The sequence below is a fragment of the Eupeodes corollae genome, chromosome 1, assembly GCF_945859685.1.
Source record: "Eupeodes corollae chromosome 1, idEupCoro1.1, whole genome shotgun sequence".
Lineage (NCBI taxonomy): Eukaryota > Metazoa > Arthropoda > Insecta > Diptera > Syrphidae > Eupeodes > Eupeodes corollae.
The window spans coordinates 94,111,522-94,242,970 of record NC_079147.1 but is presented as its reverse complement, the minus strand read 5'-3'; the positions used below and the strand labels follow the sequence as shown (position 1 = coordinate 94,242,970).

At 31.8% G+C, this 131,449-nt stretch overlaps 1 protein-coding gene across 2 annotated transcripts; it reads left to right on the top strand.

The window, feature by feature from the left end:
- The first annotated feature begins 10,273 nt into the window (after nucleotides 1–10,273).
- LOC129940821 (homeotic protein antennapedia) lies at nucleotides 10,274–110,078 on the top strand. Of its 2 annotated transcripts, XM_056049315.1 has the most exons (6): nucleotides 10,274–10,441; nucleotides 79,549–79,891; nucleotides 79,974–80,715; nucleotides 81,424–81,465; nucleotides 81,697–81,898; nucleotides 109,214–110,078. In XM_056049315.1, the coding sequence occupies exons 3-6, from the start codon at nucleotides 80,194–80,196 to the stop codon at nucleotides 109,462–109,464; spliced, it is 1,017 nt and encodes a 338-aa protein (XP_055905290.1). In that variant the 5' UTR covers nucleotides 10,274–10,441; nucleotides 79,549–79,891; nucleotides 79,974–80,193; the 3' UTR covers nucleotides 109,465–110,078. The 2 variants fall into 2 exon arrangements, with proteins under 2 accessions (XP_055905290.1, XP_055905291.1); XM_056049316.1 differs by lacking the exon at nucleotides 81,424–81,465.
- Nucleotides 110,079–131,449: the final 21,371 nt, after the last annotated feature.

Sequence of the window (131,449 nt, the reverse complement as noted above, 5' to 3'; positions counted from 1 at the left end):
AGAGTGGTTCTTTAGATATTCTTATTTAATCATAACATTAACGTAAAATCTATTGTCAAGATTTTTGAACTATAAATGGAAAACTTTTAATATTTTTGAAGTATTGTTCAACAATGTACAACAGCTCTTCAGAAATATACAAAATCTAAGTCTCATTTCTTCGTAGGGTTTTTAAATGATTGTATCTCAGATCTCGTCGTTTAATCGTTAATAAAATGGCAGAAAACTTGCTCCATTACCACAAATCGAGTCTTAAGGATAAAATTATGTCAAGAAATTGATCTTTAATATTAAATTTGATATCTTTAAATTTGTTGTAAATAAATATCAAAATATAATGTTAATATTTGTGATATTTTTTAACTTTGAAGTCCTTATGTCAACATAAGATAATAGCAATTTTCTAATAAATCTTTCCAAATCTTTATGTTGACTACTTTTACCGAAATATGAAATAAGCTAGTTTGCTTTTTCGTTCATTGTTATTTAGAAGACTTTATTTCATCATAAGATGATATGCCATTCCCAATAATGTTTCAAATAGTTAAATATTATTATGCCAAATAGTTTTAAAATGTATGTCAACTCAAACGATAATAATTATGCCGTTTTTCATATGTTTCCAAATTTTTATCAGAAGTAGACTTGAGGTTTGCAAATTATTTAAAGCAAATTTACAGCAGTACTGGAAGTGTTTTTAAACCTAACACCTCTTGACATCTTCTCCAAAATGGTGGCAGCTAACTCATGTGTGAGGCTTAGAGCCACCTCTCAATGGAACAGTATCAATACAGGCCATACTACTATTCTAGACAGTTTCAGATCTATCCTAGATCGCTTAGACTTTACCACCCCGGTAAAGCTTCCATGTGTCCATCCCTTCAAGATCCTCCTGGGAAGAAGAGAGACACCTGGAAGACGATGCGGTACACTTCTATACAGACGGTTCAAAGACCGATCACGGAGTTGGAAGTGGTATCTATTGGGGACAACTAAATCTCAGTCTTTTATGTAGACTTCCTAATCAATGTAGTGTATTCGAGGTAGAAGTAATGGCGATTAAAGAAGCACTATCCTGGCTCAAAGAAAACGTTATATCTTGCAAGGATATACGAATCTTCTCAGACAGCCAAGCCGCTCTTAAATCTCTCGCGTCTGTCTCCACAAACTCTCAAACAGTCCACGATTGTCGATCATCTCTGAATGAGATGACGGAACAGTTTAACATTTACCTCATTTGGGTTCCGGGCCATAGAGACATTCCTGAAAATTGCAAAGCCGATTAGCTCGCCAAAAACGCAACACTCCTGCCTAATGTTAGACAAAAACATAACATAGGAACACCACTTGCTACATGCAAATATCTTCTAAAACAATATGCTCTAGAATCAACAAATGCTAGATGGTCACAGAGTACTACCTGCCTAGCAACCAAGCAAATATGGCCAAGCACAGACTTAAAACGGACAAAAGGCTTGATATCCCTGAGCAGACAAAGCATAAGCTCTACAATTGGAGTAATAACAGGACACGCTCTGAGGCTAAGGGTCTACACAAATGACTTCTGTAGAAGCTTCATGGACGAGGAAGAAGAGGAAGCAGTCCAACACCTTCTATGTACATGTCCAGCACTCTCCATTACTTCGATAATACCAGTGAACTGGCAACGATTGACACAAAACGTCTCTCTAACTTTATTAAAAGTACAAAATGGTTTGTTTAAGTTCATTACTCTCCCATGAGTAACCACATTAGTGGTATCGCAATGGATCCTTGAGGTCTACGTGCGTCAATGACATCTGGACAGCCACTCCAAAGTAACCTAACCTACATATATGCGTATAAAAAGGAACCGTTAATTGGCCTTATTTCAATTTTGTTAAGTGCCTATTTTTAACAGTTTTGGTTTTAGCTCATTTTCAAAAGTAATGTTTGCCATAAATAAATACAAACAAACTTTGCATACACTCAACTTCGAACTTAACCCAAATCTGTAAAAATAAGTTGGTCTTATTTCACTTTGTCAAAGTACAATATGAAAAAATGTTGAAAATTGGTCTTATTTCACTGCACCGCATACAAAATAAAATAGGCTTTTAAATTGCAACACATTCACTTCTAAAAAAAATGTCTTAAATCAAGTTAAGATGATTTATCTTTTTTTTTGTATTATATTCATACTTGGCATTAATTTATTTTAAGTTTGTCCACCTTTGTAACAACCAACCGTTGTAGGTTAGCTTCCTTAGTCCTACGCTAAGTTACTACATCAGTTAGCTTCGTTTTGAAAGCAAGAGGTCAAAAGTGTGGGAGCTTAAATGTGATGAGGCCCCACCTGTTCCCAAAAAAACAAACAGCGCCTAAAAATAACTTCAGCCTGGCTCTGTTGCATATTCATATTCATATTCCAGACAACCTACACACACCTCAGTCAAAACTTCTAAAATCCGTAGAGGACCAAAACAAAAGTGTATATATGTATGTAAGTATCTTTCACTCTTCTGATGAAGAATGACTTTTTTTGTTTTGATATTTTGAGTTCTATTTTTTTAAATTTCTTTTTTTATTTTTATTTTTGCGTTTGGTTCGTTTTTGGCATTTGACAACGGTACTCTGGTTGTCTCTGATGGCTGCTTTTAGCCTTCAGTTTCATTTAAAACCTACAAGCCAAGCACACACAATGGATACGAAATTCGGGGTATTTTGTGTAGGTTATACTACGTTACGTACGTATAAGTCGTATACATTCGTACAAATATATCCTTTCTATTGATAGAATGTATTTGAGCGTATACCTATATATACTATAGGTATGAATGCTTGTGAATGTTATTCGCATGGTTTTCTGCTATGACAACCAAACGAAGAACAGTCGTCGTCGTCGTCAGCCATCCTGTCAGTCAAACAACAAGCAACCAAAAGAGCCATAGTTATATAGTCATAGCCATACGAGAAAGAGAGAGAGAGAAAGCCCAGCCATTTTGATTTATATCCTTGGTCATATGGATATGGGTGTTTGATTTCTTTTGTTTCCTTTTTATTTTCTTCGGTTTTGTTAAAATAGAGAGAGAACCATTAATGTATGGGAGGATCTAAATTTAGGACGACTAAAATGATTTGATGGGGTGGTAGTGGTAGAGTGGTGGTTGTTGAGAAGGGTTTTCTCTTCCTCTGTTTGATGTTTCTATACAGATGATATGATGGCAGTGTTTTAGATGGGTATAGATAGATATGTGTTATCCTTATCGAGCTCCTCTATTCAATACACAACAAACAGAACAATAGAGCAATGGCTCTTGATATGGAAACGGCACATGCATAAAGGATACCTACCTTTATCTGCCTGCAATTCACTTCAATGATGAGAGTGTGTACCAATGTTATAGGGGAGGAAAATGATGTTCTATCAGTCATAGACGATATGTAGGTATAGATAGGAGTAACAATTTTTTTATTTCATAGAATTGGATTAATACACAGGTATAGTGACGTATGGCGGGATTATGGTCTCTTTTTTTATTTCTAAGAGATGACAGTGTAGGTGGAACAATTGTCTGTAGGGGATGGCGGTTAATGTAATTGCCGATTAATATACCCTCAATAATAATTATAATAGTGTTCTTGATGTATTAATCAAGAAGTGACTACGGAGATATACGACAGTAAATAAGAAGGCAGATGGACAAGTTTATGATGTTGGAATGGAAGGCAGTGAAAGGACGCGATTAGATTTAAATAAATCAATTTTGAATAAAGTTATTAATAACGAGCGATTCTTTTAATACCTACATACATTTATAGAGCAAAAAAAATGGTAGTACAAGGTGTTTATGTTCCTAGTTTTTCCAACACTGTATGTATTATTAGACATACAGTGTTGGAAAAACTAAAAAAGGAAAAAATAATAACAACAAATGTGTTCATCATTTTTGATACACAATATTTTCTCAATTAAGTCTTTTAATATTTTAACTGTACCTAATAATGCTTTCAAATGGCAAAATTGTTTGTGGAAACAACTTTTTATTTTGACTTGACGTTAAAAGCTTTGAGGCCAATAATGATTCTGTCTGGAAAAAATAATAGAAACAACCAATGTATTTAACTGTTATTCTAACGTAAGGATCAATTTTTTTATGCAAATAGGCGTTTTGAGTTCGTTTATAAATTTTTCAGATGTTTAAAATCCGATACTAAACACAATTTTTAAAAGTCATCTAAAATTTTAATAAATATGGGTGGTAGATCTATCTTAAATTCAGTTAAACTTCCATTAACTGAAGAGGTGCTGCCAATCAAATGAAAGTTTATGCAGGATAATGACCCGAAGCACCTCTCAAAATTGGCTAGGAAATACTTACAACAAAAAAAAATCAATTTTATGGAATGGCCATCACAATCCCCCACTCTAAACTCAATTAAACAAGTATGGGGCATCCCAAAGTCAAGGATCGGAGATTGTAAAACCAAAAATAAAGACAAATTGTGGTAGAAAATTGGTGAATTCCAAGGGGCGAACAATGTAGGAAGTTATTAATAATAAGGGTGCCACTATAAAATAGTTAAAGGATTCGAAATACTTTTACCGTTAAGTTACTTTCTCGCTACAAAAAGAGTACCATTCTAATTTTGTTTCTTTTATTTTTTCCAGGATGAAACAACATAAAATTCATAAGTTTTAGTTTTTATCAGTATTTCCCATTATTAAATTTAAAAACAAATAGTTGCAGTTAAGCAATAAATTATTAACGATCTATTTGTGTATCTGTAAAATAAATGGTATCAATGGTATCCTTATATAGAAATAAAAAGATATAAGTCAATCCATCCATGAAAACATTTCTCGCACACAAAAGTAATTGAAAGTTGTAAGCTACAAGGCGCTAGTTCTCAACAGACTGTTGAGCCACCTATTTTAATGCATCTCTTTTTAAGTGACGACTTTTAAGTGACAAAACAAACTAACTTAACTTCAGGTTTCGTAGTTATAACCGAAATATCTTTTTGCTCGCTTCAGCTGTTTTAGTCCTGCTTACTTGAAAATTCACTTATTAGAAACAATGCGTTCTTTCCAAAAAATAATAACCTTTTCTGCAAATTCGTTTTTGAAGTTTAATGCTGAATACATTATTTAATTTTGGAACTTGAAGGCTTCTAATACATATCTTCCTAAGTTTCATTGCCACAAAGTTCGAGATGATTTTTGTATTTAAATTTGTGTTCAATTATACATTTTTTGCAATCAGATCATTGTTTTTTTTAATTTTATTTCGTAAATGTTTTATAACAGTAAGATACAATATCTTATAATTTAGTTACAAGCTTATCTTTACAAAGAGAGCAAAAAAAAGTGTATTTAGAAAAAAAGGAGACAAATTTCTGTTTAAATCATAAAATTCACAAATTTCCTGAATAGTATTCCTTTAGATCCTTTTTAAATCTCGCTGTATTTTGTATATCTTTTATACGACGAGGTAAAGATTTCCAAAGACGGACGGAGTTTACAAAAAATTGACGCTCACATGTTAAGAATGAACATCGTGGATGAATCAATTGATGAGATCGATGGGAGGTTGCAGTTCTAATTCTAAGACAACAGTATTGGGGTTTATGCTTTATTAATATATTTGAGAGAAAAATTAATGTACGAAACTTCAGATAACTTTCAAAAGGCATAGACAGCACCCTACTACCAAAGCCAAATAATCTGTCATATCTTCGTAGGCCATAGACATAACATGTTGCACTATTAAACACAACATTGAACTTCCGTTTGCTAACAAAATTTGAATTACAATAAATTTCACAACCATACATTAATATTGGCATTATCAAAGTTTTTACAAGTAATAAACGTGTTTGAACAGGTGTAAAAGAATGAATAACCCCTAGGGTACGTAGTACACCAAATACCTTGCCCGCAAGTGCATTAATATGGTTATCCCAAGTCAAATTGCGACTTAAAGTAACCCCGAGATTTTTCGCACTTTCCACATAATCAATTGAATCATTGCTCAATACAATCGAAAAAAAGAAATGTTTGATCAAGACTTTTCCTTGATATTACTACGCACTTAGATTTTTTTGAATTTAAAAGGAGATCATTTAATTGAGACCACTTTTCAAAATTTCTTCAAAGCCTTCATTTACATAAAAAGCTGCATGCTCAATGAGCTCAAGGGGACAGCTCATGTTTGGACGTTATCCGCACGTTTTAACGAAAACCAGATTGTAGTGGTGTGATCAGCGAGTTTGCCGCAAGATTAAAGCTGATTTGTCTTTGTACAATCCTTTCAAACAAGCCTTAATTCTTAACCTTTTGCGTCTTTGGGAAAAGTTATAACTTTAGCCAACATCCATAGACGTGGAAAGACACCTGTCATCAGAATTCTATTGAACATAAAAGTAAGATAAGGCAGAAGAATCGGCAGAATCTTTTTCAAAAATGTAGGGTGAACTTCATCCAGTCCAATAGCTTTTGACTTTATAGAAAGTACACTTTCTATAACAAAAGTACTGTCTTTTACTTTAACAAAGTTATTAAATCATATGTATAGCATATAAGAAGTACGTTTTTCTCTAGGATTGAAAAGTCTTCTATGTTACAACGTTTCTTCCTGATAATTTTTTCATTAATTATTTCGACTGCATTTATAAAACAATGCGCCAAAAGTTAGTAAAACCATCACAAAAACTTCAAAAACCTTGTCAATCAAAATTGTTACATTAAGATAATTTATCAAGCTATATAGTATAAACTTTCAACACTTATATGCTGATTTGAGGTGATTCACTGGCGCTTAGATAAAAGATTAAGTACTTATAACTAGTTTACTAACTTCGCATAAGTAAATCACATTCAGACAAATAATTCAATATCTGCTTTCTCGGCTTTAACCAATTTAAATAAAGCAATTCTATCTATCATAATTAATATTGTAAATACAAACACAAAACGAAAAAAAATGTCCACGATTTTAATAGAAAAATATTAATTAAGTAGTCAGAATATGACATCTTCATAAAAAATAAAATTATTAATCATATAGGCATTGGTTTTATAAACTTTATTAATTTGTTAAACTTATTCACAGCGATCATCTATTGTGCTGTTCGCATAAAAGATTAGCTATTTCTCTTGCAGTTTAAATTAAAACTGTTTGAACAAAGCGAATCATCAAAAAATCATTAAAAATTTTGAGTAAAAAAATGTTGATTATTATGCCAAGCTTGTGCGGTTATGTTAATGTTGCAAATATTACTAAATAGAACTTTTTCAATCTTACTAAGACATTCAACTAAAGCTAATATTCGTGGATACAGTTGTCAAATATGTTCAAAGAGTCCTTCAATTTTTTAAATATTTTTTATTGCAAAAAAACAAAGAAATCCTTTTTTAGATTTTAAATAGAAAGGTACATAACGTACATTCATATTGTGCTATATTAGCTTGATTTTATCTATGCATATAGTTTTATAAAAAAAAATATATATAATTAATTATTAAATGCGCATTTAAAATTAGTTACGGTTGTTCTTATTCACACCTATTATTCATATTTTTCACCCAGATTTTTGTTTGATAAAATTCATAAGCACATAAAAAAAAAACAAACATAAAACAGGATAGACAAATAAAAGTTAAAAGGAAAAAATATATTTTTTTTGTTTCTTTTTCGTCCCCTTTAGATAAGTCCATTCTTCAACCCATTAATACTTGAATATCTAAATAAAATAATAATATATTCATGAAACTCTTTTCACAGCCAGATACAACACAAAAAAAAAACAAAATTCATAAACCCTTCCCAATTGAATTCTTCAAAATTCTAAAATGAAATGTTCATTACAATTTTTCCGCTTTTCGTCGTCCACCTTCAACCCCTTAAATAATAATCACAAAAACACAAAATGCGCGCCAGAGAATGAATGACTCGCTATATAGCTGCTGTAAAACCAGAAGGATCATCATTATCCTACGAGTGTATAGCTTGGTGTATTTCTGCGTGCAAAGTCGTATATCACTCGCTTCTCGGGTACACGTGCTATAAACGAAACGACATTGAGAAGGAACAAACAACAAACAAAATCTCAAAAACAACAACAACAACAATAAAAAGCGTCTACAAAAAACGCTGCAAAACGCAAACTCTGTCCAGAATAGTAAAGCAACATACACAAAACACCAAAAACCATACCATCAAAATCAAGCAGCTGCTCTGCTCAGTAGTTGGATTCTTCTGAATATACATAGATACATTTTTCCATGCAACATTTCCAGTTGAAATGTTGTTGATGTTCTTTTATTTTTCAATATTGGAATATGAAGGAACAACAAAAAAAGTCTCAACTCTCAATTCCAACTAGAATTATTAGATTCAACACCATTAACGATTTACCATTAGCACAAAACCCAGACAGCTTTTGGAAATATTGTTATGTGTTGCCAGTCTCTTAGCAACATTTCGGATAGATTTATTGGAATGTATCTGTGAGATAAATTCTGTTAGCCGAACTCTGTTATTAGTTGTTTTTGAATGAACGTGCAAATTAGACGTTTGCGTTGTCGATGTGTCGTCGTCGTCGTCGTAGTCTTCGTCGTAGTCGTTGTTAGTCGTTGTCGTGTGGCAAAAATATAACACAAACTCACTCACATCTTAACGGTGAGCCATACCTATGGGCTGTGTTGTGAGCTCTTATAAACTCTGTTAAAAGCTGTTAGCGCGAGTATTCTATAATTTTATTTTGTATCTCATAGATACGAGTACTGATGTATACTGTTGATAGATAGTAGTTGGAGTCTAGTTGAGTTGTGTAGTGTAAACATTATTTTTGTGTGCGAATGAGTTGTTGGTATATTTTTCGTATCAACATAAACTAAGTTTAGTGTTTGCATGACATTCGGTTAAATAAGACATACACCTAGGCTCATTTAACCGCCCGCGCCATTTTAACGTTGTATTTATTTATTTTATTTTTCTCGTCATCGTCGTCGTAGTCGCCTATAGTTCTGGTATACTTGGAAAATATTTAGATACGAAATTTTACACTCATCGCATCCAAAACACAAATAATGCCTGTTTTCAAAACATTCGCGTGAGCTATGCATTTTTTACAAGCTTCGGCCTATTTTATGCTCAGAAATAATAAAGTATCTTTGTATCTTTTTTGTTTTTGATGTACCTAAACCTACTACGAGAGTAGAGTATAATGAGCTTTTTGCGTAATAACACAGTGTTTAGAGCAGCTATGATAATTTACGGGATGTAGATACTTAATTCTATGGGTGATAATTTTCGTGTGATAGGGGAGAACAGGTTGTTTTATAGCGCCCCACAGTGTTAATCATGTGGGACAATCTAACAAGATACAATTAATTACCATAGCAAAGCCAGTGTGTCCATAGGAATTAAACTGATTCAAAGTGATTCCAGAGCATGGTCGTAGATATAGATGTATCTAGCTACCTACAAATCTATAATATAATAACAAGTAGCAGTATATATGCACATAATAAGAAGTTTTCCCAGAAATAACAAAAATTATTAAAAATTTATAATCTCCCCTTCGTATCTTCGGGTGATTTTGTGTTTTTGTATCTCTCGTGCAGTGAACTGTCAAAAAATTAAAATGTCATTTGATAACAACAAAACAATACTGTCTCGAATCGAAGTGATAAGAAATGATTAAAGAAGAAAACAACCAAACATCAAATAAAATTATATTTTTTTGATTCGAATTCGGCAAAAGTGAGAAAGATTTTCGTTTAATCAAAAACCAAAAAAAAAAAATTGAACAACAAACCAAAAAATATTTTTGAATAAAAAACAACAATCTTAAAAAGTGATTAAAATTATTATTGTAGTATCGATGCAAATTTTAATTAACAACGAGCGTCTGTTTATGGGTAGAAAAAAGAAAACACATCGTCGTCGCAATTATTTACGTTTTCGTGTAAACTTTTCATTTATGATAATTATTTTGCTATATCGTTCGCTAATTAGTGATTTAAATTTAAATAATATTAAAAAAAGCTTATTTAATAAAAGAATTCATCATCAGCATAATAATAAAAATTATAATCAGTGTGCATTTTTAAGTCGAGTATAGCATAAAATTGATAAAAAAAATAATATAAAATCAGTGAGAAAAATAATTCCATATAATTCTACATATTATATTTTTTTAATACAAAAATATCTACCTAAGAAATATATTTATATCTTTATTTAAAAAAAAAATAATTATAATCAAATAAAGATAAAAAGTTTTGTGATTTTTTGTATGAAATATTTTTAAATTTAAAAAAGGAAAAATCTTCAATGTGATATATTAATTAATATAATAAAAGTTTATTTAAGCAATTAGAGTCGACTTAAGAATAAATTCGTTTAGATAGTGAGGCAGTAACAAAATTCACTTGTACAGTTTTATATAACAGGTATTTTATTTTCTTATTTCTTAAATGTTCAATACTTTTGATATCTCCTTTTGAAGTTTTTTACTTAAAATCTTTTTACTTTTATAATCTAAGATTTCAAGATTGTCGGTATTATTTTTTTAAGTTTCTATTAAAATAGCAACAAACTTTAAAGACTTTCAGATATTAATTTGATGCTCCTGTATCTATTATGTAGGCCTGGAGCAGTGTTCCTCTATGGAGGTCTTCTTTGAAACTTGTGCAAACATTTCTGGACAAAGTCTTAAAATTAAAACCCGGTTTAAAAGACAGTTGTAGCTCAATTTCACCAATCTGTATCTTTGATATATTTAGCAATCGTAAATTATTTAAAGACTTTGTATTTGGTTGATCGTTAAAATTTTAAACTTCAAGGGGATTACTCATCTCATGGAAATGTTATTGATTGATATATCTCCGCTTCACTCTTATTCTCGAGAATTCAATAAGTGTCAAAGAATATGAATGAATCAGTTGAAAAATATTTATTTTATACACTTTAAACCCCTGCAGCTTGAAGATTAAAATTATCTTTCTTAATCTGGCTTCTGAAAAACACAAAAAAAAAATACCTATATACGAAAAATTAATGTCGAATGATTTTGCCCTAAATAAAATTTTAATGTGAGAATATTTAATGCAATGAATAGAAAAAAAGAGAGAAATGAAAAATTATAGTCCAATTAAGAAAACAAAAGACGATTTTGTCAAAGTTTTTTTTCTATTTTTTTTTTGTTTCTTTAAGAAGAACAATCAAAGCTTTTGTTTGAGAGGGTTATGTTTCACATATTTGATGAGACTTTTTTTACTTTTGAATCAAGATAAAAAGAAGTATCACCTAAGTGAAAAATTAGCTAACATGAGAAATATTAAAATCAAATTTATACCTTTTACTTATATACGAATTTTCTTAACGCCTCTGGAATTTTTTTCGGCTAAATTACAATAAGATTTGATTGATATCTATAGACAAAGTTTAATTTTTTAATAAAAATTTCATTTTGATAGATTGATTTTCAAACAGTAGCATGTTTAAATTAATACCATGTTATAGAATACCAAGATTTATAATCTTCTTAAGTCGTTTTTTTATCTATACACGATCGATCAGTAAAACTTATGAGACCTGATACATTGACCCATGGGCTATCAGAGATATAAGAAGAAGATCATTATAGGATTAAAAAAGACAAATTTTAATTAAAACAAGATTAAGAAAATATCAGTATCATAATTTATTGGGAAGAACTGGCAAAATTTTAGTCTCAACTAACTATAGGTCTTTGACATAGTTTTTTGTTACTTTTAACGTTACTTTTTGCGTTGTTACTTTTGACGTTACTTGAAAAAGCTATGAGATTTAATTATTCGTTTTCATCACAAGTCATCAGAAAATTCATTAAAACGTCTGCGAATTTGTCGTAACTGTATTGGCTGAAACATAAACACACTTCAACATCGGCTTCGTCTGCGTTACGTTGGGCCTACTTCGAGATTTCTTTGAATGACACCTCCAATATGACATTTTTTAAAATGGCACTTCTGTTATTAGCAGCTGTTATTTTTGCTCAAAATAAAAAAACATGAGTTCTGAAATCGAAAAAATTAAATTTATCGCGGAAGTAGATTACACAGAATATAATAACCAATGGTAATTCCTCCAAAAGTAAATGTATTTTGTTTGTTGACTTTTTTACAGCTGTTGAGCTGTCAGACAAAGCAAATGTAAAGCAAATTTCAACTAGAGCTTCTGTTCGGAGTAACATTACGTTATTTCCTTACGATTGTCAAATGAAACGTGTTAAATTCCTATGGCTGAACTCGTAAACGTCAGACGAAGCCTGATATTGTGAAATGCGAAAATTGTTTTCTATTATTGTCTAAAACAGTACAAATAATCTTATTATTAAGATAAGTTTGAAATCGTATCATACCTTATTTCAATTATCACAAATTTAAATATTCATTTCATACATTTTTGTGATTATTATAATTTTTTCAAAATCAAAATTTAAAATTTGAACAGGAATCTTTTATTTAAAAGAAAGATTTAATATAATATTTGTTGAGTTTATAAAGTGAAATTAACGGATTTTGACAACAAAAAGCATTTCAAAATGATTTTCAAGTATTGAATTTCCTTATACATAATATTTAAAGTTAAAAAACAAGACTAAATAGAAAATAACAATAACAGTAAATTAAATAAAACAAATTTGTATTTCTCGAGCTTGGTTTCCTTTTTTGTTTGCGTAGTATTCTTTTTTTTTTTAGGGTTCTTAAATTTTAATAATACATTTAAAATATATCTAAATGAGTCTATAAGAAAAAAAAACGGTTTGTTCAAATAACAGGAGAGAAAGCAAGATGGTTCTGAGAAACTTTTATGTAAAAGTCAATTTTTCTATAGAGGCCAATCCACGCTTCAACAATGCATTTAAATTGTTTAAATTCATTACAAAAAAGGGGAACATTGAAGTGAAAACTTGCAGTAGTTAGCTTTGTAAGAAAAGTTTTTTGACAGTGTTGTTGCTTTAGAAAACAGTTGAATTTTCAATCGTACACTATATTATTATTTAAATGACTGACACCCTAATTTTTGGAAGCATCCATTCTGTTGAGTTGACCATAACGCTGACAGCAGTTTTATCGTTGATTTCGAAGAATGTTGCTAAGTATTTATGTTTTCTTCAACAGTGCAAGAAGTTTTTTTATACCCCTTCTGATCTGGCTATGATTTACAAAGCTTTTATTCGTCCAAAACTTGAGTATAACTCTCATATTTCTGAATATTATTGAAAAAAGAGCTCTAAAAGTGATTGCAGATCGTTCTCTTATGAAGACATTTGCTTAATTGCCTGTCATTGTTTTATCTTTATTTTAACAAACAATGCTCTATTGAAATACTGCTAGGAATGCCCATCAGTTTACCCTAGATCCCAATTTCGGACATACTGTTAAGTACAGAGATTCTTTCTTTAGCCGTACTACATGAATGTGGAATGCTTTACCAGACTCAATATTTCCCACTCATTTCCAACAACCAATGTGCATCGGTTTCTTCTTTCTATCCATACGTTAAGGTCTTCGACCGCACTTTCACTTACAACAGCGATATATTAAGTGGTACAAGCTTAATGCCTTACAATATCTGTAACCAATCCAATCTCTTCAAATTTCTTCACAATATTGACAATTGCTTGCATAGTTGGACGATAATGCACAACATAATCTGCTCTTAAAGCACGTTTTGAGGCTGTTGCAGAATCACAATTATTGTGGTTGGTTTTAACAAGTTTTATAAGTAAATGTCAGACTTTCAATTAAAAAAAAATTGGTTTAACAACTTGGTTTGACAGATGTCGAATTCGACCCCTACCACTTTTTTCCAAAATTGTTTCCAATGTCAAAAATATAGGTAATTTAATCGATAAATTCAATTAATTAAAAAACACGGTAATTACAAATGACATGTTCAATAACCCAAACATTTTTTCACGAAGAATATGATGTTGTGATAAATAAATTATTGGTTAATTTATTCTAAATTCATAACGTACAAAATATAGGCAAACGTTTTTAATGTAACTGCGACCTTACACAACATTTTTCTTTAAGAAAAATTCAATTAAATATTTCGCAAAACACATTTTGACACTTGAAAATAAATCAATTATAAAATTTCAAAACTCTTTATAATTAAAAAAAATTATACCTGTCCTACACGCATTAACTTTTGATATAAAAAAAGTCAATTTTATTTAAATTTAACATTAATCAACTTTTCCATCACAATCCTAACAAGATGATGTGGATTCAAACAAAAAAAAAAGCTTTTATTATTTTTGATATCTTCATTATAATTTCAAATACTTAATCATTTGGGAAAACCCATTAATTAATGGAAAAATGTATAACAATAAAAAAGTGTTTATATTCTTCAAAAAAAAAAAACAAAAATATTTTAAAAATCACAACAAATTCTTAAAATTGCCTATTTTTTGATATTTATTATATTATACACCTACATTCTCGTACACCTAAAGGAAATACTATCAACAAGCATTTCAAAACATTATAATTGATCCCATGAGAGAAACACTATAAATGCTAGAATTGAGATAATTTATTAATAGTTTACCCGTCATTAATCTTAAGTGAACTTCAAAGTGAAGCCAACATCACACATAATTGAACTTCGAAACCTATTCAAGTCAATAAATTAGAATTTATTTTATTTTATTTTTGTGCCACTGTAAAGAAGCTTGATGTGTATAAAAATTAGCAAAATTATACTAATAATAACTTGATATATTATGCATAATTTTATTGGCCTTATATATTCATTCCTATATCTATGAAATACTATTGCGGTATCTGTTAAACCTTAAACAATATTATTTTTGTGTTGAATGATATGCGGCGCTAAGTTAAAGATAGCTGCAAAATTTATTGCATTCAACTGAGATTTTCTCATTAATTTATTGTTCTTCCTTGGGTGATGTGATGTGTTGTGTTAAATGTTAAGCATGGTGCACAACAAGCAATTCAGTTAGCTATTAAACAATATTTACAATAGAAATCAACTCTTGATGCAATAAGTTAATAAATCTTATGTGAAATCAACCGCATCATGTTCAACATAAAAATAAAAAAAAAACAATCCGTGGTTAATCATTTCCAGGTACAAATTAAATACAAGAGAGTCGAAGAAGAAGAAACATATTTTTTACGGATTGAATACAAAAACCAAAGGACCTATACAAATTGACATCTTGTTATCCTTATGTTTAAGAAAACAAAAAAGAAGTTGGTTTTTATTTATTCAAAGGCATGGACTTCATGTTTCACTTTGGCATATCCTTTGGTTATTTCCTGGATGCATTTTTTACCTTTTGATGCAGTTCCTATACTCGTACCTACGTCCTATGTCCTTTGCTAATTTCCTTCTTTTATTTTTGATTTCTTTACAAAAAACGAGGAACCCCTTTGGAAGAAGTATTTAACAGACTTAAAGGTCCAATAAAAAGAAAAGACAAAACAAAAAACACACAGGGGGAGTTCCTTAAAGAACAAAACAAAAATACTTACATACATAGGAAGAAAATAAAAAGATTCGCAATATAAGGCGAATTCCTTTTTACGGTAAAGATTTATGGCCGCGATACTAAGAAACCATGAGGAAGGTTAAAGCACACCTTTTTTGTGGTAGGTATTTTTTTTTGGCGGCAGCGGCGGCCACGATAATAGGTATTGGCGAGGACTTACAACAAAACACTGACAATTTAGACAAAATTTCGACCTTTTTTTTGCTCAAGGTTCTCATATATTGATTTTTAGTTCTTTTGGCTAAGGTCTGTAAGGTTCTGATGAGAGAAGGTTATAAAAATATTTCTTAGAAAATATTGTATTATATCGATTTTTTGTGTTTTTTTTTTTGGGCTTCAATACTAAACCACAAATCGATATCCTTAGGCAAAAACAAAACCCAAAACAAAAAACCAGATCATGTAGGGATAAATGTTATATGAATCTATCTTTCTATCTGTATTTTTTTTGGATACCTATATATCTAGTCCTTTGGGGTTAGTCCTTCATTCGATGCTCATCTCCACCTTCACTACTATACGAAGTATCTGAAACTAAAACTGGAAGAGACGTAAGAAGATTAAATGAAAGTATCTACAGATATGTGTAAAACCTTCAAAAAAAAACACACACAAAAAACTGGAGAAGACGAAAACTGTACTAAGAGGGTGTCATCAAATATGATTGGAAATTGATTTATGGGTTTTAGATGCATTTCATTTATCTTTTTTGTTTCTTTTTGAAACGTTTTTATCTTAATCAGGTTAAATTTCTTGTTGAAAGTTTGTCTTATTTTTTTTGGCAAATTCCCTCGTTAGAATATCACTTTCCATTATGCTATTATACGACTACCTTCAATTAAGAAAATTATATTAGCAATTTAATTAAATAAAAAAATTAAATTCCACTCCAAGTTAATTATATTTAACATTTGAAGAAACAGAAATAAAAGATAGATATTTATCATTCTATATGTTGTAGATACCTTAGGTAAATTAAATTTCGTCGAGCTAGTAGAATAGTATCGTATAAAATAAAGACATTGGTACATGCATGAAGCTGTCACTTGTATCTAATTGGCATTCAATTAAATTGGTTTCCCGTTTTAACTCTTTGTATACCTTTATACTGTTTACACATTATACATAGTGTTAATCGCTAGAATGGGTCATGAGCTTATAATACTAGATATGTAATAAGACAATTAGCTTTTGTAGAGTTAGCTATAGATGTAAGCAGTATGACATTTGAAAATAAGTTGTTGTGGTATTGTTATGTATCTTAATATAGTTAGAAAATTGTTGGATTATTTGTTTTGATTATAATCACGATTCGATTGTTTTAGCGAGTGAGTGTCAAACACGAATTTTAGACTTTAAAATACTCACTCTATGCAGCTCTGAGCCTAATTATACTACACTTTTATGGTCTATAACATCATACCAATTAAATCACTGCGTAATGTTAGGTGAAGGCATTTTTACAACTTAATGTGGGTTTTGATCTCAATTTGTTATTATTAATTACACGAGGTATTGGAATTATTGCGGTTCACTGCAATTATTCATTTAAATACAAATTATGAATGAAAATAAATTTAGCGAATTCATTTATGATAAAATAAGCTGTTAAAGAAGAAGATGTATAGATTACGTTATGGGTACATTCTTCGATTTGTGATTTTGATTAAAAGGAAGTTAATATTATCCTCGATCCGATTTGTGGAATTTTAATTGTTTACATTTGTCAACGTTTCAAGGTGCCTTGAATCTAAATCGAAAATTTTAAGAGAGATATCTTTGTACGTAATTACGTACTTCCTTTAACGTTTTTAAGTTCGGTATTCTTTTTTATCAGAAATATTTCAAAAATCAGTAAAATCATCGGATTTCAAAAAATTCCATGTAATTTAAGCGAAATTGAAAAATTTGGTTGACCCAAAATATCTCTTGACCCATTAACTTTGGCAACTTTAAATAGATTGTATATAATATAGTAAAATTCAAAAAGAAATTCAGCTCGTGTTGTTTTATAAATAAAAATGCTGGAGGTGCCTCCAAGATAATTATATGGATCCAAAAATAAAGTTTTTGACATCAAATACATTTTTTAGAAAAATTAGAGGATACTTTAATGTGATTATGACTTTTGTAGCAATAGGTCCACTGGTTATCTCATGGCTAATCTCACTGAACAGTGGAAAAATCGTAAGATGATTGCATTGGATATTTAAAAAGCGTTTGATAGAGTTTGACACCAAACTCTCTCATCAAAAATGCGTGCTTTTGGTATTGATGTATCTCTTTTTCTTTGGATTAGAAACTACCATTCTAATTGTTCAGAACAAAATTTATTATATAGTTTTAAGTCTAAAATTAATAAAATAAATGCTGGTGTTCCCCAGGGCTCCGTTTTGTCTCCGATTCTCTTCCTGATATTCATAAACGATTTCTTGTTTGCCACTTATAATGCATTAAACTCTTTCGCTGGCGACAGAAATCCTCAGCTTTTCATTATTTCAAAGTTCGCATATGTTAAACTCAGTGAATTTCGATCTCGACAGCATTGTCCAATGGGCAATGGGAACTTTTTAACCCCAAAGAATTTAATGCTTCAAAAACTTAATGCTGTCTTCTGTCGTTAAAGCCCTACTCACCACAGATGCCACTATCCATAAGTAGTAAATACTTGCATCCCAGGATACTAATCAGCTTTCAGTTCTCGGTATTTGTATCACAGATCATCTGTTATGGAATGATCACATATTCGAAACTGTCAAAAGCGGTGCTAGGTGCTTAAGATTTCTCCGACGACGACGGTACAAGAAATTTTTGACTCATTCTGATCTAGTTGTAAATTACGAAGCCTCCATCCGTCCAAAGCTTAAATACAATAATTTATTTATCTGCGCAGGTGTCCCTTAGTTTAAATCTCTTAGATAGAATTACAAATGATAAGCGATTCTACGAGTATTACCGACATATTTACATCCCTTTTGAACTCCTCCTCAATGTTTCATGTCTTTCGTTCTTTTATCGGTATTTTTACACACTATGTTCTGTCGAATTAGTCAGTTGCATTTCAACTCTTAAACGATTCAGCCGTAATACTCGAAATACCAGGAATTCTTGTCAGTTTACCCTTTAGCAAAATTTCGGACGTACTGTCAAGTATAGAGATTATTTCTTAAACCGCACTTCGAGAATGTGGAATGCTATGGTAAACTCTGTTTTTTCCTCCCATTTTGATGGTCAAAACTTTAAGAACTTAAGTGCATCCCCTTATCTCTCCTTTAATCCTTCCCTATTGTCCTAATGCTCGTACAATAACCCCTTGAGCGAGTGCCTGCAAATTATAAAAAAAATTAAAATTTTTCCGAAATGAACAATCTGTTAAATTAACTTCTTCATGAAGGAATAAACATAAACATTTGTTTTAAACACTTTTATTGGAGTTATTGACTGTTTTTTCTCTCCGGCCATTTAATCATAGATTGAAGGAATTTAGAATAGATTAATAATATGCAATACATTTGTTTTTGTAAGATATTATTTCCTGGATTTAATAACTGAGTATTTAATATCCTTTTAGCTGCGTGAATAATTTTGATGAATTCTGATAATTTTAGCTACAATTCAATTGCATAAGTACAGAATCGCACGTCTTTTATTAAAAACTTGCACGATAATGACTCAGGCAACTTATTTTATAAAAAAAAAACTAAAACCTTGAAAAATGCTACTCAAAATATTAAAAAAATGTTTTCAATCGATTTTGAATTCGATCTTTCTTATATTTTGCAAAATATTGTCCTTATCATTGAGAATAAAGTAAGTTACTATCTTCTTTATTGCTTAATTCCACAAAGATATTATTGTCAATTTTCGGAACATTGAAGAAAGTGTTTCTCACAAAAATTAAAGTTCTATCAAAAATACTTCTTCATTGATTTAACTTCTCGAATATATCACTACACAAAAATGAAGACTAGTTGTCTCACATTTCTAGCGACACGAATGGAAAATTATCAGTGTGACGCATTGCAGGCTCTGTTTACATCTTAAAAATGATTTAAAAAAAGCAAATTCAAAAATCAGCATTTCAGTCAAAAAAGTTGCAATCCATTTTTAAAATCAAAATAAATTTTTCTTATAGATTGGTAAAATTACTTAAAGTTAAGGAAGCATTTTACTAAACGGTAAAATGATAAGCAAAATTATAGCATTTTAACTTCAGATTCTTATACTCAAATGATTTTTTTATTTCACTAAATCGTTTAAGGTTTTTCGCAAATCAGATCAATTTTCTTTTTATAAAGTTTTATTTTTAATTCAATGGAATACGTTTATAACTAACAAACTACCTTAAAATTGTATCCTTATAAAAATTCGATGTAGATCTACAAAATTGTGTTTAATAGCTTTTAGTATCATTTTCTTTTTAAAAAGTTTCGCATAGAACCCTTCGTGTATAGTTTAAAAAAAAAGCTATATTTAGCTTAATATTTTCCATGTAATTTTGATTATGTACCAAAGGTAAAAGGTACAATGTTCCTATACTCCTATACTGCTGTCTACTAAATAAGGCTTAAATATGTAATCTAAAAAGGAAGTTCAATTGAACATGCAAATACAAAAACTTTCCTGTAATTCACGCCTTAAGTGTATATTTTAACAAAATTGTTAAATCAACATAAAAGAAACTAAACTAAAATGAAAAAAGAAAAAAATGCCTGTATGTAAAAGAACTTTTGTGCAAATGGAATGAAATCAAAAACAATATCGCGTGCAATCATGCAATTTTTATATACCTACAGATATTTATACATATCTCTTATATTCTAACGTTAAAATGAATTCACCTTTGTTCTCGCCTTCAAAATCTATTCTGTAGCACCTATCTACAACACTAACGTTACGTAGCTATACATATAAAGATATTGATGAATATACATAACCTATGATTATTCATAGAAGCAATGTGCAGTTACTTGATAGAGTTTTCTATGAAATAGCCCATACCTCTATCCGATCCGAACGGATAGAGTTTTATGCATCTAGATGCAGAAATCCCGCTTTTTGAGTTCTTAATTTTGTATTTTCTTGATGTGAACAAAATCAGATCAGATCTATAATAAATCAAACACATTGTTTTTTAATTAACGTAAATTTTATTCATACAAACATCTATGAAAAGAAAAACTTTTATTATATTATGATGGTGCCACCGGCATATTTAAATTAGGTACTTCAACATACAACATGTGTCTATAGGAACGGTTCTTATAACATTTATTTAAACTCTCCCTCCCAATAAGAAGTTTAGTATTCAGTGGTTTATATTTTGGGGTCATTATTTTTTTTTGAAGAAATCAAAAATCCCATCTTTTGAAGTATGTAGTGTAATGTAATGTTTCTATTTCCTAAGAGGAAATTGAAAATATAAAAATTTATAGAATTTTCGTATAACACAACAACAAGAAGTGAAAACATGAGAAATTCTGTGAGATGTTATAAAAGGGGACTGGGACATTGTAATACACAACACTTCCTGTCAGATTTTTGTTTTCTTTTTCAAAAATACTTCACATTACTCCCGCACTTTGACTTTGGCCTATGTCAACGAATTAAAGCTTGAAAAATATAAAAAGAAATAAGAATGAAAAACTTAACAAAACAAACTTGTAGCGAAATTTTTGCAATAGATTTTTAAAAATGGGTTGCCAGACTTTATATGAAAAATTATTTTCATTAAAAAAAAAAATTAGTGAATTGAGAGACATAGGGTGTTAAATCCCCTTTAAGAAGGTGAAAGTACGAGGAGGTGGACGTATGATTCTATTTGATTTTAAGGCTTGACTTTTTTTTAAAGGACTTTAATAGTATTTCGCTCAAAAAATATCATTGATTCATAAAATCTTCCACCTTATTTTATTTTATTTCATTAGGCATTAAATAAAAATTTTGTCTTATTATCATACTTTCACTTCTTAACCTCGTGTTGACAAAAAGGCATTGCAGAGATTTTAAGAGTCCGTCGATTCCAATCATCGCATTCTAATCAAAGGATTCAAATTCAAAAATGAAAAAGGAACTTTCAAACAACTTAAACGAGTGTTTTTTTAACACATTAATATATTATTATTATTAATACATAATTAAAACAGAAAGATTAACATTTGACTTTATTTAAGTTTAATATTATACATTGTTAGGTCTAAATTGGAGTAAATTTAAGAAAAAGTCTACAAACAGTTCTGTTTATAAATTAAAAACAAAATATTTGTATGTACCAAAAAATAAAATTTTTGGCAACTGGTAAAATTACTAAAAATTGTTTGCCGTCTAAAATATATCTGAAACAAAAAGCGATATTATAAAATCAAACTTATTCAATTGCATGTCAAACATTATTAACTTTTAGTTACTTTTTTTAGAAAAATAAAATGGAAATTCCTTCAAAAACAACTAAAAATTGATATGAAACGGTTTCCGATTCAAGTTTCTTGAGATCAGAGAAACTTATTGATTTCAAACTTTGTTAATCTTACAATAAATATTGTTATAAATGTTTTTTAGCTTTAGAAATATATGACGGAAACCACTAGGAATTTATCAGTGTGGTCGCATCCTTACGTCTTTTCTTAAATTATTTCTCAAATTATATTAAATGCACAAATTATCACTTTTTTTTAAGGGTGACATATTAAAGACTTCATTTTAATTGTTAAGATCATTTTATTGCATATGTACTTACTTAATGTATCGCTACAGACCTGTGTGAACTAGGGTCTAACGCAACAAACTTCCTCATATTGCTCGGTCTCTAGCTATATGTCGCCAACTTCGCACTCAAGTTGGTGAGGTCATTTTTACTTGTGTGTGCTGTGTACCTGATCCGTGGTCTTCCTCGAACGTTTTGTGGGCGTGGTTTAAAAGATTTTTTGGGCCGAAACATTGGTTTCCATGCGCTCTAGGTGATCCAACTATCTGAGTCGTTAGACTTTCAACCTTCTGGCTAAGTCTACGTGGTTGAGCAGCTTGTAGAACTCGACGTCCCATCGTCTCCTACACTCATTTTCTATCCATCCACTTTTCTCATAGTTCATGCTTCTGCACAGGACGGGGATGATGACGGTCTTATATATCGACACTTTGGTCACTCGAGAGAGAGCTTTTCTACCAAATTGCTTTCTTAGCCCAAAGAAACAGCGGTTAGCAAGAGTTATTTTTCGTTTGATCTCAGCCTAGGTATACAAAGTCATTAACTACCTCAAAGTTATGTACGTCTGTCGATATTGACGTTTTGAACGAGACGTTAGTATTGTAGGTACATTGTAGACCCATTTTAAACCCATTTTTGCCGCCTGTGCCACAATACTCCAAAAAGCCCCATTAACTTCAAGCTGAGTTCTTCCAATTATCTCAATATCATTAGCATATGCTTGTAATTTGACAGACTTTTGGAATTTAGTGCCTCTAGTACTGACGTTTGAGCTCTGCTCTATTCTTTCAAGTACAATGTTAAAAAATCGCATGAAAGCGCATTACCTTGTCTAAGACTTTTTTTGACATCGAAAGGTTCTGTTAAGTTGTTTTCAAACTTTATGGAGATTTGTAAATTCTTCATGGCCATCCTTCACACTCATAAAAAACCAAGTCAAATCCTTAAATCTGTTGTACTATGATTTAAATTTAATGCGAATCGTTACTATTAACTCCTGTTGGCAACCCTACACCATACTGCTGAAGGATTTTGATGTAGTTAACTTGGCTTTCTTTTTCGAATATGCAGCTATACATGCACTCTGCACATTGAAAATTGCACATGCATATCAAGCTAAACATAAGGAAATTAGAACCATGAGAAAGGCTCCAAACAAGGACTGACAGATTTATGGCGGTCTTCTAAAAGATTTTGCACCCTCTGATTGTGTATACGAGACTTGGTCTACACAATATACAACCTCGTCGTCGAGTAAAATAAAGAAACGCTTCATGCTCTGTACCATCATTCGTACTCGTATGTATTTCTTTTTAGCAAAGAGGCAACCCTCTCCATAAAAGTTCATATAGCGGGTGGATACGAATGTATCTATACGTATAACCTACGTACAGACGAACAATTCTTGATGATTTTATTTAGATTTCTTTTTGTGTAATTTTGTGTATTTATTTAACACCGTAGTATGGCTTTAGTGATGTTTAGTTTTGTTGCTAATACTGAAGTGAAATGTGCATAAAGCGGTACCTACCCATATATCTACCATTATGCGGCATAGTGGAACGGTGATACCTAGGTATAAAGTTGGATGATGATGATGATGTAAATGGGAGTATAAAATAAAAGTGTTGGGGGGGAATTTTTATTTTGTGTAGTTTATTCTATTGTTAACAAACTGCAGGGAATTAGCCAGCAGGCGGTGGCAGCAACGGCGCGCGGCGGCAGTATTGGTGGCAGCGATGTTGTCAGTAACAGAAGTCAGTTCCAGTGGCAGCGGCACTATAGAAAAGGCAGAAGCAGATGTGTGGTGATAGCTCTCTCAGATACTCTGATATTTTGTACAATGCATGTGAGGTTTTGAACTTTTATATTGAAGTTCTTTTATTTTTTTTCCCTATTCTAATTTAGAACAAAACACAAAAATTCCACACATACCTCTTTTACCTATATAACAGACACCTAGATGTAGGTAGCACCTCTACACCTATCTATAAAACCCCAATGATACAGCAAAAAATATTTATTTATTTATTTATTTTTTTTATTTAAGAATTTTACTTCTTTTCAATTTCGTTGTGTTGGTTGTGTGCAAAAGGTATGTGGAAATATGGAAAGGGATGAGGACATCCAAGTGAACATATGGGATAGGAATTTTGTTCCTTTTTATTATTTTATATATTTTTTCTTCTGGTCTCTGTTGAATTTCATACCTCAGAACAGAATTATAATGTGGAACCTTCTGTGGTGGCTGGTGACTGGTGATGATGATAAACAAAAGCAACAGAAAGAATGAAACAAACAAAAAAAATATGAAAATATGAGGGAGTGAGTTGAAAAACCATCAACAATGTGCGAGAAACTTTCTATTTGAATTTCGTTAATATTTTTGTATTTGCACATGAAGAGTTTTTTTATTTTATTTTTGGGATTGTTTTGTGTTTGCTTCAGGAATCAGAGGATCATAATATAAAGTTCTTGATTGTGTTTCGGATCAAAAATTAAAGAGGAAGCTTACGAGATAGTTTCTTTGTTTTCGTTTAAATATGAGATTGTGTATGGATTTGGTGATATATTGACCTTTCGGGAAGGTTCCAATATCCACAAAGCATTGCGTTCGAAAAAGATTAAATCAATACACTTGCTTTATAAAGATAAGTTGTGAAAACTATTGATACTTTAACTTTTTTTTAAAAAAGGTCACATACAGAATTGTACTTTGCATTTTACAGTCGCTTTTAGTTTTCATATCTTCATATTTGTGAAATATTTATTTCAAAAGCATTGAAAAGTCTTCCAAAATAAATAATGAATTACAAAAAATAGGTGTTACAACAGTCTGTACAGAACCAGGGCCTAGTGACTTACAACTCTCAACTGGACCTACAGTTTGCATGCCGAATTCAAACGGCTTATTTAAGAAAACACTTTTTGTGACTATGAGATTGAACCCAAGTCCCCTTGCAGGATAGTCCTACGCACTGACCAATACGCCACGGATACTTCAAAAATTCTGCTAGTCCTAGTTTTGTCTGTGAAAAAGAAAGAAAGAAAAGTTTATCTCGAGCTAAACTTTAAAGAATAACCCGAGTTACATTTTGAAATGCAATTGCTTTGTTCAGCAAAACTATAGTTCTGAAACTCTTATACTTTTCTTAAATAATTTTTGTTATTTTGTTAAATTAAAAAAAAACAAGTGTAATATTAACTAAAAGTCTTAAGCATTAAAATTTTAATTTATCACAAATTATTTGAGCCAACTCAGGTTTTTAATTGAAGAGCAAACTGGGTATTTCAGTGTAATTTCATTGAGGAAAATAAACTGTGATCTGCTAACTCATTTTTGTCCGATTGTTGACATTTCTAAAAGGTTGCAAAAAAAATATTTCGAAAATTCTAAAAGTGTTTTAAAAGATTATTAACAATAATTTGTGTTCCCAAGTAAGTTGAGTTGAACCATTTACCATTTTTTTATTTAATTTTTGAGGTTTTCCTCTTTTATATGAAAAGTTCCACATTAGATTTTTCTAGAAAGTAACTAAAAGTTAACAACAATATATCACGTGGGATAAAATACATAAGTCTTTTTTCGTTCCCTAGATATTTAAGTCGGAACCGAATTTGTAGCATTTTTTGAAGATTTTTATAACTTGTTAAAATAATGAGGATTGGATTTTTCTAAGAAAATGACATATTTTACATAGGAAGAATACACTGCAAAATGTGAATTGTTTTACTACCCATTGGAACTTATCCGATTTGTCAATATTTGTCACCTCGAAAATTGTACGATCAAAAAATAATTGTATCTCCGAAAGAATATTCTGCAACGAAGAATAACGTTCTTAACATCTCGTCAAATTTTGAGAGAGGTCGAATTGACAGTTTATTTTTATAGAAAATAAAAATCTAAAAAAAAAATATAACTCAAATTGGACAAAAATAGATTTTCGACTCAAATGTCTCTTAAAGTCTCCCATAGGAAGTTATTCTAATGCGTCCGATTTGTCAACTTGAAAATTTTGACATTTTTTGACGTTTCAAGGTCCCTAAAGTCGATATTAAATATTTTTAGAAAGATGTCCGTACGTCCGTATGTCCGTATGTCCGTACGTTCGCGACGTTTTTTTCGTCGTCCATAGCTCAAGAACTAGAAGAGATAACGACTCCAAATAAATTTTGTTAAACAAATAATAATGCAAAAAATGCAGAAAGGGCTCTCAAGAAAATTGCGTGGGTGGTTTTTTTACAATAGCAGTTTAAAAAAATGTGACAATTTGGGTTAACCTTAAATATCTTATGAATCAAAAATGCTAGAGACTTGAAATAAACTTTATATAATACATTGTAACGTGATACCAAAAAAGTATTTTTTTTTGAAAAAAATTCCAATTATCGTTTTGTTTTATAAATTAAAAACTGAAAAAAATGTCACCTCAATAATTGTACGCATACAAAATTATTTTATCTTCAAAACAATTTTGTGCAACGAAAAATAACGTTTATAACAACTGGTAAGATTTTGAGAAAAATCGAATTGACAGTTGAGATAATGGCTTTCAACTAATTTAAGCTTGTAAGAAATATTGTTTTCAACGTTCGGTTAAATTTTGAAAAAAAAATCGAATCAGCAGTTTTTTACAAAAAATAAAAACTTAAAAGAAAATTTAACAAAAGTAGCTAAAAATTGATTTTCGACTGAAATAACTTTTCTAAAATTTGAGATTATGGCTCCCAACTAATTTTATCTTATAAGAAATATTGTTTTCAACATTATAAAAATGTTTGAGAAAAATCGAATTGACAGTTTTTTTTACAAAATATAAGAACCTAAACAAAAAAATTACCAAAAGTTGATACAAATTTATTTTCTTTTCAAATATCTTTTCAAAAATTAGAGATATTGGCTTTGAACTAATTTAATCTTGTAAAAAATAGTTTTTTCAACATTCAGTTAAATTGTATAAAAATAAGATTGACAATTTTTGTTTACAAACAATTATAATATAAAAAAAATATACTAAAACTTGGTACAAATTTACTTTCGGCACAAATACCTTTTTAAAAATAAAATATATTGGCTTCAAACTATTTTTATCTCACACAAAATTTTGTTTTCAACATTCAAGAAATGTTTTATAAAAATCCAACAGTCAGTTTTTTTCATAAAAAATAAAATCTACAAAAAATAGTACACAAAATTGGTAAAAATGTATTTAGCTAAGTTTTGACATTGACTTCAAATTACTTTCATTCATCCAATTTGTATTTGTTTATATAATAACTAAAAACTTTTAAGAAATGCTACTAACATTTGAAAAAAAAAAATAATTAATGACTAAAAATCTCGTTACCTAAAATAGATTTTAAAATCAAACTATTTTATCATATGCAGAATGTAGTTTTTATTTTTTTAATAATTCAACTTACAACTTTCTCAACAAAACACGAGAACCTACAAACTTTTAGCAAGACAAATCGACAGACGGGATGGGAAGTTATCAGTGTGGGTCGCTTTCAGCCTCTTTTTTTGTCAATAAAATTATTCTATGTTAACAACAATATTTTACTTAAAAACAAGTTATTTTGAATAATATATTCTCGATTTATTCTAGTCAAAAATTGGTTATTACTAATTTTGTTTAGATATTTATTTTTAAGAAAACTGTTCATTGGTTTTGTTTAAACGTTATACTAAATCTTTAGTACACTTTGCATTTACCCAAAATATTTGATTGTGGACAATATATTTTGCCGAAAATCAACTTTTACCTACTTAAAAAAGTATCCCCTACGTACAAACATATGTACGTAAATATGCAGATAGACACATCTCTATATATACCTTTTACTACCATTCTACTACAAATTCGAGAAATGTCAACATTTTCAATTCGACCTACACAGAACGAAAAATCATCCTATTGACTATTTTGGTAGTCAATATGAGTATTTGGTATAGTCAATTTGCAGTCGATAACTACGATAGTCAATAGAACAATTTTGGGTTATCAATTTTGGGATCCGACATTGTTTTAGAATTTGGTAGTCAATATGAAAATTTTTGTCGAAAACAGAAATCTTATCTGACTACCAATATAACAATCCTCGATCTCCAATTTAGGTAATCAAGATGACAACCACTGCAGTCAATAGGACAGTTGCGGTCAACTTATAATTTGACCAAATTGTTGCATTGACTACCAAAATAGTCAATATGACAACCTTATTTTAAAAAAAATTACTACCGGACAGTCAATATAACAATTCTCGATAGTCAATTTTGGTAGTCAATATAAGGTTGATCTAATGGCAACTTTTGTTGTTTTATTGACTACTTAAAATTGGTAATTGAAAATTGTTTTATTGCCTATCCAGTCGTCAATTTTTAAAATAAGGTTGTCATTTTGACTATTTTGGTAGTCAATGCAACAATTTGGTCAAATTTTAAGTTGACTATCAACGATTGTTAATATTACAACTTTTTTCCTCTGTGTATGCAAGGATATTAAATAAGTCGCTCCCAATCCGTCTTGTACCCATTATATTTAATATCGTTTCTAGTTTCGTGCTTAAAAATTAAAATAATAGGATTTTTGTTAAAAGAATAAAAATCATCAAGCTCAAAATAATTTTGTAGCTAACTTAATTTTAACTTAGACAAATCAAATTTAAAAATGTCAGTTTATCGACAGTTCACCACAATGGACAATACTTGTCCAATCTTTTTAAAACTGGGCGAACTTTTGTTGGATTTCTCTGCCACATAATTGCATCGCACTTATCCTACCAAGTGGTTTTATGATTATCTAAAGCTTTTGTCGAAAACATTTAAATTATGTATCAAAATAAACAACCTATATTTCAATAATCAACTTCTAAACAAAACAAATTAGCCTAGAAAAGTGTTTATAACATCGACAAAAACAGAAAGAAAGCATCGAATCTACATTTTAATTGAATCTCCAATTCAACACTTCATAAAATATGTCCATCATCGCAACCTTCTTCAGGTTCTACAATACACTTTCAACATAATATTCACCTATATAGGTTCCTTATACAAATAAGGGCCGTGCACCATCATCAGGAAACACTTTATGGTGTCTTTTTTTTAAATGTGTAAATGCATATATTCAATTCTGAATTTTATTAGATGCATCCTTGATAGATGCACCACAGCAGGTAAAACATTTTGTTTTTGTAGGTTGTAAATGCGCTGTTTCAAAAAACATTATAATGCACTTGAATAACAAAACGAGAGTGCAAAACAACACATTGTGTTATGTGTTGTTTGGTTTTGTGGCAACAACAAGGGCATATCACACAATTGCTACTACGAGTATACGAACTTGCAACATATATAAAACATCAAGTGATTGTTCGTCGTTTGGTGTCTACTTCGTTGTCGCTGTCGTCGTCGTCGTCGTCTTTGTCAGAGCTAGTGGCCCGAGGTGGCGGGTGGGAGGTTTGGCAGTGTGATGACGATGCGACCGACGACGACGACGGCGACAGAACCAGCAGCGGTGTCCTCCTGCTCTCTTCTGGATGGTAGTTCTATGAATAAATTTCCATACCAAATACCGGAGATTGAGAGTGAAATGAAGTAAGGCAATCTCTGGAATTTTGCATAAATATGTTTGCAGGTTTTATATATGCAAATAAACCTACATATGTACATATAAAGCTATATGTACCTAATACTGTTGGAATTATTTTTGTAGGTAGGTAGGGTTTTTTCTTATTATAGAAAGACATTGCGGGACATGAGCTGAGCAGAGCAAGACTGTTTGACTGACACTTGTGCATATTGTAGAGTTCTTTAAAATGGATCAAGAATTCAATTTACACCCTTAAGGGTAGGGGCACGACAATGCAATGGGGATTCCTTGTTTTCTTTTTTAAAATACAACAGCAATACAACAACAAAAAATAATCAAAATTGAATTAAACTCTTTTAGATGCGTTTGAAGCTCTTATAGCTTCAATAAAGATTTTGAAAGACATTTTATACAAATCGATGTGAAAAAAAAATTATTTTGAACTTTTAATTTCTTATACGGAAATTAAAATTTGAAAACATTTTGTGCAGAAACCTCTTATCTGTCTATTTTATAACTTCCTAAGTGTTTTCTTGAACAAAAAAAAAAACTAAACAATGCAATTTTGAAATTATATATACCCACCATCATTTATGTTAACAATAAAATTAATTAACATCTTTAAGTTAACCGCTCTTCGACGACGACGACGTCATTAAACTTACTTAAACCATAAATACATAAATATAAAAAATGCATAGATGAACGAAAAGAAAAAAAAAACTGTTAACACGCAGGTAAACCTACTTAATTCCCCATTGTGCATCAAACTTTTACTGCACCCATGTGCATCCGGATGTATAACAATAATGGCCATCATACAAAAGGCTAAATTAAATTACATTATTGCTAATAAGGTGTTTCTATAATGGTGTATACACCACACCGCAAAAGAAATATAAATGGTTGCGCGATAAGCAATTTTTCCGCTTAGCTAACAAAAACTATTTACATTTTTTTCTTTTTTAATTGTATAGGTATAGAAGGTGAGGTAGGTACCTACCTAAAAACCTTCTTTTTTTCTATTTCGAAAAAAAGTGTGAGCTAAGTATAATTAATTAAACATTGGACCTAGGTTCTTATATGCTTGAGGCAGGTATATTATGTAATCAGAAGGGTGGACACTTTTTTATAATCAACTAGTATCACTTAAGAAATGTGTGTTTTTTTAATGACGTTTTCTCACTTAATTGAGTTGGTAACAATGCGTTTTTATAAGTACATACTTAATAATGATAAAATTAGCAATATGGCTTCTAGAAGACACTTTAACCGAAAGAGGGTCATCAAGTTCCGAAAAAAGTCTTTGTGAAGGCTCGGAATGAATAGATATTAGCCTATCAATTCATTTACTGTCATATTTTCTAATGAAGATTGTTTTCCTGAAGAATCAAAAATTTACAATTTTTTAAATTTGGTTGATATTTTTACCGGGATTTATGGTTTCTTGCACTTCTGTTAGTCAAAAACTTTTGAAAAATGGCTGCAATTATAAGGAAACCTTAGATTTTTGAAAACTTATCAAAAATTGGACATAAAACCGAATAAGATAATTTAACTGTGAAAATAGCATCTAAATAGGTAAAGTTGCAAAGAGAGAATTGAAAATTTCAAACCTGGATTAGCTTTTAATATACATTTAGGGGGCTAAGAATTTATACCTTAATTTAAAACTTGGAATTAATATAGAAAATTACGTTATTGATTATTTTTGCGTGACATTTGCGTTTTAAAACCAATAAAATGATTTATTGACTTTTGGACTTCGTTTTATTTTATCGAAATTTACAAAAACTCGTTGAGCTAAAAGCTTAATGTTTGCGGCTTTCTTATAGTTCAAAGTGATGCCAAATACCGGCACATAAAAAATTGAAGTTCTCATTTACATGGATTTCAAATTCGCATTTTTAACCAAATTTTCTAAAGCAAAACAAAAAAATTGCAAAAACCGTTCTAGCAAGAAAGTAAAACACTTCAATATAAAGTATGGCATAATATACTTGTTTAAATACTTTCAACTGGCACATCGAACTGATAAAGCAATTTTGAAATTTTAAATAACAACAAAAGTATACCCTAGGTTAGGTTAGATAAGGTTAAAGTGGCTCTCCGTGATGACCCTTTGAGATACCACATCAATCTTGATTCTTTCGTCTAAGCTCAATGAAAACAGTTTCAGTTCCTTACGAAACGCGAGAAACTGATTATGTTAACATGATTGAGATCGTTTAAATCGTTATAGAAGAATTTTTCTAGGTAATTCTTGCGGTTTTGGGCTAGAACTGTTTAATAATCTTCCTCATCCATACAGTTTCTGGGCAGCTATGCGTACTTTCCTATGACACCGATTATCGAGCTTATATGCAATCTTCTCAGAGATAGCAAGCACCTTGAGAGTATTGAATCTAGTATAGGCCAGATGTTTGTTGTGACCTGACCATGTATTAGTGTTAGTCCACCTGATGTTTGCCTACTTCATAGTGTCTTGCATTGACAATTGTTTACATGTATCGATTGGTAAACGTGTTAGAATGTGTTGTACTGTACAATTTCTAGCGAGTTGAAATTAAAATTTCTTGGAATGTCTCTATGGCCCAACATCCAACAAAGGCAAATATTAAACGTTTGTGTCATCTCCATTAGTTTTGATCGAAAGTTATGGACTGCTAAAAAGTTTGTAGAGACAGAGTCTAGAGATCATATAGCGCTTTGACCATCTGAGAAAATACTGATATCAGATGTTGATATCACGTTTCCTTTAAGCCAGGACAAGATCTCTTTAATCTCCAAAAGTTCCGCCTAGAACATGCTACAATGATTGGGAAGGCGGAATGAGAAACATTAGTTCAGAGTACACACCTCCACCAAACCCTTCATTTGTTTTCGATCCAATTGTGTAAAAGTGGATGAACTTGGCTTTCAGGAATGCCCTATCCTCCCAGAAAGATCTGGAAGGTATAGAAAATTTAAGTTTCTGTCGAATTGCAGTTGGTTGATGGTGCAGTCTCTGTGATTTGGAATTGATACTAAATACTTAAGAATCACGGAGTGGCCAATGATGATTTTTAACCCACTGCGATAAAGGTTTGAGGCGAATAGCAGAGCTTTCAGCTAATATACCCTAAAGAGCTATGGATTTAATTTGTTGAGCATCAAACTATTATTTATAAAGCTACATTTTCTATAGATTCAAATTATTCGCTTTTTTTATTATGAATAAAGTCATAGACAAAGTTAGAAGAAAAAATTAAAAGTATCAGCGAAAATGATAACCTATCAACAAGAAAATATCAGTTGATTAGTTTTTTTCTGAACTTTAAGTCCTGGAACTTAGAAAATCAACTTAAAACTTTGCGACAGTAAGTTTTTGCAGCAGAAATTAAGGTTTTTCAAAAACGTCACTCTTATTTCCAGACTTATGTATGTATTTCTTTAAATTTGATGAAGTTTGGTTTCATTATCATCATTTTGAAACAATGAACTGATTTTAAAAAACCCAAAAACCACGTAGGCCCAAAATATCACACACTTTTCAGTCTAACCTAACTGAATACCAAAAAGGTACCAGTTTTCATATTCCCATAGCGAACGAAGTAAAAAAACATAAAAACCACATTACCTACGTTGAGGCATATAACTAAAAATTGCATTAATTCATTAGAGGCCAATGTTACACACATTAGCTTTCCTTAAAAAGAGACTCAAAAAAGCCAAAAACATTACATTCATATACACACATAGGAACATTATATCTTAGCCATGTAAGCAAAAGTATCTTAATTTTATTTTTCTGGTTACACTCAGTGGCATTTTTTTTTTGTTGTTGTTGTATATTTAGATGCAAGCCTTCTAATGGATTTTTGCTTTTATACGTACAACTCTTTATACCCATGTGTATCGTGGTATACCCAAACCCAATTCCCTCTGGCAGCGGGTGCTATCCCCTCGGGAAGACAATGACGAAAAATCATATTTTCATTATGTGGTAGCTAATTTCTACATTCTGATGAATTTTGTTTTTTGGATTTTTGTATCTTTTTCTTTTTTTTAATTAACACCAAAAACCATATGGAGGAGGAGGTGGATGAAGCACAACAAAACAGTCAAAGAAAAAAAAATCATATACAGAAACAGAAAAAAATAAAATTAATTCCACAACTCTCTGTTATTTAGTCCATGGAGAGTATGTGTTTGACATGCCACACATGTGGAAATGGAAACCTGAAAATGTCCAATTTGTGAATTTCGTAGAAAACCGGGGAATTTATATTTTTTGTATGTTTTGCTTCTAAGTTCAGGGAAAAAAAGAATATATTTATAAAAAAGATGTTTTTTTCATGAAATAAAAACAAATGGAATATTATGGCTAATGTGCGAATAGTTCATTTTGTGTATAAATGTTTATTGTATGGATGTATCTATGTTATGCTGTTTAATGTCACCCTAAAGAGCCACAAAAACCAGAGAGCCATACAAGCGGCTGTTGCCTGGCGCACCATAGAAAAAGCTTTTGCAACATTTGTAGATATTTTATTATTTTTATTTTTTGTTGTTGTTTTGTTTTATTTAATTTTGTACATTCAGTTGATGTATAAGTTGATATATCTGGGAATTTAGATATAGAACATGCCACATCGTCATAACCTCTGTATCTTGTCATCTATATGAGTTGAGTATATAACCTAATGCATGATATGTAAGATTATTTTTCTTTTATCAAATGGTTATGTTTGGTTATGGTTATGGCTTGATTTTGATGGTGGAGTTATGACAATTAAGAACTGATGTTGGGCATAATTTATATAAATTAGTCCGAGAGTGAATTTTGACTTTGTTCACATTTTGTTGTACTCTAAAGATGTGGGTTGCATCAAAACATTTAGGATTTCACTTTGTAACTTTACATTAATAAAAAGTATTTCACCCAACAGAAATTATGGTATTTTCAAAGATTCAAATTCTTAAGAACTCTTATTGTTCATATTGTTTAAATAAAAAAGAATTCGTCACGATCCAGAAATAAAATACTTATAAGGTTCTTAAATTTTCATTTAACTTTTTTCCACAATTTCTTAGTCTAGAGTTTATCAATGGATCTCAAACTACTGGTTAAAATACTTATTTTTGTTAACAATCCACTTCGGACGTAACTCTTACCACCGTACATGACCTTACCTACTGTAAACACTGTAGAATTCTGTATGGCTGAAAAACAAAATTGTTATCCTTCGGAACCATCTATTATTGTTTTTATGAAGATCGGAAAAAGGATAACAACGTCTGTTGTTCGGTTCTTCTTTGGACGACTTAATCCCGAAATCATCAATAATGAACATAATAATTTCCCAATTTTTAGAGTCTTCTAGAAAATAAAGTTTCAAAGTATTTCAATTATCATCTATAATCAGTAGATCTTTTTTATTGCGTTTTATGATTCGAACCGTCATTTTTAATTTTTGACACGCTAAGTGGTCTTTTTCACAATAAAATAGATTAATTTACGCTAATATCCATTTTCTTTCTAAGTCCCTTTAAATTTCCTAGAAATTTCAATAAAAACTAGAATATTTATCAACTTTTAAAGAAAGTCAAGATAACGACAGTAAAACAAAGTTTCGTTGTCTGCAACTTTCTGTCGCAGATCCTATTTAGTGAAAAACTAAATGTGAAATAATAATTCGAAATTTATTTTAAAGTAAACTTGTGTTCCTTTTTTATTAACTTCCCATAGGAAGTTATTTGAATGGGCCCGATGTGACAGATTAAAATTTTGACATTTCTCAACGTTTTAAGGCCCCTAGAGTAGAAATAAACGATTTTTAGAAAGATGTCTGTGCGTGCGTGGTGTACGTAAGTTCGCGACGTTTTTTTCGATGTTCATAGCTCAAGAACCAGTAGAGATATTAATTCAAGTAAAGAGATATTGATGCAGAAAGATGCAGAGAGGTCAAAAATGAGATTAAGGCTTCTAACTAATTTTAACTTATAAGAGATATTTTTAAATATTCGGTTAAATTGTGAGAAAAATCGGATTGACAGTTCTCTTACAAAAAATAAAAACGTTTCGACACAAATAGCATTCAAAAATTTTAAATTATGTCTTCAAACTATAAGAACTATTGTTTTCAATATTCGGAAAAATTTTGAATCGAATTAATAATTGACAGTTTTTTTATAAAAAATTTACTTTCGACTCAAATAAATTTTCCAAAATTAAAAATAATTGTCAAACTTTTTTTATTTCACAGAAAATATTGTTTTCGATATTCAGTATTTTTGTTAGTATAGTACGCAAATTTGGTAAACATTTTTGTTCGGTTCTTAATATCTCCCAAATTAATTGCATTTATCCAATTTATAAAAATTTATGAAATGCTACTAAAATTGGTAAAAAGTTGTTCTCGAATGAACATCTGTTTTAAATAAACTAGATTCTCGAACTAAACTATTTCTTAATATGGAAAATAGTGTTGGTAATTTTAAAATTATTAAGAATAATTCAACTGACAACTTTTTTAACCCAACACGAAAACCTTCAAACTTTAAGCAAGACAAATCGACAGACGGGATGGGAAGTTATCAGTGTGGGTCGCATCCCAGCCTTTTTTTCATTGTTTTTGACAGTTAAGGAGTTTTTAATGAAATATAAGTATCAACAAGACAATGTTTAGACCAAACTCTTGATTTATGGCTACTTATTAAAATAAGCAGAAATAGGCAAATAAATTGAAGAAATACTTTGAATTATTTTCCAAACTTTTGTAATTACCAAATCCGACGAAAAAAAATTTGAGAGAATGTCGGTAACAGGCACTGCACCACCGACATTCTGTTCAACTTATCTGGGAATCCCAACCCTTTCGCACTCCATACAACTTTTAAAGCCTATCATTCGCACCCATTTAACGAATAATTTGAAAAGAATAGAAACAATAGAATGTTCAAAAAGTAAGATTGAAATTTATCAAAATAAGAATTGGAGTGTTTTTTCTCAGTTTGATTGGAAAATTAAAAAATCGGAAAAGGTAATTATACATTTTTGGAATCAACTATTAAAACTGTTAAAAATTGCATTTAAACTTCTTACTCAAAAATAAATATTAAAACAAATTCTGTTTTAAAATACCTACACACACGGATTCTAGTATGGCGTGTGCTTTAGATTTTAATACTCGTTTTTAAAGCACCGTTAACTGGTTTTAAAAAGCTTTGAAACATTTGAATACGATTTACCATTGGTTTCCTTCTTCGTCAAGTTCAAAGTGACGCAAACTCAAAAACGTATGGAAAATTCCAACAAGTTTATGCTACATCTATCGACCTTTATATGCATTTTATTGGAATTTTCTTCTCACGATTAATTTAAATTTAGCTTAATGACCACAATGAGGCAAAGTTGCTGTCTATTTACAGACAACAGAACAAAGAAAGACGTATCAACTTAGAAAAGCATCTGGGATGTCGTATATACCTTTTTGACATGTCCGAAAATGACAGCAAGTGCAGATATGATAAGGTAGTCTAAGGCATCTACAATGTAGTTCATCTGTCAACCGTCAGTTAATCGAGTTGACTTACGGTGAGTAAGATTCTAAGAACTCTGTAATCGAAATTAATAAGTTTCCTATAAATTTGTCCACTCTATTTAGTACCCTATTTCCTTTTTCAGTCTTAAACATTATCTTTTTTGTATTAAGTATCCTCCAACAATACATTTCAAAACCTTCCTAATAGACCTATTTTAATAATAAAAAGAAGTTAATACCAGTACTTAAAAAAAGTAGGAAGGTCAAAGCAGTCCATATAAAAATATACATTATCAAGAAACAGGTTTCTATTAACACAAAGGCTCTCCCTTTATAATTTAAAAAATTTCCTTAACGCCATGTCTGTTTTCATAAAAAAAAATAAAAACGGATACCTACCATATACCATAGATACTGAGTTGTGTTGAAAGTACCTTTCCCCTATCTCCCTATAATATCGGCCATATGGTGGTTGTTGTTTGATATGAAGTCTGCTGTGCTGGATTCAAGCAACGATGATGCCACAGCTGAGTGGAATTTAAAAAGGGGAGTGATAGATATGCAAGTTCATTTAAACCATCAAGGAAGCAGATGATGAAAAACATTTTTAATTTCAATTTTTTTTTATTAATTCAAATTTACACTCACACACATAAAGAACTACACACAAACATGAATAAATTCAAAAATAAAAGAAGCCTAAATATAACTTATTTTTATAAGCGCTTTTAAAATGACGCATGACATTTTTACCTACCGAAAGGTGCATAATCATTAAAAATGAAAATGAAACCCCGACTGACTTATGATGTCTTGGGTTTCCACCTTCCTTCCGAAAAACCAACCAAACAAAAAACGACGATCAGTTAGTAATCGACGCATTCAAAAATTATGTAAATAATCGATTTGTTTTGTGCATTAATCGATACATATGCAATTCACATACATATTCCAAAGGAGTCCTTTTCGGTCTTACTCCGCATTCGTTGCAATCTGATTCAAAGGTAAGATTCACAAAAAGAAAAAAGAACTCACAGAGACGACTTTACGATGGAACCCAATGGCAATCTTCAACATGATCACGACGACCATCATCATCATCAGCATCATCATCAACATCAACAGGCCGCCCGGAGAATGTCCATCTTTTGAATGAGGTGCTGACGTCTCTTTGGGGTTCTTGTGGTTCTGAATTTCTCTGACTGAATCTTAAGACTCTCATCTCTGTGGGACTCACAAAACCAGACGGACTGCGACGACGATGCAATGTGGATGACGATGAGGATTCTTTTTCGTCTCGCATTCTCATTCAGATGGGCATCCAAATGTGATTTAAAAAAAATAAAACAAAATTAAAACGATCGCACAGAAAATTAAAATAAATAAATAAATCGTTGAAATAAGAAGCTCGCGTTCCATTTTGCAGCAGCATCATCATCATCATTTTGAGAATCACGAAGAAGAGCTCTTCAACAGGTATAACTCTGGCATTACCTAATCCTGCACATTATACCTTTTTCAAAAAAAAGAAACCAAATCACATTCAAACCATCCACAAGTCATCCAGACTCCAGACCCAACCGGGAGTCCTCCTCATTTGACATTATGCGCTGGGATAATGCCTCATATACATGTTTTATGTGAGTTGTTGTGTGCAATAAAATAATGCGACATGAGGAATGAATTGCTCTCTCGAATACACTGATGTCGGCCGACTCTCGACGGAAACTCTGTGTGAGACTGTGTGGTATATAAGTTTGGAATTAATGGCTTAATTGAAAAATTTGTTTCGCGCATGGGAACTGACCGTTTGCCGATCGCGAATCAAGGCTTTTTGAATTTGTTTTTATTTTTGTTTTTGTTGTCTTCCTTTTGTAAATTTTATTATTTATCAAGCTGCCTGCCAAGTTGTGTGTCGAATAAAATAAATTTGTTATGATTTCGAATAATGAAAATGGAAAGCAAGTAAACTCGCTGGGGTTTTGAGGTCATTAGTGCATTGTTGTATTTCATCAAGAGCATCATCAAAGTTAGGAATAACAAATTTAAATTATAATATTAATCCGCATAAAATGTAGACTGGATAGTTGTTGGATGACACAAACACAGTACCCAGCAGTCAGTTAAATTAATTATAGAGAAGATTTGGACTTAACATGAAAAATAATGCCAAATTAATCTAGTTTAACAGGTTTTACCCCGATTTTCATTAAATGTCTTTAATTGGTTGTTCTAACGGTAGAAGCTATAGGTGAAAGTTGAATTTTACTTTGCTTTAAACAAAACATAAATATTCATAGGAAGATAGACACATTTTAGTAAATTAGTTTTCGACAGGACCGTAGCCTTAAAATAATAGTTTAGAGGGAGGCTATATTTCTAATACAATTTACCACATCAAACAAAGATTTAAGATTGTTATGTTTTAATTTGTTAAGACTTCAGGTTAAGATTATTTAAATTTTAAAAGCAATATCCTGGAGATAAGTTTCTAAACCTTTAATTTTTTTTCATTATCATTAACTTTTAAATAGATGGTCGATGGAAATCTTTTTGCTAAAAATCAACAGAAGTGGTTGAAGGCGAAACTGGGTTGCAGGAATAATTTGTGTTTTCATATAAAGGGTATTTTTTAGAGATATACAACTTTTTAATAGAATAAATCAAAGATTTTTTTTTCAATAGTCACGAAATGTACTTTTTTTGAAATTTAATACAGTTCCATTATAATTTTTTGAAATGATAAAATTTCGGACGAATTTTCGAAAACTTTTTCCAACATAATGTGGACATATATCGCTATTAACGCGGTGTATGGTCTCATTCCAGTTGTCAATGGTCTCCTTCCAGTTGTCAATCCTCCTCGGCGTGGCGACTTCACTTATCTCCAAAGAAAATAGCCAAGCCGCTTTAAATCGCTAGATTTCTTAAGCCGTTTTTTGACGTTACCAAAAGTTGTCCTCAGTAAATATATTTTGACACAACCTGTCTAACATGTTGCACTATCTTGTTGAAGCTCCTTCATATCATGGTTTTCCATTTGACGAACGAAAAAGTCAATAATCATGGCCTTATAGCGGTCACTATTGACTGCAAAGTGCTGGCCATCATCGTTTTTAAAAAATTACGGACCAATTATTTTACTAGTCAGTTTTTGTGGATGTAAAGATTATCATCAACTTTAGTATATCAGTTTTGTTTCTTCACAAATCCATTCAACCAAAAGTGAGATACAATGCAAAACAAAAACGTATACAAAAATTGGGATCGACGGACTTTTTTGGCCAATTTGGAAGCAATGTTGACGCGTCATTGTATTCATGTAAAACCCGAAACCAAAATAAAAATAAATACCTTTACAACAGACAAAATGGCTGCCAGTAGTAGAGTAGTACCAGTGGCATAATGGTTAGTGCGTTGGACTGTCATGAGGGTCTTCGATTGCTGCCTATAAAATCTTAAGTTTTTTTTTCACGAGTACCTACTGCCTTTTGCGAGGGAATTCTGCAAGAATAATTTTTGTCATGAAAAGTGCTTTTTTAAATAAGCACTTCGAATTCGGCAGTTTTCTGGCAGGCAGTTATTGTTGAGAGTTGTAAGTCATTATTAGGCAATAGTTCTCAACGGTCTGTTGTGGCACCCAATTTATTTATTTTTAGTCATCTAGATTTGACAGAAAAATGTTGGTCCACTCGATTCATATAAGCATAGGTTATAGGAACTGATTCTTCACATTTGTAGTAGTAAATCATTAGACCCTTAGATTCTGCGCATTAGCTATCACCTTAATAAACATAACCATCTATTTTTAGATTATTAGGTCTAATTTTTTTGGAACCTTAATAATGAGCTTCATATAATATGACAGTACCTATACGTCTCCTTGGATTTTCCTTCCATAATTAGATTTCTGAACTCATTCATACCTCTTGCTCTGGGTTACTTCAAAACACTCTTTGCCCTTTTTGCGATATTACGTACCTTTGTTGGTATCATAAAATGTGTACTTCAACCTTAACAAGCCAAAAAGCATCAACCGCATTACAAATTCAATATTATTTTTTTGTTGTTTTTGTTCCGTATCGCTGTAGGTATAGGTACTTCATGCCAAAAACAACATCGACAGGTCGACATTTTTAAATGTAGCAACACACGTACCCGCGCAATCTATAAAAGCGAGGGACAAGAGTGTATGTCATACCCTATATGCGACGCAAAGTAAAGGTATGAGCACATAAAACGCGCTTGTTGCTTTGGACTTTTGCTTCACTATACACAATTTAATGATGAAATCTGATGACGATAATAAACGATGTGAAAATTAAATTTACGCGTATTCACCACCGCCGCCGCCACCGCGGGCTCACCAAAGCCTCGTTTCGTATAACTTTAGCTGGCCAGCAAAACGTCATTCTACGAGAAGTCACTCTCAAAATTCCTTTTTTGCATTTTTTCATACCTATCGTTTGTTTATTCGTATAAGTACCTACCTTTACCTATAGGTATTGAACTTATTGGTGGTGATGGCGGAGTGTAGTGTTGGATCTCGGCTATATAGCTTACGTCTCTCATCAACGGGCGGCCGGCAATAGGCAGCAGCCGCATATCGCTTGAGCTGAAAACTGATGTTGTGTTTTGGCTCCGAAGTTGGAGCATGAAAATATATCTGACGGATACAAAAAACTAAAAAAAGAATCTCCAAAGCATTGTCTCTTCAGAGATAAGTAGGTAAAGGTGGAGGTAGAGGTAGAGGTATACCTGTCTCCCAACATCGTCCAGTGTCCAGAGAAGGCTGAATTTCTTTATTTTTCCTACAGCAGCCGGGCCTCTTCTTTCCTCTTTTTCTTATAGCAATTTGATCGTTGATATAGGTATTTTTTTTTTAATACTTTTATACACATAATTAACATTAAAGTGAATTCATTTAAAATTATATATCGTGAGTCTTTTACTGATGCATTATTTAATGTCTGCTTTATAAGAGATGTCTGATACTTTGATGCCTTATGTGTAGTGTACAGCTTCCAGCACAAAGTATAATAAGGTATAAGTAGATATAGAAGTAAGGTAGATATTCATATATAGAGAAAAAATCCAAGTCGAAGTGGAAACTGCACAATAAAGATTGTTGCAATTCGATTACTAATTAACAGGTTTTTTCCTTATATACAAAAATAAATATAAATCGCATCACACTCACAGAATTCATGCCGCCGCAATTCGCGCGTTTAATCAATTTTATATCAATTTGTAAATGCGCGATAATTGTGATAATTAGGTATGCCAAGCACTTAAATACGTTTTTATTAGTTCGTTCTCTCTGGGATTTCCTGATGTTGCTGTTCATGATAATGATGATGATGCTGATGATGATGACGACGACGACGACACCGCGGCGACCAACGATGCAGGCGCGAATGTTCAAAACAAAAAAATGTTGAATGAAAAACTGTTGCAGAGGTGATAATGTGATTTTAAGAAGACGACTCCTTCTTTTCACCTTCATGATGATGGTCCTTCTACATATATATTTCTTCTTCAAGGTATTTGCGCGAGATGGCGATAAGTGATGTGGTAATTAAATTGCATTCAGAAAATTGAATTAAATTTGAGATCTTTTCTCGCCACTTTTGGGTGACACCTTCACTTATTTTGAGGTTGATATTATGTTTGTTGGTGTTTATAGGGTAATGAAATGACGAAACGACAACGCACTGCCATGCCGGCGCTTAAATAAGGGTGGTAAAATAAATTAATGACTGTATCTCTTCTCTCTATTTAAGTATAGTTAATTTATATTCAATTTGTGCTAGAAACTGAAAGTGAAATTTAATGACTATGAGACTATGACTTTCAGGTTATTTAGTTCCAATTTTGTTGTGCGTGATTATTGTGTAGTGACTTTTTTGTTTGTCTCACCCATCATCGTCATCATCCCCTAACAACAGTTTCTTTTAAATTTAAGCCCTCTCTGGATAAAAGAGAACAATCTAAAAATTATCGATTTAGAGGAAAGGGCATCCATATTGGATTTGTTATATCTGTAAGGGTGAAAAGGTTGGTTTAATTTTGTTGTAAGGTAGCATTAGGTTTACCCTACGATATTAATTCATAGCAAAAATTCAAGAAAATATATGTAATATAAGAATAGGGTGGAAAAACAACTTTAGACGTTTGCAATAAACGTTTTCGTAGAAAATGCTTATTATTCGTATATTGGAAAATGTTTGCCCTATCTTTTCTTTTGCTTTTGAGACACTCACCCTTATAGACTCATCGCAATATAGTTTGGATATGTTATAAGCAAGGATGCTTTCTCTTACTATTTTTATGATTTTAACTTGATTCCCTTATTTGGGTTTTGATATCACAGTAGAGGACTTGTATATTTTTAGATATTTTGAATTTGCGGGCGTCTTTTAAGCTCAAATTCTAAACTTAAATTATGTTTGTATAGGGAACACATTTAAGTTATAGAAAATGGTGTAGAACCCATGGTTAGTGCGTACGAATATCAAGTCAAGTCCTCTCTTTTTTTTGTGCGAGCACTAAAGGCGTTATGAATACCCGTATAATGACTAAACATAGTGCGAGCAGTTAGGAAAGGAAAATAGGATTAGAAAGGAGAAACTGATGTATGTACATTTTGGTTTTGAATGTCTACACACTGTAATGAGTGGGAAATATTGAGTAAAGCATTTCACATTCGTGTAGTGCGGCTAAAGAAAGAATCTCTGTAGTTAACACTACGTCCGAAGTTCTCCTCAAGGGTAAACTAATGTGCATACCTAATGGGTATTACGGTTGAATTGTTTAAGGAGAGTAATGCAACTGGCTATTTCACTATATCATTGTTTATTAAAATAACGATAAAACAATGACAGACATAATACCTTGCGGCGATGTTCAAGAGTAATAAACGATCTTTTATTATTTTTAAAGCTCTTTTTTCAATTCTATCTAGAAGACTCAAGTGCGTTATTGGAGCCCCAGACCAAATATGAAAGTTGTACTCGAGTTTTAGACGAATAAAAGCTTTGAAAATTATAGCCAGAATAGAAGCTGTACAAAACTCCTTGCATCGTCGGAGAAAATCTAAACACTAAGCAGCATTCTTAGCGACGTCAAATATGTGATCACTCCACAACAAGTGGTTTGTGATGCAAATACCTAGAACTGTAAGCTGTTCAGTCTCCTCGATGCAAATACCACCCACGGATAGTGGCATTGGTGGAGGGTTACGATTTTGTGACATTAGATAGTATTAGGTTTTCGAAACATTAAATTCTACACGGTCTTTGATTAACCATGGAACAATGCTGTCAATATCAGAATTTAATGAGCTTTACATACGCTGCCGTTGGTAGTCCACATCCGAAGAACAATGGTCAGAATCTAAAAACGAATATGAAAAGCTGAGGGTACTGTCATCAGCAAAACAATGTAGTTAAAGGAAGACCGTCCAAGACAAAACGGAGCCTTGGGGAACACCAGCATTTATTTTGTGGATATGATACCGCTTAAATTGAACGGTCCAAAAGGTAACTTCTAACCCAACAAAGAAAACGTTCCTTAATACCAAAAGCACGTATTTTTGCTAAGAGAGCTTGATGCCAAACTTTATCAAATGCCTTTGGAATATCAAGTGCAATAATCTTACTGTCTCCAACTTACGTTTCTGTGCAACCTAAGTTTATATCAGCTGTTCTATAACCTAAATTATTTATTTCTAAATAATGAAATCTGTTTTATACAAAATAAATATATGTAAGATTTAAATCTTCTTACAAATTTGTACGTTCTGATCCAATACACGTGTGGCACAAGTGACAATAGCCAGAGTTAGAAATTGATTCAAAAGTCTAGGTCTGATTCAAACAAACAAAATGTACCAAACATAAGCAAAAAGGACTTGGGCCCTTTTTAATAACGAGCCTAGTATAAATCAACTTCATTAGTCCGCCACTTTTTAGTGTGTCTTTGTCTAAATGCGGTGCTGCCATGAATGGTGAACCTGTATTGAAATTCATCCGATTTTGAATTTAAGTGTTTTCCCTTGAGATTGTATATTAGAAATCGTGTTACGAACATTACGAACAACTTTAATATGTTTTGTAGATTTTCCCCGTCCTTCAATGTAGAGCAAAGAAAATTGTATTTGAAACTATACTAACGATTGTATTTTTGTATATACATACATAAATATCTACAGATATAATATTGATTGAATGATATGAGAAATCTAACATCAGGAGTTGAGTTTCTTTAGGTATAAAACAAATCTACGAGTATATATGTAAGAAGAACTCAGAACGAAAAACAATGTTTACTATTAGAAATGTGTGGAAAAAGTATAAGGTTTATACATTCCATATCAGGAAATATACATAAGTATCTATATTTTCTGTATATACATAAACCATGACTTAACTCTACAATACACTATTTGCCCTTACAAAGAACTATAGAAGTTAGTTTTAAGGCGAAAGAATCTAACAATCTACATACTACTTATAGGTAAAGTAAAAGTTTGTGTTATTTTCAATGGATTTGTATTTTTCTTTAAACTTAATACCTCAATATCTATGCATTTACTATATATATACAGGTATAATTTTATACTTTTGCGTTTTATACAAAACAAAGAACGCTTTTTTGTTCGATGGTTGTTAGTACCTATTCTTACCTATAGGATGGTTGTTTTTGATTCAACAACTTTACTACCTCTTCATATATGTTTGTACATCATTCCCTATAGAAATGCAATGTTAACTTTGACTGACACTGGCACATGTTCGATTCTCATAGTTTAAAATGATGATAAGGGTTGTGAAAATCGATCTATAAGTATAAATGTACGTTGAAATAATTTTTAAAGGGAAAAGATTCTAGTTTAAAGATAAAAATAAGTGCATTTTACACACAACACATTTTACTTTACCACTTATAAGGTTGATTTAAAAAGGTCAATAACATTTAAAAAAAAATAAAAACACAAAAATAAAACGTATGATAAAATTGTTAACAAAGAATTTAGAGAAAAAGTGCTAATACCTTGAACTTCCACAAATGAAACACGGAATTTGACATAATAAGCAAAAGATTTATTAGCAAAGTTGTGTAAGCTCTTATAAATGGAAAATTTTACCTTGATCTATGAAAATGTTCACAAAATTTACGAAAAAGAATGTATTTTCTCTTTAAAAAATTGGACTGACTCCACAAAAGGCTACACTGACACTGTTAGTCAAGTTAGCTAGTGCAGATAAACACAGTATTATCCATTTAGTAGATTTAAAAGTTAAAGATATTTCTTTTTTATTGTCGACCACTTTTTGAGACATATTGGGTGGTATATCATTCATAACTTGACGAATGTTGCTTTATAAGTGCTCAAGAGTTTATCTGTATAAACACAGTCTTTCACTTTCAAATCAAAAAAAAGTCCAGCGGTATCAAATTGCATGGTTTTGGTGGCCAGATGAAATCGCCACGTCGAAAAATTACGCAGCTAGGAAATGAATTTTGTAACAAAGCCATATTCGCTTGGGTTGTGTGGCATTTGGCACCGTCTTGTTGATACCACATATTCTCGAATTGTGTAAAAACTGTCGGTTATCGTATAACCATAACGCTTCGAATTGACGGTGACAGTCGTTTCGTCATCGATTTCGAAAAAGTAAGGTCCAATCAAACCTCCGGACCAAAGAGCTCTTGAACAAGTGACTTTCATGGATGTATTGTTGTTCTACTTCAATTACTTAAGGATTCTCAGAACCGCAAATACGAGCATTTTGGCTATCAAAATACACACCTAGTGAGAGATGTGCTTCATCGCTGAAGACATTTTTTTTCCAAAAATCACCGTTCGATCAGTAATTCGACGTTTCTATGACGTTGTGAATGGGCACCTGGATTCAATTGTTGTTTGAGCTTGACTTAATATGGATGCAGGTAGATCCAAATGCAAAATATTCATTAATGTGCAGTAAGAAAGTCCTAATTCACGATGATGCACCGGCCTTACAATTTCTGTAACAAATCCAGTCTCTTCAAATTTCTTTAGTTCAAAGTTTACTTCAGAAGAACCTATTAAGCATCTTATTCATACAAAAATTGTCTTGTTTTGTTTTTTACTAAACAAAATTTATTTTCTATCGTGATTAAAAGAAGTGTCATAAATGTCCCATTCAATTATCATCAAAGCTTCTTGGTGACACAAATAAAATAATTGTGTACCTAGTTTCTGTCATTCAAACATCTCTCTCTCTCTCTTAACCGTCACACAAAATTATCGTGTCATACTCAAATTACTTGCTTATTTTTTCAGTAAAAATCTTTCAATATTTGTGACCGGTAAAAATGTCATTACTTTCAAATACAGACTCTAAGTGACGGTAATAACGCTCTAATTGACACAAAATAATGCTTTGCCATTTCTTTCATTTTTGTTTTTGATAATCGGTTTTCAGTTATCAAATTACTTATCAAAAACATAATTGTCTATACATAAAAGTTAATCTTTACTACAGGTCTAAAAACAATAACTATTTTTCCATGTTACAAAAATGTATAACTTACCTTATAGCACCTGGTGGTTGATATCACTTCACAAGTATAGTTACCTATAGCAAAAAGTGTCCAATATAAAGTCTTGTTTTTTATTGATTGCGAAAATTATAATAAAATGTTCCAAGTCAATTTGGTGTCCTTTTTGTTTTTGTTTACGATTCCTTTTACATGGTGATTCAGACCAATTAAAAGACAATGATACAACTTCTATATATACGAACCAACTTCTGTTGCTGCAGACCCTAAGACAATAAACCCACCGAATAAACGAGCCAGCAAACACATCATCATCATCATGTAAATTTCCTTGTGATGTTTAGTGCGGTATAAAAATGGTCCTCGAAAAGAAAAAAAGTAATAAAAACAAAAAACATGTACTGAACTTTAACGATGACACACAACTTAAAAGTGTTTTTTATATTCTCCCCACCATCGAATCCAACAGAATCAAAAAGAGAAATAAAAAATAAAAATTAGTCAAAACAACTTAACATGGATTGTTCAACAAATAAGGATTAGTCGAGCTACAAGTTTAGGTACATGCAAAATTCTGTATGGTCCTCCATTATAAAGTTGCATTTAAAAAAAAAAAAAAAACAGCCTTGAGTTGTTGTAATGTTTTAATGGCTTAATTAACAAAAGATTTGTTGGACAAAAAAGGAAGTACCTACACACATACTTATAGAAAAACAGTCAACAAAAAGTCAATGTACTAAAAACATTACATAGAGTGATCTCGTAAAAAGATTGTGAGAGATTAATTTCTTGAACCTTTTTTACAACAAAGTAATAAAAATGATTTAATTTTGTCGCTTTTAAACATTTACAAAAACCTTCTATTTTGGTTTTTAAATAAAATTTTTAGTTTAAGGTAACTTTTTATGACTTTATACAACAACTGTCATCGGTTAGTCGGTAGAATTTACTTTGAACTTCGAGCGACAGTTGGTTTGGTTGTTGTTTGTACTCGTTTTATCTCATTTAATTAATTAAGAGACTGCTGCCTGATGATTAAGTTGAGATAAAAAACAAAAGCATAAATGAACACTGGTAGCTTGATTGACAAACTTAAGATGCATATCAGAAATATCAGGCAAACACGTTAAGAAAAATAAAAATACAAAAAGCTAAAACATCAGTAGCTGCAAATTGTTGGTTTTGTCAGTCATACACCAATGAAATGTTTTTGTAAGTTTTATTTTTATTGTTGCTTTTGTTATATTTCAAGTTGACATTTTAACAAAATAAAAAGTAGAGAGATATCTAAGTGACTCAATATAATGCTGCTTCTGATGATGATGATGACGATGATGATGATTATAATCAGGGGCTGTGTGCGGTCGGGTTTTTGAGATTTTAGTTTGTCGCGAACTGATGTTTCAGGGTCATCACAGAAACCTTTCAAGCCTTGACGTCAAGCTTGGTTAAAATTTTACAAAAAAAATTAAATACAAAAATAGGAAGATCGATTTTTCGATGTCTCTTTAGAATGTCAGTGTGATGTGTACAGATATATGTATGGACATTGTGCTATGTTTATGTTACCTAGTTTAAATACTGGAGTGTTTTGTTTTTAAATAAATTCAGACAGTTCTCTATTATCGAGCTTGTTATAGATTTTTGTTTAAAAGATTTTTTTTCTATTTAATTTTACTAATGAGAAATTTGTTAGTCAAATTAATTCGTTTTTGTTTATTTCTTCTTTTTTTTGAAAGGGAAATGACAACACTGCATGTGTCACTTTAACCTGTCAGTTGTGTTATTTGGACTTTCAATTTAAGGCCTGAGAAAATAAATTGGGAACACCTGGTTTATTGAGGTTATCTAAGATTTTCAACAGAGATCTTAGATTCTTTGTTTGGTTACAACAAAAATTCTTAAGCAAATGACATGACAATTCAAATTTTAGTTTGACAGCAGTTTTAAAGATGGTTTAAAAATGTTTGTAATTTGATCAACATTTCCATTAAGTTTTAGTTTGGATATAAACCTTAAACTCCCAACTCTTAAAATAAACACTCTTTGCGATTTGTAATCTCTTATCTTAATTTTGTTTAAATATGGTCAACTTAAAAGTCATACCAATCTTAATCTACCTCCTTTGTGTTTATAAAAATTATGGCTGACACTTCAAAATCTCTTTTAGGTCATTCAAGCTGCCAACAAAATATCATAATGGCAGCTGCGCAAAAATGTGTTTCCGTGTTGTTTCATACAAAGATGGCGAAAAAGTGTAAGAAACCATATGCTTCAAAAAAAAAAACAACAACAATAAACAAACACAAACACAACTCATCAAAATCATAGGCTTAAGGTTAGGGATGTCAATCATTCTTCTTGAAAAAAGACTGTTCCGCCCATTCAAATATAGGACTTAATAGTTTGAAAAGAGTGGTAGGTTAGGTATTATGATGGCGAGCATCAAATTTAATGTAGTTTTGGTCTAATGGGTGAAATGATGGTTGATGGAGTGAAATGGGGATTATATGAAATATTGATATTGACACTCCAAATTATTAATGTCAATTTATGTGAGGAGCATTGAACTCAAGAAATGGTTTCGTGTGAAAAGAAAAGTTTCAAGTTATGATATTGTATTGTATTTTGTGGGTCCTCGACTCTTGTTAGTTTGAACTAGAGCCTGAATGGGTGAACCAGGTTAAAATTTTACAAATACATATTATCTTAAGGTTTTTCGTCAAAAACAGATTTTACAGGAATTAAAAAAAATAAAATTAAGTTATATTCGAAATTCTGACTCAGTTAAAACTTGCAGCTATTAATTACTTTAGAAATTTTCTCAAATTACAGTTTGGCATTTAACTTGCTTACTTCTTGCTACTAAAGGGCCTCGCCCAACAAACCTCTCCATCCAGCTCTGTCCCAAGGTAGATGTCGCCAGCTGTGCACTTCAAGTTAGGTGAAGTTATTTCTGCTTGGGCGTGCCACCTGATCCACAGTCTTCCTATACTGCTCTGTCCTGTGGGCGTGGTTTAGAAGACTTTCTGGACAGAATTATTTGTTTACATGCGCTCTACGTGACCCAGTCATTTCAGTAGTTGGACTTTTATCCTGGCGAAGTCTACGTCGCTGTACAGCCCGTAAAGATCTTCGTTCCATCTTCTCCTCTACTTATTTTCTATTTGCATACAAGGTGCTTTTATCCTCTTTTGTCATAGTCCGAGCTTCTGCCCCGTATAGCAGTCCTTCGATAGAGGGCCTTACTACTCAGTTGCATTCTTAGCCAAAGAAACAGCGATTTGCAAGACTAATTCTTCGTTTGATTCCCGCGTTTTCTGTGTAGGTTATTGGTTTTCATAGCGGAGCCTAGGTAGACGAAGTCTTTAACTACCTCATAGTAACATCTGTCGATAGTGACATTTTGACTGAGACATCGGTGTCTTAGGTCCTTTCTTGATGACAACTTGTACTTTGTTTTGCCTTTTTTTAGAATCTACCGACAATAGAATACAGAGACTATATCCTAAAAAGACAAAACATACAATTTGCGTGTTCTCGCAACATCAAATATTGAAAGAAATATTATCCAGATGTTGTCATGTCACACTAGGCCAATTTTTATTACACCAACCAAAAAAAATAGAGGTAGTTAAATTTGTATACAAAATTTGTTCATTCTATCATTTTTTTTATAAATGGCATTTAATTTAAGGAAGATGCACGATGAGCTCAATTATCGTTAATTAGTGTAGTATACTAAAAATAAAAATATACAAAGTTGCAATTAAAATCCATTAACCTACCTCAATATTAAACAAATTAGCTTTACCTAGGTGCATCTTATAATTAATAATTTAAAATAGTGTAGTTATTATAAACATGATTCTTATCTTTAAGTTGTTAACAAATTTTAAGTCTTATTTATGACCTTAATCACTAATGATACAATTATAAACAACAAATAAAACAACATAGTTTAATAAAAACCTCACTCGTTTTAGATAACATTTTGCAACAAACAATTATTTATTATATAGATAACAATTATAATAATTAAGTTTGAAAATTTGTTTACATGTTAACAAAATAATTAAAACGCCACTGAACCATACCATATATGACTTTTAAAGAAAAATCATTTGTTAAAATTAATGATCAAAAGCAGACTAAAAAAATAATGGTAGACTTTATCATCAAATTTACCATACATCTGTTTCCTTAAATTACTTTTTCCTGAATTGACCAATCTTCCATAAATTTTACATTCAACCCACCATCAACTTTTATGTCATGAAATATCGCGAATGTGTAAAAAAGGTGAAAAATTAAGAAGTCAAACAGTTTTCATTGATGATTTGCAAAAATATGTTTCCAGCTTAAGTTTTGCCCTATTTCAACTTAATTCACCTAAATATCTCGCAATGGAATGTATAATATTCAATCTTTTCTTTTTTATGAATAACTTTTAAAATAATAAACAATCCAAATATATACTGTCTATCTGAAAGTATGTGTTCCCATAATAATGTATGCTTTAGGCATAACCAAACGCAGCCCCCTTTTGTATCTTTGATATTCATTAGAATTAATAAAGTTGTCAAAGTATCAATTTAATTGATTCCTCAGTCTCTATATCGCTTTATAGAGACCAAATGACGACGACCGACAACGTCGACTTCGACGTCGACGCCAACGATGAAAACGACAATTGACGCGACACGTTTTGTTGTAAATACAAAAATAAAAATACAATAATTGACTTCAAGTCTCATATATAAAAATAATGGGTACCTATATCATATCACATAGTTTATAATAAAGAACAACTATATCTTATCAAATGCGTAAGCGGTGTCGTAAAATGTCAATGAAACCAATTATTATACTATATTTTAATTTTTTCTCTTTTGATGTATTGTTGATTTAAATCAACTTTTTCTATCAGGTTCAATATAATAGATAAAAATAGTTAGTGTATACACATTGAGAGACACAATGAAATCAATTTAAAATCATGAAACATGTTGCTTGTATCATAGTTTATTTTTAAAAATAAAAACTATAATTATTATTGTCTGTCGACTTTTCAAACGGTATAAGACTTAACGATTGAATTTGGAATAATTGAATAAAAAATCGTGTTAAGTAGAATATTTATAACATGCTTACCAATTTAACGGATAGTAAAGTTTAAGATTATTACAAATCAAAAAATAAGGTCTTATTCGGAACTTAAATTTTCAATACTTGGTTTTCTGAAAAAAAATTTCAAAGAATTATACCTTTCTATTATAATGGTCAAAAGATTTTTCATTAATATTATGGCGTTTTCCAATAAAATGTACAATATTGACAGCTGTTACTTTCAAACTATCGTTTTTTGACGTTTGAAAGCTACAACATTACCAACAATTTTACCATATCGTGCACACTTTAAAAATTCTTTCAAATGAAATGGTGAACATTTTGCATTTGCAGTCAACATTAGCAGAATTGCAAGAAATTTTTCCTGATGTGATCTTCAAAAGGTTGTTCGATGTCAATTCACTTTTTTTTTTTTTTGGAGCCACGAAACGAATACGGTGCTGATATCATGGCTTGATGACCAATCGACTAATATTTTTTCGCCTTATAAATGGAATAAAAGTCTATATTGATTTCTTATCCCAATTTCTTGATGAAGCTCCAAAATTAATAAAAAAAACTTGACCTTTTAATACTCGGCTTATCTTCGGAACTTCATTTTGCATTTGAGCATTTCTTCACAACTAATCATATCTGTAGAACTCGGTTTAAAGTCATTTTATGAGTTCTAGTAATTTAAGATATGGATTGAATGGAACTGAGTTCTAACGTGTGTTTTGCTATTTTTGTAGCAACCCGTATAAACTTTTGAATCAAAATTCTGATATTTTACGAATACATTTTTAAAACCTTTTGCAGTTTTTTTTTTTGGAGTGGATATTTATTTGGATTTGATATTCTCATTTTTTTTTAAATACAAATTGTATTTTCTTGTTTTATTGGATTTGACAAATACATATGTATATTCATGTTTCTCTAAAGTATCTTTACTTGAAATTGATAGTGATTTCATTTTTCCACTGTTTCTTGAAAATTTGAACCATTATTGCAGATATTGAAGCCTTGCATCTCCCCATTTTATAATAGAAAATGATGCATGTACAATGTACATATTGAAAAGTTCCACGAAATCTTGTGAAGATTCATCCAAAAGAATATTGTCGAGATGAAAAATGTAAAAAATGTTGATAACAGTTAAGTATTTTTAAATATGCACACAATGTCAAAATGGGCGTCTTGTCTTCTATTTTGTCTACACTCTTATCTGGTCATGTTATCCATTGGAATATTGACTATTATCTAGTGTGGATGTTATTTCTCGACAAGTGTAGTTTAAATAGGTCTTATGTCTCTTTTCCAAAATTGAGATTTTCGAAAATTTATTAAGTTAGCAGTAAAATCTGTGTTTAGATTAAAAAAAGTTCTGTATTGTTGTTGTTAATGTCGAAAACGATGTAAGTTCACAGTTTAAGCAGAACAAAACTTTACTACGATAAATCTAAGGAACAAATAATAAAATGGTATAAAAAACAATATCAGATTTGTTAAACGAATAAAATTGGTAGCAAATTAAACATTTCAAAACGCTTTCCTGAACAATTTACAAAAATGGACGTACGAGGTTTGCATCTTTAGCCGACGAAATGTTTCTGACAAATTATCAAACTATCAGCTTTTACAACTTTTTACATGATGCAGCTCCTATTTAAGACTTTTTGAAAACGATCCATGTTTATGTATTTTCGAAAAATATTGTAAATTGTTGAAACATTGTACTTATTTATTAATCTCAAATTTAAGGATTGAGGTCAAAGTTCTATCTTAAACTGAGATCTAAAGCAGAGTTTTAAAACTCAATGAAGAAATATCTAATTTATCAATAGACCGACTAGAACTTTGTCAAGAAAATGGCCGTAACATTTTTTTAATTTCAATATCTGTCAAAAAAAAATATGTGTTTAGGTAGTCCTATTTTTTTGTTAGCCTGAAAAATAAATCTTGCTTATCTATTTGTTTTCTTATACTGTTGTAAAATTTTATTTAAAACTTGTCATTCTATGTTTTTTCTATGTTTTTCTTTTTTTATAGTTATATAAACATTTCCACTTAATTAATTAAAACAATGAATACAAGATTATACATTATGTGAAGACGAAACCCCCTAAAGAAGATATTTTGCTAAACTTATATTGAAATGTCAAAGACAGACAAAAACATAGTACAATGATTTTAAAACTAATTATATTTGGCATTTTTTTGTTTTCAATATTTTTTTATATTTATATAAACATCTCCCCTGTTTAAAACAATGAATACAATATTATACATTTACAATATGATAAGATGAACCGCCAAAGAAGATGGTTTGCTTAACTTATATTGAAATTGAAAGACAGACAAAAACATAGAATACACAAGTACAATAATTTTTAAACTTATTTTATTCAGATCTACTTTCTGCCCGCTAAATAACTAATAAATACAGTAGTGAATAAATATTATAACATATAAAAATAATTGTAATTTAAAAAAAAAAGAAAATTTAACAACAAAATAATACTGACAAATTGAAAAACAGAAAAATTTTTGAAAAAACTAATAATGTCACACTGATTTATTTATCAGACCAGTTTAATCGTCGAACTCTGACAACTTTTACTTAATGTAGATAGTTATTTCGATTTCCTCTTTCTGACTTAGTTCTATTTCAAAATAAAGATGTCAAAACTACTTTCCTATCCACTTTAAATAATTGAGTCTTCTTCTCAGTCCAAACAAACATTGCTCACTTTATAGCCTCTCATTAAAGAAAACAAACAATAAAAGTGATGAATTATAATAATGTTTGTATATACTTACCTTTTAACTACTATTTAACTACATTTACCCACCTATATTCTCTAGCCTAAATTACCACTCATTTACGCCCATGTCGGTAGTTACAAAAGGTCACAAGAAACAACTTAAGGTATATGCATGTTCCTTATAATTTATTTTAAGACACACAAATTTCTATTTAACATGGCTTAATTTAGACTTTAATTACCGCTAGATACTTCTACCTTACATATGCTATGCAGTGCATTTACAACAGGTAATAATAAACCTATACAATTTTTGAAGTAGGTACACCACTCTCTTTTAGTTGCTATGTCTAATATTTTGCTTTTGTTGTTTTTTGTGTACAAGTTGTGCATAAATGTCAAAATTATATTATAAATATTTGAATGAATTGAAGGTTATTTTATAAATAAAAGTACCTATATACAAAGTGTACATTCAACTTTATAGTATGCTAGAAATCGTTTTTATAAAAACAGGTACAAGTCCGTAAAGTAGGTATAGGTTAGGTATGTTGTGCGTGTGCTATTTGAACAACTTTTAACATTTTTTCGCTGTTGTTGTTGTGCTGTGAGTAAGAGACAGGTAGGTTATAGGTAGGTGGTTTAACGTTATGAGTTTGATATCTTTTAACATAACATTGTGTCATGCAACATTCAAATTGGCCATCGGTGGCACGTAGTTAGGTATACATATATATAGATTTTTTTTTGTACCAAACGACAAGTCAACGACACACTTTATACCTCTACCTGACGTAGTGTATAACCAAATTATTCGTAATATCCATGACCGAGAGAATGAAACGCGAAAGATATGTTCGAATTTCAAACTTACCTATTCTTGCGTCACAGATACGAGTGTACCTATACTTACATAGATGGGTTTTCTTTTAGTTTGAAACTGTTTTTGAATAGTGTTGTGTTTTTGTTCCAAAATTTAAAGAACACAGGATATCGTCTTTCATTGTACTGTTTGTTTGAATATATTTTCTTGTCTTTTTGTTTTTCCTAAGATATTTCGTCCTGAAAATGTGGTGTAGGTATACTCACGAAACTTTCTCTTTTATTTTCCTGCTGTGAGTTTTTCTAGATCCTATACTGTAGTTTATGAATATTTTTAGAAACTCATGACGGCAGGTTTAAAACACTGAACAAAACAATTTTCTATGTGAATGTCCTTTTTTCATGCATAAATGTATATTTTATTGTACAGGACTTCATAATTTTGGTCAGGGTTGGTTTGAGAAATAATATTTTTGCGTAACATCAGTGTTGTTGGTGGAAATATTTTTGGTCTTTATTCTTACTTTTTGCTTTTTGTCTCTTTAAACTGCCCATATACGAAGAACGCATATTGAATTCTTTATCATTCAAGGACGTTCTTTCAAGAATATTTGACCATCACATTCTGATTATTATTTTATTGCCCGTAATGGGATAGATTCATCGTTTTTTTTCGTTTGTTTTGTTCAAATCGAACTAAAAAAAAAAATTGACTTTATTCACTGATGTGTTATTTGTATACACATATATGTTTATCTATTTAAAAATTCATGTCACATCGAAATAACAGAACATGATGGGTGATGTATTATATAAAGAATAGAAAAACCCACGAACCAAACCAAAACCACAACATATCGTACAACTACAACAAACCAACGACGACGACGACAGCAAAATTTTGAAAAAGCCGACAAATTCCTTGGAAATATTTTGTCTAGGAATGTTGTGCTGTCAGAGCGCCTCCGTATAACTTAGTTAGATACAAAGGGGCTGACTGCATAAGAAGTAAGGCCTGAGATAAGTTGTCAAGAGGGCGAAAAAATGCGTTCTTAAGTTTTTAACTGAATAGTTCATAACTTTGTATTTATATGGATTGGATACGGAATTTTTCGAAAAAATTATTTAATTTTGAATGTTCTACGATATATGTATTTGTTGAGCTCAAATAATTTGTTTTTATTTAATGAAGACTAATAACATTATGTGTTGAATCATTTAAAACTTCAAAAGTGAATATCATAAAGTATTGTTAACAATTTCGTATTATCTTGAAATTTGCGTTGAAAAACGTTTAAAAGAAATAAAAATTCGCCAAAGAAATTTCGAAAGAATGACGGCTGAAAATATGATAATAATTGAGCCAATTTTTGTTTAAAAATGAAGGGCTTAGCAGTTTCGTCAAAAAATAGATTCTTTGTTATTAGTCAGCTAAAAATTTTGATGCCGTATTTAAAGACGCACCATTTTGTAGTTTTCTAGTCGATATTTTATATTAGTCTTTGTAACGAAGGTAATCCCAAGATTGTTCGATCTTGCAAAGGAAACATAACAAATTTGGGGAAAATATCTTCATTTCTCTACATACCTAGTCTTCTTTTAGCCGAATATATTTTTTCCAGCGATGTTTAATGGCTTCGATACTCTGTGTTTGGTGAGAACTTCTGAAAATAACAAATCTTTTCAAGTTTGGAAATATAAAATAATCCGAGGGGGTCAAACCTGGCAAATACTGTTCGTGAGGAACCAATTTGAAATTTAACTCATTGATTTTGGCCATTTCGCTATACCATGTGTGAACTGGTGTATTGTCTCGATGAACAAAAATTTACTTTTTCGCCAAATGCTGCCGTTTTTCTTGATTTCGTCACTCAAACGCTGGAATGCTCGGATTTAGAGCTGATTCGCCCATTGTCCATTATTTTGACTCTTCCTTCGTCTCAGATGTGAAGTAATGGATCCAAGTTGGAACCCAAGAACTCTGCAGTATTTTCGTGAAACTTCGTCGAACACACAATTGAAACATCCTTACTACGCTGTTTTTATTCCATTGTGAATAGTCGCGGAGTCCATTTTGCCTACAGCTTTCTCATGTCCAAATTTTCAGTCAATATTTGATGTACAGCACTTTTTGAAACACATACCATGTCTGCTATAGCACGCGCACTTTCAGTGTACGGTCACCCAATACTTTTGTGGATTTTCTTCTGGATTTTCTTCTCCATTTCTGGCTCGGTTCTTTCATTTGGTCGACCACGGCGATGTTTCTCCTCATAGCTCGTAATACCTTGTTTAAACCATACAATATTTGACGGTTGTAAACGAGGGAACAGATTTTCTCAGAGTAGGATTAAGTTAGGCTTTAACATTGGTTGGACTGAGGCCTTCCATTTAAAAATATTGTACTACATAACGATGACACAATTTGTCCATGTTTACAAATTCATTGAGAGCGTTCACGATTGATGGCTGCCAAACAACGTATCGTTTGTCAAACTTCAAACTCAAGCTTTAAAAAGTTGGTACTCTACCACAGTCATTCTTTCAAACATTAACCACCATCCACACGTATGTTAATGAATATTTGAGTCAAAACTGACTCGTACAGTTGCTCGGATATGTCATAAGTTAATTCGACAGTATGTTGCATTGACAACAAATTAGTAATATGTGGAAAATGGTAGATGGCGCATTAAACAAAAATTGGTCAAGTCTGCAAACCGTCGAGATGTAGTGATTTAACACCTTTTCACAAGTAAGGACATCCTTTTTATTTCAACCATATAACCGACTTTCTAGTTGTCTGAGCAACGGCCCTGATTATTTTGCGTGGATTAATTTGATTTTGTTATGTTTCTTGTTTCTTATTTTTGTTATGTAGAAACTAACAATTTTATAAACATAATTTTCCATCAAACTGATTTGATTATAGATAATCGTTTGTGAAAACTTGAGCATGTTACGGATTTGACGTGCGAATTAATGATATTTCTACATCTTTCTATTGCAATAAAATATTTTTTATATTTTAAACTGGAAAATTGTATAAAATGATCATTCGCCATGTGCAGTATATGTATATTCATCCACTCATGATGTGCTTCGCCCATCATCCACCTCATGCAACCCTCTTAGGCTATATTCCTTTTATATGACACGATCATGTTAAAGCGTCTGGTAGTCTCATCTCATCTTTTATTCGGTTAAATGCATTTTCATCGGGGATTTAATTTTGGAATTGACTCAACTCAAATTCCAAAACGAAATAACAAATAAAAGATACAAAAATTAAAAACAAGATAAAAAGATATACGCGCATACAAAACATGAAATGCAACAGATATCCATGGCAGGAGGCATTGTAGGCAGTCAGGCTAACAGGCATTGAAGGCAGGCCAGGCCAGGCCAAGCAAGGCAAGGCAAGGCAAGTGAGGAAGGCAAAGGCATATTAAGCAAGCACAGGCAGCTATAGGCAGTGTGTGCGTCTGTCTTAGCTGTCTGTCAGATGTACCAGATCTTCAAACGAAAAGTCTCATGTGTGTTTTTATATGTGTCAAGAGTGTCGCAGTTGAAAGAGAATTTACTAAAATAAAATGATATTAACTGAATTAAATTGCGAGCAAACCCTGTGACTCTTTTAAAGTATAGGCAGATACTGATATTATAAGAAAGAATAAAAGCGGGAGGTGCAATGTTACGTACGTTTGTCATTTGTATCCGCGCATCACAAACTAAAATTGTCTCCTCCACAAGAAATCTCTTAAGTAAAAAATTATTCTTTTATTTTATGACTTTAGTTGTTGATTTCTGGGTTTGTTGTTGTTTTTTATACTTTTGTTTAATGATACTTTTAAGTTGATTCAAGTTCAACATAAAGAAAGAAAAGAGATCATGCGTCGCCGACGCCGCGCCGCCGGTCGCTCTCTGTGCAGTTCGCTAATAAATGCGATATTTTTGATGTTTCATTTTGTATTTGGCTTGATATGATGACTGCGATGATGGAAGTCTTGAAAAAAGACAGAAGAAGAACAAACAAAAGGGGATATCATATTTTATATAAAATCATAAAGAATGTTCGTATGTGAGGAACAGAAAACTCAAAGAAAATTATTTTCTTTTAAATTTGCCTTCTAGATGCACTGCATTTTAGATAAAAACGGTTTTAATTTAGAACATCCATTATCACGTCCTTTTAAACTCTATGACTGGCCAAGCAACCTGAAAAAATGACAGCTATTTTCACAAATTCAACAAAAGTTTAATCTTAAATTGCATGACCTTTTCTTTGAAGGTCCACGGGAAACCAATCTATGTTCCTAATAAATAAAGAAATGAAAAGGCTCAACGGCATGTAGATTACGGGGTCTAGTGACTTACTGCTCTCAAACATTCCTGTGTAGAAGTCGTGTCAGGGATGGAGGAGACTGACAATTGTTATGCTGAGCCGCTAACTACAGAAGGAGGATTTTCCAATTCCTCGCAAGAGGCAGCACCAGTAAAAAGAATTAGATGGAACAGGCAGGGATTGAACCCAACCTTATCCATAACGCCACGGGTATACTTATTTTCAGATTGTACAAAGTTATAAAGCCAAGTAAACGGTTTTTTTTCTAATAAGTCCTGTAATTAAGATTTTTAGCAAAAAACTGCAACTATTTATTTCTTAGAAAATAGTTTATAACCAGTCACTTAAAGAAATGCATCATAGGAGGAATGACGTGTATAGCTTGTGCCAGTTTAAGTGAGATCCGCACAAAACATTTAACATCATAATCATAACATTTATAACAAACTATTTCTGACAGTTCTGCAATAAGAAGTAAATTCCTCTTACCCACATACATAACTGTAAACAAAGGAAAAAACTCTTAATGCACGTTCGCTATCTTAATTTGCCAATGCTCCATTCACTCACTTTACTATCTTTTTATGTACGTATCTATATACTTTATAAACGAACTCTATACTGTATCATTATGGTCAAATCCAGTTATTGGCACTTTGATTGCAATGTTGGAATTAATGACTCAATTTTGCTGTATGGTTTTTTTTATTTTATTTGCACTTCCTTCATTTTTTTTATTTTACTGTTGTCAATAATAAAGCTCTAAACCAAAAGAAGATCTTGATCATCTACTGTATATAGAGAGTAAAACAAAACACCCATAATATAACAATCTCGCACACGTCTCATAATTAGGATCACTTTTCTGCAACAAAATCAACTGCACGCAGTAAAACAACTAAATAGCAGACATTCACAAATGTTGCAGCAACGACAGTAAAAATGTCGCACAGAACAACAATCAAGAATGACCATACATACAGTGAAGTTCTTAATAAGGTGCACAGCATCAACGTTAATTGCATTGTATTTGGTTACTTACAACAACAACAAAAAAAAAATACTGTGGAGTATTACAGCCTTGATAAGAATTATTCGGATCATATTTTTATTTTAAATTTTAAAATGACTCTTTATTATTCAGTTTTCATTGGCGTTAAATAAACTAAACCAACTTAAACCTTTTTTAATTGGAAGTACAGGGTTATTCATTTTGCGGTTTCGAAAGTCACAATAATTCTCTTTTAAAGTTTAAACTTTGACATTTAGTTTAAAACACTAGGTACATCATTTAAATGACCACAACGTGAATTGTTGTAAGAATCAATTCTTTTGAAATCATTTTTGACCATTTTTTGGCACACATTGAGCGGTATCCATAACTTGAAGAATATTGGTTTTAAAGTGCTTTAAAGTTAAGGTTTATCTGCATAAACATGGTCTTTCTCACAAAAAAAGCCAGGCGGTGTCAAACCACATGGTCGTCTTGGTGGCCAGTTGATATCGTTACGATGAGCCAGAAAATGTCGCTTGCAATAAAGCCATATTCGAGGGAGCGAGTTGTTTGGCATGTGGCACCGTCTAGTTAAAACCACATATTCTCTAAGTCGTATTCTTTAACAGCAGCCAAAAACAAGTCTGTTGTCATAAGACCATAATGTTCCAAATTGACGGTGACAGTCGTTCCATCGTCGTTTTCGAACAATTAAGGTCCAATCACACCTCTGGACCAAAGAGCGCAACAAACAGTGACTTTTTGTGGATGTAATGGCCTCTATTCAATTACTTGGGGATTTTCAGTACCCAACGAGTGAGAAATGTGCTTCGTCGCTGAAGAAAAGTTTATTCGAGAATTCACCGTCCACTAGACCTGTTATTCAAGCACCTATTCGACGTATCTACGACGTTGTGAATGGTCAGCTAGCTTCGGTTGTTATGTGAGCTAGACTTTGGCTATGTGGATGTATATCTAAATGCGATATCGTGCCGTATCTAATTCCTGCGAACGAGGAAGAATTGACACTTTAGGGTCTTCAGCAACACTTTAACTTACAAAAGTCCCCGAAATTTCTTTACAATGTTGTCAATTGCTTGCGTAGTTATACCATTATGTTAACCATCATTTCCTCTTAGCACGATATGTGGCTGTTAAAGAATCATCATTTTTGTGGTATGTTTTAACAACTTGTATAAGTTTTGCGATTGTTCAAAAAAAAAATTGGTTCAATAACTTAGTTTAACAGATGTTGAATTCGAGCCCTATACTTTTGAAATCGCAAAATGGATAATGGGCCTGAAAATCTCTTTGTTGAGTATTCACACTCACTTTCTTAATTGTTCTCAATAAAAAATGGTATCAAACTTTAAACATGTAAATTTTATTCAACTGATAGACTTCAAATAACACGATTAAAAACGTAAATAAATTGTTGTAACTGACGGCCAAGCTACACAACTTTATTTACTTAAAAGTTCTTTTTTTTCTGTAGTTAAGTCAATGATAAACGTTATCGTTGCGTTTAAAACTCTTATTCCTAGTCATACTGATAGTCGGTCATTTGGCATTACTTTTTTTATTTAAGTAGAATTGGTTCTGGCATCACTTTTTTTAGTGACATAAAAATTGATAGGTTTGAATGATTTATTATATTAACACCCGCTTATCATACTCTCGGGTAAACGCAGTTATAGTGTATCCGCTAAAGAAGGTGATAAAGGGTGAGGGGTTGTGCCCCATTTGCTTTGAAATTAGACTTATCCTTACTCACATTTTAGTAATATTTTTCAAAAGAGTTCGACTTATTGTCATACTTTTTGTTGTTTCCTCCCTTGAGGGTGTTGTGCACCCATTTTTGGCCGACGGGCGTTAAAATCAAAAACTTACAGTTCCTTCTTACGTCTGAATACTTTTTCTCGTTCATGTACTTATACTCGCGATTCAATTGCAATTGTTTTGCGTTGCATTGCTCTCGCTCGTAATGCTAGTAACCTGTCCGCCTCGCCTTGTATGCCAGTAGTTTGCAACATTTTCACACGCAATCATCATCATAATCATCCTCGGCAAGAACGTCGTCCGTTGTCGTCGTGCGTCGTTGCGACTCATCGAGCGAAAACAACGCGTACGGTCGTGCATATGCGTACCTATAGTTGTCGTATATAGCAATATGTTCCTCGCAACTCAACCTTAAACGACTATGACTCTGTGGGGACATAACCACAACAAACTTCGCGCTCAATTGTTCTTTTTTTCTGTTATTTTTGTAATATTATTAAACGCGCTCGCTGCTCGCATGTTTGGTTGTAATGATGGTATTTCACATGAAGTGACGTATTACTCTGGGGAGGACGAGTTGACTTCATCTTCTCCATGTTTTCATCTTGGTCTTCATTTCTTCATCTTCATTTTTATCGATGGCGATGGATGGATCGATGGATGGATGGATGGATGATGATGCTCTGGATGACTGCAAAGCAAAAAAACATGATTTCCAACACCTTGTTGGACTACAATGCCACAACCTCTTTAAGATTGACAGTTCTTACGAGGATTTAGTAGATATATATTGTAATGTACTCTATCTATCTTTCTCCTTACCTCTGGGCACTGGGTGACTTGTTGGTCGATTCCAACTTGCATCTAAATAAACGAAGAAAAAACTGAAGTAGGAAAAAGGAATCTCATAGATTTCTCTAGTCTCGAAGTGCATGACGTGTAAAAAGTCATACGCGCGTACAATAATGCTTAATGCTTGGTGCATGATGTGAAGTATCAGAAAAGCCTCTGATGATGTGGACTGGATGCCTTGTTAAGGTCTTTGCATAACCATTTTTGGGACGAAAATAACCGAAAGCTTTTCTTTTGTTTTATATTTTCTACTTGGATTGTAAAAAAATAAATCCACTTCTATAACTATCTATAGCTCTGCGTACTTGAAGCCTACTTGAAGCCTAAACAGCGCAATGATTGAACCTGGACTTTGATTGCTGATGCGTGCTCCTACTGTTGCTGCTGCTGCTGCTGTTGAGTGTCTCTGTTTTTGCAGCGTGCAAATGTGTCAATTAGATTTATTATCAAGCGATGGTCTTTAGGAGATTGCTTGTCTCTAGCTTTGTTGTTTTTGTTCTTCTTATATTTTGTCACCACAATTCCCGTGCGCAATGCGTGAGATGAAGTAATCTTGAGGTATGGTAGGTAGTAGGTATAGGGTGGCCACTGTGAAAATTTAGATAAACGGAAAGGGGACAGACGGGGGAATGCTTTGCAAAATGGTATCAATGCAACAGGTGCAAAGCAGGTGACGATGAACGTTCGTTTGTCGTCTGTCTTGCCCTTACAGTGTATATTTTTATATGGGGAGGTTTTATAACCTTCTTATTCCTAGAAAAGTATTTTTTGCTCTTTTAGATTGTGTTTATTATCATGTGTGCGCGTTGTTTAATAAAATGCAATTAAGAAAATTGTTTTATTTTCACCTTATTTCTGTATTTTTCCTTTACTGTTTTTTATTTTTTTTTATTGGAACTCACAGTCTTCTAATGAATTTATTTTCTTTTTATTGCAGGTACGAGTATACCAATACTTTTATGTCCTGAAATGGATTCTTATTTAGATAAGTGAGTATAAATTTTATATGGGGTTGATGATGATGATGATGGTTGGTTAGTTGTGCATTAATTTAACTAACTTGGTGTGAATTTATTATCATATATTTTCTATAAAGAATAAGAATTAAGTTTTTAGAGGGATACGTTATCTGTATACGGAAATATCCACGCGGGGGTTCTTTTCAATTTATTAAAGCACTAAAATAGGAATTTAATTTAAAACATAAAAAATCTTAAAGCCAATGACCTTATAGAATGTTTTTAAAACACTTCTGCATTACATGTATTTATGTATACCAAAGAAGTAAGTAAAAACTTTGATTGAAGACCTCCTGCTAAGAGGTACTGTATGGTGAAAATGATTGATTTGATGGACATTCTACATTAAGCTTCGAGTACAATCTAATTAATATTTCAGACCTGCCCTGTATATCACCAAGTAAAATCATGTCAATATCAATTTTGTTCCTTTTAATGGGTGCCTTTTGGTACATTTTTATCGTAACTTTTTTGTATTATCATGTCTTGAATAGCATTATTAAGATCGGCGCTCAAATAAATTTTTGCTATTGGCACCTAATTTGTGATAGAATTTGAATATATTTATTGTTTGAATTCAATTTTTGTTTGTATTTTAAAGTATCATTCTGTTTAATAATATTTCATAAACATTGTTTTAAAGAATAACTGGGAAAACACCAGTTTTAAATACAAAAAAGCATTATTTTGCACTTTTGATTTCATAAAAAGGAGTCCTTTTTATAACAGCAGCTTTAATTTGATTAATCTGACAGCTCAAGGTCTTGACTATGCTTTAATTTATTTGTTTACTTCAACATTTCATTAAATATGGACCCATATTAGTAACGTAGGTACGCATAAAATAGAGTTGCTGAAGTTGACATCAGCGAATGTTTAGTTTTATTTAAGGTATCTTTTAATTCTGAAGAATTTGTTTTATGTGTATTTTATTTCCTTACTTTAGTTTAATTGACTTCAAAATTTTAATACTGTTCATAATTTTCTTTGTAAGTTTATCTTAAGTCTGTAAATGGTTTTAGCGATTTCCGTCTGCTATACTGACGTTTACATTTTAATTTTTATAATAATAATACTAAAGAAAAATCTAATCTAAAGTTATTGGTATAAGACTTCAAACCCTCGTTCTCCATTCATCAGTTTTATGGTTTCCTTTTAACTGAGTACATCGATTTCAAACTTTCTCTTGCGGAATTATTTTATAATTGGAAAATAGAACATGTCTTCACGTTCTCTTCGATGGCATAAATCATACCATAGAGAAAGATCTGGACGATGTGGAAAAAAGTTAAAGCTGAGGAGTTCACCTCTGACCTCTAATTGTACTGATTTTGCGTATGGTGTGATCGGTCAAGAAATAGGTCTATTTTTTTAAGCTCTATATAATGATGATTTCGCTTCCTCAGTTCAACAATTCTTCAGTTGATATGGAAAAAGTTGTTGAGCAATCGTTAGCCATTTTATACCACTCACCTCCTCTAGAATTAATAATGTGAATTACCACAAGTTTCGGAATCATGTTTTTTTCCCATTTCTATAATTCTTGCCACATAATTAAAGTGTAATTTGAAAGTATATAAGAAAATGGGGCCTGTTCCTGTTTCCAGGTGCAGCATATAGTTGGAATTCGTACTCAGCAGCCTTAAGGTGCTTTTGATGAAAAAACGAAGACACTTTTCTACTGCATTCAACGGCATGTATGCCCACACTTGCGCTCCGTAAAAAAGAATTGCAGTTGCGCTTGCTTGAAAAATTTAGCAATATGTGAAACGTCATTTCTCCAATAACAACTTCTCCCCAACTTACACTTTACACGCTTAGCTTCCGTTACTTTTACTCGGAGGTGTCTATAGAGATTCAGGTTCGAGGTAATCAATACACCCAGATACTTGTATTCCTTAACTATTTCTACGATTTCTTCTTTTTGAAAAGTCCACTTTTCCATTCTAGAATATTTCCCATCGCTCTCAATATCAATATTTTGGACTTTGATAAATTAACTGATAGGTTCCATAAATTGCAATAGCAAATTGATTTAATTTTATTTAACTGAACCATCGTTAAGAACACAACAAATTTTTAACACATTTTGTCTACGAGGTGTGGCAGTTAAGTTCCGGGAATTTGTCAATTAAAAACAAGAAAATGAAGTTTTAGGAAAAATTTTACTATCGACCTTTACAATAATCTCTCTTTAACTCTACACAACGATTCCAAGCTTTCTCCCATGATTGAAAGCACCCTTGTTAGTCCTCCGAAGCTAGCCCGTTTAGCACCACGGTTCGAGCTTCTTGGACCTTCTGTACGCCACCTTGATGAGTTGCCTGGAGGTGCGACTTCATTTTGGGGAATAGAAAAATGTCGCAGGGAGCAATATCGGGGCTATAGGATGGGTGAGGCATCGTTGGGACGCCTGTTTTTGCCAAAAACTCTTGCACAACGAACGAGAATGGATGAGAACCTTGGGAACCACCTTTGCGCAGATCTTCTACATGGCCAAATTCTCGTGTAACATCTTCCGAACCGTTTCTTTGTTGATGTGTAACTCGTAAGACAATGCACGAATGCTCCACCGATTCACGCCCTTCCTTAAACCGCTTCGCCCATTCAAACACGCGTTTTTGACATGCTATCGTCTCCATAGACAACCTGCAATTTTCTCAGGATTCCCGATGGTTTTCTCCTAAAAATAAAATACAAATTTATTCACAACACGCTGCTTGTAATGTACGTCACACATTTTCACTATGCGCCACTAAAAAAAGTTACTTTCAAAAAATACGCATAAAACGCAACCCAAACGTGCTATATACTTGAACTTTGAACTCTAACTAAAAGGAAGATCCCCCTTCTTAGACAGAATGATAACAAATGAAAAAGTGTTGCCACATTTTCAATTATAACTAAATTCCCGGACCTTAATTGCCACACCTCGTACTACAGAAAGACGATATTAACTAAATTTATAACCAATTTTAAGTTAATTTCCAGAAACATAGACAAACTGCAATATTACCTATCAATCTTTTATACGCGGTCATATTGAACCTTAAAAACTATTAAAACTTCCAATTTCTTCAAATCATCAACTGCCGTCGGCAATTTCCCTCATCTAAGATTTTTAATATTAATCACTTTGAAATTACCCGTGCAAGAACTTTCTTAATCTTCAAATACCACACTTTTCGATTCTTTTATTCAATAAAGTGACTGCAGTTAGTTAGGTAACGATTGTAATTTATATTTTTTTTGTTAATACACGTGCCACAAACACTTTATGTAAGAAATAAATTTATTGACCGAATATCATCAATGACAGTTTTATTATCGCAACCACCACACTGACGACACCATAATATACCAAGGATGAGTTAAAAAACAAAAATAAAAACCTATAAAGACGAAATAAAAAAAGGATCGACAACAGACAACAACAATATCACATTCATTCCAAAAGAAAACTAACCAAAATATACTACACAGTTAGATACCTACATACTCGTACTCTTATTGCTCTTGATGCAGTATAAAGGTAGGTGCCATCATCATATGGCCTAAGCGCTCTACTTAAGCCCCTGATATCACCAGGAGTCAACGGAGTCCATCCGCGCTATCCACATTCTCTCTATGCAATCGCCTTAGAAGTGACTCTGACTGTCAATTCATTCGGATAAATTCTCTTCAACTCCGCAAGTCGTCGTCGTTTGGTTGTCGTTGTCCTCGTCCACATCGTATAGCCTTGTATTCGTAGTTGTCGGCCGATTAAGTTGCTCTGGAGTGTGCATGGACCTCATTCGTGCAGCTGGGTGGATTGAATCTTCTTTAAAGAGAAATCGAATCCCACTTTTTTTCTCGATTAATCCCGCAATAGAAACTCGGTACTCCTCAACTTGCGAGTATAAAAAGGATACTCTACGGATATGCAGCCACCACTGAAGTTATAGAAAAAATAACTCATCAGGATTTCCATAAAAACTATAAAAGAACAAGAAACAAAAATCCACATCCATGGATCGCCGTGAAGCCGCCGCCGAGAAAATTCTCACTGTGGGAACCAACAGAACCGTTGGCACCTCAATGCATGTTCTGCACTGTGGGCGCCAAACCAATCCACCTTATCAACATGTCATTCTGCAAACGAATTCCTGTCTTTCAATATTGAAAGGGGCGCAACGGGTTCCGTTGCCGTTGCAGTCACAATCGCCCAAGTGTGACGTACAGGATATCTCCTGCCATGTGAACCGTTTCTCAAGCTCAGCACACACACCAAATAATAAAAAAAACATCAATTTTAGTGATTGAATGAGCTCATTCCAGTGCCAGCGTAACGTACGTACGCAACGCGCTTCAATGTTCAATCCAATCCAATCCCCCATCAAATTTTATACCTCACACCAGACCCCAGACCTGAATCCAAAGACCAAACCAAAACCAAACCCTCTGCTGCCGCTGCATGGAGAATACAAACAAGATACCTTTCAAAGCAGCAAACAGAAAAACGCACAAACACTAAACACAAACAACAACAACAACAACAACAAGAGTAATAACTAAACATGGCGAGAGCACTTTCAGTCGGGTGATGGTGATGGTGATTGAAGTGGAATGAACGATTTCTCTCTTCCAACCATCAGCCATTTTGATTTACGACCTTCATGTTTGCCTGACTGCTGCTGAATATAATACCCTCCCCCTTCCAAGTTAATGCGCGTTGCGTTGCGTATCGTATTGTGTTTGTTTTATAGCAATAAGAGTAAAGAGAGTAGAGAGTGAACAACACACCGTGCAAAATGCGAAAGCGAACAGTGCCTTTTCACTCTGATAGTCAGATAGCTAGTCCAAGTGCGATGCATGCAGGCAGAGCTCAACGAAATAGTTTGTTTGGATATAAATGGATTGTCCGGTCCGTTGTCCGTCTCTTTAGATATAACTGTACTGTACTGTACTGTGAACTTCCATGCAAGACGAAGACCAAACCGACCGGCTGCTGCCTTGCTGGCTGGTTGGTCGTCTTCGTTGTCCTAAACAAAAATGGATAAAGTAAACAACTATGGGTTTTCTTTTGGGTGGGGGTGGTTATATTTTGTATAGGAGCAGCAGCAAACTTCATAGAGCTAGAGCCATAGCAAAAGAGGTTGAGTATAAGTAGGGTGGCATGCATATCAAGTTAAGTTGTTGTTCTTTTTCTTCCCGTGTGAAACTAAACGACCTTTGCAGCTGTACGTAAGTTTGTGTGTAGATCTAATTCAATTACATTTGGGTATAGAGTCGAAGAAAGAGAGCGATATTAGTGTTGCCATACCACATCTAATAGTGATGTGATAGGTAGAACATTTTTTAAAAGAGAAACAATGTTTTAAAAATTGAGGTGATCAAATTATTTATGGAACTACAACGGATAGGCAAGGAATTGAATTTGAATACGTTTTTTTTTTAATGTGCCTTCAATTTAAACGAGTTAAAATACTAAAAGATATTATTTTTTTGTTAATTTCTATTAAAATTAATTTAACGATTCTAATGGCGAAAGTTTTGTAATACAAATTCTATATACACACAAGTAGAAGACAATGCACTAGTTATTAAACTGTTCAATTTTAAATTCGGTACAGTTTTGAGGTCTAAAGTCCATTATCTCACCCGTTAACTGATGAACCCAATTCATAATACCGGGACGAAACATTGAACTATTCATTGGAACACATTTACACAATGACTGTTCGTAAACGTCAACAGCTCAGTTGGCATAAGGATTTAGCAAATTACTTCTGTTAAAGTATTAATTTTAAAATGAACACTTTGAATAGTTTGTAAATGATGATTATGGTTCTAAAATCCTTTATAATTATAACGAAATGATTTTTTGGTCTTAAAGTTAGTTTAGTCGGCTCAACTTTCCATTACCGCAGCACTAATTACGACTCGGTTTTTTTTTCATTTGATAGATATGTGCAAATAAATAATAACTTTATCAATTTTAGAGCGAGGAAACATTTATTTCTATTTTACATTAATTTTTAAAGTTCACTTTCTTACATGCAAAACACGCAAAAATGGTTGATTTTGACATTTCTTTCATTTTTTTCGTTCAGTATTGACATACTTGCTTTTTTTGTTGGGGATTTCTTTCATTATAGCGCTCAAATGCAAAAAGTTTTTTGCAGATACCCAAACTCGAACCCCCCTATACCTAGCTGTTAGTACACAGTGTTATCAATTCAAAAAACAATTGTTTTAGGCTCAAAAAATGAAATGCAAAAAAAGCAGGATTAAGTCCAAAAAAATATATTTTTTTCTATGACTTAAAGGTGTTTCCTCGCCTTATTATGTAAAATGTATTCTATTGAGGCCCCTACCTAACTGTAAATTCGTGCTGTTTTATATTGATTTTTAGCTAAATGTGTATTAAATAAATAAATTGGGAGGCGCAACAGTGGGATGAGAACTAGGGCCTAGTGACTTACAACTCTCAACCATTCCTGTGTGCGAGTACTGTTGTCAGGGATGGAGGGGACCTACAGTTTCAAAGCCGATTCCGAACCCCAAATTTGAGAGAGCACTTTTTCATGACAAGAATTACTCTTGGAGAAATTGTTAATTCCTCTTAAGAGGCAGTACCCGTGAAAAAACTTTAGATGGCATAGGTAGGGATCGAACCCAAGACCTCTGGCATGACAATCCATCGCACTAACCATCATGCCACGGGTACTACTAAAGGTGTATTAATTGTTCTTATTTGTTTGAATATTTACCCATTATGATTTGTGTTTGTGCGACAAAAAACAGCCAACGATATAGAGCAACTCAATCTCAACGTTCTAAAAGTATGTCAATAAAATATAATAAGGATGACCTATGTAAACATTAAAACTGCTTTCTTAAGTAATATCGTTTTGATATTTGATATTATTTTATTTATAAAGCTTACGATTTATTATGTTTAAAACATGAATATTTATTAATTATTTATTACAAATATTATTTTTAAAAAACAATAAAAATAAGTATATTAAAAGTGTATTTCACTTCAAGTTCGAAATAATCAAAACAAAGATCTTAAAAAATGACTTCGACGATTATTCCACAGTTTCACAGCATTAACAAAAAATTGCTTGTGCAATGTCAAAAACGTATAAGTGGACGGGTGCAATAAGATACAATGAATTGAAACAAAAATTAAGTCTATTTAATAGATAACTTGAATTTTTTTTAACAATCAAATTGAAAAGAAAGATACAACACCGATTCTTGAAGAAAGGTTTCACGTTACAGCGAAGTAGTTGACGAGTCTGAAAAGAGACATGATCAAATCCACGCACTGTAAAAATAAACCGAGCAGTGGCATAAAATGCTACCTTTAACTTCTGAGCCGAAATAGAGTCAAGATCTGCAAACAGCTCGCACCCATTCGTAATTATAGGCAGAACGAGTGACTTAACCAACTTTAATTTAGCATAATTAGCAAGAATTGATCTAATAACAGATAGTCTTCTGAGCTAAGCATACATTTTCGACACATCAGTAACGACGACGTGGTTATCCCATGTTAGTCTATTTTCTCAAAATCAATCCTATTTCACTTTTGAAACATGGACACACTCTCAAAATGACATTTTTACTAAAATTATTAATATTTATGAAGTATCAGAATAAATGATTTTTTGCAATAATTATAAATCTGCTTAAATTTGAAAATAAAAGAAAAAGAATATTATTCAATTTTGTCAGAAGAAAACAACGAACATAAAATAGCTAAAAATAGCAATAAACCGTTTATAATTAAATAAATGTGTTGTTTTTATTTAAATAACGAACCTCTGATTAAAGCACTATTCACATGAGCACGACCAACGAATGAACGAATATTCGTCGATTTTGACATTTCTTTCACATGAGAGTTTTTAATTCGTCCCCAAACAAACCAAAACAAAAATGACTTTTTTAGGTTAAGTACGCGCGATTATTTTATTTGTTGCTAGTGTCGATAATGTGGAGCGCGAATAAAGTTTGACAGTTCGTATCAACTACAATTTTTTTTCGCTACAAATAAATTTGTTTTCTTATTTTTATTAATGAATGATATTGAAAAGTAAAAGTTTGCATCATAAATCAAATAGAAACTATATTGCTATCGTTTTGTTAAAAATTTGTGTGGAAATAAGTCTTCAAACGTATATAAACTAACATTTTGTAATTAACTCGTCGTTCGTTGGTCGTGCTCATGTGAATACTGCCTAAAACGTTCACAAGAACAAGAAAATTTTGTTATCGAAAGAAAACACATCTTTATTTTTTTTTATCGACTATCGCATTCAAAAACCACTATAGTTTGCCTCTTAAATATCTTCCCGCCATCTATTGATTGATAGGTGTAACGAAGAATACCTAATTAAGACAGAAACCCTCACGCCTTGTTGATTCTTGTATTTGATTGCTTTTGCTTAATTCCGTACATTACACAAGGTGGCGCCTTTTTTATTACAACCCTAGGGTATGCAATAGTTTTTTAGTTTCTAAGGACATGACAAATATTTTGTTGCATATCTGAAGGTGGCTTTCAAAATTAAGAAGTTCAAAAAATGTTATTGTTGTGTGACACAAGGTGTTGTGAGCACTATTTCAATTAAACAAATATTTTTAACAGCAGAAACTGTCAAAATTGAGTCATTGTGTGTTGTGTGGGTGGTGGTTGGTGGGTAGTGGGTACCCCCACTCATACACACATACATACATTACTTAAAGCAATTTCCATATTGAATCCATTCAATTATTCGATTCCAATGAATTTTTCGAACCAACGAGCGACGGACGATTGAAAAAAAGAGAACGAAAATAATATTTTATGAATTTCCAACTCTACACGCTTGAATAATCCACAGACATCGTAAATCATTGAATTCCCAAGAAATTCGAAATTCGCATGCATGTGCGCGACGCCTGCTACCACCTCTTCGTTTTTGGTTTGGTTTGCTTTTGGGGTTTGGTTTGGTGCGAGGTTTGTACATATTTCGATGGTGTCCTTCTCATCGTCGTCGTCGTAGCTGTAGTCGTCGTTCTCATCCTAGTCCTGTGCGGTTTCATGCATGTAGATAGTTTGGTTTGGTTGTGTAGGTATTTATTATCATCTCTCATGCATGACTGATTTTTCCATCCATAGTCAGTCACTTACTTACATGCAGATTATCGCATGCAAGTATTTATGCTGACTGATGAAATAATAATAATAATCAAAGGATATACGAGTATAGCCGAGCCACAAGCAGTGAATTAGAAGGAAAGAGAAAGAAAAACAATCTCTTTTGTTACATTCAATTGTTAAAGGTATATCCATCGTTTCCAACTGAACTTACAAATACCTCGTCCTATCACCTCTCCCACCCCCCTCCCCCCTCAAACATATCATAACCATCATCATCATTCCATATTCCCATTCATTCTTATTCGAAACGGATGTAGAAGTTATGCGCGCCTATATGTGCGACTGACGGAGCTCTGTGATTCACAACAAAAGGATATCATTTCCGTATCCTTATCATGGTGGCATGCGAATTTTGAATTGAGAACGAACAAAACGGACGAACTATGTAGCATACTCACTCGCATGTGTGTAATAAATTATTCCGATTGTACTTTGGTGATTGTAGGGTGATGATGATGATGAGTGAAGTGAGTGCGGGCGCAATGCGGAAAGGAGGAGTCGGGGGTGGTGTTGTGTGGGCTTTGACATAGACGAGATATTATTATATGCCCCTATACACCTATATGTATCTATTCAGAGAAATGCAATCATCCTTTCCTCTATAACTTTACAGAAAACTGATTTTGATTGAATCACCACCAACCGACAACGACGATGAGTATTGATACATCAATTCTGATCGCATGGAAGGGGAAGGGGGATTGTGTGATGTTCAGCTGAGACAAATATAAATAGAGATTTAAGGGAAAAATATTTATTCAAGTATAGAATGCAATTTTGCATTTGAAAATTCCAATCGAAAGTAGAAGATTGAAAATTTTCAATTCACCATAGTTAAGAATTTCAATAATGTGGCTATTGTGCAATTTTGTATTCCTCTCTAGTCCATGTTTCTGAAGGCATCTCTAAGGAGCTTTAGGAACTATATATCTATAGATATATACATGTAGTAGAAGATGTGCAGATGCATATGGTCTGGCTGTTTGCTAGGTGGATGTAACTCTTGTGTGTATCTAAAGGATATAGGGAAAGGTACTCACATTGTCCTTGTCCACACCTTCGGAGTGTGAAATTTAATTTTTGAGGTATTTTGGCAATTTCCTTTTTGAGTAGGTAGGAATGGGATAAGGTACCTACAGCACATTATACTGATGTCATCTGAAGTTATGTTTAGAATTTTATAAAATTTCTAAAGAGATTTTTAGTCAGGAGGTAGTGGTAATAGATGTAATAGGTTTACATAAGCGACACTATACCCTATACCCTATTATAGAGACTATCGTTTCGTTCGAATGAAATATGGAACGAATAAAAACTATTTTATAAGTTAATAAAAAAAAGATAGGATGATCGTATTAGGTAGGTTAATCTTTGGTATTTGAATAAAACCTTCAAAAAGTTGTAAATGTTTCTTTTCTAATCATTTTGACTCAAAATTTTACTCAAGATATTCAGTTAAACAGCTCAAATGATTAAGTGACTTACTAGAGCGTATACGCAATACCTTAGAACGTTTTTGTTTTTTTTTTTTAATTTATCACAAAAATTGTGTCTAGGAAAAGCTTAAGTAAAAAAATACAATTATTCAAAGCAGGTACCTTCATGGTTTGTAAAAAAAGTAAACCATTGCAACTTAATCTCTTTTTTGAAAACTTGGAAAAGCGGAGGGTTCTGCAATTGCAAATCTTCTTGTGCCTGACCCTATTTCTGAAGTCTAGTTTAAATGCTGTTAATATTTACCCATTTACAACTAAGAACTTAAAGTTCAAGTATTTTTTACTTGCAAACGAAATTTTAAAAAGTTCGAGTTTCAAGGGCCAACATTCGATATAAATGAACGAAATTTATTTGACCAACAATTTGTAATGTTTTAATTTGACAGGGTTAAGGCGGAGATCGTTCTTTTTTTTTGACTACTGTGAAATGCGGAGCAGATTCTACTTCATAAATGCTACGGCATCATTTTAAGCCCCAAAAGGTCGACTTATCAGAAGCTGCACATCATCAGCACAAAGATGAATTAAACAATGTTTAGCAACTTGTGGTAACTCATTTATGTAAAGTGAGAAGAGGATTGGTCCAAGGATAGATCCCTGTGGGACTCCACTCAAAACATTGACGGATGTGGAATTGTTGCGTTGCAATGAGATACGAAAGAACAAGCTTTCATGACTCTTAAGAAAACCCAAAGTTAATTCGCAGCTTTCTTCAAAGAATTGAGTGGTTAACAGTATCAAAAGCCTTTAAATAGTCTAGCAGTGTAAGCAATGTAACATAATCACTGTCCATTGCCATTCTTATTTCATCAGTTACAAAAAGTAAGGCGGATTTGCAGCTGCGCTTAGGTCGAAAACCAGACCGACAGGTACTTACAAGGTTGGTGATTGTATGATATTTTTGGATCTGCCCCGGAATAGTTTTTTCAAACACCTTCGAAAGAAACGGAAGAATGGCAATCGGCCAAAATTCTGTAGCAGTACCTAGGTTGCTTTTTGGGTATGGGAATAATCTTAGCCTTCCTCCATTCTAAAGGAAACTCTTAAGTAGTCAATATGCTGTTAAATATGTAGGTTATATAGCGCAGTATATATGAGAGCAGTAGTCTCAAGAACTTAGGGTCCTTTAGGTACAGGCCAGTAGCATTAGATTTAATCGATATTATTGCCTCTACCATGCCTTCCTCTTGTATTCTTATAAAACTCAGAGAGCTGTTGATAGCAGTTGGATATTCCTCAGTAAGGGAATGAACAGGTGAAGCAACGTTTAAGGGCATGGACGTAAACTTTTTGTTGAGTGCATCACAATTGACATCACCATTGTTTGTCAATGCCGATTAAACGCAGGTTTTTCCATTATTTGTTGCCATCGGTTAAAGAACCAAGTTTATTTTCATAATAAAGTCTTTTTGCCGTTCTGACCATTACGACAACTTAGTGAAGACCATTCTGCAATACAATTTGTTTACGTGCTCCAGTTTGTAACGTCTCCATTGGCTATAGGCTGCATCTCGTCGTGACGAGCCGTATGTCTAACGAGAAGGGTTTTAACAGGAACATGCCTCTCAAAAAGCTTATTGACGTTTTGCCGTAAAAGCCTGACTTAATCGTTCACATTTTGCATATGGTACAGTGAGTTCCATTCTACGCAGTCAAAGTCACGCACTAAGTCAGATGTGTTTAAGTTTTTGAAGTCTCGGTATTGAAAAAATTGTTGATCAACCTGAAAAACTAAATCCAAACATACAAAAAGTAAATTGTGCTTGGAAAAACCAGGTGCTAAAAGCTGGCTGTAAGGCATAACCTTACCAACATCGCTGGCAAGATACAGATCTAGCAGCGAACTTGACTCTTTGGTGAAGTGGGTAGCAGTGAAGTAGTTAACGGGACTCAGATTCAGCACCTTCAATACATTAAGGAAATTTCGAGCTAAACGCTTATCCAGCTTTAGTAGTACCCGTGGCATGATGGTTAGTGCGTCTTTTCACGGGTACTGCCTCTTGCGAGGAATTGACAAATTCTCCAAGAGTAACACTTTTCATGAAAAAGTGCTTTCTCAAATTAGCCGTTCGGATTCGGCATATAAACTGTAGGTCCCCTCCATTCCTGACAACGTTACTCGCATACATGATTGGTTGAGAGTTGTAAGTCACTAGATTCTAGTTCTCAACGGACTGTTACGCCACCCAATGTATGTATGTATGCTTATCCAGCATGCTGATATTTTTTTGACTTTGTTTTTCATGAGTGACGATTGTTCTTCTTTTTATTTTATCCCTTTAAAGAAGAATACAACTACATTTAAATATTATTTTTAATTTAACAAGGTAAAACGCTATTACTAAAAATGGAACGATATGAATAAAAGAGCTTTACGCCATAGAAGTAACAATACAATCGCTTTTTTTTCACAAAAAAAAGTTTCCAGATATAGTATTATTTCTCGAAAAGAAGACGATAATTGAACATGGATATCTTAGTATTTAGTAAACTTAGACTATATTCTTGTAAAAGATAATATAAGTACTTTGCAGCAAACTCGATTCCAAACCTATAAGATGTAATTCATGAACTTATATAGGTAATGCTCAGACAATAAAAATGAAACCTCTTAATGGAAAGTCTTATGTTGCGAACATTTTTACTACCTGGGCTGGGTTAAAAGAGAATGAATTCTTAGCTGATGAATGTTTTGTTGTATTTATAAACTTTAAACTTGTTGAATAATTTCCTTTAAGTCTTCGTTTTTGTACTTTTAGTAATTCAATAAACCACGACCAAAAAAACGGTTATCTGTGGCAAATTCAACTGAACCATTCCAAAAGCAATTTTTCAAAATTATTTTTTTTTTCTTACAAAATCTTAACTCCCAAAAAGTCATCTTAAGACTGTTAAATTTTGTTCTTTCTGCTTCTTAAAATGTCTCCAACCCTCTGATTTTTTCACGATTCATTAAAATTATGTTTGTTATCAAAAACCATGAACTCCATGCGGTTAAAAAATCAAACAAAAACAAACACCCATAACATGCCATCATCTTAGATCTTATGCAAACCATCTTCATACGAACTTCAAGACTAAAAATTTTACAGATGGTATTAAAATGTATGTTTTTATATCAAAGTCAGTTCTGTAGTGTCAAGTGAGAGATAGACAGTTATTACAATATTTTCGTTAATTTAATTATTCCATTGTATTAATTGTATTCGTTTTATTTCCATTTCAGATCTTCAATTCAATTTTGGATATAGCAACATAACATTCAAAGACTTCACGCGCATCTAGTGTATATTAAAGTAATTAATTGATATAATAATACAAATAATTATAATCAAAAATTCAAAAAAAAAGGACTCCACCGAAACAAAACGTTTGTTTTTTAAGGATATTATATCGAAACCGATCTACAGAAAACAACGGGGCAACGCAAACATTTTCAAATATAAATATATAATAAAAATTATTATATAAACGGATCACTGTGAAAATCATTTTATACCTCATTACTCTTTAAATTGTATAGAAAGTATATAAAATTGTATAGAAAGTACTTAAGTGTTCAAATTTAAGTAAGTTCATTGAATTTTTATCAATAATTGACCAAGAAATATTTATTAATTGATTGATTTAATTTTTGTTTTCTCATTTCAGTTTATTTTCAATTATAAATCGCATTTTATCTGTGTGTGTGCAAGTGTGTCTGTGTGTGTGTGCGGATGTATATATATGAGTAAAACTTAGCTTCAAGCAACTAAACCCACATCAACAAACGCAACACGCATAACCCCACAATAATAAAACAAACAACAACAACAAAAACATAGTCAAACACAATCCCTATAAATTAAAGTTAGAAAAAAAAAACTTCAAAATGACGATGAGTACAAATAATTGTGAAAGTATGACATCATACTTTACCAATTCTTATATGGGGGCCGACATGCACGGCCATTACCCTACCAATGGGGTAACCGATCTCGATGGCCAACAAATGCATCATTATAGTCAAAATCCAAATCATCAGGGCAATTTGCCATACCCAAGGTTTCCACCCTACGATCGAATGGCATATTATAATGGTGGCGGTCAAGGTATGGAACATCAGGGTTATTCAAGGCCAGATAGTCCATCGAGTCAAGCGAGTGGTTGTTTGACACAAGCCCAAGCGAATGGTGGACAAATTGTTTCACAAAATCAACCGCACACACAATCACAAGCTCCTCAACATCCGCAACAACAACAACCTGTCGTTTATGCGAGTTGTAAATTACAAGCGGCCGTTGGTGGATTAGGGATGGGACCGGAGGGTGGATCACCTCCGCTGGAAATGTCTGGACATCATTTAAATTCACAAATGACAATACCTCATCATATGGGCCATCCACAAGCGCAGGTTAGTTTAATTTTTTAAATAAATGTTGCACTTTTGTTTTCTTATAACTTTAAGCTTTTAAGGTTAAAAAACTGACGTACAGGGCTTTATATAGCAGGATACTTAAAAAAAAAACACGTCTTTATTAGATTCTTCACAAGTCTGTAATATCAAAACGATATTGACATTTAAAATCTATTTCACTTTATGTAGTCTATACTTTTCGAGTGTTTACGTTTTCCTTAAACTCATTAAAAATCGATCTTGTCATTTACCACTTAAAGTCACATGAGAAGACTTAAGACCCAACGGTGAATTTTATGTTATGTGGTCTTTTTTTAAGCTACAACCACAAATATCACGCCTTGAACATGCCGAAATTAAACTTAATTGCATAGAAAGTAGAAGAACATCGATCGTTCACCTGGGCGTATACGTCCTTTTTTTAATTTGTTTCTTCTTAAATTTTTATAAATACGGCAAAAGGAAATAAATGGCACTTAAAAATTAAAAACAAATTAATTATTAAGAAACATTTTAAAACTTCAAAGGAATTAAACATTGATATCCAAGATATTATGATTATCAAGACCTTGTATTTTTAATTTTTGTTCATACGAAAAGTGATTTTCATAATTTATTTTGTTAAATAAAAACAGTAATTTGTTGCAATTGTTATTATTTCTAAAACCGAAAAACCTTCCTAAAAAAACGTATCTTATTTTATAGTTGGGTTACAATGAGGTCGGAGTTCCTGATGTAGTTCCTGAGGTAAGAATAACTGACTGTTTATCTGTCGTACTCTTAATATTTCGTTTGGTAGATCTTTGTTTATATTTTATGATTTATCTATTTTTTTGTATTGTATTTGGTTTCCTGTGGTATCAGGTTTATGTTTTATTTAGGTAAAGATTTTATTTTTGTTCTTCTGTAATGTCTTTCATTGTGTTTTTGTTTTTATTTATTTGTGTCAAAAAAATATTAAATTTTACCATAATTTAGGTGCATCAAAATCATCATAATATGGGAATGTACCAGCAAACGACAGGTGTGCCACCTGTTGGTGCGCCACCACAACAAATGATGCACCAACAACCGCCACAAATGCATCAAGGCGGTCAAGGACAACAACCCCCAACGCAAAATCCAAATACACAATCGTCAATGCCTTCACCTTTATACCCATGGATGAGAAGTCAATTTGGTAAGTTTTTAAATATTTTAATATTATTTTTTGATTAATTTATTATATTTATTTTAAATGCATCATTAATACATTTATTTATATATTTTCTTATTGTTTTATTTTTTTTTTCAAAAGTATGTAGTTAAAATAAGTAGTAGTTAGATACAGTTCTTTGTTTTTAAATTGAATTTTTGAATGCGTGGGACCTTTACTGTAGGTAATGGAAACGGTTTTGGTATTCGATATAATTTTAGCCAAGACAATCTTATTTGTCTAATTAGAAATTTTTATTTTCAATTGGTTGTTTTTATCAACATTTTTATTTGTGTGCTCTTTATGGGATCTTATGAGGAAAACTGCTGGAATTTTAATTTTATTAAACTACAAAATTTTAACATTTGAAACAATAGCTTAAAATATAATGAAACAAGGCAATTTATTATCATAAGGAGCAAAATATTTAATTTCAAGTATATAATGATCTTACAACAAAATAATGTTCGTAAAAGTAAATCAGGACCTTCCCAAATCGTCAACGGATAAATTAATGAAAAAAGAAAATAAAAAGATAAACTTTATTAAAATGGCGCAAAATAAAAATAAGAATTAACTTTTAAACTCCTTTAGTATTTAATTACTGATAAAAAAATAGTAATTTCCCTATTGTTACCTTCATTCTGAAATATCGAATATGTCCATCGGAGCCAAAAATCATATCTTAAAAATCGATTATTATTTTAAAAACGAATAGTTTTTATTCTTTGAACAATCATTAAGCATTTTGAGTCTTAGCTTTGTGTTCTTATATTTCGCTGATGCAGAATTATTTTCTTGAAAAAACGACTTCTAATAAAAAGTTTCCGCAAATATAAAAAAAGAGAGTCAACTGATGTTTAAAAAAAAATTAAGTTGCTTGAGTCTTAAGTGTTTGTAATACGATTTTAAAATATTGAATCCCAAATCTCTTTTTAACAGTACTGTAATTTTTGTGAATCATGTTTTACTGAATGAAAGCGGGCTTACTTACTTACTTAAGATGGCGCTAAAGTCCTGTGTGAACTAGGACCTCACCCAACGGTCCCTAAATAGATGTCTTTATTTTCGCACTCCAAGTAAGGTGAGGCCACTTTCTACTTGCGCGCACCACCTAATTCGGGGTCTTCTTCTACTACGCTGCCCTGTGGGTGTGGATTCGAAGACTTTCCGGGCTGGATCATTGGTTGGCATGTGCTTAGTCATTGGACTTTAACCTATAGATAAGGGACCGTAGATCACCCGAAGAACTTTTCTCTCGAAACGGCCCAAGGTGCTTTCATCCGCTTCTGACATTGTCCATGCTTCTGTAAGGTATAGCATTACGGGGATGATAAGGACCTTACACAGATATACTTTTGTAGCTCAGGAAAGAGCTTTGCTACTCAACTGCTGTCTTAGCCCAAAGAAAAAGCGATTAGCTGTGTGATTCTTAGTTTGTTCTCAGCGCATGTGTTGTTTTCTACGTTAATAGCGGAACATAGGTAGACGAAGTCCTGAACTTACTCAAAGTTACTTCTATCGACGGTGACGTTTTGAATGAGTTCGGTGTCGGTGTTGTTGTCGATGACAGCATGTACTTTTCTTTTGTCCTTATTAGCCGTTAAAACCAATTTTGCCGCATCCGCCTTTTGTAAATTTGTATGTCCTTAACAAAAATGCACTTTTTGAAAGATCAAATGTTTGGGAAAATAAATTACTTCAAAAATTTATCAAGTATCACATTATTTCATTTAATCCATTAATTTTAAACGTTTAAAAAAATATTTCTGTATACCTTTTTAAAGAATTTAAAAAAATGTCTTTCGAAAAAGTTATTTTCTATGAAGCGCTTTCGATATCAAAGCGTTGGCAAATGGCACATCTAAATCGTTGAAATATAAAAATTAAAGATACAAAAAATATTTTTTGATTTTAACGTAACTCCGCCAAAGAAATTATATTTTTTTTTAATTTTTAAGCTACGCTTACTTACTTACTTAATTAAAAACCAAATGTTGAGCAAATTGTTTAGCCCAACACTTAACTTAACATTTCACTTTGAAATGGTTTCCTTTTATTATTCAAAGAACATGTGTAATTATGAAAAGTGTGTTATATGCGTACCTTCGAAAAATATCTCTTTAACAATAACATAGACATATCTGATTCTCAGATCACGTAAAGAGATAAAATCTTTCAAAAAAAAAAGAACAGAGTTAACCCAACAATTAACTTTCATTTTCAAATCTCTAAGAATTTACGTTATTTCAAAAACTACCTTAAAAACAAAAATTACAACAACGAGTTTTTTTGTCATCACTCTGGATCTTCGACTATTTCCATTCTTCCTGCTGTGTATAGACATTGATTGACCAAGATTTATTACCGTGACAATATCGCACGATCGATTTCCCTTCACCGTCATCAACCCCTATTTTTCATCTTTAAATACAAAACGTTCCCTTTCTTTTGATTTTTGCAAATTTTTAGCAAACCTGCAAACCTTTCGCTTTTCAAAACCGACAAAACAACAATAACAAAAAGAAAAAAAGGATACACCAGGCACTTTCTTATTGTTATTCAATTTTTGTCGGCAAAGGAAACAATTCTTAGAATAAATTCAGATCACATATTAAACATTTTGTTCGAAGAAGAACGAGTACACTGCAACTGTCGCCAATTTTGTGTAACTTTTCAAAAAAAATAAAAGAATTTATGACCGTACCAAATCGAGTACAATTCTAATTGTGATCCCGCAGACCCAAAATAAAATATCCTTTTAGTTCAAAAAATATCTATACCTACATACAAACATATTACAGTATACCACCTCCGGTGTTGTTAGCAATTTTGTTGTAGTTTAGTTAGTTCCTTATTGCTTGTTCACGTATCTTCGAGTGTGTCCTGAAATATTTTTTTCTGTTTTGTATTCTTCGTTGAATCTTGGTTTTTCTCTTTTTCCTTCGCCGTAGCCATCGTCGTCGTCGTCGGTCTTCTAAGCTATGAAATTTGAATCCTTGTTTTTGTATACATTTTTGTGTTTAGTATCAAAGCATATTGTGTGTGAGTTTGTTGCTTAAATGTGTCTTATTTTGTGACTTAAGTATTTCTGTGAATGGGAAATTTACGCTCAGCATCCACTTCACCGAATTACGTAAGAAATAAAATAAGTATCTTTTGGACTGCTTGTGCTTCCTCACTCAAGATGCTCGCTTGCATGCTCCTCGCCTGTCCTAAGTTTATATTTCTACATAAGTTAAGAGATATGCGCTAAAGGAAATGAAGACAAATCTACAAACCAAATGGTTTAAATTGAAATCTCTCATTCTTATAATATAGCGAGAGGACTACAAACATCACACTGAGAGTGCAACAGGAAGCATCGAACAATGAACCACTTAATGTTGTTTTCGTGCACCGAAATATCCCTGTGCATTCAATTTTTCTTTTTTTCTTTTTTTTTTTAATATACCCACATAGCCCGCAATATGGTTTTTCTTGACTCTACACGAATCGAACATTTTACCTATATACAAGACACAAGCTTAAAGCATCACATCCAGGGTTCAGGGATGACCGATGTCCGTTGTGCTCGTGTGCCTAAAGACGTGATAGTTTATACAACTTAACATTTATTTTCATTCTTGCTATGATGGCAGGACTTCATATAGAGTGGGAATGAATTTAACAAAGTGTGGAGGGGGAGAGAGGGAGGAAAGAGGGCATGGATTTATTTTATTCCCAATGAAGCAAAAGCCACCATTGAAAAAATGATAACAAAACTTTTTTCCACGCTACAAAATATAGAAAAACTGGAGAGATGTTGAATTTTGTTCAAAGTTACACTATAGGCATTTGCTTTTGAAACCAACAAATGATCATAAAATAGCACAAGGATCATAAAATAGGTATCTTAAGTTTAGAAGGAGATTAATTTCTTGCAGCTTTAACTTGCTGTTTTGAAACTTACTTAAGGTGGTGCTACAGTCCTGTTTGAACTGTGTGTTGGGGCCTCACCCAACAAACTTTTCCATCTAGCTTGGTCTCTAGCTAGAAGTCGCCAGTTGCACACTCAAAGTTGGGTGAGGTCACTTTCCACTTGTGCGCGTCACCTGATCCTCGGACTTCCTCTACTGCACTGACCTGTAAGCGTGGGTATGAAGACATTCCGGGCCAGAGCAATGGTTTCCATGCGCTCTAATTGAACCAGCCATCTCAGTCGTTGGACTGGGTACATACATATGTGCAGCGACACTTTGGACCCTCAAAATAGTTATTAACTAATAAGTTGCTTTCGTAGTCCAAATTCAATTCTTAGTTTGATCTCAGAGGTGGTGTTCTTTTCTGTGTTCAAAGCAAAGCCTTGGTAGCCAAAGTCCTTAACTACTTTAAAGTTACGTCTGTCGTTTTGAATGAGTTAAGCTGTTTCTAACTTTTATTGAGCAGTGCGAATTCAATTCTACATGGTCATCCCGCACAAACGGACGAGTTGGGCAAAGATACCAAAGCTCGACATAGCTCTGTACAGCTCGTCCCTGTAGAAGCTGTCAAAGCGGCGTCTTATATTTTTCAGATATGTTTTTTTTTTTAAATTATTAAAAATTTGTGGACTGCGTCGTTCATTATATTTAAAAACCATTTCGTGAAAACATTCATAATTGACGTTATATTTACAAATTTTGAAAATATGTCTAAATCAGAACTTTTATATTTTTGATATTATTTCATTTAAATTTGTATTAATATAAAACGCTGAGAGAACTTAAAATTCTTAGTGTCCAAACAAATTCTGAACAATATTCTAAATTTAAATTTTCAAGAAATTGCATCAAGATTTGTTTCCATTCCATTGATCTATAAAGATCTTAAGTCAAAAAATTATTTGATTTGTCAACCTTGATGTCTCAAAATTTGAAACAATATTTTAAAAATTTGATGCAATTACTTTTTGAAACAGCTAACTTGAACAAGCCTAAAATAATCTGTCCAAAATTGTACTCAAAATAATTAGAGACAAAAATGTTTGGTCTAAAACGTTGACAAAATGAACTAAATTTACCCTATTTCTGAACCCGGCTATAATGAAGTGGTAGAAATAATAATAAAACTGATATCGAGTAGGGTGTTCCATATGTAGGTTGTAGGTAAACCTACCTTTTCATAAATCCTCAAAAGGGGTTTTTTGGTGCTTTTATAATATCACCGTTTCCTCGTTTTATTGCATTTTCTTTTCTTTTTTTGTACCTCCCATTTGGTACCCCTCCTCCCCCTTCAAATCCATCAGATTTTCTTTTACACACATACAAATAAAAGTAGGTATATTTGTGATTCCTTTTTCCATTTTCCATCCTTTTTAATATTTTTTTTTGTTCGTTTCTTTTCTTTGAGTCTGTTGTGAATTGTTCTGTTTTGCTTTTCTCTTCTTTTTGTATTTATTATTATTTTGTTGAATGGCGAGGTGGTGCACCAGGAGTAGCAGCAACAGCAGGGTGAACAGCGAGGAACCAAAAGCAGATTGAGATGTAAAGCAAAATTGATTACTGCCATTAGTTACATGTTATATGCAATGGATGCCATCAATTTATTAATCTCTGGTACACGGTTCTTTTTCTTCATCCCGCCAGCACCACCATCACCATTACCACCACCATCATCCACACCATCTCCAAAAACCTTCGTCTATAGTATAGTTCTTCCGTTGCCATCGCCGCGCCGCCGCCGCCGTCGTCGCTCCCTGATGCCACCATCAGTGTCCGTTTAAGGCCTCTCTGGCTAGCAGCTAGAGTGCCTTATCCACATGCTCCTATATAGTACCTTACATATAGCCTGTATCACAGTGGGCTTAAAAAATGCCTCCGTGAAGAGCTCACCGGCAACGAAAAAATGAAAGCAACGATTTTTAGAAGGAAACCAACAATAAAATCAAAAACACGCAGAAAAATTCTGATATCAAAAGAGGTTTTCATTTACACTCTCGAACCCTATAACCTCTTTAGTTCGTGTCGATGGCGATGGCGCTGCTTGCGCGTTGTTGGCCAGCATGCTGGTAATAGCTTGGCACCATTCTTATCCTTATCCCTTTATTTTTCATTTATTCTTATTTTTGATTCGGGACAAAAATACTACGATTGTGTGCGAATGGATCAGCAACTCATAGAAATTTCAGTGTTTTGTGGCTTTGGTTTGATTTTGGTTGGATGAAGAGGATGCCAAGGTATAAAGAACAACTTCATATGAAAAGGAATCTCTGGAAATATGGACTTAGAATAAAGGAGGTGGATTGAGTTGAATACGGGGGAAGGGGGGAGGGGGTATTGATATCGTGACGGTGACGATTTTTTTGTCTACTATATACTTTGTGTGTTGTTGGGTTTTTATCTTAATATAATTTTTTACTTTGAGTCGATTTTGTATAAATGTTAAGGCTCTTTATTTTTCGTACCTATACCTACCTACCTTCCTACCTATCTTCCATTCCAAATAAAAAAAGTCTCTGATGGAATTCTTCACGATTGTGTATAAAGAAGCCTCTTCTTTTTTACCATAGTCTCAGCCTCCACGTTTCAATTAAGTTGTAACATGAATTCGGAGTTAGAAAAGGGTTTTCTCATGTTGATAATTTATTATTTTTATTCGAAATGCATCATTTATCATTCTCTCTCTCTCTCTAAGTTAAATGGATTTATAAATATATGTATGTCTATACCTTTGTGGTAAACCTATCGTTGCTTTGACAACATCTTAAAGGTATGACGTTAAAAATGTCTCTTATACCTCAAAGAATATATTGTCAACAGATTTTTTAAAGACATTGCAATTAATATTATTGAGTTCTTGTTTGGAGATTAACAAGTTAATAATAGGAACGTATATTTATATAATGTTGATGCTTTAATACAGACTTAAAGGGAATTCCATATTAAGGATGGGTTTTGATGTTTGATGTTACGGAATTTGGCTAAACGGATAAGAAGAAAATAAGAATTTGCAACTTGGAAATTCACATAAACCTATCTTTAATGTAAATTTCAAAGTCCTTTGTTTCTCTCATATCTTATAAGCTTTTTTGTAGAATACCTTAAATGGTATAAACATAACAGTAACATATTTACAGAACACGTTTCGAAAAGAAATATATGAGGTTTATCGAAATAAAACATTTTAAAGCAAATGAATATTAAAACCAAACATTAAAACATTCGTGGAATGAACTTCAGCGTTCAGGAAAGTATTTAGACTAGCACTTGTAAATGCCACTTTTATACCAGTCAGGAAAAACGCAAAAAAGTGATGTGATACAACTGTTCAGATAAAAGTCTTTTCATTGGGTCTTACAGTCAACTGTATTATGGATTTTACAAATTAAGAACAATTTATACGAATCAGAAAAATAATAACAATTTTAGATGAAGTATTTTAGAGTTAGATCATAGGCTTTTAATAGAAACTGTATTTTATACGAGTATTATTTTGTTTATTGAAAACATATAGACATTTTTAATGTTTAAGTTCAAAGCGTTATCAACAAGTTCCTCGAAGAATACGACATATTTATACCAATGAACATGGTTATATAATTTGCCTTTTTTAATTTTTTGGAGAGAAAAATAGAATATGTAAAGATAGAAAAACTTATACCAATCATAACATTAACTAAAATGTCTGTAACGTTTTTGGTATTCTTTTATGAAAAGGATGCTACGATTTTTAAAAAGAAATTTATACTATTTTAGACAATTTTGGCTGTGCAAACTTGTAATTTGTGTATATCTGTTGGTTAAATAGAATGAACAACGTTTCTCGATTTTATACCATTTACAAAGTGTGATGAACAAGTCACTCGAAGGATTCGACAAATTTATACTAATTAACAATTTTATATAATTTGCATTTTATAATTTTTAGAGAGAGAGCAGAAAATATAGATAGAAAAATTTATACCAATCATAACGTTATCTGAAATTTCTTTATTTTTTTTGTATTTTATAAGAAGAACGGTACTACGATGTTTTAAAATGCAATAAATAAAATTAATGTTGATGTTAATAATGTTAAATATTTATATTTCGGTAAAGCTGAATTGATACCGAATTTATCGATTTCATACCATTTAGACCATTTCATAACTCCTTAGCAGCAAATCTAATGAAACAGATAATATATTTTCCATTTCTAATACTCCTTTTCAAGAAACAGAGTCCATGACTTCTTACATATTCAGCTTTGTTCTAAACACCTTGCAATTTTGTGTTTATATAAAATCCCTCCTCATCAAAATAAAACACTAAAGAATTAAATTGAACTGCTAAGTTTTATCCATGAATTCATCGAAATATTCTCAACCTCATTTCTTTTAGAAATAAATAGATTACCACCAACATCATGAATGTGACATCATTGAGTGCTATAAGAGTTTGAAAATATTTTTCTTAACCTCAACCATTAAGCCTCATACCCAACCCACACCTCCTATAGAAAAAGATTCCTTATAGCCCCTAGAAAACATACACTTTTTGATGTATAGAATGTGTATAGATACCTATCTAATTTTTTTCTGTACATACAACCAAAATATATGTATGTATATCCTTACAAAAGGATCTTGAAAAGTTGAAGAACTGAATCTGAAAAGAATAAGAAAATACGGGATCAACGTTTTGGTCTTAAATGTACTACAAGTTTTCTGAAAAGTAAGTCCTTACTTAAGCTTTTATTTCATGAAATAAAAATGCAATGAAGTATCCTGGGGTTATAACCAAGGACGATGTGTCTTCGACAAAGAAAGTATAATAATAATAGAAGAGTATACTCATATGAATATAGCTATATCTTATATACGCCCAACAAAGTTCCTCTTTTTGATTTGCCCTTTTTGTATAAGAAAGTACAGGGCTTTAGATTTTGAGCTACCTATAGCGGATCCTTATGAAGCGATAGAACTAAAGAGTTTGTGTATAGTCAAAAAAAAACTTAGACGTTGTTCGAAAAAACAAAGGGATATAAAATGGTCTAAAGTTAAAGTGAAATATAAAAGTTGACGAGTGCGATGCACATATAGAATTTATACTGGCACTGGATTGTTTATAAACAGAGAGAGAGATGAGATGATGGCTTCTCCTGGTACTTCTTCCATCCAAGTACCTTCTTATATCCTTTCGAGTGAGAAAAGAAGCTAACAGCATACAAACGAAGTATACAAGGGGATTATATTGCACTACAGGATGAGAAGATGAAAAACTACCAAGGTGATGATGCTTTGAACTTTTAGAATCCCTTTCAATTTGAACTTGTATTGATTTTATTCATGGGCTAGAGAAGGCTAGAGTCAACAAAACAAAAATAAACAATGTCTAGAAAAAAGAAAAATATAAAAAGGATTCTTCTTTGTCCGCTCGCTCGTTTGGTATAAAGAAAAAGGATTTTAAGATGGAATTTATAAATAAATATTGAAAATTAAATTGAAAACAACAGCCATATCATATAGAGGAGAGTATATTTTCGGTTATATAAAGAAACTATCAGTTATACATTTTCGTCCTTTTTTTTAACTCTTTTTTATATTTTTTTTTTCACTTTTCTGCTTGGTTTGTGGGAAGGATATTTTATCAAGATATCCACAAAATGAGCAACTTGTTGCTGTTGGAAATTTGTTGAATGTCGTTAAAATTTATGACCCACTACCATCTACCACCACAGCACCGTACAGCACCGCCATCAATGCCAAGCCCAAAGCAGCAAATCCTAGAGTAACTACAGTTACAAGTAGGTATTATCATCATCATCAGCATCATCATTGTTGTTGGGGTTTAAATTTATAGCAATGAGACGATGGCAGCGACACGGTGCGGTGGCAATGGTTTAGAGGGCGCTGCGGCCGGCGTACCGTTGATATAGAAATAGAATATAAAAAATTTAGGGGTGTACGTACGGTATATTCAGCTTTATGGGACAAATCAGTTCAATGAAGAGTTTATGTTTTAATTGGCAGAGATGTAAAAGTACTTAAGATAGAATATGTTGAATCAAGACAGTGGATACAAATTAAAAGCAAATAGACTTCATATCTCTTCGAAATTTAGAAAGACTGAAAGTTGTCAAAATTTTTTTAAAAAATACTTAAACAATACATATAGGGTAGACTTTCAAACTTTACAAAAGTCCGTTCAGATTTAGGACCAAGTGACTTATAACAACCATTCCTGTGCGCGACTAATATTGTCAGGGATGGAGGGGACCTATAGGTTTTAAGCCAGATCCGAACGGCTTATTTAAGAAAGCCTATTTCATGAGAAGAATTGTAGAATTTGTCAATTCTTCGCAGGAATTGATTGAACCCAAAACCTCTGACATGACAGTCCTAAGCGAGTTATTAATAATAAAATTAAAGAACACAAAATAGAAAAGACATGAAGAGTCTTACGATACGCGCGCCGTATTGTGCAAAATATTATGAATTTTTGGCATGCGATGTTTTCTATGTATTTTGTTATCAACCTAAAAGCGAGCATATGTATTCACGCTCGTAATTCATTACATTAAGACTTGTGAGTTTAAAATTAATAAAGTAAAATTAAAAACATAGCACTATTAAATTGAAAATATTTAGGTAATTGATTCAGAAGCTTTTAAGTCATAAACTTCCAGACCCTAGTCGTTTTTAAATATTTAAATTGAGTAGGGGCTTCTGTCTCTTGCTGTTGTTTTTTGTTGTTAAATGCAAACTGGGAGCTAACCGTGCGCACTGCATCCTTGTTAAAAATATCTGTTGTATAATATCGTTTTAAAACTTTCCCTACCCTGTCAGTTACACCCCTTAAATACGGCAGGAAGGCTTTTCAGTCTAATTCGCCATCTTTCTTTTTTGCTTTGACGAAATGGGCTTCCATGATCTTTGTTTTTTAAAGTAGCCGTTCGCTTTGAGAACGTTGTCTAGAAGTTAATGTTCACTGCCAAATATCCTGTGGGATCACCGAACAAACTTAGAGACAACAGATCTCAAAGTCGCCGGATGATGGTGGTGGGAATAAATAATTGTTGGCTTTTTTAAAACATGTAGTACTCTGCTTTGTCCAAAATGGGCAAATGCAGTGAAAACAAAAAAATAGAAAATAATTCCCGAAATTAAAGCAGGTTATTTTTTGATTTTAAAGGAAAGATTTTGAGTGTTGACAGAAACGTGCCAGTGTCTCTCAAAGCTTCACTTATTTAAACATATTTATCGAGCCTAAAAAGATGTCAATAGTTTCTTTTTTTTTTAATTTGGTTTTGGTTTGGTGGTGGGTTATAAAATTGCAGTAGATATTTCAAACTATACATACCTTCACTTTAAAATAGTCCTTTAATCTATGTAAATCCCTCTTCTACAATTATATATGACAACCTAGTTTTTCAAAAGGGTTTAAATAAAAACTTTACAAAAACCAATAAAATATATACCTAAAGACCCATACATACCGAAAACCCATGATTTAAGTTTTGCATTATAATGTTGTTTTTTGTATGCCTACGGTTTTTGAGAAGTTTTCATCATTTTTATTAATATTTTTGGTCCCCTTTTGTGCAACCTGTTTCTGTTATTTCATATGTCATTTCATATCTACCGGGTTGTTATATCCCCAAAGACCATAAGGGTATCTATCTATCTATCTTTCTATCTACAGTGTATATATTGTATAATGTATTGTATTTTCCGACATTTTTTTGTTTAATATATTTTGGGGTTGGTTTCCTCTTTTTTTTCTGAACTTTTTGTTTTCTGTCACTTCTTTTGTATTTTCATTTTTCTTCTTTCTTTTTTGTATTTTTGTTTTTGTTTCTGTTTCTGATGCTTTGTAATATTTTCTATTTGAGTATAAACAATAAAATTGTGTTTTTTTTATTTGTGTGTGAATGATATTCCATACTCGTTGTGTCGTTTGTTGCTACTATCTATAAACAAAAATATAGAAAAATTAAAATTGTTAAAAAAAAATACAAAAACCATATTCCCATAACAATATCTACATAAACATTTTTACATTATTTTTCATGTCCATGTCCACTCTCTCAAATTGGCACTGTGGGGCGAATGTTCAGGCGGTGGCGCATGGAGGTAGGATTTCCTTTAAACAACAAAAATTTTATCCATTTAATTAAAAAACAAAAATTCGTAGATACTTTTTTTTTTGTTTTCATTTTTGTTGCAAATTGAATTCAAAATTTGTTTAAGTTTATTATAGTTAATTTTTTATTTGCCTAAATTTGTTGCTTAAAAGTTGAAAAGAAAAAAGAAAACAAATAGAAAAACCTATACTTTCGTATAGTGTGTGTCGAAAGTGTCCTTTTTTTGGACTTGATGTTGTTCATATATACGGCATGGGTGATGTGCTATGTGGGACGTGAAGAATTAACAACACACGTCAAGTGCAATCCCTCAGGGTAATCTTTTTGTCCTTTTTTTTTGACAGTTTGCTCTGTTTTATTTTATATTATGAATGTGTTAGCCAATCTTTCATGACAACAGCTGAATTTTGATTCGGACACAGCACAACAAGCCATCAGAGCTATCGCATATGTATAAGAAGGCGGATGAAGAGGATGAGGGTTTATTTTTTGACTACTGCCCTCTGGCTATATTCGTCTGGTTGATTTTTTGGGATTTTTTCTTCCCATAGAAATTCTTCGTTTGAAATTACATTTGGGATGGATTTGTACGAACATACAAACACACGACAGAAAAAAAGAAAAATGAACACACACACCCAACAGAGCATTACGTATAAATATATATTCTATACATACTGTGTGTTAAATCCCCGAAAACTAAAACCATTGAAAAAAGTATGGGACCCATGTCAAAATATTTGACAGCTGACTAAAACATGCCATGCGATACTCTTCTTCCAGTGAGTTTTCTATTTTCTCTCTTTCGCACTTATTCTCAAAAAATGTAATGGAGGAGTGTTTTTTTTTTCTTTTCTTTCTGTTCAGTGTGTCTTCTTATTTTTGGGAAACTAAAAATCCTGGGTAGAAAAAAAAATTAAACCCTCGGGAGACGAGAGGACACACAAAAAAACTCTTCAAAGCTGGCTAAGGCTATGCGGATACGGCTATGGCTACGGTTATTTTGATTCTCCCTACATACGCTACGCAATATCCCATCAGGCGCCCGCTGCTGGCAGCAGCGTATCATCGTCGCTCCTCGGTCGGACGTATACAGTAGAGTAACCAGCTTTAGGCGGACATATTTCTCATTTTGAAATTTCCGTTTTTGATGAGCGTGATGTTGCCTCCTCTCCCGGCCCCCATAATATGATAATATTTTTCTTTTTATCTTCCTTTCAGCTTGTCTTCAAATTCTGTTTATCCTGATTCTAGCTATCAAAAAACAAACATTTTTGGTATTTAATAAGTATCTAAATATAAAGTACTTTAAATTTGATATAAGGATAAGTATGGTGTTTGTAATGTAATGAAATTCAAAATAGATTATATCCCTTTGAATATTGTGTTATGTGAAAAGTTGACCATAATATGAATAAATCTAAGAAATTTTAATATAATTAACTCAATTGAAAAGAGAAATGTTTAAAGGAGCAGACAATTGAGAATGTGAAACACTTTCCTTTTAGGGAAACATATTTACAAAATTACTTCTTTGGCATTACGCCAATTTTAATCAATTTAATAAAAAGGACATTTAGTTTCAATTTAAAAGGGTGAAAATGGAAAAGGAGACAACTTATTTAAATCAATAATTGAGTTTTGTTGGTATTCCATATAAAGTACAGTGAGAAATTGCCAACAACACTATCTGCAGTATCCAGATTTTTGTATTTAAAAATTGGTACAACTGAAAGAAGATCTGTCAGAATAATAATAAACAAACACACAAATAGAAGAAAGCTTTGCGAAAATCAAAAGTAAAATTAACCTAGCAAAAAACCTAACTAAAACTAAGAAAATAGACAATTTTCAAGAAGAAATATTAGAAAACATCTGGAAATTAAGATTGTAAAAAAAAAGTTCACTTAACAATTGCTTCAAGGATGGGGTTTGTTCGTAGACTGCTACATTAAGATGTGGTTTAGAAGAGAGCTTGAAGCTCGCCTCAATTCTTAATATACCGGAACCGAGTTGAAATGAGCTTGATTCGCCTCGATTCCGGTCGGGAATCGGAGTCGAGTCAAAATTTGCGAAGAAAAACCTATGTGGAGGAGTTGGTTTTCTGATAATGCGTTATAGTCTGTTTATTTGCATGTTTGTGTACAAAAATATAGTTTTGGTTTAATCAAATTAAAAAAAGGTTGCACATGGAGTAGGTACCATATTTCTATATGGTTCTGAACTATTCAGTTTTTCATTGTTCAACACGAATCAAACTATCTCACTTCCACTTCATAGAAAACATGGAAGCACCATTTGCATTTTAGAAAGTGTCCGTTTTCACTAACAAAACTAAATAATACGATTTTTTTCCCCGATGGAAAATACACATGATTCCAAATGCACAACTACTCAACGAACACATGCCATCGAGATACAAATGCAATATCAATCGTACCAACATTTGAGAACGAAATAACATGAGATCAACTCGAGACTCGTATAAATCAAAAACCCATCCTTAGCAAGATTTTACTCTAACTTTTATCGGTGTTATTCATGCTATGGACATTGTTTTTGTTATTCGTTTAAAATCCTACTAGCTATACTAAGAATTGATTTCGATTTCTATTTTGCAATGAAACAAAATTAAATAAAAGTCAGCTTTTCGAATATTAGTGCCCAGAAAAATAGTTTTTAGTTAAAAATTATATTTAAATTATAGAATCAGAAAATATTTATAACTTTTTAACAGATTTTTAAGAGTTATTTAAATAAAGAGTATTTAAAATAAAATGACGTAAGAAGCTAATCTAGTAGAACAAATATAAAATATTTATCAATTTTCTACTTGTTAACTTAACATAAGAAGTTATTGTAATCGTTCCGATTTGTCGAACTGAAAATGTTGACATTTCTCAACGTTTTGAAGTACAAAGAATCTTAATTAAAGATTTTTAGAGAGATGTTTGTGAGTGTGAGATCTCAAGAACCAGTAGAGATAGCACCCAAAGTTAGATTAACTTAAAGTTGGTAAAAATTAATTTTCGACTTAAAAATTGAATACATTTGCTTCAATTTAATTGCATCTTCTTAAAAATATAGTGTTTTGATGTTCAGTATAATTTTGGGAAAAAGAGAATTGACAATTTTTACAAAAAAATGAAAATATTGCTAAGATTTGGTAAAAATTAATTTTTGATTTTGATATTTAAAACAAAAATTAAGATATTGGCTTCAAACTAATTTCATATTGTTTTCAACATTAAATAAAATTAAAGAAAAAAACAAAAATTGCCATAGTTCTTATATAAATAAAACCTAAGAAAACATTAGTAAAACTTGGTAAAAATTGGTTTTCGACTCCAATACCTTTTCAAAAATTAAAAACGTTGACCTCTACCTAATTTCATGTTATAAAAAATATTGCTTTCTACATTTTTATAAATACACAACAATAGTCAGTTTTTTCGTAAAAATTAAAATTTAAAAAAAATGGTATACGTAAATAAATAAAGGTATAGATTTAAAAAAAAGATTTTGTGCTAAATTTTGTTGTCCACGTAAGATATTGTTTATAGATAAATCCAATAAGTATTTATTTATACAAGAAATACAAATTTTGAAGAAATGCTATTATAACTGTTAAGAACTATTTTCTGACTAATAAAATCGTTAACAAAATTAGATTTTGAAGTCAAACTATTCCAAACTTTTAAAAATATTGTTGGTATTTCAAACTTTTAGAAAAATTCTAAATTTTAAATTAAAAAAACATGAAAACCTAACAAAATACTGATAAAAATGGTTTTCGACTCACTCAGGTATTAGGAGAACAAAGAAAGTTATTTACTTTAAATTATTTATAACAATGTAAATCGACAGCCGGAATGTGGGTCGCATCCCAGCATCTTTTTAAATTTGGTTTTCACCTGAAAATGATTGAATATTGAAAATTTAAGCACATACTAATTTATGTTTTGGCTTTAAAAAGCTATTAATTTTTTTTAAAACTTTGGACTTACCTTATAGCGATGAGTATTTCACACTAAATAAATGCTATTACGAAGGTAATAATCTTATTTAAACGATGTATGTGCATTGTATTTGAATTACTTGCACTGTTCTTATATTATTCAGTATTAGTAATAATAGAACAAAGCATTTCAATTTCATAATTTTCGGAAGAATTTTTTCATTTTAAATATTAACAAACATTTTAACTAGGAAGAGGTATATATCTTAAAAAAGAACTTACACTTTATTTCTTTTGCATACCTGTACATGTACAATGTACCAATACAGGGTCCGGCAAAAAGGTCTCCCATATTTTAAAAGGCAGTGACAAGTAAATAAATAATTTAACAGAAACATTTTATTAAATTTTTTAAATTAAGTACTATACCATTTTACATTAAATAAAATAATTACTTAGTTTTAAACATTATATACGTTAAATATTGCACTCTATTATTAATAAATTTACAAATCCTTTCCCGGAAGTTTTCCATTGCTCGTCGAGTCATTTTTGGTGTAATGGCTGCCACTTCCTGAGTGATTGGCTCTTTAAGTTGTTCCAACGATATTGGGCGATGAGGGTAGACTTGGTCCTTTAAATGTCCCCAAAGAAAAAAATCACAAGGTGATAAATCGGGGGACGTTAGTGGCCAGGTAATGTCTCCTCGTAAAGAAAGAAGATGCCCTGGAAACATCTCTCTCAAATGGTTAGTGAAATCCGTGAAGTGTGTGCTGTGGCTCCATCTTGTTGGAACCAGACTTCTTTGTGGTTCCTAGTAAACTGATTTAAGTTTGGTTGGAGGAAGGTACCAATCATGTGCCAGTAGCGATCCGCATGAACTGTAACTTTTTGCCCATTTTCTTCGAAAAAATACAGACCTAACACACCAAATTCTGCAACAGCACACCAAACTTTCACATAAGGGCTGTGAAGTGGTCGTTGAAGATTTTTTTGAGGGTTTTAGCGCAGAACCCGTTGCTTTTAAGTTTGATAACCAAACTTGAATTGTTTTTCTATCCAGATCAGGATCATGTGGTTCAAGTTGAAATCGAATGCGAAATGCTCGCTCTACGAAAAATGCGCGATGCTCACCGTGCCACGCCATTATAATTACTAAAAACGACATATAGACCTTTATCTATCTTTACCCGGAATACCATTTTATATTTAAATGTCTAAAAATACAGGAGGTTTTTTTGCCGGATCCTGTATAAAATAATTTCTAAATCTTCGAAACCCTAACAGAAAATACACATGAACATTCAAAACAATTTGTTTTACAAAAGTCAGAGTTCACCAAAAAGTGATCAGTTGACAAAAAAAGGAGTTAAGAAACACAAAGTAAACAAAAATTGAAATAATACGAACATTTATTTAATTGATAAATGGTAAACATAGATTTACTTAAATTAACAAAAAAAGTGGTAGTACTATCTTAACACGATGAGCCTTAAACAATTTATTTTTCAAAATCATGATACAATTTATTATTTAGGAATTTATTGAGTTTAATCTCATCTTAAAATCATTTTTTTTGTATTATTTTTCTTTACATTTTAAAAGACGTACAGATGTAGTTTTAAAAATCCTGATTTGGTGGAATAAGGCAATATTCAAATTCAGGGCAACTTAATCCATTGAAAAAATACAACTTTAGTTTTTTAAATAGATAGATATTATCTTTTAAGAACAGCCTGTAATTTAAGCTTTAGAATTAAAGTGACACTAAAAATGCTTTAAAATGTTATTAAATATCAATTTTGACAACGTCGAATTTAACAAGGTTTTGGTAATATCTGAAAGTTCGTTATATCTAAACACCATAATTGTTGATTAAGCTTTAAGTTTATTTCCATTATCACTGAATATGATATTATTCCCTTGAAAACAAAAAAATATATTGCATACATATCTACAGTAGCTCATAGGTGGTCCAAATATTCGCCTTTAGCAACTTTACATCTTCGATCTTAAACATGTTTTATGAATCATCGTAAATGAATTAACAGCTCTCTTAATGACTTCTAATCTGACTTGTAACAAATCTTTGAGTTGAGTATATTATAATATTTTTTTTTTGTTTTTCTTCTCTCGTCATTTCTATACATTATTTGCAAATAATGTATTATTTGTAGTTTGTTGGTTTGCGCATCATTGCCTCAAGCCAATAAAAAGATAGACAACCATCACAAAGCAAAAGAATCTTTAATCTTTCTTCCATCAAACATATGAAAATAGCTATAAATGTAGGTATGTATCTTTAAGGTTGGATGGAACTGATATAAATTATCAAAACATTTACTACTATCCAAGTATTATTTATGTTGAGCCATTCGATGATGAATAAGCATTAAAAAATAAAAAATAAAAAAAATTTAAAAAGAAGAATTGAAAAAACAAAATCTCTCGCGCCACACACAAATAATCACATTAGAGGTATTATACTCGCGCCGCACACGCTTAATTTCCGCAATTAAAAAATCATTTTCTTTACCAAAAGGCTGACCGTCATGATTGTTTTTTGTTGTTTAAATTATTTTGTATTTCTTCTTTTATAACATTGTGAAGTATCTTTTTATTGTTGCGCATATATAAAATCCAACGTGAGTATAAAAAGTCCTTTAACATACGCCAAAATTATGAATATCCATGTTTTGGATTGAATTTTAATTAATATGCATAAACGAAAGCCTTAAATGTTTAATTACTATTAAAATAACAACAACAAAGAATATTACATAACATTAACAAAACAGGTCACGGCATCCAGCAATATGTCTCGATGTAAGGTAAACCTTATAAAATTGCGTAAATCCTTATCCTGACCATATGATAAAAGAGCCTTATGCCATACTTATATTCTCTGATGCATCACGTGTATGGATACATTTATGCGAATGAAAATATCTATATCTATAAATATAACTCTTTTTCATGATGTAGGCTCTATTGTGGGGATAATGGTATAATAATCGTTTATAGTATCTTGTAGATACATCATGTAGATACTTTACTATTTGAAATGGGATAACATAAACAAAAATGCTGCAATTAAAAACGAATCAAAGATCAATTTGGATTTGTGAATGTTAACACGTGAAATGTCAATAAATTAAAAGCATTCTTGCTGAACATACATAGGTATGCATAGTATATATTTATGTATGTATGTACCTGTATTTTATTAAGTTTTCCTTTCTGGCTGTATGCCGCGCAACGTGTCTTGTCGTTCGGACCCACCAATATGACGACTTCTATACGTTAACAATGGCGCAGATACGTCGAGCTTCCATGGAGGCAATAAAGATAGTCAGGCCAGGCATGATGATGCGAATAAATAGACATGAAAACAAATTCAAGATAAAATATTTTTGAAAAAATGTATTTAGAAAAATTGTTTGAAGGCATTAGATGATATAAGTACCTCTTACCTACCTATAACTTACATTATACTCGTTTTCTCGTACATCGTTCCTATATCAAAACTTCAACTTGTTGTGATGGCCGCGGCTCTTTTTACCTATAAGAAAAATGCACGCACGCAATTTAATTACATATATTTTGACCCCGTTGAGAGTGGGCATTCCCACCAAATGTGATTATTTTAATGATTTCCCCTTCAAATGAATGAAATTATAAAACTAACCGAAACAAGAAAAAAATAAAAATTATAGCAAATGTACTCAAACTTAAATATCCACCTAATACAAAAATACATAATATAGAAAAGTATACCTATGTATAGAAAAATAAAACTTGTAAAAAAATGGTGGCCTAATCACTATTTAATTACAATTCTTGTATTTGGGTGGGTTTTATTATTATTATTTTTTGTTTTCTACCTTTTACCTGGTGTATTTTTTTTAATTTTTCTTTTTATAAATAAATATGGGTTGTGTCTTTTGGGTATGAGGTTTTGTACCTAGACACGTACAATAGTAGTTTTTTTTTTTAATTTGAATTGACCTTTAAGTGCTCCTGTATATGGCTTTGTTGTTTCATTTCGTGTACCGCTTCGCTCCGCACTGCTCTGCTCTTGCAATTGTTTATGCGGTGGGTTGTGCAATAACTACAATTAATAACAAACATTTCCATATCAAGTTTTATTGTGCGGCTTGTATAACTTGTAATTTAAGTCCAAATTTAATGGAAGAGTCTTTATTCAAGGGAATATGAAAAGCTTGTAAGAAGATATGTATATGTAAGTATGAAGACAAAATTTGAAACTAGCAACTTGTTCAACTTTATTTTCTTGATTTTTTAATCACTTCCTTTTAGTTATGAAATAAATACAATATACATTTGGTTTTTATTGCCAAATTTAACGCAATCATCAGATTAAGTATTTTAATCGCCCCTATACTTTAAGGGCTATAATTTTCATTGATACTCGTATTTACCTTTATAGAATAGGTAATGAAAAATACCTATAGAACATAGGCTTGTAAAAGCTTAGCCAAGGTAGACTCTTTTAAAGTCTTAAAATGTCCTTAAAATTGTGACACTAGTTCCAAATAGTTCAATTTGGGCCGTAAGAAATTAGTTACCATCGTTATGTAGCGCTCGCTGATGACGGTGACCGCCCCACTAACGTCGTTTTCATAAGTACGAACCATTTACGCCGCCGCCGGCTCAAATTCACACCAAACGCTAACTTTTTGTGATGCAACCACCTGGTGAACCTTTCATGGGTTGGTGTCGTCCTATTTCGGCAATTTTGCTTGTTAACACAGCCATTCATCCAAAAATGCCCCTCTTCATTAAAGATGATTTTTCGGCTAAAATTGTTGTTCTCTTCCAAACGATTCAAAGCCCAACAAGCCAACAAGCGGCGTTGTCTATGATCATGAACCTTAAGCTCCTGGGTCAATTGTATTTTTTACGGATGTAGGCCCAAGTTTCGACGTAAAATGCCCCAAATTAAAGCCTGCGAAAGGCTGAGTTCTTGCGCACTGCGAGGAGTAGACTGCCTCAGGTTCTACTGTATACTTTCACAGAAGCGGCGATGTTCTCGGCCAATCTTGCGTTCTTTGAACGTAAAGAACCGGTTGTCTCAAATTTTTCCACCAAACGTTGAAGAGTCGACTGTGAAGGTCCACCACGAATACCGTAAAATGGGCGTAATGAACGCAACGTTTGCTATAACGAACACTCATTTTCATAATAAAGTTTTATCATTTGAACCTCCTGTCATGATGATTTGGCAAAAACAACTGAAAAATAAACAAAAGATTTTACAGATGTCATCAAAACGTCCACGCGGTGAACCAGAATTTTTCTCTTATTCGCTTTTCTCATAATCCAAGCTTCTGCATCGTATAGCAGGACTGGGATGATAGGCCTCTTATACAGCCGTACTTTGATCACTTGAGAGAGGGCTTTACTACTCAATTGCAAAGTCCTTAACCACCTCAAAATAACTTCCGTTGACGGTAACGTTTTGAACTAGACACTTTCAGTGTAGTATGTTCTCTATTTTGCCTCATAATCTTTAAAACCCATTTTTGACACCTCTGCTTCAATACTCACAAAAACCCCATTGACATCAGGCTGGGTTCTTCCGATTATGCAAATGCCATCAGCATATGCACATAATTGGAAAGACTTTTGAAAGTACGATGTTAGAGAAATTGCATGGCAGCGCATCACCTTATCTGAAGCTTTTTTGACATCAAAAGGATTTGTTCAGTTGTTTCCAACCTTTATGAAACATCGCGAATTCTCCATGCTCATCCTGCACAAACGGACGAGTTTGGAAGCAATGCTAAAAATAGACAGCTCTATATAGCTCGTTCCTATAGATACTGTCATATGCGGCCTTGAAATCCAGGATCTGCCATAATGTAAATTTTTGATCGACTATAGACTTTCCTGGTCTAAAATCACACTTATAAAGACCTATCAGGTTGTTGACGATGGACTTGGAAAGATTTTTGAAGCGGTGTTAAGTAGACTGTGGTTTTATAGTTGGTGCAGTTTAGAAATTCTCATTCTTTCATTAGTTAATAAATAGTTAATATTGTACTGATGCAGTATTAAGCTACGAAAACATTTGCTTGTGAGTGATACGAAAGCCACTGTCTCGGATAATTCGTAGTGTTTCCAATTCGTCGACATTACGGGTATTGATTGAATGGTTTCTTCTTTAGAACGGCTCTAGCGACAGTTATATGAAATTCGTTGAAGGTTTCTCGATAAAACCTTAAGTCTTAGGAAAGGTTTGTATCATTTGCACGTATTGTGGATAGCGACATCTGCCGATGATGGGATAGCATATCCAACCGAATATATGACATTTAATTTGACAGATCTAGTTAAGGCAGATTTAGTTAGTTAAGGATCCTGTCTTTATACATTTATAAACTTTCTAGCGAGTCTTGCGGAGGTAGCTTAACAGTTCAAATTTTATATTATTGGGTGCTTGAATAAAGACATTCCAAGAATCTGGCAAGTTGACGAACTTTCCTTGATGGGAAATAAATGAAGCCTATCAATAAATCTAATTTATCCATTACCTGTTGCAATGGAACTTTATTTTGTTCTATTTTTGCACTGCACTTCGGTTTGAATCTCCTTTAAATTATTTTTGCAGAAGATGCATGACGAGACTGTTACACTGCTTCTAGTATATATTTGCCGTATTGCAATCCCGAAAACTGTATTTAATAGACTACTTCTATAATAATAACCTCATTAATCATCCACCGAACCCAACGGAAAATATAAAAATATTTTTAAAAAATCCTTACAAAGCCATTTTCCCTTTTAATTTTCAGCACTCCTCTGTGATATTTTCTTGCATTGACGCCTTAAAAATGGGTTCCATTTGATTTTGAAGGTGACATTTTTCACTTCCCATACTAATCCAATAGGATTAGTTTGCGGAGGGTTTATTAGACATTTAAGACACACAAGAAGTTGTTTTGCTGCATATTAATTAATTGAATATTAAAATATCTTCGTTTTTTAATATTTTTTAAGACATAGGTACCTATTTTTTGTATAGGTCTTTTTGTATGACTACTTGAAAAAAACTAATAACATTTACTTTATTCTGATCTTCTTAGACGATTCGTTTCTTAAGGTATTAAGTCGCATTTAAATTGGGTCCATATTATTAGAGGTAAACTAAATATGGCGGCAGACTGACGGCGACGATGATGACGGTTATAATCTTTTTCTTAACGTCTACGTTCCACGATCGGCTTCATCGCGTTGCGTTGTGCATATACTCGTAAATAGCAGCATTGCGCATTGTGAAATTGCTGTTATTAAAAAGAGATTTTCTTCTTTTGAATTAAAATCTGAGCTTGATGGTTTCCGCTCGATTGCACACGTTTATATATAAAGACGTAGATATAACTGTTAAGGTACCCATATGAGTATAATTTTTCAATAATGAATTCAAAAACAGAAGATAATTTTCACTCTGTAACCCTTCTACAGTCGTGGTTAAAATCTGGTGACAAGTCACTTAGATACAAAAAAAAACACACCTATGGGAAAAATCTGATATCTTAAGGATCTACCTACGCTATGCCTTTGAAGACAGTCTGGAGTATTGTCTTGTCATTTTAATGTCTTAATACATACTACCTAGCTTCATAAGCACACATTATATTCAACTGCCTTAATTATTTATCAGGCTTCTATGGTAATTATATGCGCCATGTTTAATACCTATATCCGATTTTTATGTGAGATATATTTTTATTTTTGTCGTTTGAAAGTGGTATTGTTTTTTTGTCACTTTTTCTTTCTGTTGTAGCTAAGTATCTATACCTACCTACCTTCATATATATGACTTGGTCTTTATAACATTAACGTTATAAAAAGGCAAAACAAACAAAAAAAATGTTTTATATTTTTTGGTGAAACCACATTAAATATAATTACAATAATTGGGTTGCTTTCATTGTTTTGTTAAATCTAAGCTAAACAATCAAATAAAGTTGAATTTGTGGAACGAAAATGTTTTCTATTATTAGGTATGTGCGTTGTGAATTTTTAATATAATAAGTTTCTATATAATTTCATATCATGACCAAAAAATCAACAGGAATAAAAATAATAATTATTGTACACGTTGACATTGTTTTTGAAATAATGAGTTTTTTGTTTTGGTATTTTTTTTCTGTATGCTATTATTTATTTTTTATAAAACAAAGATTTCAACAAAAGGCATAAAAGAATACATATTTGTACAATGACCTTTAATTTTGAACTAAAAATAAAATTGGTAAAATTATTTGCATGTGGCATCGTCTTGTTGAACCACACACATATTCTCCAAGACGTATTCTTCAATAGCAAGCAAAGTAAAGACGGTTCTAATATAACCATAACGCTGCGAATTGACGCTAACAGTCGTGCCATCGTCATTTTTGAAGAATTAATATCTAATCACACTTCCGCGCCGGACCAAAGTGCACACTTTTTGTGGAAGTAATGGCCTCTCCTCAATTACTAGAGCATTCTCAGAACACCAAATATGACTGAAAACTAAAATTGTTCGAAAAGTCGCCTTCCACAGCCAGTATTTCAAGCACCCATTCGACGTATCTACGAAGTTGTGAATGGTCAGCTGGCTTCAGTTGTTGTGTAAGCTAGAATTTATTTACATTCGGGTGAAGATCTTAATGCAAAATGCGCCATAATGTGCCGTAAGGCAGTCCCATTTCCTGAGAATGACGAGGAATCGACACATTCGTGTTTTCGGAAACACTTTAACACACAGCAGCAATATTTTTAGTGGTACGAGCAAAAGAATGATCTACAGACCGTACATGTTTGTAAACAAACCAGTCCCTTCAAATTTCTTCAAAATGTTTCTAATTGCTTGCGTAGATAGACGATTTTGTTAACCACAATCTTCTCTTAAATCACGATATGTGGTCGGGGCATAATCACCATTTTTAAAGTCGGTTTTAACATATTGTATGCGTTCTGAGATTGTTAAGCGATCCATTTTTGTAAATGTCAGACTATAAACTGAAAAGATAATTGGTTTAATAACTTAGCTTGACAGATGTCGAACTCCAGCCATATACTTTTGAAACCGGAATATGGATATCAGAACTTATTTTAACTTAAACTTTATTTATTATTTGGAACGTTTTTGATTACAATTTCCAAATAGTGTTTCTTTCTTTTCCAAATAGTGTTTCTTACTAACTACCTTTAGTAAGTTCGTATATCACATTCTTCTCGTTTTCAACTCACAATTTTTGATTTTTTAATTAATCACGTTTTTTCCTATTCCAAAGTATAGCTTGAATTCTGTCACTGGATTTGTGAAAGAGACTTCATGTCCCTGAACACTTAAATGGCTGGGCCATTCAATCAATATTTGTCTAGTTAAGTTCCCTGATTGAATGCTGCTACACTATATTTCTTAACTCATGTACCTAATAGGCTTGAGTTTAGCTTGACTATATGGCACGTTCTATGTTTTGATTACAATAATAATTGCTTTCAAGATTACGTTTAGCGCATTTTCCGTTGCCAAGTACATTAGACGCAAAAATGTTTGTTGGATGTTCCAAGGATTTTTAAACCTTTCCTTTTCGAGCCATCAGTCTAATGGCATTTGATTTGATAGTTTCACTTTTCCTTTGCCACTCTTTTTAGCAACTTGACTTTGAACTTAATTAGAGTTTCTTCTAAATTTAGCAAATACAAACAAAATTTAAGAAAATGAAGCATCATCTTTTTTATTTATCAGCTTTTGAATTCCTTGAAAATTTTAAATTTCTTCTAAGTCTTTCCACAACTTCTTTGGTTGTAAATACTCAATAAATACAAACAACTATTTACGGATTCTGGATTAAGGTCCAGCTTTTAATATTTCTTTTAAATGGTTGTGTTGGAAGATGAAACCGTTTTCTGAGTCTGAAATGTTCTTAGAACGTCTGATGATGCTACATTCATTCTTTGACCATTTTCTTTGCTTAAGGATTGAATTTCATACGAAAGAATTTTTAAACTGAAGAACATTAATTGCATCATAGCAGAAATATATTAAACTATATATGTACATAGGTCTATGTATATGTGTGAGTATTCCAGTGACAAAAATTAAGCTGATCTCAGCTTTATACCTAGATTTTTAAAGATCTTAATTCTCTGAAATTTCAATAAAATAAAAAAACACTTATAAGATGACTAACAAGAGTATCTATACTACAAACATTTCTACTTTTGAATGCACCTCACGCCATCAGAGATCAACCAACTAAAAAAGATATTCCAATATGAGAAATGACACTGTCAGGACAGATGGTAATGGTGAGACGCGCATATAGTTGGTTAAGCGCGTTGGCGGTGTTGGGGGCAAACTTTATGCTCGTCCGCATATATCTACCTACCTATATGTAGAATTAACACCAAAGCAATGTCTTTGGTTTTTATGAGGAAAAGATCAAAAGGCGACCTTACCGAATATATTATTAGTTCTTGTCAAAATCACAACATGTGTTTTAATCCGCGCTGGTTAAAAATTCTCAAAAGCGTCTGCAACCAACAAGCTGCAAGCTGTATAGTAGGTATACCTATACCTAGAATATAAATTTGCTCATAGTTAATTTTGCGTCGCTCTTTTTTGCACAAAGAAAACCGCGATAGTTTTGTTTTTCACCTATTTTGTTGTTTTTGTATTTTGAAATTGTATCTTATTCTAGGTATCTTAGGTTTATTTTACGCCAGAGTAATTATATACATATTGTAAAGTCTTTGGGATTTAAAGGAAAAAAAAAACGAAAAATAATACAAGACTTCAATGCAAGCTGACACATCTCATATATCTTGCTTTGAATAAGGTCGTTATATTTATGCTGAATGAGATGCGATTGATGATGGAGAACACCGTCAGCGATTTTGCTCTACGATGGTTTATGAATAAAACCTAGAAGGTGTCAAAGATATTTAAATAGCAATACAAATTCAAGAGTATCATGCGCCTTATGTAGATATGTATCTATAACTTATTGCATCTTTAATTGGATTTGAATCTTTGTGGAATAATAATCATCTTTCAAGAGGAGTGAATAAATGCGTTTCTTAGTTCTTAACTTTTAAGCTTTTTTTTCCTTTAAAACAAATGGGCTTTAATTTAGAATGCAATTTTAATTTTCTTGTATTTTTAAGTTATTTTGTTTATTTATATTTATTTTTAGATGTATTAAAATTAATTTTTATTTTTATTGATTTTTTTGCAGAACGAAAACGTGGCCGACAAACCTACACGCGATACCAAACCCTCGAATTGGAAAAAGAATTCCATTTCAATCGATATCTGACGCGACGAAGAAGAATCGAAATCGCTCACGCCTTATGCTTAACCGAAAGACAAATAAAAATCTGGTTCCAAAATCGTCGAATGAAATGGAAAAAGGAAAACAAAACAAAGGGTGAACCTGGTTCTGGTGATAATGCCGATGATATTACACCACCACAAAGTCCACAATAAATACAAAATAATTAAAAACTAAAATCAAATAATGTTATCATAATTGTGTATTTACTTAACAAAACAAAAGCAAACAAAAAAATCTTTAAATATTTATAAACTATACTTTCATTTGTAAAAAAAAAACAAAAAGAATTTTTCAAGAAATGACAAAAAATAACCGTTGTTTTATATTATATTATGTAAACTACAAAATTTTAATTATGTAATTTAATGTAGGCAGCCTACTTTCATTAGAAAATACAAAACAAAAATCTCTTAACTCTTCAACAAAAACATCAAAAAAAAGTTTCCTATAAAATTAATATTTAATAAAAAAAATTAATTATAAATATGTTTTTTGGAATTGACATTATTTATAAAATTCTTTAGTTTTTTTTCATTGTTTTCGAAAAATTTGTTTGTTTAAATTTAAAAAAATAAAATAAAATAAAAATATAAAACAAAACTCAACAACAACAACAAAACCAACTCATGTGACCTCAAATTAAATAAGTTAATATAATAATTATAAATAATTAAATGTAATTTTAATAAATAAAACATATATATATTATGTTAAATGCAATGTAAATTGTATTTATAAGTGTAAATTATAAATTAAAAAAATGCAAAAAAAAAAAAATAAAACAAAAACCTAGTAAAAATATTAATATAGATCCATTATTAAGACATAACATTTTAATATAAATAAATAAAAAAATATTATTTAAAATGCAAAACAAATTAAATGTGTAAAAATTAATATTGGTTTTTCAAGACAGAAAAAAATAACTTTTCTTTGGTTAATAAAATCCACACAAACATTTCAAAAACACCAAAATTACTTCAAAACAATTTCATTCATATTAATTTTTTCTTTGGTTGGCTTAAAAATTTACATTGACTAAATTTCATTCAGACTTAAATTCCGAAATTATTCCATAAGCAGATTTTGAGTACCTGATACTTTTAGAAAATTTCGAATTCAAAACCCCTTAAGCAGAAAATATCCTTTTTGTTTTCAATACAAAAGGAAACCATAGACAAATTTATTACATTTTTTTCTATTGCAAAAGTATTTAATACTCAAAGTATCTTTTTAAAAAATTGTAAGTCGATAGGGAAAATGTTAAGAAATATTTCAGAACAAGATAGTTTTATAAAATTGTGAGTTTTCTGTTAAAATCATGAATCTCAGTGTTGTTGTTGTCATAAAGTAGACTTTTAGTAAACATTTTTTTAGGATTTTATTAAGATCCTTAAAAATGTCTTTAAAAAAAAGTCATTGCTTGGGTCTTAATCGGTTATCAACAAAACCAATAAATAGTTTGCATAACATTTCGTAACCGATTTAAAAGAGGCCTTATGCAGTTTTTGAGTATAGTTTCAAGTAACAAGAGAATTTTTAACAAGATGAACTTGAAAACAGCATTGACAGGTTAGTGTTATAGGATTCTATGCCATTCGTTTTAGCAAATATAGTTCACTGGTTATTTCTAGGCAATTCTGGAATATTTTCTGATGGGTCATAAATATTTTGGAAAGAATTTTCAACATTCATGCGATACCAAAACTGGACGACATATTATTTTTGTAATGCTTTTGACTTTTCCATAAAAAGTATTGTAATTCATTCAAACAACTTAAATTTTTGTCAAATAGATGGCATAAGCAATGGGCTGAGCATCCCTAAATGTGTCACATTTTATTATATTTGATGTTCTGTTTATTAACTTAATATTTATTAATAAAGTATTCTTGACTGCAATAGACTGAAATTCCATTGGAGACACTCTTTTATACTTTTAGAAAAGGCATAGTCTTATACAAAAATTCAAGGTTATTTCAAAAATTTTTTTTCGACAATATACAATTTCAAAACCCACTTAAAATTGTACCCAATATGCAGAAATACTTTTAAAATTTGAACTTGATTGACATTTTGTCCTTTAAAGTTCTATTTTAGTGAAAATTTTTGAATTCGAAATGAAAGGGCTAAGAATGAATAGACATTTTCAATACGAATCAAATACATACTGTATCCAAAATAAAATAGTGAAAATAATGACTTTTTTTGATGTTTTTGTTTTCTTTAATTTTCAAAATGTTTTGAATTCGAAATGAAGGGTTAAGAATAAATAGAAATGTTCAATCAAATGCTTACTGTATCACCTAAGAGTAGATTTATTCGAAGTCAGGATTTTTTTTTTTTAAAAAGTGACTTTTTTGATTTTATTATATATCTTTTATTTTCAAAATTTTCACATAATCTCCTAAATTAGGGTTAGCAATTTATTTGATACACAAATTGTTATAATTTGTAAGAAAAATGCTATAGTACATTTTAAAAATTAAAAAATTTCCGAACGTCCGCAATTTTAACTTAATTTACGTAAAGCGCTTAAACAGAAAGAAAATATTAAAAACAAATATTTTTTCCTCTTAATTTAAATAGAATGCAATTTATGTTTTTAAAAAATGCACCTCAGATCTAATATGAGTAAGGTATTCAAAATCAATCGGCTTGTGAAATAACCCAAAATTTTTCAAAAATAATTAAAATATTAACCTGTACACGTTTTTTGTCCATTTTTTTAATTTTTATATTTAAATTTGCTAATTTTCATTCAAACCCGTTACACACATTTAAAGTATAATTTTTTGTTGATTAAAAAAGGCCAGTGATGATTTTGTTGTAATTATTTTATTATTTTTATAATAAATCAGTGCAATTTGTAAAAACAAAATTAATAGCAAAAAAAACTAACAAATTCATAAAACATTTAAATTGTAAAATAAAATAAAAATAACAACAAAATATAATAAAACAACTTAATACTAAAAACTTAATAAAACTCATCTTTCGTTCTAATACTTTTTTTTCAATTGAACAAATTTAGATAATTGTATATTTTTTTCTTATTTATTCAATTCTATATATTTTTTTTAAATTGGTGGAAGAAAACAAAGAAAACATTAAAAATCCCAAAACCTAGCTATTTATTATGATGAAAACCCTACATACAAATATAATTTATTCAGTTTTCTTTTCTCTTATAATTTTCATAATGAAAATTTCAAAAATAAAAATGTATTATTTTTGTTTTGCACAAGGATAACATGTATACAGAAAAGAAAAAGTTAAAAATACAAAATATTTTAAATAATTGGCTAAAAAAAGTATCTAAAATAAAAAAAATCTTAAATTAAAAATATAATATACCAAAAAATATTTATTAATTAAAAACAAAAAGAGCAGTTGTTATTTTTTAGAAAACACACAATTTTAGACTTAAAACGGTTATTATTTAAAATGTATTTCATTTCTTTCTAAAATAAATTTAAAAAATATCATTTGGCTTACCTTAACAAAAAAATAAAAACATTAATAGACCCAAATAAACAATAACGAAAAAATCTATGTTAAACAAAGCTTTTAACGAAGAACCTAGTGTAAAACCAATCAAAGTCTGTGTGTTTTTGTACATATTAGACATGAACCACAATAAAACAATATACCAAAGCCATACAATAATTAAAAAACGAAATAAAAGCTTAAATTTAAGTATTAACTTGTATAAAATTATATTCGTATAGTAAAAAAAAAAAAAACAAAACTAGACAAAACTAACAAAAACCATTAAATTTAATGTAAAATATGTTCCAATGTGTGCGAGACTCTTTTTTTAAGACAACATTTAAAATACCTATAAATATTTTATTTTCTAAAACCAAGGACATATTTTGCATTTTGTAAATTTTGTATAGACCAGCAAATTATGGAAATATTTAAGAACAATATAAAAATACAAACAAAAAAAACACACCCTCAAAACAAAACTAAATTTAACAGAAAATATTGTAAGATACATAGATTTGATATATAAACAAAAATAAAAGCAAAATTAAGATAAAACATAAAAATGAAAATAAAAACAAAAAACAAAACATAAAATGTGGAAAACATACAGTTAAAATGTGATTAAATTTGTTGAATAATTATTTATGATTTATGTATCATGATATTATAGTAAATAACAAATTGAACCTAAATAATATACGTAAATAAATAAAATAAAAAGTGTAATTTATAAGAAATCAAAATAAAAATATGAATTTTGCAACCAAAAATCTATGAAAATATAAGAAAAAAAAGAAAACTTAATAAAAATTCTTCAAAAAAAAAAAAAATTATAATTAAAATTTGTCCTCTTTATTTTTGAAGATTTGGTATCTAAACAATTTTTGAAAAAGAAAAATGTTTTCCTAATAATATACTGTATACAGTTTTTAGGTTAGGAAAACAAACAAAAATATAAATAACAAAACTTATTATAAAATGAACAAAATCCAAATACGTAAGCATAGGCCTCATTCTGTAAGAAAAATACTATTATATATATATACAATATTATATATATTATATATGAACAAAAATGAAAGGAATACAATTTGTTGTAAATAAACCCTACTTTTTAGAGTAAAAAAAATAACAGTTTTTGAAATTTGTTTTATTTATTAAATGGAAATTTGAAATTGTTTTTTTTTTTTTAATTTTTTCTCGCCAGGCCCTGTGGCTTGGGGCTGAAGAGAATACATCCACAGTTGACCCCTTGCTTGTCGTAGGAGGCGACTAAAAGGGGAATTTTGTAGATGTCAAGGATTCTTGCATAAAAAGAGTTGGCTCAAATTAAAAGCAATATTATACAAAATTCTAAATTCGTGATTCATGATTTTATGTAGTCGTTCAAACTATATGAAAATGAGCTTGATATAAAGAACTTTAGTGTACATTTTATTGTAAAGATTTTACTTAACTATGGACAATAATTTTTAAAACCCCATATTCGGACTATTTACAAAAAAAAAGACTAAACTACGCGTGGCAACGCGTTACATTCTCCACACTGATGGTCGACAAGGATTTTTCCTGGCAATCAAATTACACTTTCACTTTGTCAATGGGTGTTGATTGCTTACTTCAAATTTGACTTCAAAATTATTTTATCAATTCAGGTTTATGATAAGGCTTTTTGAGGCTGAATTCTAAATTCATGAAGTACTCGTTTTTAATGAAATTCGTTATGCTTTTCCAAATCTATAATTCATAATATATTTCAAGAATATGAAAATAAGGTTTCAAACATGTATTTTCAAAATCATGTAATTGAAATAATGTTGAAATAGGGAATTTGTATTATTTGAGCAGATAGTTTAATCGATGTTTGAACTCGAGATTAGTTTTAAACAATAACTCCAAGACGTAGTTCTTAAAAGAATGAAATGGTTTTATTTAAGGTTGCTCAAAACAATCGTTCAGAGAGAAACTCATGGCTAATGTGAATTGCCAGAAACTGAATTAACTGAAATCGTACTCGTATAAACTATATTTAGAAGAGGGAGGCTTACTCTGTTTTTGGTTGTCGCTAACAATTTAAAGAACTTAAGAACTTGATGTAATAAAAAAATGTTTTGGCAAGATTGGAATTCAGGACAATTCAATACTTTGAACAAATATTTGTTTGTCTGTGTATAAAAAAAAATTAATGTAAATTTCCACAATGTGAAAGCGCTGTTGGATACATTCTGACGAAATTCACAACAATCATCGAAATTCTCATGCAGCTAAAAAACAACCTTTACTTTCGAGCTTATAGGTCCTTTCAGTCAGTTTAATTTCATTCCATATCTTTTTGTTTTCTAATAACTTATGAGTGCTCTGATGAATATACTTTCACATACTTAACTCATTTTCAGGCTTATTAACTTTAAATGCATCCTTATTCATTTTTCGGTTTTGAAACGAAAGCTAAATAAAATCTACACAGCAATGCATTTTTGATAAAAATGTTGGACCTTGCCATAAAATATCGGTCTGGGAAGAGTTGCGATTCCTCAATGATAGTTTTTAATAAATTTTTCAAACAATTCGGGTGAAACTTGGGTAACGTTGGTTTTTATTGGGTTTAAAGATCGTTATGGCTGAATCACAAACACGCTTTAGCTTCGGCTTCGTCTGAGTTACGTTGGACCTGCTTCGAGGTTACTTTGAATGACATTTCTATTATTTCATCCCTCCAAAGGGCAAATATTTTGTTTGTTGACATTTTTTTACAGCTGTTGAGCTGTCAGACAAAGCAAATGTTCATAAAATTGAACTAGAGCTTCCGTTTGGGGTCACATTACGTTCTTTTCCTTACGATTATCAAACGAAACGTGAGGTCGAAGCTCCATTGTGATAGCATGCATTGAATTCCTGTGCAGGCTGAACTCGTAAACGTCAAAGCCGAAGCTGAAGCTTTTTGTGATTCAGCCATTAATTTTTCGGGTCAGCCTTACCGTTGATTGAAATCACATGATCTTGGTGGTCAATTAATGTCGCTTAATCATGAAATTACGCTTCTAAAAAGGTTTTCATGCTATAAAGCTATAATCAAACAATCATGATCAATGTCCCACAAAAAAAAAATCGGTTCCCATTGGATCATGTCGTTCGGAGTCGACTGTAACTTTGCGTCCATTGACATATGTCGAAAACGTTTTTGACCTGGTTTTATGGGCAATAAACGCTTCATTTTAATTTGTTAACATACCAAAAGAGTGAGTAATATGCCTCATCGCTAAAGAAAAGAAAGATCTGTTGTGTCAAAACCAAAGAAAGGTATAGACGCATACGATCACAAGGCTTCAAATGTTTCTTAATTTGAGCTTTATATAAACGCAAATTATGCCACTTGCAAACGCCGAAAATCAACAGAGAAAATTTGATATGTTAGGGGCAATACTTTTGTAGTTAAAAATAAATAAATTAGGTGGAGCATCTTTCCGTAGAAAACTAGGGCTTCTTGTTTTAGAACTCTCAACTATTCCTTTGTGCGATTCATTTCAGAGATGGAGGCGACCTACCGGATCCGAACGGCTTATTTAAAAAAGCATGATAAGAATTACTCTTTGAGGATTTGTTAATTCATTGCAAAAGGCAGTACCCGTGAAAGAAAATTGTAGGTTGCACAACCCAAAGACCTTAAGCATGAAAGTCCAACGAACTTACCATAACGCCACAGGTACTTCTTTAGTAGTGAGTGTTAATAATATTAACGTGTAGTAAGAGTCAAATGAGTTTTTTGCCACTTCAAATGACAAGTGAGTTTGACAGTTGTCAAACTTTAGTGCCACCAACTTCAAACTACAAAATGTGTGACCCTTTATACTAGAATATAAGTGAAAAAACGTTAGCGTAAAATTTACCCAGCCTAAAATTTGTATTATGGTATTAAGTAACATTTTTCTAGTCATAAAGCTTTCCTTAATAAAACAATTCGTTTTCAAATGTGAATTAAAACTGTTTCTTAATAGAAATAAAAAAACTTGTTGCGATTCTTAATTGAGTGATTTAAATATTATATCGTTAAAGCGATTTTTTGTTAGAGACGTTTTGAGTTTAAATTAATTACGTTTTGAATAGACAATAAATTCTTTAAATCGTTTGAACTAAATATATTCTATCATATAAAGAATTGCTTAAGTATCGTAAGATGGACAATATAGACTTAAATTTCGTGCCTCGTATCCAACTTTCTTAACCGGTAAGTTTTAATTACGAAGTCGTGCCATAAAATCTGTTACAAAGCTTCAAGACCTTGTTTGGCTTAAAAATTAATTTATATAAATTGGTTATCTTATTTTTCTAAATAATTACATTAGTAAGCAAAGAATAAATGCGAATTTGGTTTCATAAAGTGAGGCGCGTAATGTAATAGAATCGCAATAATTGCCTATCATAGGTATAAGGAATGATTTCTGGAAAAATTGTCTGTTTTTAAAAACCACTGGGAATTGCAATATTTTTCGGGACTTGTGTTCCTCTCCAGTTTCCCATATCTTCAAGAAAAAATTACTAACCCAAAAAGTAGTTGTCTTCACTGATTCCGCCTCAACTGTTCTGCGCCATGTGCTTCTCGGTCGTCCAGCTTCTTGTGTGAGCGGATTCCAATGCATTGCTTGGCCTGGAATGCATTCGTTACCTTTTGGAAGCGCATTTCCAATCCATTGCCACTAACGTATTCGTATAATGGTTTTTACAGGTTTCTGTCCTTCTATGAAGGACCTCATTTGATATAAGGTTTATCCAGAAAATCCTTAGGATGTTATGAAGACATCGATCCACAAAGGTTTGCAACTTTCTTGTCATGGCTGAAGTAGCCTTCCAAGTGCCGCACCCATAAAGAAGCACAGATTCGACATTTGTGGGAAACAGTCGTAGCTTTGTTCTTAAGCTGATAGATATTCCTCCAAATTTTTGACAGCATACCGAACGCCGCTTTTGCTTTGCCGATGCGGCAGGTGACGTCTTGTTCAATTCTGCCTTCGACGAAAACGAAACTTCCAAAATATTGAAAGCTCTCCACTTTTTCCACCGGTTGCGAGAAAATATTTATTTAAAAGGATGGTCGGGTCCCGAGACTGATCAATTTTGTTTTGCCGGAATTAATTTTTAGCCCCACAACTTCTGCTTCTCTCTCCTAACTAGTTGTTATTTGATAGACATCCTTGATCCTATGAGAAAGTAAGCAAAGAGAGAAATTAAATTATTTTTTTTTTCGAATGAAAATTAAATTTTAAATGTTGAAGGAGTTTAAAACAAAAAATTTCATCATATAAAACAAAAAGTACCATTCTAAGTGTTAAAATTACCAATCACCACCTTCGGTAATGATTTGATTGAAGAAAACGGTTGACAAGTTTAACAAATACTCTTTTCAATGGAGATAGATGAATTCTTTTCTACAAGAATCTGGTGAGACAAACAAAGCCAAGACAACACAAAATTGGCGTTGGGTCAAAAATAGTCAGTTTTAAAAAATCTTAAGATTCGCTCTTGCGAAGTCCATATTTGTATGTCCAAGTTTATTTTTTGTGGTCAGGCATTGAAAGCGTACCTTGAAGATTTCTTACAGGAATTTTTAAGCTCTTAAGAAAGAATTAACGAATCATTGTCAAAAATATCAACAGAAACATATCGTACCACTATAGTTTGAAGGCTATAACGTTTAAGGGCTTTCATTAAGGCTAAGGTGGTCAGTCATTTCGAGTAAAACTATTTTCTTAATTGAACTTATATTGTGTTAAAATATATAAAAAACAATAAGTAGAAAGTATTGTATAAGTATTTTATACTTATAACAGAATTTATGGCACAAAACGTACTTAAGGGGGTATTCTGGTCTAGAAATTAAAAAAATCGATTTTTTTTTCTTTTCATATTTTCATAGTTTAATTATTTAAGAATATGTCTACGAGAGGATTTTCCCAAATTCAAATTATTTTCGGAGAAATAAGTATTTTGCTGAGCAGCCATCCAAATCGGTTGGGCTGCAACTAATAGAACAAAAGACATAATGGGGTACTTTAAACGCGTTTTTCTCAGAACTGTCTTTTTGAATCTGATACCCACGATTTCTCAGGTTCTGCCGAACCGATTTACTTGAAATTTTAAGAGATTCTTCTTTAGGGACTTGTCTACGTCCGGAACTACGGCCATCCCCAAATTTTCATTTTTAATATTTTTAACAAATCGAAGAATGTTCAAAAAAATGGTAAATTTTTTATATTTTTCTTTAGACAGCCGCCATTTTGTAAAAAGAAATGTTTGTAACTTTTCCGTAGTTCCAGACATTGCGACATTATTGTAGATTAATAATCTTTTTTAGTTTTTGATTTCAGATTTCTAGGAGAGTTAAAATCGTGGGTATGGTCACGCACCAAATTTTTGAGACGCACCACTCCATGAACTGATAACTAACGGAATTTTGATTTTTTTTTTACTTTTTTATTTTTTTTTGTATGCTTCTAATGTGAATAAATAATGTATACAAAAATGTATGGTAAAATTGTTGCTTGCTTTTTTCTACAGCACTTCAAAAATTACCTAAAATTCATGTCTCTAGACCAGAATACCCCCTTAAGAATTTTGTATTTGTTTAATTTTACACATTTTTAATTTTTAGCTATAAAATTTGTCTAAAACTAAATAACTTATTAAGTGACGTCGTAATTTTTAATACTCTTATCCGTTAAATTATTTAACGAATACATCCAATAATTTTTGTAAGCATTAAGTGTTTACTAGGTATTCAAAAATTAAGTAAACAAATATTTTTAAATTTTTTTTTAAATACATATAATAATCCCTTTTCCGGAACCTGTTATTTATAAAGCACGAAAAGGTCACATCCTCATATCCATTAGTTAATAATAAAAATATATTAGCCAGCTAAATATCATATATTACCTACATTCTTTATACGATAAACGCAACTAAAACGAAAATCGACACAATCTTAATTTTAATCTAATTACCTGTGTAATACCTAATTTTCAGGTAAAATTGTATTTTTTTTTATTTTAATCAATCATTTTAATCGGTGGATTACTTAAGTAAATTAATTTAGACTTTAACACAAAATTATACTTTTTAGAATATATGAAGACCTGCAAGCTCAAAGGCGTCCAACTAAAGACAATAAAACCAATATCAAAGACACTTTAAAATCATACTTTTCATTTGAACTTCAAGGTGTCTGTATACCCGAGTACGAACCTAACTTAAATGAATTGGTTGCCTTTAATTTAATCATAAAACAAACTACAAATCGACAAATGTAACCAGCGGAATGTAATTAATCAAACATTTTCAGAATTCCTAGATGCCAACCTGCAGTCACACATAAACTTTTACCTCATCCCTCACACCTTTGTACCTCTATTCTATTACCATTGTATGGCATCCAGAACAAGAATAAAAGGACTCATCAGACAAACACCAACATTCTACTCCCGCATACAAAACATTGATTTGGGGGATGTGTATCCTTCACGGATAAATTTATGGCCATCTATCAAAATCATTATGAAAGTATCATCCATTGTTTCATCGCTTTCGTCGCCGCGTCGGTCCTCGTCATAGTAAGCTCTCGTTCGTTGTCTTTGTCGTTGGCGTTCTGAAGAAATAAAGCATGAGGAAATGGTGTTTCTATAGTTACCTACATAGTTTTTGTTTTTTTGCGGGGGAATATCCTTTTCTTATAACCGCTTCCCTTCGTCTTTGCCTTCGGCTTTCCAAGGATTATGAATGATTTGCAATTCGAATGGCAGGCATTTTGATTCCTTTATAATACAACAATCATTCGTTCACATGACGGGTGATGGTGTTTTAATGAATTGTTTTGTTTTATTTTAATTTCACGATTCACCGTTAAATAATTATGATAGCGAAGAAAGGTGTTTTGAAAAACATTACTTTAAAGATTGTGATGGGGTGAAATTTTTCAATTATTTTCTTGTCAGATCGAAGAATGTCTCTTTTATAATAAGAATGAATCGAAGGGGTTGCTATGTGCACACACAAAAATGTTTGATTGTTTAATGAGATTGATTATGAAGATTATGAAAAACATTTAAAATAATTATGTATGTATATAAGAATGATAATATGTAAAATACTGTTAAGGTGATTTAGGGATATTTTAAATTTAAATTTAATTAAGTTTGATTAAGGAGGAGAGTTTTCATATGGATCTCAAGACGCAGTAAAAATAAGATACATATTTCTTCCAATACCAGGTAAGTGAAACTTACTTTTTAAGTGTGGTTATCTTTAATTTACTATGGTGGTTAAATCAATTTTTGAGAAATAAAACAATTTTATGTTTAGGTATTGAAAAACCTCAGTTAAATTTACTTTTGTATAATAGCTGTGGAGCAGAATGTTTGCCTTGATCTCAAAAGTACTTTCTAAGCTATTGATGTGATAATGATGCTTTATTTAAATATATCTTTAATGAATCATATCTCAAAAATTGATATTCTTAAAATGACTCATTTTTCTTCCACAGATAAATTTACGTTTTGACTTTGTGAATTTTTGAATATAGTTTATTTTTATTTATATATTTACAAAAGAAGTATTAAAAACAAAACTAATAAAACAAAAAAGAGGCTGGGATGCGACCCACACTGATAACTTCTCATCCCGTCTGTCGATTTGTCTTGCTTAAAAGTTTGTCTAGATTTTATTTTTTATGAAAAAACGGGCTGTTGGATTTTTATATAAAAATTACTGAATATCGAAAACAATATTTTCTGTGAAATAAAATAAGTTTGAAGCCAATATTTATAATTTTTAAAAAGCTATTTGAGTCGAAAGTAAATTTTTAGCAAGTTTTAGTATTGTTTTTTTTAAGAGTTTTATTTTTTGTAAAAAAAACTGTCAATTCGATTTTTTTCCAAATTTTCTGTGAAATAAAATAGGTTTGAAGCCAATATTTCAAAGTTTGAAAAAGATGTTTGAGTCGCAAATCAATTTTTAGCAAATTTTATTAATTTTTGTTTAGGTTTTTATTTTTTGTGAAAAAACTGTCAATTCGATTTTTCTGAACATTTTTCAGAATGTTGAAAACAATATTTCTTATAAGACAAAATAAGTTTGAAGACTAAATTTCAAGTTTTTGAAAAGATATTTGAATCGATATTCGATTTTTAGCATTTTTGAGTACCTAATGTTTTTTTTGATTTTTATTTATTTATAAAAAAAAACTGTCACTTTGATTTTTCTCAAAATTTTATCAGATGTCAAAAACATTATTCTTCGTTGCACAAAATTGTTCTGGAGAAAAAATCATACTTTAGTCTTAAATTTTGGAGGTGACAAATTTTTTTTCTTCAGTTTTTATCGATTTATAAAAAAACCGTTTAATGGAATTTTTCCAGAAAATATACTTGTTTGGTATCACATTACAGTTTAATATATAAAATTTAATTCAAGTCTCTAGCGTTTTTGGTTCGTAAGATATTTAGGGTTGACCAAAATGTTCACCTTTTTTTTAAACTGCTTTGGTAAAAAAACCACCCACGCAATTTCTTGAGAGAACTTTCTGCCTTATAATCTGTATAACAAAATTTATTTAAAATCGATATCTCTTCTGGTTCTTGAGCTATGGACGACGAAAAAAACATCGCGAACGTACCGGCGTACGAACGTACGTACACACGCACGCACAGACATCTTTTTAAAAATCTCTTATTTCGGCTCTAGGGACCTTGAAACTTCGAGAAATGTCAAAATGTTCAATGTGACAAATCGGACCCATTACAATAACTTCCTATGGGAAGTTAATAATAATAATAAACTATAACAAAACAAATTATTAAACGCCATATCTCAAAAAAACATTAAATGTGACTTAAAAATATCTCTACTAGAACATTGGAAAAAGTCTACATTTTCATTTTTACACAATGAATTTGTCTGTCTGTCTTAAACAACGAGAAATTGGCTCATGTAAGGCATACTCTGTGTTGAGGAACACGGAAGGAATCAAACACTTTTAAAGTATACAATTTTATATAATTTTATACAATTAAAACAAACTTTACTAAGCAAAAATGCACAATCAATTTTAGAATTTACTACTTACTTTCTTACTTAAGGTGGCGCTACAATCCTGTGGGAGCTAGGGCCTCACCCAACAAACTTCTCCATCTAACTCGGTCCCTAGCTAGATGTCTCCAGTTTCGCGCTCCAAGTTGGGTGAGGTCACCTTCCACTTTTGCGCGCCACCTGATCCGCGGTCTTCCTCTACTGCGCTTTCCTGTGGGTGTTAATTCGATGATTTTCTGGGCCGGAGCATTGGTTTCCATGCGCTCTACGCTACCCAGCCATCTTAGTCGTTGGACTTTTACCCTTCTGGCTAAGTCTACGTCGCTGTATAGCCCGTACAGCTCGTCGTTTCATCTTCTCCTCCACTCTATATAGCAACACTTTCATCCCTCGAGAGAGGACTTTACCACTCAATTGCTTTCTTAGTCCAAAGAAACAGCGGTTAGCAAGAGTTATTCTGCGTTTGATCTCAGCGCTGGTGTTGTTTTCTGCGTTTACAGCGGAGCCAAGGTAGACGAAGTCCTTGACTACCTCAAAGTTGAGTCTGTCGATGGTGACGTTTTGACCAAGACGTCGGTGTTGTTTGTCCTTTCTTGACGAAAGCATGTACTTTGTTTTGCCCTCATTAACCGTTAAACCCATTTTTGCCGCCTCTGCCTCAATACTCACAAAAGCCCCATTGACATCACGATGAGTTCTTCCGATTATGTCAATGTCATCAGCATATGCCAGTAATTGGACAGACTTTTGAAAGATAGTGCCTCTAGTGTTGACGTTCAAACTCTGCACTATTCTTTCAAGCACGATGTTAAAAAAATCACATGACAGCTCATCACCTTGTCTTAAACCTTTTTTGACAGCGAAAGGTTCTGTTAAGTTGTTTCCAACCTTTATATAGCAGCGTGAATTCTCCATGGTCATCCTGGACAAGAGGACGAGTTTGGCAGGGATGCCAAAACTAGACATGGCTCTATACAGCTCGTCCCTGTAGATGCTGTCATATGCGGCCTTGAAATCGACGAAAAGATGGTGGGTGTCGATTTGGTGTTCTTGGGTTTTTTCCAGGTTCTGCCGTAATGTGAATATTTGATCGACTGTGAACTTACCTGTTTTAAAACCACACTGATAAGGACCTATCAGGTTGTTGACGATGGGCTTTAGACGTTCACATATTACAGCACAGAAGATTTTATAGGCGATAGAATTTATTAAGTCTCTAATAAACACTGCATTAAAATATTTTCATCGAATTTCAAGATCTTGTAGCCCAAAAAGCAAACATCGGACAGCATATGAAGGTCGAGGAATATGATAATATTGAATACAACGTAATATATAAAACATGTATCTAGAAAGGCATTTTCGAATGCTTTCTAGTCTTTTTGAGTGAATGGAGTAAAAAGGATTCCATACTATACAACCATATTCCAAAATAGACCTCACATAAGAGAAATACAGGCTCTTAAGAGTGAAGGGATCCTTAAATTCCTTCGAATTTCTTCTAATAAATCCTAACATAGAACTTGATTTTGCTACTAGATTTTCTATGTGACTATTAAAATTGAACTTAGTGTCAAATATTACACCTAGATCATTCTTTTCTTTAATCTTATTAAGAGTCGTTTTTCCTAAAGAATATTCAAAACATATAGGTGATGAACGACGGCAGAATGTAAGACTATTAGACTTAGATACATTTAAAAATAGCTTATTGCTTACACTCCAATCATATATATTGAATAACTCTGGTTGCAACTTTAAACAATCTGATACAATTTTTACGATGCAGTCAGCAATTATAAGATATTATGAATGCACCAGAACATCTGGAATATCATTGACAAGAAGAAGAAACAACAAATTGTTTGTAGAATTGACATTTTTCGACGTTTCAAGGTCCCTAGAATTTAAATCAAAGGTTTTTTAAAAGAGTTCTCTGTTCGCTCGTGAGTACTTTCATACATTCTGGGATACCTTTTTCCGTCGTCAGTCATGTTTCAAAAACCGTCGGAGATATCGAACTTCAAATAATTTGTAATAATAATATTTAAAAAAAAAACATGCAGAAAAGGCTTACAGTCGTTTTGAGTGTCGTTTTTTTACGATAGCTTAAAAAACCGAAAAAAATTTGTTTATTCCGAATTTCTCTTGAAACAATAACGGTAGCGACTTCAGTTTTATTGTTTAATATGCATGGTGATTTGATACAAAATTCGTGTAAGATTTAACAAATATTTTCTTTTTTTTTCATCATATAATCGTATATATTAAAGAATAATGTTTTTCGCATCTGGTAAAATTTTTTAAAGCATAGAATTGACAGTTTTTTATAAAAAATTAAAATTCACAACAAAATAATATACACGCAAAATTGCTAGAACACTGATTTTCGATATGAAGAATAAATAAATGATATTCATTTGTTTAGGATTTTATTTATTCATATGTAGTACAATATAAGTTACTTAAACTGGATTTGGATGATCTAAAAATACAACTAACTTGTTATTAGTATTCTTAAGCTTTCATTTTAGTTTTTATAATCAATAATTATGTGTTATATAATAGTTGTTGAAAGTTTTACTTTGTGAATTTTGTCATTCTAAATTTATTAATTGTATCTTTAACGGAAACTAATCAAAGACAATTTGATGTTGCCGAGAGGGAATCACAATTTATGCCATAGCTACACTATACATAATATATCTAATCTTAATCTATGTGAATTATTTTCTCAACTTGAGGTTTGAAATACTTATTTTCAAAATTGATCATTTAATTGTTTCTGATGTGGGTCTTATAAATTGAAAACAAAACATGAGCTTGTTTTCAATTTGAGCCAATCCTTGTCTCCAAAATAAATATACACTGGGTTACACAAAAAGTGGCGACATTTTGAAGTAAGTTAAACAAATAAACGTTTTTCTAGTAAAGTTTTGTTTATTAACCTAAAAGTAAATCATTCATGTAAAAAAAAAACGAAAAAATAAGAAGAACTTTAAAATAACCCGTAAATTAAAGAAAATAGGCAAAAATTTCATAACTTGACATTTTAATTTTTTTTTTGTTTAAACTAGTTTTTATTTTTTCAATAGTGAGTATTACTTCCACGAACATCTAATAAAACTTTAATTCACCTGGGCATACCTTGGAGAAAGTTTGTTACGTCCAAATTTTCAGATTCCTCCATTAGGACAGATCTCTGCCCCTTGAGTGTTTCTGGAACTTATCATTTAGATAGATCCCAAACGTGTTTGATGGGATTCATATCCGGGCCAGTCCACTTCTTGTAAAAAGTCGGTAACGCACCTAGCAACGTGTGGTTTAGCATTGTCCTGCAGTAGCAAGAAATTGTCTCCAATAAATGGTGTGAACGGCATATTTCCTCCAGAATGTTGTTGATGTAGTAACTGAAGCTCGGTTTTTCCTTGCATGGAAATTCCCGCCCACACCATGACGAAACCTCTCCAGAAATTTTCGAGCTGGGCAACCGTTTCGGAAGAGTACCTTTTATCTGATCGTCTCCACACTCTGTTACACAAAACCTGGACTCATCAGTAAAAAGAACTCTACCCCAGTTGGCCTCGGTCCAATTTCAGTAAAGTTGAGCAAAGTCCATCCGACGTCGCTTGTGCGTTAACGTGACTCTTAGTAGACGAGCAGGTCTTCTTGCTCTGAGGCCACTCTCCACTCCAATCGCCGCCTAACCGTTTGAGCATTCACAGCTCTCCCCCTAACGGATCGAAGTCTGTGAGACAGCTGAACCGCTGTTTGGTGACGATCTCGAAGGGTTTGAAGCACTAAATATCGATCATCCGTTGCCAATGTTACTCTGCGGTGACCTGAGCCTATCCGACGGTTGCAGGAGTTGGTTTCCCTGTACCTTTGAATGGTTCTTCTTACCATCGTCTCCGGTTTTCCGATCATAAATTCGGCATACCGCGCACTTCTTCCATCCTCAACTAAAGCCAGTGCCCTGGCGACTTCTTCTGCCGTTATTTGCATTTTTGTCACAAAAACCTCTTAAAAACTGATAAAGAATCAAATTAAAATAAACCCAATACAATAAACTAATTAAAACATTTACGGGATCACGGAAGCCAAAATTTGTAAAACGCGCGAGTATTATAAAAAAATGATAAAATTAAGGCTTTTCTCAATATAATGCACTTAATGCACTAATGTGATAAGGAAAATCGAAAAAGAATACAAAGTATACAGTTAAATGAAAAAAAAAATAATCTCTGCAAAAACAAAGAGATATATTATCAAAATAATAACAACACATCAAAAGGAATGACTGTGACACTGTTTTTGTAACTCAGAACGAACGAAATAAAAAAGAACGAAAATTATTTTGATTTATCTATACTTCAAAAATATTTCCATATTTTATTTTTAAATATAAATTGCACACATTACATTGAAAATTTTGTATTAATAATCAATATGTTTAAGTGAATATAGCTCAGGGCCAATTTTGTCCATCCAAAGTTGAACATTTATACATTTAACTAAAGATTTTGTTTCTATTCACGCAAATTTAAAATTTTAACCTGCGATTTTAAAATTTAGGGTTAATCAACTTTAGATTATCATAATTCCCGCATCAAATTAACGTGGAAGAACAAAATATTTTCATGTACATTATATAAAACTCAAATTTTAATAAAACTTTTCCGCAGTAAATTTTAAATTTGTTGTTTTAAAAGGTTAAAGCCCGACGTGGATAGAAAAAATAAACAATCACTATTAAAAAATTTAAGTAGAATGTTTGAAAAAGGAAAATCAAGCCAAAAAAACGAATTTGAGATAAGAGAATCAAACATTCAAAGACAACGTTTTGGAAACACAAAACGCTGTAATATACTCTGTAACTTATCGTTTGCCAAATCGGAAGTCGGGAATAGGAAAATAAGTGGTTCCCAAAGTATTCACTCTGAGTAGAACGTTCGATTGGCTGCATTGTATGAAAATATCACAGCAAGAAAACCTTCGCCAACTAAAATCCTCTTTGCCGTATTATGTGAGCGTCTGAAGCCATTCGTCAACAACCTGATTGGTCCTTATCAGTGTGGCTTCAGACCAAGAAAGTCCACTATCGACCAAATATTCACACTACGGCAGATCTTGGAAAAAACCAGGAACTTCAAATTGATACCCACCATCTCTTTATCGATATTAAAGCCGCGTATGATAGTATCTATAGGGAAGAGCTCTACCGAGCAATGACTAGTTTTGGCATCCTGTTTGTGCAGTGAAGACAGCTAGCTAGGAACCGAGCTGGCTGGAGACGCATGTTGGTTGAGGCCCTGGTCCACCCCGGACTGTAGCGCCACCTTAAGTAAGTAAGTAAGTAAGTAAGAAAACCTTTATTTATGAATTTAATTAATTAATTTTGCTTCATGAACTTTTCTTACAATCACTTTAATTTTGGAGAACTTTTTTTTTAGTTTAAATGTATTAAAAGCGCAACATTTTTTTTAACTTTTTATAATCTTTTGTTTTGTCCAAAAAAATGGTTTTATTATATGTTAGTTTATTTTATTTATATTTTTAGTAGAAAAACTTATGTTAATTTTTATGAATATTTGTCCGAAACCCAGGCTATAAAAAAATGTTTGTCTAGTTTTTGAACGTAATGAACAAAATTACATAAAGGTTAAAAAAATAAGAGTCACAAACTTAATAAAAATGTATTAACTAAAATTTACAACATCTAGGATTCCTAGAAAATACATATGAAAGGCACAACAAACAAATGTAGGTACTTCAGTTTAAAAACTGCAAGAAGAAACTTTCACGGATTCGAAATAATTATTTGTGTTGATTTTAAATCAGTTAAAATATAGTTATACATGTATGCAACAAAAATAACTTTTAAAATTTATAATTTTCAGTTAAATTTTATAATTTAGCAAGATATGTTTTGAAGTAATGTTACTTAATCAGCTTAAATGACAGTTTTACAAGAGGTAATAAATTATCGCTTAGTAGATGTAAGTATTTGAAAACAAAACTGGCAACATTTTGGCAATATCTAAGAGATTAAATTGTTAAGAACATGCATTGGATATATGTAATATCGTTAAATATAAACAACAAATTATCTACTTATGTAACTTAAGCGATAAAATTAATTGAGAATTGAATAATTAAAGCATATTTACATTTGCTTTAAGGAAAGTAAGTACAAAAATTCAATCAATTTGTTTGCGTTTAAATAGATTTGTTTTTAATTATCGGAAGAAAAATAGAATTACAATAAAGGTAAGTACTTATCCACTATTGCTAAAATGTAAACAAATTAATTGCATTCTCAATTTCACAATTGCACGTATACCTTCCCTTAGGTTAGGTAAGTAAGGTAATCTATCAAATACGTACATACATCACAACACTTAAATAAATGAGCAAGTAGAACCTTAACCTAAGCTCATTATCAACCTTAAGTTGATTATGATCGATAGCTCATAAACAAATTATGAGCTCCTTCACTATATATCCTTTTCCAATAAATTATCTGAGTCTCAGTTGTTGTTCTGCCTATAAACATATACATAAACATTATACATCCTATTGCCACCACTGTTGCCGCATCCGTATCCACTTGGTAATGATCCTCAAAGTGAATTCAGCGGCTGATGAAGACATCTCTTCTTTAGCATCGACAACAACATCATCTACAAAGCATTTGCAAGAGACACAGGAGGTAGATTGCATCCACCCATAACCACCTGCAATATTATGTGGCCTTGCATCAGGACCATCAGCATTCAAGAGGGAAAAAGAGACAGAGAGATAATATTGTTCCTACCTAGTAGCAGTTTGAATACCTCTAATCAACAGGCGCAAGTGCCTACCTCTAGGTACCTAAAGGTAGGTACCGAACCGATACCTATACCTGCGGCAGCGGTTAATCGGAATTATTTCAATTTCAAATTCAAACACTGAAAAACAGGTAGAGCGCCGCACCGCGGCCGCCAGCTTTGAGCTCACCTACCTATTCCCAGATAGAAAATTTATGTAAAACAAAATTCGAAAAAGAATAAACATAACAAAAGAAACATTTTCCAATTCATTTACTTGCCCAGCGAAGAAAATGGAAGTAATGTCGAACGCCACCCTTAACTCACTGTGACTCACCACTACCACTACTCCGCACAAGCAGACGCACCCACACTACGAGATGCCAAAGGTGAGAACACGCAGGTCGGTTCGAAGTCGAAGGTACGTCGAAGTCGAAGTAAATACCACCGCCATGCATTCCATCGCAGTTCGAAAAAAAATTCGATTGTGTTTGTGCAGAACGAAGTTCGAAAACAAAACCGTAACTTTACTGTCAGCCATAGCAACCGCTAGCTATGCTCGCACATATAACCGTCCCCCTCTTTAAGCAGTTGAATGAATGTCGGCTGCCATTATGAAATGGGCACTTGCCTCAATTGGCCACACCCCTGATTTTCGAAATACTTGACTGATTTCAACATGGCTGTGCTTGTGAGGGCTTGTGCGTTGCGTTGCTCTCGCTTGTGTGCTGACTGCAGGAAGTGGTTGGGACTTGGGTGTGCGTCCGTCGTCGCGTCGATGTCGATGTTGTTGTCGTTGTCGTTGTCGGTTGAGATGAGAACTAGCGGTTGTATGGAAAATGAAATGATGTGATGGTCGTTCGTTGTTTTCGTATGAAAAATCCAGCAGGAATTATTATTAAATGGTGGAGAGATTGAAGGGCCATCATGATTGCCGTTGGAATGGCACACAGGCGGAAATTTCGGACGGATTCGAAATTGAATTTTAAGACTATTTTTGTTCATTTCCGGGAGAGTTCTGTTCTGTTATATTTTGTATTCTTATTGTATTTTGTTTTGGTATGAAATCGGTCTTTGCAAAAATTTGATAAATTTCGCGGTCGAGGATTTTGTTCTTTACGGCAAGGAAATGACTTTTGAATGAACAATGAGAATCCTTATGTTCCACAATAATAAAATGACTGTGAACTAAATCATTAAATGTGTGTACATTATTTATTTTTGTTTTTTTCTGAATAGGTATAGAAAAGGTAGATACGGTTTTTGTATCTTTTTAAAGAATAAGGCAGTTATTTTTTGAAAAATATTATTCTGTTTGAATAATTAGTCGACAAATATATTACCTAACAAGTTTAATATTGACGTGTGAAGGAAGGTTGTGCAAATAACCAAACATCTGCCTCTTGTAGGTACATGCATCTATCATAATATCTAAAAGTATAAAGTTAAAAAAATATAGAGTTTTGAATATTTAAGGGATATTTAGTTAAAGTCTATGCTTGGATACAACTTTAGGGATTGAAGCGATTATTCGAAAAACAAAAATATTCCGTCGTGTTTTACTTCCGACGGAATCGGATACGAAGTAGACTATATTATAAAGTTGAAACCATTAGCGGTTGACGCATAGAAAAGTAACAGTTTTTCTTTGTTTCAGGAATAAGTTCAATCTTTTTATAAGATGTAAGGTACAAAATGTAAGAACTAAGGGATTTAAAAAATTTAATAAGAATTTTAGGAACCTAATGCTACAAAC

What these genes read in the sequence shown, in the direction of transcription:
- LOC129940821 (XM_056049315.1), top strand. Translation starts at nt 80,194, where the DNA reads ATGACGATGAGTACAAATAATTGTGAAAGTATGACATCATACTTTACC. An exon ending in TGGGCCATCCACAAGCGCAG is followed by an intron (nt 80,716 to 81,423) that starts GTTAGTTTAATT and finishes CTTATTTTATAG; the next exon opens with TTGGGTTACAATGAGGTCGG. An exon ending in ATGGATGAGAAGTCAATTTG is followed by an intron (nt 81,899 to 109,213) that starts GTAAGTTTTTAA and finishes ATTTTTTTGCAG; the next exon opens with AACGAAAACGTGGCCGACAA.